The 144,179-nt window shown below is 32.6% G+C and overlaps 1 pseudogene; it reads right to left on the bottom strand.

The window, feature by feature from the left end:
* Positions 1-1,751: 1,751 nt before the first annotated feature.
* Positions 1,752-113,869, bottom strand: LOC143388923 (ephrin type-A receptor 6-like; annotated as a pseudogene).
* Between the last annotated feature and the right edge of the window lie 30,310 nt (positions 113,870-144,179).

Genomic DNA, 144,179 nt, shown 5'->3' on the forward strand with positions numbered 1-144,179 from the left:
TAAAAATAGACATGCAGAAGCACTGGACAATCTGAGTATGTTTATCATTTGTCCAAAATCACCTTTGCCAGACAATAAAGAAATATTAGGGCATATACAAAGAATAAAATTTCACACAACAAGCATGTCAAGTAAAAAGATATCTAGTCATCATGGTTGGTTACTTTAATCATGTGGTCTATGCCATAAAAATACAAATATAGTAAAAGCTAATCACATAAATCCTTGGATTATTGAACAATTTTTAAAATATTTTTAAAATTTGATTATTTTTAATCAATCAAAGCCTGTAACTTCTATGTACTTTAAAATGTGGCAAAACAGTATGGTTCCTTAGGTATATTTTATTCCAAGTTCTAATTGCCCTCCCATTCACTGAATAATTTTTCATATGTATAAAATATTTATTGTATTAAAAATATCGTAAAAAGTGTAAAGTATTTTATAAATCTATCCAGGATCATTTATGATTTATTTTTTCTCCATTATAAATCTTTGTTTTAGGTGAGTAAAAATTTTAGGTTCAATCTATATCGATAAATCTGAATGAAATATATTTGAGTGATTAAATAGTGGAAGAAGACTAGTTCATGCTTTATAAAATACACACTACTGACTTTTCATGCCAATATTAATGTTCTCCAACTATAAAACATGAGGATCACTGGAGCCTCTAGCAAACTTTTCAAGAATCAAGAACCCAAACATTTTATGAGTAGATAAATCCTTTGAAAGTTCATATATATTACCCATGACCCTTATATAAAAACAAGTATTTTTTTTCCTTATTTATTTTCTCTGAATTTTTTAATGACTGTGAATATAGCATCAACCAAGATGTCAAAAAATTTAATATGGCACTGCCGGCAAACATCTGTATATAATTTATTTCTGAGAAGGAAATAACTCTAGTATGCTACAGTTTACCAAGAAAATAACTTTTTTTCTATATATGTGTTTTGTTTTTGAGTACTAAATACAAACATAATTGAATAGATGATCTTTATCAAGGGTATATAAAATCTTTATATAGATTCATTAAATTAATAAACCCTCATAAGATATTTCATATAAAAAAGGAAAAATGTCTCTCTTTTAAAATTACAGGTCTTTCATTATCTAACCCTGTGTAATGCTATACTTAACTAGCATTATGCAGTATTAATATAACCTAATACTTGGAACTTATACAAATACTGCTATTTTAATAAATAATTAATGTGTCATGTGGCTGGAAAGTGTACTTAATAATAACAAGGGATAAATTAATTTCTGAAAAGGTCAATACTCAACCTTCAACCTTCAAACACATAACACCTGTATAAACTAGCTTATTTTTTTAAAAAAAATAAAACACATGAATTACCCGTTTAAGTACACTTAAATACTATTCTTTTATTATAATTCAACATGAAAAATGCAATCATTTTTTAATGGTGTTTCAACATGACAGTGTCTCTAAACCACCAACACCGGGACATCAGGCAAATCCTATTTTGAATCCCCATTGGTTTTTATTACTGTGGTTTATTTTAGTATTCTTTATAAAAGTAGGTGAAAACCACAATACATAGTGTTTAACTCCTTTATCAAAATAAAAATAATATATTTTCCCAGGAAGAAAAAACAGATTATACATTTTTCAAATAGATAATAGGAGTCGGTTTTTTATGTAATTAGCTATTAGGAGCAGTATCAAAATGTTTACTATTTTCAAATTATTGTAGAACATGTTTACTTTTAAAAAATAATTAAATGCAAAATAAACTATTTAAATGTTCCTTCCCATGGCAAGAACGCTTAATTTCTTCATATCCTGTACTGCAGATACACCTTCCAAGAGGAACCAGTCAATCTCCATCTGCTCCACAATATAGTTTAGGAGTATCACGCTCTTCAGCACTCTTCACACAAGAGCCCCGTACTTCGACCAAAGAGGAAGAGTCGACTCTTGGGATGGTATCAGGAAATATGGCCAAGTTTCGAACAGTGAAGGGACACTTTTTGTAGAAAACATGAACAGAGACCAGGGCAATGCATGCCCCAATGTCTTGAAATGACACATAAAATCCCTTTCTTTCTATAGGCCCCACTTCACGAATTTCGGTGTTGAGTTTGAGGATGCGATCACCTAAATCCATCTGGGTAAAACTCTCATCAGCAGCAATTGTGCCAATCTTTATATACTGGCTTGGCTTGAATTTAATTGCATGGGACTCATCTGATTCCATATAATACAGATTAAAGGTTTCTTTGCAAGTCCCCAAGACCCAAGGGATGCTGTTACAATCCCTTAGTGTGAACTTCATTTCCACATAAATTTTCTGAGCTGCATCACGTAAGATCCAGTTTGTTCGAAGCCAGTTGTTTTGGTTTGACTCCATTACATTGCATACCTGGTAAGTATGAATAGGCCTATTGTGTTCATCCATTTCAGTGATGGCATCCCACTGTGAAAAGAAAAAAAATTAAGTAATTATAAAATGATAATGGTGAAACGGAAACTTCCAAAAGTTTTAACAAAAAGTGAATTGAAAGGATACAAATGAAGCTGTTCAAAGCAATAATGCAACAGCATTTTAATCATGAGCCTCTGGTTGAAAGGATGGTTTCTGCAATTGACCATCCCTGTATGAATCTTGCCTTCTTACATATTAACTGTATGACCTACAACAACTTTATTTAATGTCTCTAATTTCCTTAAGTGTAAAATTAAACTTAATATTACCCATTTTATAGGACTGTTATAAAGTATATACTACATAAATACATAAAGAGCAGTTTAATTATTTCCTGTAACACTAAAAGAACATAAAGAAGCATTCATTATCTGATTAAAAAAAAAAAGAAAAGAAAACAATGAGACCCACGATATATGCTCTCTGTTTTCCCCATCTGTCCTCATATCCAATTTGCCCCACATCACATCATGATGTTTTTTACAGTATTCAGTAAAATATTTACATGGTTCTTTGGGGGGATGTTTACATGGAGAAAAGGGCCAGAAAAATCACACAAGAAATATGAAACTACTCAAAGACAGTATATAATGATACTTAAAGTTGTGCATTATCCTTGATGTCAAATTTGTGAAAAAAATTGTTTCTTCGATCATTGACAGAAAAAAGATGAGGAGGAAGAGGAGGAAGAAAGGAAGAAAGAGAAATAAAGAAATTAGAATTGGACTCAATACCAAAGCAATTGATAAATTTCATCTTAACCAAGAAGAGAGAAAATACTTTACATTAGATTTCTAAATTTGAATTTGATTTCCTAAAATAAGAAAATAAATTCAAGATTGGTACAACTGTAAAAGAATATGAAATTTACTAACATATCTGGAAATTGGGACCTGAGACAAGAATATAAGTTTAAGGCCTTACATACAAAGTGTATAAATATTTTTAAATAGTAAATCATACTTTAAATAAGATGAAAATTTAAATTTTTATATTCTTACTTTGTAAAGACAACTTCCTAACAACCTCAGATGCCAGGTCAATGCAAAAATACTTGTATTTTTTAGAATAGCAAGGGAAGTATGTGGTGGTCCACAGAGGGCTAGCCTCTAACTTCAGTCAGTCCTACTGCTGTTCCATTCCTTGACTCTAGCTCCATATCAATCCATGAGGGCTTCACCATGTACATATGGTGGGCTATAAGCCTTCAGGTACAAGCTGTGCCCCTTTCCTGCTACCCAAAGCTGCCAACTTTGGTCTTCCATTTAGCTTGAGATGAGCAGAACAATGCACAGTATTTCCATTGGAGGATGGACCTCAAAAGGACATGGAGTTCCTGAAGGAAACCTGAGCTTGAAAAAGAAATTATGGGGTTTTTACTATCTGTGGTCTTATGAAAGAGGATTTATGTGGCAAATCTCCTCATCCCTCAAGGTTAGAGCTTCATGAAGAGGAGTGAGGCCAGAGGAGAGAAAGGGCAAGATCAAGAAAAGCTCTAGACACAGAGCATGGCCTTCCTTTTCTGGGTCTAAAGATGACAGGAAGATAAAGAGTACCCCAATTTGGAATTTGAAAATATTATAATTATTCTTTTTTAACATGCAGAGTTAAATATAATATTTAAAGAACCCAGTAGGTTCTACCTCACTATTAGTCGGTTAATGTAAACATTTACTTCAAAACACTTTTAACTTCATAAAATATACTGTGAATCTTACAGGTCACTTGTTAATAATTAATGAATTTATTGTATGTGTCAAGTTCCATAAAAGTGTGAAAATGAGGATACAAGGCTTGTTCTCAGTGGAAATATTATTGTATCTTTAAAATAAAAAAAATAAGAAAATGTAACTGATAGCATAGGTTTGTTTATAAGTAACAATGGAATGGGATATATAATAAACATAGTATGTGCTCAAATGAGAACTTATTCATGAATTGGAGTGGTTTGGAAGGATTGGCAATGAAGAAGGCACTTGACATGCACCTTAAAGACTAAAACAATTCAGTAAGGCAGAGGGGAAGATGTTGAAGCTAATGTATAAAACTAATCTACATGCCTACACTTTGAGAAAACTTTAAGATTGTACCACAGATATCTAATGGATTAAATTTCAAAATTTCATTCAAAACAAATACATAATTCATTTTCTATGTGTATAGATAAAGGTAGAAATTAGAGAAACATACAAATCAAACCACCATTAATTCTGTCATTAATTTGACAATTTGCTTCAACTGCATTGCAGTCACTGAACCCAAAATATTCTAATTCCTTAATCTCCTGATACTAATTTTTTTTCAAATATGTTTTATGTTGGAATAAAATAGTATACTCATTGGCTATAATTTGGATCTGAAATATCTCCACCATGTTAAAGACTTGATTGCTAATCTGTAGCACTTTGGGGAGACTGGCCGAATAGAAGGAAATTAGATCACTGGGAGAGTGTTCTGAAAGGAGATATTGGTTATACACACACACACACACACACACACACACACACACACACACACACACACACACATCCTCTCTTTTCCCTTCATGACTGCCATGAGGTGAGAAGCTCCTCTGCCACATGCTCATTCCATTATGTACTGTGCTGCCACAGACCCAAGGGCAGTGATGTCAAGTGATCATGAACTGAAACCTCTGAAATAGTGAGCCAAAGTAAAACTTTCCTTCTTATAATTGGATTATCTCAGGTATTTGTCACAGTGAAAAAAAAATCTAACACACCATTATATAAAAATTTGCTAAGATACAATGTAGAAAAAAACTTAGTAAACCAAACCATACATTTGCAAATCATTTCTGTTTTTATGGCCAACATAGGTAGGACAGAGATTCTTTTGTCTTGATTTTTTAAGCCCTTTCTTTAGATCAAGTTGTGGATAGATGAATTACGAAGCGATAGAAAAGGTTAAAAACTTCAAGTTTCATGATCAGTAAGAAGTTTTGCTTAAGCAAGAATTAGGTATAGTCCAAAGGACTATTTCTTTGGGCTACATGTTCATCTTGGATGTAATGACCTCTGAGGAAACTATACACTGAGTTTATACTCATTAAAGCTTTATACTCATTAAAGTAGCATAGAAAGGGCTGGGATGTAGCTCACTGGAAAAGCATTTGTCTTGTATTCACAAAGCCCTGGGTTCCACCCCCAGTTCCAAAAAAGACAAAAAAAAGTAGTAGTAGTAGTAGCACAGATTTTCATACCTTAATGGTATTCATTTTCATGATATCAGTAAGGAATCCAAGGCTCCCAAGTTAAAGTAATTGCTCATTGCTGTACTTGTACTGACCATGAACTAGAACCAAGGCTTCTGGCTTGATTTTCCATAGTCTATGTAATGTTTTGGCATCTTATAAAGCTTGCTGGAGAGAGTTGAGCAGATGAAAAAATTTCCCTCCCAGGGCTAGATAATTCTTAGAGATTGCAAAGGACTGACCTGAAGTGAATCTTTTATATGCCAAACAACCAACCCCAAGTCTAAATCCCCAAACACCCACTTATCTAACTCTCACACAGGCAGCCAATATTCCAATATTCCTCTTGTTCTAAATCATCCTAGGCTGGGTATGAGGCATTTAGAGACCACTCTTAAAGTAAAAATCCCACAGGAATTATTTAAACTAACCATGCTGAAGTGCCTACTATGCAGTACCTTACCTTGGAAATCTCATTAAAGACTTCTGGCCTGGAGTTTTGCCATCTACCATCTCACCAAAACCTCTATTGTCTTTCATGGCATGTACAGACTCCCTCTGTGGGACTCATGAGTAAAGAAATGTACAGACTCCCTCTGTGGGACTCATGAGTATATAAATCTTCCAAAGCCATATTACTTTTTCTGCTATAGACACCACAACTATATCATAACATATCCAACCATAACTATATCATAACATATTCAACATGCACATTCTTAAAATAAATAGTCATATGACTCTTAAGACATTCTTTCCCAGAAAATCTCTGAAGGAAAACTCATTCTTGCTAAAGCAACAGTTTTCATTAAGCAAGATAGTTCACATGACAAAACTTGCACTCATCATCTATAATTCATATATCCACTCCTGTACCCAAAGAAAGCAACTCATAAAGAACTGGAAAAAAATTTCTTTGTTCTACTTACACAGGCTGTAAGAACAAACATAGTTTATAAGATACTCTACTATGAAGAAGCTTCAGTGACTTGATTTTTTTGGTTTTCTGAGCTTTTTTGTGCACTATACATTGGCTTATTGCTTTTATATTATGATACTGTTAGTCTTACATGAAAAATTTGAAAAAAATTAAGAGCAAAATGAATTCATGAAGGAGGAATCAGTATGTTTTGCTTCAGTGCCTGCTATATAAAAGCAAACAGCTGATGGAATTGACCAATACAATAGCAGAACTAATGAGATGTTTGATTATTTTCATCCTATATTTTCAACATTTAGGCGGTTCATGTATATTTAAACATTTCACAGCTGGAAAATAAGTATATTTGTTTTACTAGGGGTAACAGCATTTACCCACTGGATACATATGACAGGGCATTTATCTTAGTGCTGAGCTCTGCCATTCCCATCTCAATTGAATATTTCTTAGAACTGACAGGAGTACAGAGTTCTAAATAGTCTGTAGTGCATTTATATCTGAGCGCTCTCTTTAAAAAAACATCTCTACCCACATATGAAGTTTTTGTTTCCATAACAAGTCAAATAAACTAGGCAAAAAACTGAATTACTTTTGAGAATAGAAAGTTAGAACAAGAAAATTAATATTTAAAGCAGAAATATCATTGAAGAATCAGACTGCTTTCTTTTCTCACAGATATTAAAATAAGTCAAACACATAGCCTTTGTAGGGAAGGAATGTTCAGATAATAAATTGATTAAACTGACCATATATCCAAGTCCTCATATAAATGTCTCAAATGTATATCTTCCTCCTTTTGAAAAATATTTAGAATGCAACAGGAATATAAATTTTATTCCATAGTAAACTTTGAAATTTTAAGATAAAAGCAGATAATTTCTCAAAATGAAATGAACTACTGCAAAGCTAATTAAATTTTCAAAGAAAGTGAAAGTCCTGAAAACTCACTTAAAGAACTAGCAAAGGAAAAGATCAATCACTCTCAGACTAATAGGTTTACCTCTGTATCCCTAGAAATACATGGTAGGGAGGAAAGTCATGCCCTGACTATCTGAGGACCATACACAGCGGCAGGGTTTGCTGATTCAAGGGGAATAAAAATAAAAATCTGTAAAAAGTAATGTTATATGTACTGATAGGAAGGAATGAGACAGAAAACACTCCAAAAACATTGGAGAAAGACATTGCTGTACAGAAGTACTTTGGTCTTTACCTCTGCCTCCTAAAGAATAAGTATTCAAATGTAGATCAAAACTTTTTCCTCCCTCTCCACTCTGTGCTTTAATAAAATTATTGATTCCTGAATTTATTTCTGCTGCAAACTGTAACAGATCCCAACTCATGCCAAAATGAAAAAAAAAATTTGTGGAGAAATGTTTTTTTTCTTATCTTTTTATTCCTCAACATGTGGTTGTGATAAACATATAAAAGGGAAGCCATGCAGAGAAAAGACTACAACAAAGCACCATTTCAAAGATATGACTCCAAAAAAGTAAATGACCTTTCCAGTTGTCTAGTCTTACTGGCAGATGATTAATTAATAATGCAATAAAAGCAAATTATTCATTTTCCCCAATGAGCACTTATCTAAAGATATGTTAAAATAAAACAAAACCAAACTCCTGATGAATCCTTAATTCCTCGTCAGGTTCCCTATGTAATTTGTTCCACAGTGTTTTGAGTCTATGACTTAACTAATTAGTCCCACAGATAATCAAGTTTATTAGAAAAAGGAGCAAGAGAGAAGTAAACCATCAAATTCATCCTAAGAAAAAGAATGGTTCAGAATGAAGAGAAGCTTTTATTTGGTAAAATGACATCTATCTGATTTGTTCAGAACATTCTTCCTGCCCCTTGCATAAAAAAAATAAACTATAGTTATTGAACACACAGGCAGCTCATTATGTAACTCTGTGGTGGCTTAATTTTTTAAAGCATATACATCTAATATTTTCTATCAATGAAAAGCTTCTTAAAGGGCCTTCTTATTCTAATATGATATTTTCCTCACAACCACTTAAAAATTCACTTTGAGTCAATATACTGACATAAACTTAGAAAATTAGTGCCCTGAATACTGCTGCTAGGCATGTAGTTAATAACATAAATCTGTTTTTGCAGCAGAAAAGCGAAGGCTCTGCATTTAAATGATAACTAGTTTCAGAGAACAAAATGAGAAGCAAAATGTATCATGTGCAGATACATTTCTATTTCACTTTGGGCAAACATAAAACTTTTTTATTAGTACTACAAAGATATTTAATTTAAAAAGATATGAATTTGCTGGTATCTAGAAGACAACTGCTGAGACTGAGTAAGTTTTACAAATAAATTTATTACTTTTTGTGGATTATTCCTATTAATAAAACCAAAATATTATAGCAATGAGGATAATTTCCACTAAGAAGAAAAGATCATCCCATTAAAAACATCAAATATTCATGAAGATTAAATGTCTGATAATAGAGTCCACCTTCTATATATCCAAAGATCTTAACTGGTATTATCAGAAGTCAAGAATTTACTGAACAAATGAATAAAAATTCTGCAAATATCATCTTTGAATATTTATAGCAATACTACAGTAAAGAGATATCAAAAATTCATCTAAATTATTCTGCCTTAATATTCAACAATACCTGAGGACCATGCTAGGTTTCATGGGACTTCAGAAATATAGAAAGCACAGAATAATTATCTCACAAGCCACATTTAATTTAATTTTTGATCTTATATACATTAGCATTTGTATGAAGCGTTTAATCCTGGTTTTAGAGATGGAGGAACTGACCTGAAGAACAAATTAACTCACTTGAGATTTTAAAGAAAACACAAGACTAAACATCAAATGTATCTGAAAATGTATGCTGACCCATATGAAAGCTTTAAATTAAAATAAGTATATGTAGAATGCTAGTTCAACAAAAGTAGAGACTTTGTGTTGTTCATCAATGCATCCCCCTTACCAAGGGAATATTTACAAAGCTCACAGTAGGTTCTTAGTATTTGTTGAATATTCAGGTGAATAGCACGAGGCTTGAATTCTAAATTAATTCTCAATGCATCTACTAATGTGGAGACTTATTGTTTCTTAGGTCAAGATTCTAAATATCATACATGTAAAGAAATATGTAAGCTTTTAGCACTCTCCCAAACCAGAAATGTTATTTTAAAAATATCAGAATAATGTAGCTGATTATAGATAATTCAGATGCCATGCCTTAGCTGAAGCCTAGAAACAACAAATGGCTTTTGGGGCATTATGCTAATGCACAAGATATTTAGTAGAAGAAAATTCAAGTTTAGAACTCTCCCTCTTTATATATCATATGTGTGTGTGTGTGTGTGTGTGTGTGTGTGTGTGTGTTTTCAAAATGGAGGTAAGCAAAGAAGGAGGACAGAAAAATTATTTTAGGAACATATGTTTGCATTGGGAGAGATAGTGACCCGAGCAGGCCATATGCAATCAAGGCTGCTTGGCAAGTACCCTTTGATTGAGCAGGATTTTAATAAAAAAGGACTACTTATAGATTCTGTCAAATCATCCATCTTTGCTCTAACTTTTAATTAAGTCCATCGTCCACAGCTGTAACTGTAATTAATTTTATATTTTAAGTAAAAGGTACAGTATTTCAATACATTAATTTATGAATTGTTAATTCTTGCAAATATCAAGTATAAAATACTCAAACTGTACATATTAATGCAAATTGTGAGATACAAGTGTGATGTTCTATGCATGTTATAGAAGAAAATGATTACTAAAAGAGAACATATTTAAATATATTAAATGCTGCTGAAAGGTGTAGTAAAATAAAGAGCTCAATGTATACTGCAATTATTAACAGAGAAGTTACTGGTGGCCAAGACAAGAAAACATTTGATGAAATGTTGCTATGGCATTCATCTTCATGCAGAAATCTGGAGAAGAGCTATTTCATATTGCAGACACATAATGAGTAAAATAATTAGTAGAGAATCTTTCAGGGTAAGATCATGATTCTCTATAAACCTTATTTGGTCAAATTTTGGCTCACTAATGTTGCCTTAACACTTCACAGTTATATTTTTTCTTGTTATTTTAAATACCTTAGATCTTCACAATTATATTAAAATTAAAACTTTAAGACTTCAGTCCCACTGGAATGACTTCTCATAGGACAACCTTGTTTAACATTAGAATTCTACATATGAACTCTGTTTGTGATCACCTCAAACACAACAGAACGGTCAAATGGTAAAAGAGCAGCAATAATAAATAAAATAAAGCAAATGAGGATTTGCATAGAGCAGTGATGATAAGGAGGCACTGAACTGTCATTCAGAGGGGTATGTGATTAGGTCTCCAGACCTCAGGGGACACCTGTCTCCCAAAAGTGATAAGACTAACTAGATGTTACCTATTGGGCATGAATACATCCACTTAGATATTTGAAGATTTGAAAGCATACCACTTGAAATGACTATGCTTTTTTTATTCTCTGCAAACTGGGAAATGGGATTATGATATACTGGGATATGATGATATTGTTTTACCCAAAGCTAGAGTTGTATATATACTAATAACCAAAGATGTTACTGTTTATTTCATGGAAACACAGTAGGAAAGATCAGAGTAAATCATGTATTTTCCCACAACTTTTCATTTTGGCTTATCTGTTCACTTTTACATAATAGGTGGGAGAAAACAGAAAGAAACCCATTGTATGACATATAATTTTTCTGGAAATGAACTCAAGTTGCACTGTGTATACAGGAATACCCAAGCAGATCTGGCAAACAGCCATACCCTGGAGAATTCTTTCCAATAGATTTTGTTACAATTAATTGTAAATACTGGTAGAAAATTCCTCCAAAAAAAAAAGAAAAGAAAAAAAGAAGAGAAGAAAACCTATTCCAGGAATGGGTTCTCAACAATGGAAAAGAGTAGGTCTTTACAAGCCCCAGAATTAGGTGAAGTTGGTAAAGATTTGTAGGAAATTAAAGCTTGTGCAAGAAAGGGAGTATCTGAGTTAAACTAATTTGACATATGCCTGTTGGTGTTTTATATGAGGATGATAAATTAATACAAGTATTACTAGATAAGTGCTTAACATATGAAGTATGTTATTAGTTTTTGCTCTTCTATTTCTAAGCAGCTTTCAGATTAGTCAAAAAAATTGCTTCTTAGTACTTAATCCTTTTTCATTGTCTTTGTTCTCTGACTTATCTTTTTTTCTTTCCCTTTGTCTTGGTAAACCACTACTGGGAATGAAGTATTGCTAAATGGTGCTAAAGGTCACAAAGAGTTGGCTGGACAGTACTGTCTACCAGAAAGCACAGGCAAGGACAACCTTAACTCTCTCTGTACAAGGCTGTTTCTGTTTAGGTTAATGTGCTTTAGCTCAAACAGCATATTGAAGTCTGAATGACAGGGTGAAGATTTCCCATGAATCTTAATAAACAGAACAGAAAAAAAAAGTAATCTGGGAATGTTTGCTTCCATTCTAAGTTCTCAGCTCTTCTGAGAATGAAATCTCTTTCATCTGAAATACTATTGTTGGTGTGTGCTCAGAATGCTAGTCTTCTGGAAGCTGCTTTAGCATTAGGACTGTGAGCAGGTCCCAGTCAGAACTAGAAATAGAAATAAGATCATCATGTTACGCCCTCTCCATTATACTATCTGGTAGTCGGCTTTTCTTTGCTGTGACTAAAATAACTGACAATAAAAACTCATAGAAGTTTATTTTGACTGATGGTTTTGGAGGTTTAGTCCATGGCTGGCTGATTTTGTTGCTCTGGGATTGAGATGAGGCAGAACAATATGGTGGAAGGGCATGCCAAAAGAAAGCTGCAAAGCTCTTTGCAGCTGGAAAACAGAGAGTGTGTGTGAACAAACACAAGGAGCCAAGGACCTATTTCTTGCAGCCATGTCCTACCTGCCTGCAGTTCCCACCAGTAATGTATTATTCCACCAGAAAGATAAATCCTTTGATGAGGTTATAGTTTTCCTAATCTTACCATTTCACCTCTGACCTGTCCTCCATTGCCACATGAGTTTTTCAGGGAACTTTTTGTACACAAACCATAACACTACCCAATCCTGTTCTCCAAACAATCCTATAAACTACTTCAGTTTAATATTCCTAAGGCATAATTCTTAGCTAATCAAATTCTTTCTCTAAAGAAAATCAGGTTTACATATACTTCTTCAAATGGCATTTGATGCTGCATGAGCTGACTTCAGTTAAGTTTAATTTCACTTCTTCCATGAAGCAGATGCTGTCAGAGTTCGGCCCATTTCCTATAACTTTTCAGGATGTGTTAACATCAACTCTATGTATGAAGGCTGAACCCCTGAAAAAAAAAGAAAAAAAAACTATAGAAGTTTTCTCTGTATACGTGACAGGTCAGCAGTGCTAAGAAATTAATACCCCTAGGAAAAAAATCATCAAAACATGATTAGTAGAATTTAGTGAATGAGACATGTTTTATACCATTTTCCTGAATGTCCTGGTGGAATTAAGCACCAATTATCTATGATATCAAGCAGTTTTATAAAGTGCCCTTTAATGTTGACATCATCTTCTTTCTTCATTACTTTCCTCCCCAATCCATGCCCCTGAATTTTCCAAACAAACTACCAAATTTTTGTTTCAGCACTAGTTTATGAAGGACCTAGAACAAGACAGTGGGCATGAAAATGATTCCCAGAAGCAGGTACCCCAGTAACTGTATTACTCACTGTCCAAATGGCCAAGGACTCCACTGCTATTGAGATAATAATGAATGCTGCTATTCTGAAGCATCTCAACTGCCAACATTATTTCTGTGGTAAAGTGGGATTTCATATAGGCAGAGGCTAACATTCGAGTAAGTAATATATTTAGAATTTGAGTGAGCTACACTCCAATAGCAAAGGTAATTTATAAGGACAATGGTCATTGTTAAGTGCTATCAATGCACTGAAGAAAGAACAACAACATACTCAACTGATCCAACCTCCAACTCATGGAATATTCTGACACAGAAGGTGTTAATAATATCAGGTGGATATGCAGAACAAGATCAGGAGTTGAAATCAATAAATCAAACTGTAGAGAAAGATGACTGTTTAGCCATGATGTATCTCCTGCAGTAAAGTCAGGATGGACAGGGAATGATTTAAGTTCTAGATTGATTATAGATGGATACATTTGTATTTAAACACTGAGATTTTCCTGAAGTCTGTGTGTGTACAAATGTGACTCCCTCATTATTGCTAGACAATCAGCAGCCTTTCTTTGTCTGGGAGACATTCAAAAGCAACATCTCAGTCAGGTGTCTGGCAAAATGAAATCTGTCCCATTAGAGCTGTCCCTTCCCTCCCAACTTAAGAGTTCAAAACCAATAATGAAGATCAATTTTGGGTATAAACCAAATATAGATATACACTGCCTTCATTGAAATGGAAGGGATTATTCATCTGAAGGACCAAAGGACCAAGACAATGTATTCAGGCAAGAACTGCAAAACCATGGTTTTTAATGGATCTTGAGACTGTTGGGCAATAGAGGAAAGAAAGGCAGATCACAGTGAGTTGAATGATATGTGACTATTCACTGAGGACTCTGGGTTAATGGAAGCTGGAGCTGGAGTTGGTATAATATACTATTTTATTAGGATACTTCTTCAAAGCATGTGGGAGGAGGAATGATGACCTAGAATCAAAAGGATAATATTTGTTCAAAGTTTAGATAATGGGTTCAAAAGAGTCCAACAATGGAGTGCACAAGAGTGGGTTTATTACATAACACTAGGGAAGTGCCAGCTGACTATGTTCCTGTGCCTAACCCTTTCATAAAACAGGTAAGCCAGAGAAGGAAGAAAGGGAGGAAGGGAAGGAAGGAAAAGAAGGAAATAGGATATTGTGGGAGAAAAGTGCAAAGGAGAACACCTTCATCTTGAAAAACAGTCTTGGTTGTTCTTTACAGACCAGATTTGAAGGTTGTAGGGAGAGTTTGCTTATAAAAGTAGTTCCCCAGTGTCAATAGTAATGCTAGGATTTTGGAATATCTGAGGCCAGAAGGCAAGACTTAACCAGAAGAGAAAAGATGAGTGAAATTATTCTAAGTGCCAAAATAGGTGGCCAAGTTTCAGTGGCAAACTTAGGGATATGTGGCATTAGCTAATAGATTATTCTCAGGAATTAATCAGATGGGAAGCCAGAGAGGGTACTGCAGGACCTACAAAACCAAAGAATTTCAAGACTACATGCCATCACAGGCTGTCAGCTCCGACAATGAAAAAAATCACTATTCTAGACTACTTTCTGCAGTGCACCAGTTCTCATACCCCAAGCCCATTACCATAACACACACCTCAAAGTAGTCCTTCACCGAAGGACCCTAGGGGATTGGGTAACAATTATACCAGCTCACATGCCCTGAATGGCATAACTAAGACACCCCAAAGATATGATTGTCTTTATGCCGTTTTGTCAGTATCAGGTTCCAGGTTCTCTGCAAAGCATGTAACAGGGAAAAATGAAATCACTATAACATTTTTGTTACTTTCTCTTTTTACCTATTCCTATAATTCTCTTACCCTAATATTTCTCTCTACATGTTAAAAGTTATTCACAGTTAAGGAAACTATATATAAAATAAAAACTTCCCAATATTTCCAATCAAATATGAGTTTTGTTTGTGTGGATATTTGGTTTCTTTTTCTATTTCCTGAGCAACATATTTATTACTGAAAAACATACTACATGGGACAACTGCACATCTACATGCAAAATATGAAGTCAAGACCTCTTTCTTATGTCATACACAAAAAATAATGCAAAGTGGTTTACAGACCTATGTGTAAAAGCCAAAACTATAAATATCTGAAAACACAGAAGTGAATCTTACTTTAGATTATTCAATGGTTTCTTAGTTATAAAAAAGTGTCCTGTCAACTAAAAAACAAAAATTAAATAAATTAAAAATGGGCCAAGTATTTGAATAGACATTTCTCCAAAGAAAATAGACAAATGGCTAATAAGCATATAAAAAGCTATCAGAATCATTTTCCATTAGAGAAGCCCAAACCAAAACTAAAGTATAAAACTACTCCAAACAAACTGGGATGGCTAGAAACAAAATAACAGACAATAATATGTATTCATGAAAACATGGAGTAATGGGAACCCTCAAACATTACTATTGTGGATGTAAAGAGGCACAATCACTATAGAAAATGATCTGTCAGTTCTTTAAAAATGTTAAATATAATGTTACCATGTGACCCCTTAACTCCACTGCTAGGTATCTATACAAGAGAATTTAAAATATTTCCATATAAGAACTTATACATGAATATTTATAGCAGCATTCTTCATACTAGCCAAATGTTCAGACCCAAATATTCATCAACTGATGAATAGATAAATAAAATGTGGTATATTTACACAATTGAAGAGTATTTGTCAATTGGAAGGACTGCCAAATTATTCCTAATAAAAAGAAATATAGCAACATGGATATATCTTGAAAATCTTATGCTAATTGGAAGAAGCCAGACACAAAAGACTGCATTTATTATATGTTTCCATTTATATAAAATGTCAAGAAGAGATAAATCCATAGAAACAGAAAACAAAAACAGTTAATTTTTTGCCTGAGGGTGGAAGTGGGGGTTGAGCAGGCACTCCTCATGAGCACAGAATTTCTCTCTAGGATGCTGAAAACACTTTTAAACTCTTTGTTGATGAATGCCCAGCTCTGTGAATATACAAAAACCTATTAATTGTATACTTTATACTGTGACTCTCATATGACATTAATTTTATCTTTATTAGTTATCTTTTTGAATTCAATGTTGCATAATGTTCACTCTTTTCCCTCTTGGACCTTATGTCTGTATTATTTAAGATGGTGTAGTTGAAAGCTGAACAATCTTAGGGAGAAAAAAATAATTGTCTTATTTCTGTAATATTTCTGGAAAAGAAGGAGACTGTCTCACGGAAAAGTATATTCCAGAAGTCAACTGTTATGACACAGTCCTGGTTTCCAGTGTTTATTTCTTGACTTTTGTCTCCCTTACAGTACATGGAGTTAATACACATGGATATAAATACAGCTACGCAACTCAGAGCTTAAATCCCTATATTTTTTTTCTTAAATTTGCACTTTAGAGTCACATACGATTGTTAATTATGGACCTAGTATATGAATAAAAACTATGTGATCTGGGAGATTCATTTTGGTTCTCAACTATTAATAAAATCAAAATATATTATATATAATACTTATAATCAAGAGTTTATTCTAATAATTTAATAACATGCGACATAGCATAATAGCTAATATGCATTATATATTGAAAATATTGGTTCCTAAAATAAAGGAGATTCATCCATGTTAATGAAGGAAAGTATGCTGGTAAGGTAATAGTCAGGAACCATTAGGTTAATATATAAGCCAATCAGATATTCCCTTTTAAAATATGAATTGAGAAACAGGAGATGCCAGGTGAGATACAAATGGGATTGGTAGTAACTATTTGAAAGTAAATCTGAAAGTTTATTATATAGCATAATTATAAAGACAATGTGAATAATGTGGAAATTTAGCTGATGAAGAAACAGATGAGTGGGAATAACTAAAACTATAAATTCTTCCCACTTCTTGTTTTACTTCTACATTCTCTTGGTATATGATTTCTCACTATCTGATTTATACCTAGACACCTCACTCTTCACTTAATTCCAAATTTATGTATACAGCAGCCTTTTTGACATACTTAGATATCTGCCCAATATGTAGCATGAATAATGGGTGCAAAAGATCTCTTGATTCTATCTACTCACATCCCCCCACCCGGCCAGTCTTATCCATTTTTTTAAACACAACCACAATCTGCCATAAAGCCAAGGCCAAAGTCTAAGAAAATACTTCATTTATTGTCCCCTCTTCAAATGTGGCATTTATTCAAGAGCTAAACACAGACATCATACATTCAATTTTCTCCATCTGTTTTGCTAATAATTTAAATGAAACCATCACCATCTCTTGCTGGCACCATTGCAATCTCCATCCAATCAGTCTCCCTAAATTTCTTCTCATAATCAACTTAATAATCATAATAAAACAAGAATGACTTTCAATAATACAATTATTGGGATCTCATCAATAATGAAGACTCTAAATTTTATCAATAGAAATAACAAGCACTTCATAGTTATGGTTCACTAATACCCATACCTCTCTCCTACAAACAGTAATAATGCCATATAAATAGCCAGTACAAGACAACTGAAATCATTCAATAAATATGTCACCATCAATATTAGTAATATTATTCATCAATGTTATTAATAGTATTTATTGAATAAATACAAAGACTTTGTAAGAAATGTTACCCATAATCCTCACAAAAATCTAATAAAGAAGGTACTAGTGTTATCCACAATTTACATTTAAGAAGACTGAGTCTTAAGGACATTGAGTCTTATATTCCAAATGCTGAAAACTTGCAAATAAACTGAAAATTAAAATCTAAAAGGAACCATGACAGTAGTGCATGGAGAATCCCAAATTCTAGGAACAATTGAATCACATTATCTTGAAAGAGTGCAAACCTCCTAACTCTCACTCCCAAGACTTCAGGTTCTCTCTTGAAATAGTTGCTGTGAGGCATGACTTTACTACATTTTCTCTCTGTCTTGAGGTCCAATAGTTCAGTTTGGGTGGAAGATGTCATGTATGCGTGTCATTATTAGAAAAATTCTCTCTACTTAGGTTAAATAAAAATTCACAAAAATAAACTTTTTCCAGGTGCCTTTTTTTTTTAACTTAAAAGAACTATAATGTGACTTGGTTATTGACTCCCAGGGATTCCATTATTTTCAAGTCACCAGTCAGCATTATAATGACAGGCATTACCAGATGACTGAGATTTAATAACGCAAATTATACTGTTCACTCATAAGATTCTCCTAGTTTCTGATATATTCCAATTATAGACAATATAGTGAAACAGGAGAGTTTCCTTGATAGTAAGCACACTTCTGCATATATGAAAGTATTTCCAAATATCAAAGACTCAATTTTGTATCTTCATTTGTTTTTAATATTTAAAATTGAAAGCGTCTGTGTCCAATATGTTAATGTATTTAGCTATCTAGCATATTCAATGATATTTTTTCCTTTATTTATTACTCAAATATTCCCCAACCACTTAGATTCCCTCCCTTTTGGATCTTGTGTTCTGATCCACCATTGTCACTGCATTTCTGTTATTCAAATTCCCTTCAATGACTCCTTATTAACATTCACTTATTTTTGTTTCCAAATACTCGGCATATTATTCCTGCTCTGTTCAGCATAATTTTGCTAACTCCAAAAGTTATTTATTTCATCAAAATTATATTTTTCTTATCACTGTGGTTCAGATTTTCTGTACCTTTAATTTCCCACTCCTGTGTTGTGTTTTGTATATCTGGACAATATTTTTTCACTTTCAATTAAATTTTATTTTAATGCCTTTCTGATAAAAAGGACAATTCTTCTACCATATCAATGCATATAAAATGTGTCTTCTAATTTAATTCTAAACTCCGTAACTTGCTGTTTACATATATATTTTAGTTTCATTCAAATGTTACTATACTCAATTAGAAACAAGGAAAATTCCATGTGAGTCTATTGGTTTTCATTACAGAACCTGGAAAATCTGATGGTAGTGAGCTCTGAGGTAAGTGCATTATTTGTTTCTATTTCGAATCAATCTGTTCACCATTGTTTAGTAGATCAATGGGTCGTAGCTGTCTGGGCACAGTTACACTTTCTAATTCATTCATTAGGAGTATTTATTATCACCTGTGTGCCCTTTACTAGAACAATTTCTTAATAAGCTTCTAAAAGAGGGGAGAATGTGAAAAGGAGGATTTTCTGCTAATTACCAATCTCTTAGCTGCTTCTCTATGTACATGGATTGTTACTTAAGAAAGTTTAGAAGATACTTGTGTAGAGATTCATACTTACTGAATAATGTTTTAAATTTTCTTTTCATGTTCTTTTTACGCTGTAGAACACTTTTCAGTTTAACAACCTCTGACACTGACCTGCTGATATATTTGCTCAGGAATGAAGAGGGCATGTTTACTCCATTCCCACTGAAATATGATTTACATAACTATGAAAAAGGATATGTTTTTAACATTTTTATTCCCTAGAGCTACCAGCAAATGATTCCTCTACTGATTTCTTCAAAGCATTTTTCATATCCCACAAACCACAGTTTGTACTGCTCCTACTTGTGAGGATTGCTTTTCAACTGACTACTTTTTTAAAAAATTTTTGTAGTTGTTGATGGACTGAATGCCTTCATTTTTATTTATTATTTTTATGTAGTGATAAGGGTCAAACCCAGTGCCTCACACATGCTAGGCAAGTGCTCTGCCACTGAACTATAGCTCCAGCCCTGACAACTGTTTTTTAATTAAAATGCATTCATCTGAAAAGTAATTAGCATAATGTATAAAAAGGTGGGAAATATTGGACTTACTGACATGGATAAAACACTGAGTTTTTGTTCATTATATATTTTTAAATCATTGAATTCCATCTGTGAAGTGAAAATATTTTTTCAATAAAAATTGTACAGACCCCTACTTTCAAAGTTCTGCCTGCTTCTCTGCATGTAAAAGCACAATGATTGTTTTAAAAATCACATTTTCCTTTTCACAATTAAATTTGAAATTTTCCAAAAATGAATTAAGAAAACACTAGGAGTATTGGTACAACTGAATATAAACAAACATAACTTGCACAATTTTTGTGAAAACTCTTTATGTATCAAAAATTGTTTTCCTTCTGCTTTCTTTGAAAATACACTTTACCAAATACAATAAACATTTCCTGCATAGGCAATAAAAAACCATAAACATTATGAATAAATATCAATAATATTCATATATAATATTGATATTAAAATACATAGAATTATGAATAAATGTAAGCAATATAAAAAGCCCAAGGATATAAAAACTCTAACAGTAAAGACACACATGGTCCACTTTTTTTGGAGGGAACCCTGTCAGCACTCACCAGATTTATAATTTTGATATTCTTTGATATAGTACTTACATTATTAAAAATATATTCTATGAAATAAACCACAATAATGTACACTCAGTATTTCTTCTTGTGAAAAATTAGTACAAATGGAATATATAGAATAGGTAAATAGATAAATTACAGTTTTCCTACATTTATGACTATACTATCAATGTTAATATAGCTCACTAATCCTTCAAAACATTTAATAACACATTCAAAAAGTATTTAATAAAAACCTGCTTTTATTGATTTTTATGTTGGGTACATATCAGTTAAAATCTAAGACAAATTCTCTGCTTCCATGAAAATTTATTTGTAGATAGTTTAAATAAATATATATATATATATATATATATATATATATATATATATATATATATGCACACACACACACACAAATATATATTTGTTGATAGACCTTTTTTTTATTTATATGTGGTGCTAAGAATCAAACCCAGTGCCTCACACATGCCAGGTAAGTGCATTACCACTGAGCCACAGCCTCAGCCAGTGTAGATAGTCTGTTTAGAAAGAAATTTAAAAAAAAATACCAGTAGTAAAGTGCTAGAGAGAAAAATAAAGTGAGGTAAGATAGGGGTGAGTGAATGATGGAGGTGTTCTTTTATATGATGTAATGGGGAGCACTTCTCTGATGTGGTGATATTTGAAACCTGACTCCAGTGCAAGCTAACAAGCAATCTCAAAGAACTCAAAAGGAAGAGGAAAAGGTAAGATCAAAGGGCACAAGTGAAGAGCAAACACAGTTTATTTGAGAAACAGCAAGGGGCCAGTGCACTAGAGATCAGCTTGCAAGGCTGGGTGTGGTAAGAAATGAGTTCAGAGAGCTTTGGGGAGTAAGATCACAAAGACTCTGGCGTGCTGTCAGGAGGATTGTGGCTTTCACTTACAGTAAGATTTCAAACCACTATAGGGTTTTGTCATGAAGAATGACAAGATCTGGCTTACATTTTAAGTGGGTCACTCTGGTTGCTGTCTAGATAATTGGCTGAAGGAAGGAAGTGAGGAAGGGACACCAGTTAAGATGCTATTGAAGTGGTGCAGGTGGAGGGAGACAGAGTCTGAATTAGGAGAGCTGCAGCAAGAGTAATGATTCCAGATAGATTTTAAGGTCATCCCGACATGATTTGTTAATGGTTTGGATATGGTGTACAAGAGAAAAAGAGGAACTGTCAAGTGTGAGATAAATTAGCACATTCTGATATAGAAGGTAGTCTGTGATATATTGTCAGGTGAGATAAAAGACATCTGCAGAAAAAAATGTGTATATTGGGTACATTTTATTAAGAAAAAGAGATCTGGAAAGGTAGATATTAAGATTTAATGGCAGAAAAATATGTATAATCACTCTATTTTTTATTTCTAAAATGGCCAAGAAAAATAAATGCCAACTTTTTCCTTCAAAAAATGGAGGCAGAAGGTGGAAATCTGAACATTTGACTCCACTGATTTTGATATTATTGAGTATGCTAGCATGTATTATCCATCTCATTATTATTTGATTATGTTTTTATTTTTTGGTGGTACTGGGGGTTGAATCCAGGGTCTTGCACACCCAAGGCACTGTTCTACCAGAGTTTTATATCCCTGGCCCTCTACATAACTTTTAAAGCAATTGTAAAAGACTAACTCACTGGAAGAAAAAAGAGATTAAAACATGGATGATGAGTTTTTAAATTAGAAGTTAATGTAATTCAGATAAATGACTTGGAATTTTCAATACCATAAATACTAAATGAATCTCCAAATACAACTTTTCAATTGACAGTAATTTAATCATTGGATATATAAATCTTACCATCTTCATTTTTCTATGACATAGAAGCTAAGCTGTATTTCCAAATGTAATCTCACTTAAAATTAAAAAAGAAAAAGGACATTTGATTAGTATACATAGCAGCATGGGAAACCTATCAGCATATAGTACAGTGGAAAAACAGGCTATGGAATAAAATGTCCTGTATTCAAATATTTCCTATGACATTGGATAATAAATAAATTTAGAAAATCTACATGGTCTTTGTCAAGCACTGCACTGAGTGGTGCTTATCAGACCATTCAGAAGTATCACCCTCTTGGTTGGAGAGTGCAGTGGGATATACTTAATGATGACAGTCTCTTCCTGGTACACAATAAAACAAAAGGAAAAATTGCCAGTCTTGATGATAATAAAGGATTACATTTTCCAAGAACTCTGGCCATATAGTTTCTTTCTCTCTCTGTTCCAAGTACATTGCAGTTTTCTAGACTGCTGAAAAACCATCTCAACCCCTTTTGACTTTATCTGTCCTCTTTGTCTCCTTTCTACCTTCCTCCCTAAAGACAGTGCTACTTTCATCACCACCCCAAGTAATATTTTATCATAAACATCTTAACATCAGGGATTGTCTCTCAAATACCTAAATCCTCTTCAGCAAAAAAGTATGTGCATTTTTACCAACAGGCATTAGTAACAGAGTAGTTAATTAGAAGCATTTTGTAAATACTATACATTTACCAAAAATTCATCCTCATTAGAATAAAAGATAATAAAACTTCAAAGGTGTATTTTAATTTCTTTGTGTCCCAAATATGAGATAAGGTATGCAAGAAAAGAGAACTGAATCAAATGAGAGATTAAAAAGTAATTCTGGGTAGTCAGGCACAGTGGTGCATGTCTGTAATCCCACTGGCTCAGGAAGCTGAGCAGGAAGATCACAAGTTAAAAGCCAACCCTAGCAACTTAGCAGCTAAGAGAAACTCTGTATCAAAAAAATAAACAAACAGGACTAGGGATGGTGCTCAGCAGTTAAGTGCCTCTGTGATCAACCCCGCAGCACACCAAAAAAAAAAAAAGTGCTGGGTAGACAAATAGAAGTTACTGGACTTGTGTCATTTAGTTATAAGAGCATATAAGAGCAATATTGACCATGCTGGGGCAGGGAGAGGGGGACTAGCCTTCTGCCAGAGAATTTCTTAATTATTTATTCTGATAAAAGAGATTTGAGGGACTGGGGTTGTAGCTCAGTGTTAGAGCACTTGCCTTGGATGTGTGAGGCACTAGGTTGGATCCTCAACACCACATAAACATAATAAACAAAATAAAGGTAAAAGAATTTGATCTTTAAAAAAAGAGAGAAATTTGAAACAGTGAATTAACTAAGGAATAAGTAATGAACTTTTTTTTCCACAATCATAACAATACTGCCAACATTGAATATCAGTTCTTCATTAAGTAAAAAGAAAACCAAAACATTCTCACTAAAATAGACTTCATAAACAAGAACAGTAAAAGAATGAAAAATAAAGCTGGGCTAAATTATAAGAAAATTATATCTAGCCAGTACCACCTCTCTTAAATCACTAATTCTAACAGAAATTATTTCAGTGTTTAATAATGAAGTAGTAATTAGACATATTAGACATCAGTAGACAATTGTCAACATGGAGAATGACAGTTACAATGTCTAGGCAGCAATGCAGACTACTTGTAAAGTAATAAAAAGTAGATAAAGTTGAACTTGGACATATAAACTAAAACAGTAATAATAAAAAATGACTTTACAGATCATAAGGTTAAAGAGTTGAGAAATAATTAGTGATTAAAGAGTAAGGAAATCTTAGATTACTATTCGTGAATAATGATGATTTGTTTCTCTTCAACTTCCATTGTTCAGTTGTTTTAATTTTGAAAATCCAATTACCACAGTCATTTTTCCATGAACTAATATATCACAACTGAGAAAACGACACAGTCTTTGATTTCACAGAGCTAAAACCTCATGAAGGAGTCAGCCACAACTCAGTGCGCCTCAGAACAGCAAGGGCAACAAAGGTTACCCTAGCGTTGCACAAAGGGTACCATGGGAACATCAGTGATTATCTCTGCCTAAGCAGTCATAGGCGTTATAGATTAGGGCATAGAATCAGTATTCAAACTAAGGCAGGAATAGTTTTGAGCAAAGTAAGAACTAGAAACTAAGAGAAACAGTACTAGGTATAAATAAGCACATTAGAAATTATCACACAGGATGTAACAATAGTTGTTGTGGTTGAAACATAAAGCCAATGGGGAAAGAAGGGACATAAAAAAATAAGCAAATACCAGGTTTCCATGAACCTTTAATATCTGCTAGTCACCATAACTTGGGATACTGACTAGTCATTGAAGGTTTTAAGACTATTCCCCTAAACAGAATTTCATTATTTAGAAGACATAATGATCCAAATCCATTTAATGTAGTGAACTCTACATAAACTATGGATTGTGAGTGATAATGATATGTCAATACAGATACATTGATCATTACAAATGTGCCACACTGGTGGGAAATTTTGAAGCCCTGGGGAAAGCTATGCAAGTGTGAGGTTAAGGGTTTATGGATAATCTCTGCACCTTCTGCTCCAGACTTCTGCTCTAAAAATACAGTCTCTTCTTTTAAAAAGGGAGAAAACCTGAAGATTTTTTTTACTGAGAACATGCTAATTTAGTATAGATTTGCCACATTTTCTCTTTTCTACATACACTTTGAAGACTGATAATATTTTCTAAATACCAGAATTAAAATGATTTTATTTGTCATATATCTGTTCTCTTTCACTTTTCTGTGGTGTTTAATCTTCTAATTTTATTGACAATTGCATACATATTTCATCATTTAATGATAGCTATAAATCTAGAATGACATTTATGTGCTATGCCAAATATTTTAAATTTATCATTTCACTTAACTCCTAAAAAAACCCCATAAAGGTAAGCAATATTTTAGTTAGTTTACGGACTAGGAAAATAAGTATAAAATAAGTTGACATAGTTAAATGAACATGAGCAAAGTCAAACTCATCTATTTTTATTTTATAGAACTAGTAATATATGCTATTTATTTGAGTAAGCTTGGAACCTATTAAATCTCCAAGACATAACTTAAGAAAATCTTCATTAACCTGAGTCAAATATAAATTAGCTGATAGTAATATTTTCCTGGCTGCACAATTCAGACAGTACAAGAATGAGTGAAAAGTACTTCATTTTAGGGAACCTGTTGGCTCTGACATCCATATTGGGCAGCACTGTCATATACAGGACTACTGGATGGGAAAGTAGATATGAAATAAGAAAAAAACACTTATGAGAATAATTTCACCAACACAGGGTAAAGATGATGGTACTTTGACTATGGATTGCAATAATGGGGTTAAAGGTAATCTAATTCTGGGTTTATTTTAAAGCAATGTCACAGAAATGTGTTTTCTTGATTGATTGTACAGTCTTTGTAAAATGATCTCAATATACCTCCAATATTTTTTTATTGAGGAAGGGGATTCTAGAATTTCTCTTTTGTGAAACCATGAAGACTGAGGAAAAAGCTGTTGAGATGGGTCAGTTTTGTATATACTGGATAAAGACATTCAGTTAAGAAATTCAGAGAAGCCAAGCCTGGAAATATACATCCAGCTTTCAAGTAATATGTTTAAATCCTTGAGAATGAATAAAGTCATGTGGAGGATATATGACAATATAAGGGTTGAAGTTTTTATTCCTGGAGGAGAAACCAGTCAAGGAAATGGAAAAGGTAGAAGGAAAAACAAAATAATGTCAGGGAAGCCATGGGACAGGGCTATTTTAAAGTAAAAGTAGTCAATATGTATGAAAAAGGCTACCCATGAATCAAATAAGAGGAAGAATAAATTAGACTTTTGAATTTGACCATGTGAGTGTTATAGATGATCCTGCATAATTTTGGTGCAGGAAAAAGTCAACTAATAAGGTTTTGTGAAAGAAGATGGTAAATATAGATGGTTCACTCATGGATACAATATATAGATGATTTCTTAAGAAATTTTGTAAAGAAATGTATAGTGGTTGGAGGGGGATATGTATAGTAACATAATACATACAGGCTGGTGGTTGTAACACAATTGATGATACAGAGCACTATTGATATCAAGAATACATACCAGGAACTACATAATTCATGTCCCTTATATTTCAATAATGAGTCTGAAATCTTAAGTTTGATTTTATTGTTATCACCTTCAACTTCATTTCATTAGAAATTTTACATTTCCTTCTCCAGCAAAATGTAGGCTCCTAATCTGTCTTTCATTTATATTTTAATACCATTCTGTGTACATATACATCATGTATATATATGCATATACATCTATATGTGTATATATATATATATATATATATATATATATATATATATATATACAGACCCACATGTGTATAAACATAGAAGCACAAGATATATGTACACATACACACAAACACACACATATAAGTAGATATAGTCACTATTATAAGACCAAATGAACAGGTGAACCAAATTATCTTTTAGCCACCAAACTGTCTCTGAGACAATAAAATCTTTCTTAAAGCCTGCCTGCAGATTTGCTATATTCATTGGAAGCATGTGTTTGGGTCACTATTGCTTATTTTCAAGTCACTATCCTTGAAGCTGACCTATTTATGACCCATTATTCTTAGTTGAAAAAATATGTTTAATGTACCAATTCAAATTATTTATGGAGTAAACAGGTGAAGCTATAAACCTATTACAAAATTGTGCTCATTGTTCCATTTTCCCTCTAACAATTACTGTTTTATTTCTATTAAATTTCAGTAATCCATACCACACTTACAGAATTTAGAGTAGTTACGTTTGTTACTTTATGATGAAAAGAATTTTACATTATTATTTATTATTATTATTTATTTTATGTTTAAATACATCTGATAAATGGACAAGTCAGTCTCACTGAGTGTGTACTAAATACAAGATATTGTTATCAGAATTTTAAAATATGATTTGGATCACCATTCTAGGTCTGTCTACACCAGCAGTGCTTAAACTACTAGAGCAGCCACATTTACCAACATTGCTTTAGATTTAAGGAAGATGGACTTTCAAAAGTCCTTGAATTAATAAACACAAACAGGTTTGAACTGGTGGCCTATTTTCAAACAAGTCAATAAAGCAAGTATTTATTTTTAAGGCTTGACTTTGAATATTTAGTTCTTCAACAAACTTTATAAATTATTAACACTTAAAATCAGCTTATTAGGGCTTATGGGAGATAAAAGTATAATCGTATTTTGAGATATGATTATGACTCTCAAAGGATTTATAATTTAATGCTAGGGAGAAAAGAATAACAACATGAATCCCCTTAAAACAATATTTATAATACAATATAAATGTGATAAAGCTATTAATCAAGTATATTGATCATTGTATAATTTTCCTATTAAAAGTGTCCTAAACTTTAGAAGTACCACATTTTCATTAAGTAGATCTATAGATAATAGCATTTTAACATAGTTTTTACACACATGCAAAGATAACTCCCATTTTTTTGTGTACTTGTCATTTCAGAATAAAAATATCAGGGTATTTCCTATTGTCTTCCTTAGACCTTTATTTAAAAATTAACTGCATTCATTAGTTGTGAATTCATGTCCCTGTTGTCAAAATTTTTTGCGTTTTTCATGTTTATAAATTTATTTCTAGGCAATTACATGTTTAAAATATCCTAACTGTGCATCATAAATACATTATTTATACTTGTAATTATTGTATGCAACCACTATTCATAGAATGGCTATCATTCCTTTTTATTTAACAGACTTCAATGTTTTGGTGATTCACTCTATTTTCAAAAGTATAAAAAAATCTGAATTCAGGTCTTGAGATTAGTCTTAAGAGAAAATAAAATACTTTCAAACTCATTTTGCTAAATCCCTGACTTTATCTCCAGAGTCTATCCAAGCTTATCAAATGATCAACATGTGAATATTTATTACTTCTAAAATTTCACTTAAAAATCAAAAACATTACTATAAATTTCCTTGAACCTGAAGTATACAAAAAAGAGAACTATGGAAATTACCTACTGTCGTTTAAATAATATACAAGAACTTGAAATTTTTGAGAAAGATTTTATAATTTATAATTGAACATCATGCTCTCATAATGTATTCTTAACAGCTTAACAATTTTTTTCTAAAAGTTTGCATAAAACAAACACCTTATGTTTTTGATTAGCTAATTTTGCATGCTTTAAAATCATTACATTTAATACATATTTTTGAGAAGCCAAAAGTTTTCACTGATATTTAAAAAAAAACCAAAAACCTTAAAGGTTAAGTTCAAGTTAAAATGTGGACTTTTTAATGTACTCAAATCTGGGGCCTAAAAATGACAAACTGCCATAGAAATTGAATATTTCTACTTAAAAATATATGCTATACATGTATATTCTGTTTTCCTTGAAACTTTTCCAACCTGGCTCCTATGGAGCTGCAGCATGTACATCCAGAGGAGAAGTAACATCGGGGTCTGGTGAGGTGGTCTTTTCAGTGCCTTCTTGAATTTCCCCCCCTTTTAGCAGTGTTGAAAATAGGTCTGGAAAAACATAGGAAAGCTATATCAAATTTTCCTTAGGAGGTTTTTTCCATACTGTTTTATCAATTTTGCATGGTGAAGGTGCTATATGGTATGACATTAAATATTCATTTTCACTAATGAGTCCTCCCATGTCAAATTAACAATATCCTCAAAATAAAGAAAATTACATTATATTAATTCAAATTAGGATATATTTGAAAATATGTATGTGTGAATTAAATAAAGGCTTCCTTGTAACTACACATACATATATACAGTTTCTAGGGAAAGCTTAACTATTTAGGATGGTATTTTAATACAAAATGAAATATGATGATTAAGGACAATCTGGGAGTTTTTTAGGCTCTCTTTATAATCTGGACTTATTAAATATTATATGCTCTTAAACAAAAATATGAGATGAATTGTCTAATAAGAAGCATTCCCATGTGTACTACATAGAATATTTTAATATATATACACATATAAAGCTCATATATGTGTGTGTGTGTGTGCTAATCCCAAATTAAAATATATCTAATTATATTTTGACCTTCATTAATAAAAGGTATCATAGAATCATACATGATCAATAATTTCTTCAAGTAAATATTAAAATTATTTATAACATAAAAATGTTTTTATTTTTCTCCAATATTGATGTGACAAGTAGGTAAACAATTGATGATTCAATATATTCACAATATTTTTACTAAAATAAACAAAAATGCTATTCATATGAGTACCATCTTTAGCTTTATTTAAAAATAACATGATAATACATATTTAAGGAAGAGAGTTTGCCAAAATAGTAACCATTAATCTAAATGCTCTCAGTGTTGTTGGATCATTACTACTTGCACAAGGCTTGAGTAAACATTGAAGAAATAACACTATTTAAATCCTTATATTATGAATGCAGTGCACAGAAATTGTAAATGATATCACTCCCTCATTTCTTTGGGGGGCTAGAATAATAAAAACAAGTAATAACAATTTAAATTTTACAAAGCTACAAAGAAAGATAATAATTTAAAGCTATCATAGTTGAAGGACTTTTTACCGACCTATATTTTTATATTTAAGATTTACAGTCCTTTACAAAAGGGACATCTGAAGTATGTGATTATTTTGTGTTACTGTTAAAAATCACATGAAGAACATGAATTTTTACAAATATTTCTAAATCTACTTACACATGACTGACTACAGCATAGTCATATATAGAAAAAAAATATAGCCACTCAATGTCTTTTATTTAATAAAATACAAATCTGTCAGAGCTTATTATTTTTCCTGATACATTTTTTCTGATTATTCTAAAGTCTGTATTTGACTATTTCAAAGTCATGGTTAATAAAATAATAAGGTATGTTAAAAATTAGTTTTTAAAAACAAATTATCACTTGTATAAGTGGTAATTTACAACTAAAATTAGGAATTACAAATGTGTTAATATAATTTCTTTAATAGTTTGTCAGAATAAAATTAAATCAAGATAGTCATTACAAATGAAATCTAAAAGCAGAAATGAGAATTATAATTGCAACCAAGGAAAATCTGACAGAAATTCATACTATCCTTCTGACTAATGAAGTTAAAAACTAAACAAAGTGAAGTTTCTACTTACAAACAGCTTTCTTTCTTGCTGAAATATGTGCAAATTTATTTCTCCTTGTAAATAAAACCCACTGAAACAGGAAAATGTATTGCACATTTTGAAAGAGAAACATTATCGATGGCGTATTTTAGCATGAATAATACAATATTATTGAGAATAACGGTGATTTAATAACAGAAAAATTCTACTGTTGAACTGGACAACCTACCAGGCAGGGTCCTTAAGCCACATTACTTGTTGTTTAATTAATCAGAAGGGGGGAGATGCTGGGAGCCATCAGCCAAGTAGGTATGACAATCTCCTTGCCAGCTTACTCCCATGCTGTCTAGTGGAAGGACTTCTGAAAGGTGACCTTGCTCAAGGACCAGGGCGGTTTAGCATAATAGGAGATTAGGGTGTTCCCCCTTTAGAATAGGGCAGTTTAGCATAATAGGAGATTAGGGTGTTCCCCCTTTAGAATAGGGCGTATCCTGCTGCTGAGTTCCTCTTGAGTTTCTTAGGGTCAGACAGTATATTTTGGAGACAGAAGCCCATGTGGAGTGGATTTGGGCAGAGAACGTGGATTCCCCCAGAATGTGTTTGTAGATGGCCGGTGTGAGTTCAGGAATAAAGAATTGCTGTTTGAATCTACAAGCTGTGTGGAGGCTCGTGATTTGTGCCCAGCCAGAGACTGCGGCATTCTACAGTGAGGATGTCCACAAAGATGATACTGCAGATATTTAGAAAAAATAATTTAACACTAAACAATCAGAAAAAAACCTGCTGAACTGAAAATGTGGTCAAAGATAGGCAGCTGTGACAAAAACCCTTCAAACTAAGGTCAGATGTCATAGAGAGTAGTTGTAACATAAGCAAATGAAAGCTTTCCAATTCGTTTATTAAATGAATTCTCTGTTAAAGACATCTTTTAAATCTGAAGCAGTCACAGTTCAAACAAAGAAAAACAGAAAGATTAGTTTGATTTGAAAAAGGGCTCTCATCAATTTCTGCCAATCATGTTGTCATTTTTCTTCAGGAAAGCAAAATTCAAAAGATTAAAAGGAGCATGCTATGAAAGAAAACCAACAGAAAGAACCAGGGAAAATTTTGTCACTGAAAAAAGAATAGTCCCTGAGAAAACTTTTCAGTTATAAGATATATAAACTAAGCACATTTTAGAGCTGATACTAATGATCACTTCATTTTACTTGACTTAAATACTGAATATATGTTCAACAAACATCAGGTACTTCAGTCCCCCAAAATAATATGTTGAAATGCAATGACCAATGTGGTGATTTTTGGAGATGGAACCTTTAGGAGGTAATTAGGTCATAAGGATTGACTCCCCCACCCCTCTGCCACCATACACACCACCATGAATGGAATCAGTCCCCTTAAAAAAACACTCCTCAAACACTCTTGGCCTTTCCACAATGTGAGGGCACAGTAAAATAAAGAGCAATCTATGCATGAGGAACACACCCTCTCCAGTCACCGAATCTTCCTCTGCCTTAAATTTGAAGTTTCCAGGTCTTTAGAATAATTAAAAATAAACTTCTGTTTTTATGAGCCACCCAACCTATGATAATTTGCTATAGCAGTCTGTACAGACTAAGTAAGGTGCTATAACAGGAGGAAAATGACATATTAGCACATACATGGTTTTAGTATAATTATCTCAAATTAATAGACAGAACACATGCGTACTGATATCAGCAAATATTTAAAGACTATACATAAAATTGTTGCAGGCAATTTAAAGCAGCATTTTTTAAAAGAGTAGAAACTGCAGTTCAAAGGAAGGTGGAGTTTTCTAATCATACTGTTTCTTCAAATACAAAGATGAATAGACAAATGAAGCAAGAGAATGACAGCAAGCTCTTGAACATTATTAAGTGTTCCTATGGTATAAAACAAAGACTAACACAATTATCTGGCATTAAAGTATTTTAAATTTACCAATGATGCTGGAAGGCAATGTGTCTCTTCTACTACTATCCAAGCTCATATCTGAAATTCTAACCACATATATGGTGTTATTAGGAAGTAAAGCCCTTTTCTGGTAAATTAGATCATGAGGGTAGAGCCTTCACAAATGGGATTGGTGCCCTTATTATTGGACCTCAGAAAACTCTGTTAGAAAACTCAGAAGACGGCCCTCACCAAAACAGACCAAGCTCACCAGAATCTGATAATTCACCCTGATATCAGGTTTCAGCCTTCAAAAATATAAATAACCATCATTTAACAGCCATCAGGACTGTGTGCTTTTTATTAGAATCTAAGACTGGGGTGATGTGCTACAATGCCCTAATGCCCACATTTTTGGCAAAATACATCATGAAACATCTCTCTACAGTGAATATTTTGGATAATATTGATCTGGAGCTAAAAATAGTATATGTGACAATGGACAATGCTTGTGGTAGAAAAATAGCAAAATTTTCTGTCAAGTAGCTTATTTTCTTAGTTGGTTTGGTCTGCAATACAAAGTACCATAAACAGGTAGTTTAAGTACAAAATGTTTTTATTTCAATGTTATGAAAGATGAGAATTCCAAGAACAAGCTACTGGTAAACCCAGTCTCTGGTGAGGGCACTCTTGTTTGCTTACAGATGACCGTTTTCTCATAACAACCAAGAACAGAGTGATAAAGTAAACTCTCTTCTTATAGTTATAAAACCCAGTCATGGGGACCCCATCCTGATGACTTAATTACCCCCCAAGGCCTCATCTTCTGATACCATCACACTGAAGATTAGGCTTCAGCACATGAATTGGGGGGAATAACATTCCACCCATGGGTCCTGAAAATTGATGTCCTTTTTGCATGTGAAGTACATTTGTTCCATTCTAATAGCCCTCCAAATTTTATCTTGTTCCAGTATCAACTCTAAAGTCCAGCATCTCATCTAGATATTATCTAAATCAGATGCAGATAAAATTGGGTATTTTTCCTGAGGCAAATTCCTAGCTGTCAACTTGTGAAACAAAAGTTATATGTCTCCAAAATATATAATAGACGTTCCCATTCACAAAGGGAGAAATAGGAAGGGAGCAGGAGGTTACATCCCAATCAAGTAAAAAACCTAGTAAGCTCTGTGAGGTCCAAAGTCTTGAGAATAATCCTCTTTGGCTTCATGTTAAAACTTCTGGGGACTCAATAGGATGGCCATGCCACCATTATGGCTCAGAAAATTCTGCCTACGTGGCAGCTCTCTGTAATAGCCCTATCCATGTCTTAGGTCTCTGCTGGGCAAGGGTCATGCCCTCATATCTCCACGTAGCTTCTTTTAAGGCCATTTGTCCTACTGTGACCTAAATTATGGCCCTGATGATCTCTGAATTGCCTTTTGGGTTTTTCCTTTCCTTTTTCTTGAACAACAGAACATATTCTCAGCCTTCCTCTATTCTATCCCACATTAGGCCCTAATGACAATCTTTCCACTGGTACAATTCCATCTCTATTCCTGGCTTCTGGTGAGAAGCTGATTAAATCTGTTGTTCATACCCATACCAATTTCCTTACCCAATGGTCTCTCTGCCACATCTTTGGCATCCTCTTCCGATCATGCTGTCTTATTGTTTACATTATGGGCAGGCTGATAATTTTCCAAATCTTTTAAGTTCCAGTTGCATTTGCCTAACAATTCCAACTTCAATTCGTTTCTTTCTATTCACATGTTCCTGTAAACAGTCAGAAGGAACCTTCAATAATTTACTTTGAAATCCACTCAGGAAAAGAAATAATAATAACTTGCACAATCTACCTTCCGCAATTAAATAAAATAGAAACAATTCATGTAAGTTACTTGCCACTTAATAATAAGGATTTTCTTTTTGCCACTGACCAATAACATAGTTCTCATTTGTCTGAGACCTCAGCAGAATAGCTTTATAGTCTATATTTCTACCAGCATTCTGTACATGATTATTTATGTATGCAACAAGGAAATAGGAGCTTTCTCTGTAGCAATTTTTTTTTCTTTTTGAAACTTCACCAAAATCAGTTTTAAAAATCCTTTTGTACAAATATTGGATTTTTCTAGTATGTTGTCATAAAACTTTTCTAGCCTCCACCCCATTACCTAGTTTCAAAGTCGTTTCCAAATTCTTAGGTATTTGTCACAGGATCATCCCATTTCTCAGTACCAATTTGTCTTCTTTCATGCAGTTATAATGGAATATTGGAGACCAGGTGGCTTAAAAAACAAACATATTTCTCATAATTCTGAAGGCTTAATGTCCAGGATCAAGGAAGATATACTGTCAAGTGAAGGTATTCTTCTTGTTTTTAGATGGCCAGCTTCTCCTTGTATTCTCACATGGCAAACAGGAAAAACGGGGGAAGGACATTCTCTCATGTGTCTTCATATAAGAACACTAGACTCATTCATGACAACTCAGGACCCCAAAAAGGCCCTACTTCCAAATATCGTCTTATTGTGAATTAGGCCTCAATCTGTGAATTTGGGGGGAGGGGCACAATCCTTCAGTCTATAGCAGTTGGCACTACAAATTACCTGTATCTCTCAGGTAACCTAGAAATCCAAATCAGTGTACCTATTTTTGGCTTAATAGGCACAGCTAAAGCCAACTGGTATTGAGATGCTTTCAGAAGATATAAACAAAGCTCAGTTCTTGAACCTGGGAAGGAAAGGACACTAATCCACCCAACAACTACTCTACTGACCACTGGGAGTCATCTGATGAGACTGCAGGATTCCCCTGAACCATGGGAATTTCCCACTCTAGGTACTATATCCTAGAGTCACAACCAAAAAAAAAAAAAAAAAACCAAAAAAATAATAATAATAATAATAAAATTAAAGTTCTTTTGACAGTGTGGAATGATAGTAAAGATATTTGGAACTAGGTAGGAAGGACAAAGTTAGAATAATGCAACAATAAAAATATCTCCATTTAATATTGGCAGAAGGTGAATGTAATGTAAAACCACAATAAGATGGCAGATGCTCTGGTGGGCAGAGCATCTCAAATACAGACTCAAGAGTAAATTTTAAAGAATACATAAATTTTGTGGCTCTGTAGTTTTAAATGCTATTATTAGATACTAGGTTTTCTTAAAGGATTGCTTAAAAATGAACTATACAGATGTTTTCAGCTTCTGATTATGGTAGATTCACTTATATTAGGCTAATGGTGAAAATTAACTCTGGGGCTGGGGTAGAATGAGAGTATTTGAGAGAGACTTTAAGGAAGCAGAAATTAAAGGAGGTAATACCCTTGATGGATGAGATTTATGAATATTTGATAGTTTGAATTTCCTACTCTGCCCAATAAACAATGAGGGTAAGCAGGTCTACAATGAAACATAGACTCAAGCTGAAAGGTGCAGCTTCAATAATCGCATATTGAGGAATCAGAGGTTGAATATTCTGGCTGTTAGAGCACTTGGAAAATAGGTTGGAGGGTAGGACTGTGAAATAGATGAATCCAAAAGCTGCATATCAGATCCACAATCCTCACCTGACTCAAGCTGTTGTGCTGAAGAGACTGAAAGCAGCACAGGGAAAGCAGCTGACAGCCTGAAAGAGCTCAACAGATTTCAGCACCTCACTCTAAGGGAAATAAGAATTTGTAGTTTAAGCCCAAAGAATTCACAAGGCTTTGTAAACTCTCCATCTTTCCACTGAAATGGCAGAAGAGCCATATTTTAGGAATAAAAACTTTCTCTTTAGATTAAAGGATTGTCTCTACAACCAAGAACAAACCAAAATAGAATGAAAATGCCCTAACACAGTCTAAAGCCAAGCCTTCAAAGTACTATGTGAGCAAATTAATGCCCAGCTGAAAGAAAACACAAAAGATTTTGGAGGAAAGTAACATTCAGTCTGTCTAAAATATTCCTATTTCCAGTATGAAATAAAGAGTAACAAACAGGAAAATGTGACTCAGACTAAATAAAAAAAATCTGTCAACTAAAACAAAGAGACAAACTAAATGTTGAAGTTAGTGAAAAGGACTTAAAGTAATCAGGATAAATCTGTTAAGGAATCCATTAGAAAAGATGGCCACAATGAATGAAGATAAGGAGAATTCAGTAAAAATATGAAAAGAGCAAAATAAAGCAAAACCAAGAACTAAAAATAAATTCTGGAACAGAATAATGCATTAACTGAAAAATAAAATCTATTAGTTGAGATGAAAAATATACTGGCAAAAAGAATTAATTAACCTCAAATACAGGCTAACAGAAACCATCCATATAGAAGTAGGAAAAGAAAAAAGAAAAAATTGGAAAAAATAAAAAGAACCTCAGTGACCTGAGGCCAGAATGAAGATGACTTGCATACAGATATATGAAATTTCAGTAAGAGAGGAAAGAGAAATTATGATGTATATATTATTTAAAAAAATAATTACCAAAGTTTTTCTAAGTTTCATCAGAGAGAAATCCACAGATTTAGGAAGCTCAGCAAATTTAAAGCAGGATTTAAAAAAATACCATTGCTTCTATTTAAAAGTACAGATTGGAGATTTTAATTACAGACATCACTTGCTTGTTCTAAAACCAAATTGAAAACTAGTATTAGTCATTTTTGAATGGTTAAAAAATGTATTAAAGTTTTTGGAAGAGAAAATAGTTGCTAAATAATTAAGAGAATTGAACACTGGAAAATATTTCAGAATTGAAATCGAGTCTAAAGAACTAAAATCATCATCATCATCATCTTAGACTACTTCAGGAAGTATTGATATTATAATGGGCCAAATGAATTTCACGACATGTCTTCATTTCTCTTTTTTTCCCTGTAAACTTATAAATACAATTTTGAAACATCATTGTTTGCATATGACATTCCTCTTTCAGGACTGCTGGTAGATACTACTCTGTTTTTGCTTTTGTTTTTTTCTTTCTGTGGAAAAGTGAAATGAAGATACAGAACCTGTCTCACAGGATGAAATGTTTCGCTAATGATGATTAAAATTATACTGTAGCACAGAAGTTCAGAGACAAACACGAGAAATAACTAAAAAGAAAGTGTCATTCAGAAATTCTTAGAACTACTAAAAGGTATGATCAATTTATCAAAAGGAAATATCAATGATCAATTATCAAGCAAAGTATTAGACAAAGTAGATCAATCCACATTTTGTTTCTTAAATTCAATGATAAAAAAATATAAATCTTATATGATTGGTTGCAAAGAACTAAGTATTTTAATTACGTGGGTACATCATCAGCAAATTTATTAACTGACCAAGGACAGTTCATTGCATAAAATGAAAATCATTCTCTAAAAGTCTAATACACATATTCTTACAATTTAAAACAATTTTACTGTCAAATTTTACATTATTAAAGAAAAAATACTAGTGAAAATTCTTACATGGAAGTATAGTTATTAATCTCTCAGAAAAACTAAGACTTGTGAGTTTTTTTAGCATTTACTTTGAGCAATGATATTAATCAAAAGTATTACAATTTGAAGATTATTTGGATTTAAATACAATACACTTGTAGGGCTTATTGAGGAAATTATTTTAAATTATTATTGGTGTTTATAGAGTTCTTGTGGATTGCTGCATATATTTTGCAAAAGTTCTTTCTTTTAAAGTTATGTGCATGAATTCAGCTGTTTCCAGAAAACCAAACTGTCAAGAAAAGATTGTGTATGCATGTATGCACGTGTGTGTGTGTATGTGTGTGTGTGTGTGTGTGTGTGTGTGTGTGTGTGTGTGTTTCAAAGCTGGATGCATGGGAAAGGAGAATGCCATAGTTTTGTTGATATTTGCCAAAATGTCAGTAAATAATACAATTTTTGATGGAATAAATCTTCAATTTATGTTTTTTTGTACATTAAATTACTATACCACCTAAATTACTGCAATCTTTTCACCAATTGTAATAAAATTTTGTCACTGATACACTATAGTAACAAAGGAATTTCTAATAAATGAAAACTGTTGTCTGGTCATTTCATGTTATTTAAAATATGATCACACTGTCATTTATTATATGCCAAACATATTAAATACTCACATGTTTTGTCTGACTCCTGAATCTAAAAGTAGTTATGTTTCACATATTTAGCTTTCCTCCAATTTCAATTTAAAATTCACAGTCACAAAATTACTCTGAATCAATGTAATTTCATAATTGATAGTTTCTGTTTCAAGAAACTTTTATATGTCCTAAACTACCTCATGCTTTAATGATGATTCACAACTTGGTTCTGAATCTTTCCTACTTTTCCACTTCTGGGAGAAGATGTTAATGAAATAGTACAAGAGTTTTATCATAACATAACTCATTTCATTTGTAAAACTTAGGAAATCAGAGGTGATTTATAAAAATTTTAAAAGCTAAACTATTTGCTATCTAGATATTTTTCCATGGCAAAATATTATAAAAATAAAATGTTTAAATTTTAATAAACATATTTAGCCTAAATATTTAATAGATATCGAATAATTAAGGTCTATAACTTTTGAAACTTAGAAATAAAATAATTAAATATATTATTAGTATAAAGATGTATTAAGGCAATTTAATTCCTTTTAAAATCTGCAGATTATTTTTATTGAATATTAATTTTTTTCATTATCTCCATTTTGTGTATTTAAGCAATGTAAACACAGTAAATACTAAGAAGATGTTCTCTCTTACTTGGCTTTTGTTAAATTAATAAAATGCAAATAGTAGGCTGAATAATTGAGGGGAACTCTATGATATAATGATTTTTTAACATTTTATTTTGAAAATTTTTCACCAAAATAGTATATAGAAAGATATAAAGTTAAAGAAATTTAATTGCTTAGATTCAGTAATTACAAATGCCATATTTTTTTACCATTTGAAGCATTTCAAAGTAAATTTTAGATATCTTAACATTTAATTGTAAATATTGTAGTCAGATTTTTTGAAAAGAACCCTCCTACATAACCACATAACTATGTAACCACAATACTGTTTTCATAAGTAATAAAACTGACACTGATTCTTTAATTTTATCTAAATATACACTCTATTTTCAAATTCACTTGCATATCTATTCAAGGTGGACATTTTACATTTAATTGTCTCTACCAAATTTAAATCATTCCTTTCTGTGGATATTTCGCCTAGTGATTTTACCAATCTTTGTAAATTAATTATTTCACTAGGTATTGAAAAATGGCAACATCTAATTTTATCATTCCCTCTGTTTTTAATTAGAAGTTTGTTTGTTTTTCTCTATGATGAAAATCTGTTCATCATGAACTAGAACAATCTGGCTCCTCAGAAATAAGAGTTCCTACAGAAAAATGAGGATAAATTATTCTTATCTTTAACTGCAAATTTTCAGAGTAAAGATTTATACAATAGACAACTTCAAAACTTAGGCCTTCTCCTGCCTCTCCACCCTACATCCCACCCCACCCCATGTGTAACATCAAACCAGATTCATGCATTTTAAAACACTTAACAAGTTACAATCAACTTTAGTCAATATTCTTTATGATGTTTAAATCTATAAATCTTGGCCAATAGAAGCCCCATCAAGCTACTTCTGCCTTATTACAAATACAAATTCAGTGCAGTAAAACTTTGACACTTAGTTGATTTCAAGATCATCAATTAAAATTAACTTATCATTTTTCAATTATTCTAGTTGAAGGGCTTCATGAAGGTGCTGAGAAATTAGTCTTTGCCAATTCATAACAATCAAATATCTTAACATATGCAGAAGAAAAGTAATGATTATTACAATGTACTACCTATAATTTTCTGAAAATTTTAGAATTTGAAAAATATTTAATCAAACATATGTATTTAAAATGTCATAATAAATACAAACAAAAACATGTTTTGTAGTTAACTATTCTGCTCCTCAGTAATTATTTTTTTACAATCTGAAAAAGAATAATATTGCCGATTTTCAATTATCATGTTTTTATTCACATTTAGAAACTAATGTTGTACTGATCAGGAAGGCAAAAAATAAAAAGAAATAACAAGGGTTGGGGTTTTTGCTCAGTAGTAAAGCACTTGCCTAGCAGTTCTGAGGCCCTGGGCTCTATTCTAAGACCACGTACAAATAAAATAAAGGTATTATATAAGAAAAATAAAAATTAATAAAAAGATATAACCACAACTGAGTTTTTGTTATATATATTCTCCTATATATTTATCTTTATAAAGTTATATGCAACATCCTTAGTCCTAAAGTATAACATAACAGGCCTAACAAAACAAAAGGCACTATTATGGGATGAATCCATTAGAGATTGTAATTGACTTCCTTTACTTATTTCTTATAATTAATTGCCTTAAAGAGTAATGGACCAGATCCACCCACAGAAGCCTGCACAGGACCCAGGTTCACAGTAGGCTAGTTTCCAACCCTCCACCAGCAGACACCACCAGACCCAGCCTCCAGCACAGGACCACCCCTTCCAACCAGTAGACTACCAAGAGTGGTCAGGCCTGGCCCAGATCCACCCACACTGGCCTGTGTGGAACACAGGCTAACAGTAGGCCGAAGTCTTTTCCTTGATCAGTAGGGGCCCAACTTCCTGCACAGGACCATATCTTGGGACCAGCAGACTACCAAGGGAGCCCAGGCCCAGCCTAGATCTTCCCACTACAACTGGCGCAGAACCCAGGCCCAGGGAAGGTCTGAGTTCACCTCCCTCCCCCCATCTGGGAACCTAAGCCTAACCCACTTTCATCTTGGGACACTGCAGTTACCACCATAGCCTTCCCCATGCAGTAGCTCCTTTTTGATATCAGACAGGGCCTAGAAGCAGCTGCATCTCAGAGCAGGCATCCCAAAGAGAGTGTTAGGCCCACCCTTCCGGCCCCATCTCTGTAAGACATTGCTTCCATCTTGGGGCACCTCAACAGTTATCTCCAGTTATCTCAGCTATTGCCGCCATCACGTTTAGTTGAAGTAGTATACCTTGAGGGACACCAGCAGGATCTGGCAGCCCAACATCAAGGTGAGGAACAGACAAACTGCATGGGTACTACAAGAATATAGGGTAGAAACTGTAATATCTCATATCCATACTGCAAGAAAGGAAGACACAGACAACATGAAAATACAAGAGAGGAAAGTTCCCCAACCAAATCAGGATACTATAATAACAGAACCCATGGAAAGTGAAGTTGAAGAAATGTCAGAGAAGGAGTTCAGAAGGTTCATAATTAAAATGATCTGTGAATTAAAGAATGACCTAAATGAGCAAATACAGGCAAAAATAGATCCCCCAACAAAGCAATAAGAGAGCAAACACAGGTAGCAAAAGATTACTTCGAGAGAGATAGAGACTCTGAAAACAAACCAAAAAAAAAAAAATAGAAACCAAACAAAAATCTCAACAGAAAGCATAACCAAATGACTAGATCACTTGGAAGAAAGACGGTCACATAATGAAGACAAAGTATACAATCTGGAAAATAAAATTGATCACATAATGAAGAGAGTAAGAAACCATGAACAGAATATCCAGGAATTATCGGACAGCATCAAGAGACCAAATCTAAGAGTTATTGGAGTAGAGGAAGGCACAGAGTTTCAAACCAAAAGAACGCACAATCTCTTCAATGAGATAATATTAGAAAACTTCCCAAGCATGAAGAATGAATTGAAAAACCAAATACAAGAGGCTTACAGGAACCAAATGTACAAAATTACAACTGATCTACACCAAGGCACATTATAATGAAAATGCGTAGCATACAGAAGAAGGATAGACTCTTAAAGGCTGCAAGAGAGAAGAATCAGATCACATGTAGGGGATGAACAATTCGTATCTCAGCAGATTTTTCAATCCAGACACTCAAAGCCAGGATATCATGGAACAACATATGCTAAGCTCTGAAAGAAAATAGATGCCAACCAAGAATCTTATATCCTGTAAAACTTAGCTTTAGATTTGGTGATGAAATAAATACCTTCCACAATAAGCAAAAGTCAAAAGAATTTACAACTGGAAAGCCTGCAATATAGAAAATCCTCAGCAAATATTCCAAGAAGAGAAAATGAAAAACAATGATCAAAATCAGCAGAGGGAGAGATTAAACTAAAGGAAAATCTAATCAGAGTAAAAACCAACTCACGTTAAATACTAAAAATAAACAAAAAGGGCTGGGAATACAAAGCATGTCTCAATAATAATGCTGAATGTTAATGGCCTAAACTTACCAATCAAAAGATGTAGACTAGCAGATTGGACCCCCCAAAAAAAAAGAAGAACCCAACAATATGCTGTCTCCAAGAGATTCATCTCATAGGAAAAGACATCCACAGACTGAAGGTGAAGGGATGAAGGGTTGGGAAAAATCATACCACTCGCATGGGCTGTGGAAGTAAGCAAGGGTTTCCATCCTCATATCAAATAAAGTAGAGTTTGAGCTAAAGTCAATCAAAAGGGTTAAAGAAGGACACTAATACTGCTTAAGTGAACCATATACCAACAAGACTTAACAATTATAAAATATATATGCCCCAAACAATTGTTCATCAAACTTTTCAAGTTCAAGAGTCAAATAGATCAGAACACAATAATTTTGGGTGACTTTAACACACCTCTTTCATCACTAGATAGACCTTCCAAACAAAAAAGAAATTATAGAATTCAATAATACAATCAATAACTTAGACTTAATTGATAGATGTAGAATATTTTATCCTTCAATGAGAAAATACACTTTCTTCTCAGCAGCACATGGATCCTTCTCTAAGAGAGCATATACTATGCCAAAGCAATTCTTAGCAAATAAAAAAAGTAGAGATACTATCGTGTATTCTATCAGATCATAATGAAATGAAATTAAAAATCAATGATAAAATAAGAAAAGCTACTCCAACACTGGGAGACTAAATAATATGTTACTGAATGAACACTGGCTTGCAGAAGATATCAAGGAGGAGATTTTTTTTAAAGGTTAATGAGAACACAGATAAAACATCAAAATCTCTGGGACACTATGAGGGCAGTTCTAAGAGGAAAGTTCAATTAATGGAGTTCATTTCTTAAAAGAAGAAAAAGTCAACAAATAAATGACTATAAACATTACATCTCAAAGCCCTAGAGAAAAAGAAGAACAAATCAACACCAAAAGCAGAAGACAGAAAATAATTAAAATCAGAGCTGAAATCAATGAAATTGAAACAAAAGAAACAATTAAAAAATTGTGGTTCTTTGAAAAAATAAAATTTACGGACCCTTAGCCATGCTAACAAAGAGAAGGAGAGAGAAAACTCAAACTACAAACATACATGATGAAAAAGAAAATATCACAACAGCAACTACAGAAATACATAAGATAATTATAAATTATTTTGGAAACTTGTACTCTAATAAGATAGAAAATATCAAAGGCATCGACAAATTTCTAGTCATATAATTTTTCCAAATTGAACCAAGATGATATACACAATTTAAAGAGATCAATTTCATGTGATGAAATAAAAGATGCCATCAGAAGCCCTACCAACCAAGAAAAGCCCAGGACCAAATGGAAACACAGCCGAGTTCTACAAGACCTTGCAAGAAGAACTAATACCAATATTCTTCAATTTATTTCAGGAAATAGAAAAAGAGGCAGCACTTCCAAACTCATTCTATGAGGCCAATATCACCCTGATCCCCAAACCAGGCAAAGACACATCAAAGAAAGTAAACTTCAGACCAACGTCTCTAATGAACATGGATGCAAAAATTCTCAGTGAAATTCTGGCAAATTGAATACAAAACATATCAAAAATATTATGCACCATGATCAAGTGTGATTCATCCCAGGGATGCAAGGTTGGTTAACATAAGAAAATCAATAAATGTAATTCATCACATCAATAGACTTAAAGATAAGAATCATATGATCATCTTAATAGATGCAGAAAGAGCATTTGACAAAATACAGCACCACTTTATGTTCAAAACACTAGAAAAACTAGGGAAAACAGGAACATATCTCAACATCGTAAAGGCTATCTATGATAAGCCCCAGGCCAAAATCATTCTAAATGAAGAAAATTTTAAGGCATCCCCTCTAAAAACTGGAACAAGATGAGCATGCCCTCTTTCACCACTTTTATTTAACATAGTTCTTGAAACACTGGTCAAAGCAATTAGACAAAAGAAATTAAAGGAATACACACAGGAAAAAACTCAAATTGACATTATTTGCTGCTGATATAATTCTATATCGAGAAGACTCTAAAAGTTCCACCAGAAAACTTCCAGAAATAGTAAATGAATTTATCAAAGTAGCAGGATACAAAATTAACATCCATAAATCAAAGGCATTTCTGTATATCAGTGACAAATCCTCAGAAAGGGAAACGAGGAAAACTACCCCATTTACAATAACCTCAAAAATAAATAAATAAATAAAATACTTGGGAATCAACTTAACAAAAGAGGTGAAAGATCTATATAATGAAAATTACAGAATCCTAAAGAAAGAAATCAAAGAAGACCTTATAAGAAAGATTTACCTTCCTCTTAGATAGGTAGAATTAATATTATCAAAATGACCAGACCACCGAAAGAACTGTACCTATTTAATGCAATCCCAATCAAAATCCCAATGACATTCCTCATAGAGATAAAAAAAAAAACAGTCATGAAATTTATCTGGAACAATAAGAAACCCAGAATAGCTAAAGCAATCCTTAGCAGGAAGAGTGAAGCAGGTGGCATCACTATACCAGACTTTAAACTATACTACAGAGCCACTGTAACAAAAACAGCATAGTTTTGGCACCAAAAAAGACTGATATACCAATGGTACAGAACAGAGGACACAGAGACTAACCCACCAAATTAAAATTATCTTATATTAGACAAAGGTACCTAAAACATGCATTGAAGAAAAGATAGCCTCTTCAACAAATGGTGCTGGGAAAACTGGAAATCCATATGCAACAAAATGAAATTAAGCCCCTATCTCTCACCATGCACAAAACTTAACTCAAATTGGATCAAGGACCTAGGAATTAAACCAGAGATCCTGTGCCTAATAGGAGAAAAAGTAAGCCCAACACTTCATCATGTTGGATTAGGCCATCACTTCCTTAACAAGACTCCTAAAGCCCAAGAAATTAAATCAATAATCAATAAATAGGATGAATTCAAACTGAAAAGTTTCTTCTTGGGAAAAAAAAACAGTGAGATAAGGAGAGAGCCTACATCTTTGGAGCAAATCTCTACCCTTCACATATCATACAGAGCACTAATCTCCAGGATGTATAACTTAAGAAGCTAAGCACCAAAAAAATAAATAAATAACCCAATCAATAAATGGGCCAAGGACCTGAACAGACACTTCTCAGATGAGGATATGCAATCAATCAACAAATACATGAAAAAATTGCTCATCATCACTAGCAATTAGAGAAATTCAAATCAAAACTATTCTAAGATTTCATCTCAATCCAGTCAGAATGGCAGCTGTTAAGAACACAAACAACAATAAGTGTTGGCGAGGATGTGGGGGAAAAGGTACAATCATACACTGCTGGTGGGCTACAAATTGGTGTAGTCAATATGGAAAGCAGTATGGAGATTTCTTGGAAAATTGGGAATGGAACCACAATTTGACCCAGCTATCTCTCTCCTAGGTCTATATGTAAAGTACTTAAATACAGCATACTACTGGGACACAGCCACATCAATGTTTATAGAGGCACAATTCACAATAGTTAAAGTGTGGAACCAAACTAGATGCCCTTTCATAGAAAAATGAATTTTAAAAATGTGGCATATATACACAATGGAATATTACTCGGCAATAAAAGAGAATAAAATCATGGCATTTGCAGGTAAATGAATGGAGTTAGAGAAGATAATGCTAAGTGAAGTTTGCCAATGCCAAAACACCAAATGCCAAATGTTTTCTCTGATAAAAGGAGGCTGATTCATTGTGTGGTAGGGAGGGGGAGCATGGGAGGATTAGAAAAACTCTAAGATAGGGCAAAGTGTTGGGAGGGAAACAGAGGGGGCATGGGGTTAGAAATAATGGTGGAATATGATGGACATTATTATCCAGAGTACATGTATGAAGACATGAATTGGTATGAATATACTTTGTATACAGCCAGAGATATGAAAAATTATGCTCTGTATGTGTAGTAAGAATTGTAATGCATTTCGCTGTCATGTATAGATAAAAGAAAAAGATTTATGGGTTGTAGTCAGGCACAGTGGTGCATGCCTGTAATCCCAGCAGCTCGGGGGGCTGAGGTAGGAGGATCTCGAGTTCAAAGCCAGTCTCAGCAATTTAGGGAGGCGTTAAGCAAGTCAGTGAGACTCCATCTCTAATAAAATATAAAGTAGGTATAGGAATGTGGCTCATTGGTCAAATGCCCCTGAGTTCAATCCCCCGTACTCCCACCCATTGAAAATAAAAACAAAAAAAGAATTATGGGTTGAGCTAGATATGTGGCTTAGTGATACAGCAGTTGCTTAACCTGCATGAGATCTTTCGATGAATTCTATCCAGCACCCTTCCACCACCAAAAAAAAAAAAAAAAAAAAAAAAAGAGCTGAATTTAGTATCCTTTGGTAATCCATCAAATTCTGAAATAAATATAATTTTGTTCTTCTTAAAGTATACATAGAACAAATTATTTCTTTCCTCGCATGTCTGTAAATTATAATTATTTAAATATTTATTAGAGAAATAAAACAAATTTACTTAAGTTCCAGCTATTTTATAGAGGCATTTATTTAAATCAATGGAGTAGTTCCTTCCCTCTCAAAACACAAACACACACACATGCATATATACACTTCCTAAAACTTGCAAACATACTAAAATATTGTGTGTTATAGACATACACATGCAATTAAGATAAATTTTCCTTAAAATTATAATAACTAAAATAATAACTAAAATACTAAGGAAATATTTATATATCAAAGATGATAATTATTTTATATGCAAATAAATTTGCTGGTTTGTTTGTTTTTGTATACAGAACTTAACTGGCCATAAGACGATCAACAACAATTTTAAAGAATCTTATGAAGAGCAGATTTTTGGCTCTAAGTGGGCAATCAATAAATCTATTGTGAATGCAGTCAATAAATACATGAAGGTATGTTTTCCTTTTGTTCAATATTTTTGGTACTTCTCTTCACTACTTTAAAGAGAATTTTATATATTCTGTTCTGAATCACATTTTTTCTATGGGGGTGGTGGTGCTGGGGATTGAACCCAGGGCCTGGAGCATGCTAATCAAGCACTCTACCACTGGGCTTCACTTCCATCCCCTGTTAATCACTTTTTGATGTATTTATTAAAATTTATTTTGAAATTTAAAACTGAACATCTTTTGTTGCAGAATGAGATGTCACTGACAGAACATTCACATAAATACAAAACAGTCTTACTAAATGTTTTTAAAATTTTTCCCTCCACCCACCATTTATGATGACCAGAAATGAAAAAACAAAAATAACTTCACTTGCCTTTTTTCTTCACTGGATTTATAACAAGTATTATGAGCAAACTTTAAGAAATCTTTGCCAACCTCAAAGTCATATCTTTTGTGTGTGTGTCTTAGTAGAATAAAACCTGAAACTATATATACTTCTGTCTAAAACTTAATTTTAATGATTATTTTATTAAAATACTAGGGTAACCAACAGGTAAATGTTACAAATTCCAGGTGTACCCTCAGAAATATACATGTTTTGACACACTCCTTTTTTTCTTCTATAAATTAAAATAATACTTTTGAACCAAACTGAAGAGAAGATCAAGTAAAATAATCCAAACTGTATTTATGAGCACACAAAGCTTGAAGCAAAGTGATTTGTCAAGTGAAGAAATAGTAAGAAAAGTATTATTAGAGATGGACATACATTTCTTATCTGGCCAAAGGCATAGCTTTTTTTAATATCTATGAAACTTTAAATAGTATTCAAAACCAAGAAATTAGTATAGTCAATTATAATCCCTGCCTCAATTGACTGAAAAACGATGGTTTCACTTATTGAAATAGACATAAATATATTTTTAAAATTCCCTAAAGCTAAATTAATTGAAGAAACTAAAAGAGTCATTTTTAAGCAGGAGACAACATTCCTTTATAGACAATATTAATGTGCTTTTATGAATTTATGGAATTTATTATCCTATCACAAACTTTTATTGAATTCTTAAAGCTTCTTTTATTATATACTTCATGTACAGACATGTAAATTCAATCCTTGCTCTCATACCTCAATCTATGAGCATATATTGTTCCCCAAAAGGTTTTCAAATTGAGAAGTTCATAACAACTCATATTTTCCCTCATTTGTAGAATGGTATTCTAATATGGGATATTATTTATTGTTGATATTAGTGTAAAATTACAAGATATTATAATCTAGCCATGAGTAGGACTTTTTCAATTACAAACTTATTAAACAATGACTATGTTCTATAATTGCCCATATTTTCTATAAATAACATAGCAAAGTAAATGAGAGGTATCTTAGATTTCACTCTATGTTAACTATGAAATTTGCCTTCTGGTAAGAAACTGTGACATGAATATACTATCAAAGAAATACTTCATTTATGTATTTGGGTTCACTTTAAAAAATTTATTCTGGAACACATTAAATTCATAATGTGTTTTAACATAATCCCTCAAAAAACCATTGTGTCTATTTCAGATACCTCAGCATCTAAGAATGTGAAATAAAATACTAAATCAAATGTAATATATTATGCTTTCACATCACTACAGTTGTTTTTGGTAGTCCTTAACATACAAGTTGAAATGCATGCATATTAATGAATAATATTTCTAAGTAACTTAGTATATAATTAAATGTTAATAAAAATAGATTAAGGTAAAATATGATGAAAAATGGTAAGTAATTCTTAAGGCACAATTTGTTAAAAATAAGACAACTGTGTTTAACTTTAAACTACTAAATGATGTTTAAGATTTAAGAATGATAAACTTTATGCTTTCTTTACTATCAACTACACAAAATATTGTAGTCCCATTGTTGCAATAAAAAATGATTAAATATCACATAGCTACAGCATTTTTTTTTCCATTAGGGTAGAAGTGAAAGTGCCTGACAGGAGTTTCTTCTGGTCATTTGCTTTATCAAATTCAAACATTAACCTTCATGAAGAGAATCTACACAAATGCTTTGTTTCAAAGTCCCTTTGAAAAGGGTTTCTAGGACATATTTTGTCTAATTTGTCCACAGATATATCTGGAACATCTGATATTTCTCTGTGTTTTATGCACATTGCAAGTCCATGTTCAAAGTGTGAAATGCATATTTATTTTCACTAAAACATCATTAAAGCCAACTACAAATTACCTTAAGTAAAATATGATTCAAACACAATTTCAAAAAGCTTTGTAAAGAAACCAAATTATAAAATTGATTGTACATGATTTTTAATGTGCTTCCTATTTTTATCTCTTTGCTGCCTTAAACAATGCCTTCCATCACTGAAAGTTCAGAGAATTCCACTATTTGAAAAAAGTGGTTGCCGTCATATATTATACAGTAATGCCTTCATATACTAGCTATAACTGATAGTACAAATTCTCCTAATTAATTACACCCCAGCTCTTAAGTCTTAAAGCTAAGAATTTAAATAATACCTTTTCATGTTTTAATAATATTAAACTACAAATATTTCACATTTGAATTTTTATTCAGTTGAAAAGGTAGGTCACTAGTAGATTTTTCTTCAAGAACTATTTTAACCTCTAGCATATATGTAAATTTACTAATAATTTTTTATAAATTATAAACTTGTGTGCTCCAACATCTATATACCACAAATTTCAACAATGATTGGGTCATTAAAACAATTTGGTGGGTCATGAGTGCCAAGGTGAGAGGAAAAGAAGTAAAATAACTAGAAAAAGCAAGCTATGATAGAACAAGGATAAGTATTATTTTTTTTATTTCAAAATAATAGGTCTGTGTGTGTGTGCACATATGCATGTGCACTGGTTTACAAAGGAAATAATATCTGCCTATGGAAAAAATAAAATTTTAAGGATACTTTGAGGAAGAATAAAAGAGTTCTGTAGGAAAAAGAAGTTCTTTAGCTGTGATTATAGAATTAGAGCCTCTGAAGGCAACTATCATGATTCAAACACATCAGATCTCTCACTGTTCAGGAAATTACTTGGTACTAGACTACATGGATCAATTAATAAAACAGACTGATTTCTAATTTTGCAAATTTCATTTGTCATTGATGGCGTGAGGTCTCTGGTACATCTTGATTGCCAGGTATCTTGAACCTGCTGGCCTTCTCTTTTGAAGGTTATCATATGTTCTTCTCAGGCAATAACAAGTCCTTTCATCAGATGGTCTTCTGTGTGATCTGCCGTATTAGATGTCATTTCCTACCTTTTGAGGATAGTTCCTTCAAACTCCTCTTACTCCACCCAGGAACCCCCATCCCTTCTGTCACTGCCTTTTCTATGGGTCGCTTCAAAACTTCTATATGTAACTTTTTTTTCTTCAGTTTGTTCAGCAAGACCTTTATAAACCAACAACTAAGACAACAATACCATTCTGTTAATATTAACAAAAGTAGTAAAGATAATTTTAATTGTGAAGTCTAAAAGAGCACTTCACAACTCCCCGAATTTATAATTATAAAGATTACCAATGATGCCATCACTCACTCTTTCCATCCACAGATGAAATCTAGATTATCATTTCCCTCTATCTCCAGTTGGATACTGTTCACAATGCTGATCACCTTCAAAAGTTTGTCTCAAGATTCTAAATCATCAGATAAATCAATTACTCCTTTTAGGTGCCCCTAGACCCAAGAAGCTCAAATATGTCCATACCTTTCTTCACCCATTCAGGAATATAAAGATGTTTACTCTCCATTTTTTTAAAGAATTGACTATTTTGTAAGCATTTTAGTGACTTGATTTGTAGCATTTTAAATAGCAAATTATTAAAAGATGGACATATTTTAACGTAGAAATAGAAAGCACATGTAAATTTTTAATTAAAGGCCAGCATTTCACCACTTTTCATCTCTAAAACCCTACAAACTACACACAAACACATAGTAATGGTGCCTACTATTCTTTCCCAGATTTTTTCCCCTCATCTGTTAAAAAACTGGGACAAAACAGTAGATATTTCATAGAGTTCTTTTTCAAATTAAATATAGAAAATGCATAGGAACCGTATCTGGAACATAGTAAGTACCACAAGTATATACGTATCTATAATACATACTGCGACTTCTGCAAATGATACTGTTACCAACCTCATGTAAGAGCTAAGGCAGCATAAAGAAAATATGTATTAGAATAAGACATATTTCTATTTAAATCCTGACTTCCTAAAAGAGATGCTGGTATTATAGAATTTTTTAATACTTCATTAAGCTGGTTTCCTTATTTAAAAAATGAGACTAAGAATAAAAAATTGATCATTTTGGTAAGAATTAAATTTGAATATATAGTTAGAATAGCAGATACATAATAAGTGTTCCTTACATTTATTCTGCACATTGCCTTCCATTCAAGCAACATGTTATTCTCCCCGATTCTGCCAATAATTTCACAGCTTTCATTGGAGAACTGTGGTTTTCTTCTGGGATAGATGAATAACCTACAGTATTTCATGCATCACTAACATAAAATGTAAGCCTGTAACATGCAGCCTGTTACTAACCCTCAGATATAAATAATTAATATACATCAATAAAGTAATTCAAAACCTAAAACAAAATTAAACAAGTATTTGAATAATGTGACATTCCCTTTACTTTAAATATTATTGTTAGTTGCCATTGTTTAATTACTTTTTTCATTTTCCTTTAAAGGTGACACCTTATTTCTTCAGTGATCTGCACTTTTCTTATTCTTTTTAAATTTAATTTAGTTATACATGAGAGTAGAATTCATTTTGTTATAATTATACAAGCATGAAATATATCTTATTCTAATTAGTACCCCATTCTTATAGATGTACATTTTAAAAGCCTATGCCTTGATGTCTATGATTAATGAGCACTTACATATAATCATGGTGCACATATTTAAGTACTATTGACCAAAATGTTTTAAATCATCTGTCTAAATTTTGTTTTTTTCTAAACAATGACATCATTTTCCTTTTTATTTATTTATTATTTATTTACTTTGTGTGGTACTAGGGGTTGAACCCAGGGCCTGGCAAACACAAGGCTAGTGCTCTACCACTCAACTTCATGTGCCCAGATCTTATAATTATATGTAGATATATAATTATTCTTTGAGACAGGGTCTCCCTAAAGTAGCCCAGGTTGTCTTTGATCTGGTGTTCCTCCTACCTCAACTTTCCAAGTAGTTGGGATTACCGAAGTGAACTACCATGATGCCTCGCTTATTTTCCCCCTAATTTAAATAAAAAATATGGATGTGTAATTTTGCTAAAGTAAAACTTTATTTTCTTATTTTACCTTACTTCTTCCTCCTCATCTCACAGAAGAATTTAGATGATTTTCAAACAAGTTTAATTTGTTTCAGTAAAAAAGTATGGAGGGAACAAAAATCACAGTAGATAAATGGAGTAGGGTCTTCAGTCACCAAAATACTTTTTAAATGTGAATTGGATGTTACTTCCATGGAATAAAATCCACATTCCTTTTGTGGCATACACAAAGTCTTTCAAAACTCAAGACTTTCAGTTCTAACCTTTCACTCTTTCTCCCTTCCTAAACTAACATGCACAGTAAACACTATGATGCTTCTTTCAGTCACTGGGCTTTCTCTTGCTTAAGTACTTGCCAAGATGTCTATTAAAACTCTGTATTTCCACTTTTTTTTTTTTGCCTAGCTAAATCCTACTCACCCATTATGGCCTTCCATTGTGTGCTACATCTCATAAGATTTTCTTAACTTCTGTGGCTAGGACACACACCACTTCTATCTTTTTTTAGAGTATCTACTATTTTTTACATTAATACACTTAGGAATAATAATATTTAAATTTCCTGAAATATTGAAATTTCACTTTTCAGTAATCCCTTCAAGATGATAAATTTCATGATGGCAAGTCTACTGTTTTCACTGCTGAAAGGGAATTAGACCCTGATTTATTCAAAGTGTTTACTTTAGTAATTTCATTCATTTCAACATGACAGGACTCTTCTGGGGCAAACAAATATTATACCATAATTATAGCATGATAATAAAGTTAAATGTATCCATATATTTAAATACATATAGATATATATGTAAAATATATAAAATATCTATCTATATCTATCTATATCTATATATATCTATATCTATATATATATATATATATATATATATATATATATATATATATATATATATATATATACACACACACACATATATTTATGAGAAACTAAATGAAATCAGAAATAAAGACCTGGAAAAAGATTATCACAGTGATGATAAAGTTAAAGAGAAATAAAACTTATGAAAAGTGAATCTTAATATTTTAAGTGTATTTCATTTACTTATATTCTATTCCTAAATAATCTAAATTTATTTAAGATGGGTACAGTCTGGTTCATACTTCTTGAATTCTCCATTTATAAGGCACCAAATTGAGACATCCTATACATAAAGTAATATATCCTATAATAAAAGTAATATAAGGTAGAAAATGAATAATTTTAAGAAAATAATGTCAAAATATGAAAAAGCATTAAATATATGTTGAAACAGGTATATTAACTTTTTAAAAATAGTTTAAATGCTTTTATTTTACTTTTTATTTGTTCTTAATTATATTTCAAACTACATTCTTCTTTCAAGTATATGAAGAATAGCATCTCATTCTTCTGGTTGTATATGATGTAGGATTACAATGGTCATGTAATCATAGATGCACAAGGGAAAGTAATGTCCGATGCACTCTATTATCTTTCCTATTCCCATTGCCCCTCCCTTCCATTCATTCCCCTTTGTCTAATTCCAGGTATTTCTGTTCTTGCTGTTCCCCTTCCAATTTTGTGTTAGCATCCACTTATCAGAGAGAACATTTGGCCCTTGTTTTGGGGGGATTAGCTTATTTCACATAGCATGATATTCTCCAACTCCACCCATTTACCTAAATGCTATAATTTCACTTCTCTTTGTGGATGAATAATGCTCCATTGTGTATACATACCATGTTTTCTTTATCCTTTCATCTGTTGAAGGGCACCTAGGCTGGTTCCATATTTTAGCTACTGTGAATTGAGCTACTACAAACACTGATGTGTCTGCATCCCACTAGCCACCCAAGCAGATGATATGAACTGGGTTCAAAAAGAGATGGCTGCAACATTAAGCTTAAGAAAATGGGTAAAAAGCACAGGACACAGAGTAATTTTCATATTAAGGGTACGATAGCACTTTGACCTTAAGGGCCAGCTTCTGTGCTTAAAAAGGAGCACTGGAAAAGAGCTGCACCTGGTGGTCTACTTTTATAGGGAACTAACAAAGGAGTTTGGTAGGATGTTCTTTACCAAAAAAGGCAGGGGACAAGGTTTCAAGAGTGGAGTCTTGCTTCCTGATGTCAATCAATCTGTTGACCACAAGACATCTTGGTAAATCACACCATCTTGGGTGCTGTGTGGGGTCTTACGCAGAGCTTCAGAGGGAGGTGCACCTGCACCATGCGATAATGCCAGGCCTATTCCCTCATATGCACAATAGCTCACACACACAGCCTATTCCCTCATATGCACAATAGCTCATACACACAGCCCATGGATGGCTCCTAACAACTGCATCAGTGCAGCATGCTAATTTAAAGTCCTTTGGTTATAAACCAAGGAGTGGGATAACTTCATAAAATGGTGGTTTTATTCCAAGTTTTCTAAGGAATCTCCATACTTCAAAAGTGGTTGCATCAATTTGAAGTCCCACCAACAGTGTATGAGAGTCCTTTTTTCCCCACATCCTCACCAACATTTATTGTTGCTTATGTTCTTGATAATTGCCATTCTGACTAGAATGAGATGAAATCTCAGCATAGTTTTAATTTGCATTTCTCTGTTAGAGATGTTGAACATTTTTCATATATTTGTTAACCACTCATATTTCTTCTTCTGTGAAGCCTGTTCAGTTCCTTTGCCCATTTGTTGACTGGGTTATTTATTTATCTATTTATTTGGTGTTAGGTTTTTTGAGTTCTTTATATATCCTGGATATTAATGCTGTATCTGAGGTGCTGGTGGGCAAAGATTTTCTCCCATTCTGTACACTCCCTTTTCACATTCTTCATTGTTCCCTTTGCTGTGAAGAAGCATTTTAGTTTGATTCCATCCCATCTTCTGATTAATTTTACTTCTTACACTTTAGGTGTCTTGTTAAGGAAGTCCATTCCTAAGCTGACATGATGTAGATTTGGGTCTACTTTTTCTTTTATTAAGCACAGGATCTCTGATCTAATGCCTAAATCTTTAACCCACTTTGAGTTGAGGGCAAAGATAGGGGTTTAATTTTATTTACTGCACATGAATTTCCAGTTTTTCTAGCACCATTTGTTGAAGAAGCTATCTTTTCTCCAATGTATGTTTTTTGCACCTTTGTCTAGTGTGACATAATTGTATTTATATGGGTTTGTCTCTGTGTCTTCTATTCTGTACCACTTGTCTAAATGTCTGTTTTGGTGCCATGAAAAATTAGAAATAGCTCACAAGCTCATAATAGCTTAAAAATGGAGAATCATTCTAACAAAAGAGGTAAAAGACCTCTACAATGAAAACTAGAGAACATTAAATAAAGAAATTGAAGAAGACCTTAGAAGACGGAAAAATCTCCCATGTTCTTGGATAAGGCAGAATTAACCTCATTAAAATGGCTGCATTATCAAAGGTGCTATACAGATTTAATGCAATTCCTATTAACATCCCAATGACATTCTTCATAGAACTCGAAAAAGGAATCATGAAATTCATTTGGAAAAAAAAGACCCAGAATCACCAAAATGATCCTTAGCAAGAAAAATGAAGCAGAAGGCATCACAATACCAGACCTTAAATTATACTACAGTAATACATGTTCTAATTTTAACAGCAAAATTCTAGCTAAACACAGAGCCAATCATTACTAGGCCATAGACTGACAACTCATTTTGTTTCATTGTTCCAGATGTGGGACACACATAAAAATTTAAGCATTTTATTGCTCATGATATACAATATAATTATATACTAAGAACAGAATTATAATATTAATATAATAATATACATTAGCTCATTTTCAAACTATTTTAATACAACTACATCGATTTTGTATAAATATTCACAGAAGGGGCTCAGCCGTAGAGCGCTCGCCTCGCATGTGAGAGGCCCTGGGTTCAATCCTCAGCACCACATTAATAAATAAAATAGAGATAACTATGTTAAAATACAACTAAAAAATAAATATTTAAAAAAATATTCACAGAACTGTAAACTTGGGACTTAATGGATTAAATGGCATTGTATTAATTTTATTTTTAAATGTTCACTTTTTATTAAAGCATATTAAACATATCAAAAGTTGTAAGTAATATAAAACAGGAAAGAATTTTCCTAGTACCATGTTTGAACAAATGTTAAACTTTGATTTTATTAATTCTATATTTTTGCTTTAAAAAATAAACTTTTACAAATACCACTAAAGGTCACATTTCCTGCTTTATTCCATGGGCATATGCAAAAGTAACTGCTATCTTAAACTCAGTGTTCATTTTTCATATTTTATTACATATATTTATAATTTTTCTCTTAAAATATATTCTTGAAACTTAAAGCCTTCCATATTAAAAAAAATACCATATTCTTACATTAAAGTGAGATATCCTGAGAGTGATTAGTTGGGACATTTTAGTGTCTCTGAATTAAAGAATTTTTGAACAAACACAAAAAAGCATTAATTTTCTGACCTTATAGGTAAGAAAGGTTTGAGTTTAATAATATATTCAACTTATTCCTGATTTTAATTTTTATGAATACCAATATGTACTCATTTGATTTAATGGAAAATTTATAAAATGGTAGCTAAATAATACAGCCAACCATATGTGTTGAATATTTATAAAGCTAACATTTTAATATAACAGCTACCAGTGTTTTCCCCCAAAATACAGCTTGATCTTTCAGATAAAAGTCGAAATGTTACTATTATATTTTAAGAAAATATTTCAAAATAGAACAGTTCATAAAGCATTTGAAAGCACATGGTATTATGTAAAAATGTGGATGTGTAACCAATGTGATTCTGTAACTTGTAATTGGGGTAAAAATGGGAGTTCATAACCCACTTGAATCAAATGTATGAAAGATGATATGTCATGAGCTTTGTAATGTTTTGAACAACCAATAAAAAAAGAAAGAAAGCACAAAATATAAATGCAAGGAAAATAAAATATTATTTTAGAGAAAAATAATGTTCTTTCAGTTACCAATAATTATTGTGCTACTAACTGTGGCCAGAATTCTGCATACATTGGTAAACAGGATAAACCTCATGGAGCTTACATTACTATGGAGACATATACAATTATGTAGTGTCAGCAAGAAAAGCATAAGGATAGGGGTTAGAGAAGAATAAATTGGGAAGGTTATTGTAGACAGATTGTGTATAGCCTTTTCCAAGGAGATGACAAAGGTTTGAGCAAACAAACTATTGAATGAAGTGGGAAAACTTTGGCAAGGGGCATCCAAACAGAAGAATAAGTTTAAAGTCAAGTTCAAAGAAAGAAAAAGGCAATGTGGTTTGTGCAGAGTGAAGAATGGAGGGAGTCACAAATGAGGGGTTGGAGAGTTAGGCAGGGCACAGTCATTTAGAACCTTGAATGAAAGAGTAAGTCCTTTGAATTCTGTCCCAAGGGTCAAAAGAAGCTATTGGAGGTGTTATGTCAAATAGCCATATGATCAACATATAAAGGAATATTGTGCCTACTGGGGGCTGGGGCGAGGAGGTCAAGAAACAGGAGAGTGATCAATTATTAGACTAGTGCTACACAAGGATGAAGATGATAGTCTTAAGATGTGAGATTGAAGCTGTATTTTGATCGTATAAAGGAACCAAGGCTGAATCACAGATTCTCTGACAGAGCCATTAGGTAGATTATTTTTGTTGTTATTCTTGTTATATATATATATATATATATATATATATATATATATATATATATATATATATATAGATATAGATAGATATAGATAGATATATAGATAGATATATATAACCAGAACAGAGTGCCCTCTCTAGCCCTATATAAGATATCTATCAACAATTTCTACTAATATACCAAGGACACACCCACTATATTTTTGAACAATGTGAAACATAAGAAGATAGTTCTTTAGATCAATATAAGATGGACTGGCTAGGGGGCTATGCAAACACAAACTACTAACACTACCAAATGAAAGGCAGAGGCTTATATTATATCTAGGCCAATGATCACACTGTGTGACTGAGGAAATATGTGCCCTTGATACACACAAGACTTGTTCAAGGTCAGGCACAAATTCAGTAGCAGAGACAACAGCAACTCCCATCTACAGTTGTGTGTTAAGAAAGTTGTTGCTTTAGGTCAAAATGCTGCAGTTGCTCACATAATGTAACTGTAAAGTTATTCAGTTCTTGAGATTCATTATGTCTTCTGGTTTCATTCACTCATTTATACAGCATATATATTCAGTACCTTCAACATAAAATGAACGCCTAAGATGAAATACTTATGGTATTTTCAAATTATTTCATCTTTAATTTCATAATGTATGAAGTAATTTATAGAGAAATCACAGTATTATGATCAGTTGCCACATATTCTTTTCGAAAAGAGACAACATATTAAAAAATTCAGTAGGTAAAATCACAGATTTACACTCCTTTATCACCAACACTTATGCATTTTACAGTTACTTTAACATCTTACATATGGATATTGGCATTCCCAAAAGGAAATGAGAAGGAGATAGTAACAATAAAAATAAACCAGATTTGAAAGATGCTTGAGAAATAAAACTCGTGTGTATTTTTCTTTACTTTTTCCAGAATTTTTTTTACTGGTTATCTTTACTTTAAAAACTATTTCAAAGATTAAGATTCTACTAGACTAGATTATAAAATGAAATATTATTGCAGTTTTCTTAATTATATGGGACATGGACCCAAATAACTGTCATCTATACTAATAATAATGGTTTAAAAATGAATTCCAAGTTTATATGAAATTTAGCTGTCTTGAAAAATCTCTTTGAACTACTTTTTAAGAGAAGAGTTGAGCAAAAATAGCCAGTTAAATTACATGAAAAACACTGTATCTGCCATCAAAGATCTAAGTGTCTCCATCTCTGTATTTACTGCTGAAGCCACAAAGACTGTTTCTCACTAATCAAATCAATATAAGGAAAAGAAAAATTTAGCTCCTATTCTCCACTTTTCCCAACTGCTTCAATTACATTATGAAGCTCTGAAAACTATTTCTGGGCTCAGAGATTAATCCCAACAAAGTCATTCCCTTAAAATCAGATTAAGACAATCTTTTCATGTCAAAGAGCCTCCTAATCAACCCAAATTGCTTTTCCTTTCAAAGCCATCTACAGTTTACAATAACAAGAACACACAGAAAATGGTTTTCTTTGTTCAAAAAATTTCAAAAGGAACTCAAATACTTAGGTCCTTCTATGTACAACAATAATTTTACCCAACCAACTCCTGTGCTGTGCTACCCCTAGATTCCACTGCACTTCGCTCACTCAGTTAGCCACAGCTAGACACAATTCAGCACAAGAAATACAATATGAAATATGAAATGAAAACTGATAAGTGTATTTTTTCATTTGTTTTCTATTTGCAATCTTACCCTTCTAATCTCAGATACAACTAATATAATCTATCCAAGTACATAAAATGTAAGAAGTAGACAATATAAAATCCAAGCTTATGGAAAAGCTGTACAAGTTTTGTTTGTTATTCTCTATCACTGGTGAAACAGTATGACAAATATTTCAAGAAGTGTCTGAAAAACTTTGCAAAACTTTGACCGTTGAGTTTTATTTCTATAATATAGATAGAAAAGTGGGAACTAATTAAATAAATGAAGCTAAAGTGATCGTTGGGAAGGAACTATATTTTTAAAAAGTATTATGGACTCTTGGAAGACAAGTACAGGAAAGCTGACCTCACCCTATTCATTTGAATGGTACTATGAACTATGATAATTTTTCAAAGTTGTGTATTTTCAGACACACTGTGAGCCATTTTGCTCCATTCACACAAAATACATAAGTTTGGGGAGAACTACTGGATAGCTTAAAAATAACAAAATAACCATTAGTTACCGGAAGTCAAGTTAAAATACGAACTATCTCCAAATCTTTTCTAAAACTTAATATCTTTCACAAAGTATGAAAGATAAAGACATTAAAATTATCACTGCCAACGTAAGATTCATGAAAAAGATGCAATGTCAATGCAAACAAAAAATAAAAACATGCAGCAATTATAAAACAACAGAAGACAAATATCAAATCAGGCTTTCTCCCTGGTTATCAGCAACAGGTAAAGGTATAGAAATAGCAGCTAGTCACCAGAAGTGAATAAATCCTCGTTTATAAGTTTTCCACAATTATGATGAACCAGAAAAAATTATGATGAATCAGAAAAATCCAAAGAAATAAAAGTAAATTTTTAACACTTTTAATAATAATCAATGCATTGTAATAAAATATAAGATACTTAATTGACAACCTTAAAAAACTTACAAAGAAATTATTGACCTGCATGTAAATAAAATTTTCAAGATAGTGCTAAACACATCTTAATGTATAAAAAATGAAAATCAAAGACATGCCCATTATTTATAATTCTCCATTCATTTGATTTCTGCAGATTCTTTCAAGATGAACTTCCATAATATTTCACCAGGAATGTGAGACAAGTGATAGGAAATCATCATTTATAAATGCTAATGTTGAGGCCTACTTTTGATTATAAATGTTTCCTTAATACCAAATTACTTCTCCCAGATTCCAGAGATCATTTATTAATTGCAAAACTATTTCCAATAATCTTATCCTTAGAGATTCTTGTGTCCTTTCTCATATCAAACTTTCCAATGTTCTGGTTACACCTATTTACTTCCAGTGAGTCATATTCTGTACTAGTCATAAATTTTCAGAGAAAAATCTGATCTTAAAATTCTTTACCTTTTAACTCAACAGTTACCCTAAGACACCTACTGTGAAACTCCACTGCTACTATGTAGTCTCATAAATCCCAGAAGGCAACATAAAATGTAAAGACGAAGAAGAAATTTTATGGTTGGAAACTTTGGACAGAGGTACAAAGACACAGACATATTTTAAACAAGATCTGATAAGGCACCAAATACGTGGCACACAGGGTGCCTGAACCTTAAAATATGAAGAGAGAGAGGCGGGGGCAGGGGGAGAAGAAAGCAGGGTATATAGAATTTACCTCTCACTTCTCTCTTAAAAAGTATGCTGAGCAATTTTTAAATTTTGATAATTAAATCTGGATAATTAGATTTTTAAATAAAAGAATAAAACATCTTTTGAATAATTAATTGGTCTTCACACTGATTTATCAATATGATCTGTACTCAGTAGACCTATTAATTAAAATTTAATACAATGTAGCAAGACAATTTCTGGAGAAATTGTTGTCTTTATGATTTTGAGTTTAAATTATATGAAAGAGTTTATTTTAAACACTTGTAGCTAAATTTAGAATTTATTTCATTTGCAGTAAGACATAATATTTCATATGATTTTTAAATATGTATTTTTTCATTTAATTAAAAGAATTCAGGATGCTGTATACACAAGCACACACACACATATATACCCACACATATATATGGATCCATATATATCCATATAAAACATATATATATATATTTTATATAATATATACACACATATATGATGAATACATGTGTGCATACACACAAACATTTCTACATTGGTAACATACTTTATATACTTACAAAGTTAATAAACATAAATTATGAGATTTTGCAATGTACAGGTAAACTATGATAAAATATTTTGTTCTGATAGCCAATAAGTTAACTGTTTCAAAGAACCAAATAGTTCATTATACCACTATTTCTAAGATTGATTGTAAGGTGATTAACAGTGACTTGAGAATTCTTAAAAATCATTACTATAACTTGCAAAATTTTATGCAATAAATGAAGCCAAGATCTTCTCTTTTCCATTCAATAGGACATTTGTTAACACCATCTCTCTTTTATACATAAGAACCAAAACACTACTATCCAGTTGGCAACACGGGAGGGATACTATCCCTTCATTGGGAGTTTAAGTTATAAATCATACTATGGTTTTGTTTTTAGTATCTGCTATAATTCTAATAAATTTGCAGGTCCAAACATTTTACTTATTATAAAAGTATATAAATGTATGTACTATCATCTGTAATGTTATTTACATTAAGAAATAACAAAAACATAAAAGCCATCTTCTCCCAGAGTGCTTTAAATCCAACCCTGAATCGAGGATATAATTGGCTTCTCATAATAAAACAATTTAGAGGACACCAAATAATTTGTTTATGTTTGTGTGCATATTTTGCAAACATAATAATTCCAAAATTTTTATAGGCATTGTTTTTACAAAGGTTATGAGATACACATATATACATTTTGAAATAACTTTTTATTTAGCCAAACGTATATCATGACTATCCCTCACAAATCTGTACATATAAATCTATCAATCTCCCCTTTTTATGACAGTGAGCATCCTTAAATGCTTGGACCTACTGCTGGTCACATTATTATACTAGGATTAACTTAGGGCCCAGGGCAGAGATTTTCAGAATCTTCTGGATGATGAATCTCATCAAATTGGCCCAAACTGACACTTACAGAAGGATTCAATCTCTTTGAGCATTAGCCTCTCTATGCAGGCTGCCTCCAATCACGCAATGTCACTACTTATGCACAGAAGTGATACAAGCTCTCTTCCACTCTGAACCAAATGTGGAGCCACAGCCAACATGTGAGTTGCCTTTAGAATAAAAGAGATAGGACCAACTTCTTATCACGTCATGAAACCAAATTTATATTCAAACTATGTCCTGTTATGTTCATATATGATTCAGAAAGAGGGAATTCATGGATATTCTAGTTATTTCCATTCTTTTCCTCACACTGTAAAAATAGCTACAGGACTGACTGATGATGTCACTAAACCTTTGTGTTTTCAAATGTTTCCTCATGTCCTCCTCCTCATAACAAGTTATTATTGTAAATCAGTCTTTGAGCAGATGCGATTGACAGAGATGAATTGGATGCTTAATCTCACTGGCACATGTCACAGCTTGTTCCTGTGACCAGGACATTCCATGTAAAGCTTCTTATTCAGTAACATTCTTAAGATAATGAGGAATTTCCAAAAGCAAACATATTTTTCCATGCCTGCCAGTACCATCAAATTCTCCGTTCCTCATAACCCCTATTTCTTTCCCATTTCCTATACTTTCGCATTCATTGTATTCACTAACTTCTTCCTTTTCCCTCTATTAACTATCTTACCTTATACTTGAGGACTCAAAAATATATTAATGAAATATTTATCTCTTAAAATACCCTTTATTTTAAAGGAGACTCATATTCAATAAGATAACCTCATATAACTGAACTTAAAGTCATGTGAAACAGAGAATTTAAAAAATAATTTTCCTTTCTCCCCGAAAGAGTTGTTACCTTGGCTAAAGGGGGGAAATTTTTCTTTATTTTTTTAAAAAATTAAGTTATCCTTCAAAGTACTTTCAGTGATATTAATGATTTTCAGTACCAGTTAATTTTATCTGCAGTAATATAACTGAGATCAAAAAGACTTGCATGTAAGAAAAATATTTAATTCATTATATGTAGAATTTAATTAAGCACACAGGAACTTTTACATTTTCCTCCAAGTAACATAGGCAATTTCTACCTTCTGTGGGATTTTACAAACAGATAACATCAATTTACACAATCATACCACTGATTAGAACCTTTTTTTCTTGTTCGTTCACAAACTATGATTCATTGACCATGATTTAAAAAAGTTTATCTAGTCATTACTTTTCTCTGTTAAAGCATGTAACAGAAAAATATTATTCCAATAAAAGTTAGTAGATAATAAATAGATAGCAGAACTGAACATTCTGTTTACATGAATTGTCCCAGAGTAATTAATAACAGTGCCCACTTCATTCTCAAAAGAAACAAGTTGGATAATAATTTAATTTCTCATGATTTGTAGTAGAGAATACACCAAAGCCTCATAGTGGGAATTGTGTAAGACCACTAGTAATGACTGAGAAATTATTATGTATTTCCATATTTCAGAAACTTTTCAAATTTCATGCAAGGGCTATTGGAGGCCATATCTAAGTTGTGAGTTAAGATTATTTCATCAACGTAGAGAAAAATTTGCAACATTTCTTTGTTTCCATTCTTCTGTGTCTTGTATTTAATAGCATTTCTTCAGACTTCACTAAAGGTGGCATCTACCATGACAATAGGACTACTGCTAATAATAAAATGCAGGACAGAAGACACAGAACAATTAATTACTTCACTAGCAGATAAATAACTACTACTACTACTATTATTATTATTGTTTTTATTAATGCTTATGTGTTTAATTCTCCTTAGCTTTCCTTAATGAGTAAATCAGAGTATTAGGTGTTAACCTTGAAGAGACAGTGAATGAAAGTATTAACCTTATATTGAATCTGCTGATGTATTTGATTGTTACACTGCTATACTTTAAATCATAAATTTAAATTTTATATCACAATGAAAATTAATAATCTGACATATAGTGGTTGAAGAGTGTCACAGGAAACTTCACATCGGCCTAGAACCTGTAAATGTGACCTTATTTTTAAATAAGAGTTTTTGCATATATAATCAAGTTAAGATTATAATAAACTAGAACAGATCCTAACTTTTATGACTACAGTTCTTTCAAGGCCACCTGAAAACTCCTACACACAGAGAGGGAATATTGCCATGAGAAGATAGAGACAGAAGGTAGGATGATGATGTAGCTAAGTTAGGCAAAAGAAGCTAATTATTGCTGAAAACACCAAAAATTTGGAAGGAAGAAAAAGGATGGTCTCCTGGAGCCTTGAGACTAGCTTGGCCTTACCAATAACTTAATTTCATAGTTAGATGAAATTAACTATGATATAAATTTCTGTTATATTAAAACAACCAGTTTCTGATACTTTGTCAAGGTAGCCACAGGAAATTAAGATATAGCATTATAAAATAATTCCTGATTACTCACAATGTGTTATTAGAATTATCTACAAATTACACTTCTTACATGCGTACACAAAGATTCATTGGTCATATACATTATTTAAATAATTTATGAATGTAAAACAGTGGAAACCTAAGAATCCTTGGAAATTTTGAGAAAACCGACTCCTCAAATGAGAAATACGGTAGCTGGAATTAGTGGATAATGATGCTAAAGTTAAGAGCTTGAATGACCCCCCCAAAGACTCATGTATTGAGGGCCAGATCCCCAGCCTGTGGCAGTACTAGAAGTTAGTGAAACCTTTAGGAGGTAGGACCTAGAAGAAGCAAGTTAGGTCCCTGTGGAAATGTCCTTGAGGGGGATATTAGAACACTACTAGCCCCCTTCTCTTTCTGTGCTTTCTGGTTGCCATGAGGTGAGCAGTTTCTTCTACCATGCTTTCACCATGTGTACTGCTAACAGCCCACCAAAAGCAAAAGGTCCTTTGATCATGGACTGAAATCTCTGACACCATGACCCAAGATAAATTTTTTATCCATGTATGTTGATTATCTCAGGCATTTTGTTAGAGTTACAGAAACCTCATTGATGCAGGAGGAAAGATTTCCAAAGCTGCAAAATTACCTCCTATTGTGTATGTTAAAACAGAGTTCTTCTATCAGTATTTTTTTTATTTCAACATAAATTAATTTCTTACAGTTAGCATGGCTCCCTTTAACAATATTTAAATCACAATATAAATATTCAAAAGTAATTATGCAGGTAGAGTTCATTACTTTAATATTTTAAGTATATTTGGAATAATAAATATTAAAATGTAAATTTATTATATGTGTCATGGCTTGGTGAGTGTCCACCATCCCAAAGGACCATTTGCTAAAGGCTTGGTCCCCAGGGTAGTACTATGGGTAGGTTCTGTGGAACTTTAGGAGGTGGGAGGTCACTAGGTCACTGCATGGGGGGCATGCTTTTAAGGAGGATTAAGGTCCTTCTTTTGCTGTCTCCTGGCCCATGACAAATGGCTTATCCAACCATACATTCTCTACCATTGCCATCTGGTGTCTTCACAAGATGCACAGCAGAATAGAGCCACCCAATTTTAGACTAACACTTCTAGAACTATGAGCCAAATTGCTAATAAGTTAATTGCCTCAGGTTATTTCATTACAGTAATGCACAGCTAAAAAATACAATATGTAAGAACTAAACTTCATTTCCAGTAGTGTCCCATTTAAGGGTTAAATTTCAACTATGCATCATTGTTTTTCACAGATCTTTCCTTTTTTAGCAATATTTACTTCAAAATAAAAAACAATGTGATTTCTTAAAATCCAAATAATGTAAAACATGATAAAAATCAATATTTTCCTTTTTATTCATTTACAGGTCGAAAATCTTAAGATTTTAGGATTTAACAATTAGGTTTTGAGAAATGCCTGGCACTAAGTAACAGTAGTAACTACTTCACTAATGAGATCTCATCATTCCATCATGCCCACTATACTTTCTGTGGTCAAAGAGAGAAATTATCAAATTAACATATCCTTAGATGCTAAGATATTCTGTGAAGATTTCTGTAATAGATTGATAATATTGATCAAAAAACTAAAAAATACGTATACATTTTGCAACCCATTTGGAAAAAAATTTAAATAAAGGAAGTCATGAACTGAATTTTTATATTAGCACATCTCCCCATTTATTTTGCTATTATCTCTATATGTGCAGCTGTATTAGAGTTTCTGTTATCTTTGTTAACATCTACTCAGTGACAAATGACATATTTAGTTTCATACAGAATAACAGGCTGCAGGAAAGTATATTTTCAGGAGACTCAACCTGGACAGACTGCCTTTTCAAACAGAGAGTGAGTCTCAGGGCTGAGTATACATAAAGATATATTTAAAAGTGAATACCATTCTTTCTGTTTCCAAACTGAAAAATGAAAAGAAAGAAACAAAGGGTAAGCATGTTAAGTAAGTATGGTAAGGTTTTAGTACCTACCTAGGTCTGCTTGAAAACAAATAAGATAGTCCTCAAAGAGGTACTATAAGAAGAAATTTGGTCTTCTAATACACATAGCAAGATCACTATTTTGTATCAACAATCTTGTTAAATGGCATGTGTGCTGAACTGAAGCTTCATATGACACATCAAATAGGTTACTGGCATTGAATGCCAAATGATGTTTTAATAAAAATTTCATCAACAATGTGTTGGCAAGTATGGATATCTTTGAAGGAATAGCAATAGTATATATTTCTAAACAACTTTCTTTTTTAATATTTCTTGATTACAAAAAAATTAAAATATTTTCATAATGATGTTTTCCCTGAAAAGCTATAATGATATTTGGGGAAAGATATTTCAAGCTTGTGGTAGTTATTTAATGATAAAGCAGAAATGTTCACATTCTTTGCTTTTAAATATAATCTTGAGTGCTGTTTTGCAAAAGGGCTAGTTCTAAAATTTTAAACAAATGGGTTACACTATTCAATTCTAATGAATTAAAACTTTGCATAAACTAGATAGACAATAGGCCCTCATATCCAAAAATTTCCCATCAAAGTGATACCATAATCCCCTGTTCCTATGCCCATTGCCCTTTCCAACAAATAATAAAATGCAAAACTTGAAAGTCATACAGACAGGATAAAAACAAAATAAGAAATCATAGAAGAAAAACTACACGAATGCAAAGCACTAAGAACACTAGATGCCACAGGCCTGCAGAGACTCTGGTATGAAAGCAAGACCAAGATTGGTAGCAGGGACTTTTAATTTTTCTGTCAGGCCAAAAACCACAAAAGTCAATCATGTGATACTGCAGATAGGGGCCAAGCTTACTGCTGGACATCTGACTTTATATGCCATTTCATTACTCACTTCAACACATTAAAAGAAGTTAAAAACAAATATTGTGTGCTTAGCAATCTGCAGACTTAATTTGGCAGCAAGGAACTGAACCAACCTGAAGAAAGGAAGTAAAAGGCCAAAGAAGTGAATCAAATGAGTTAATAACCAAAACATAAAGTAAACATGGATGAAAATAATTTCATAATAAATATGAAAAGATTAATAAGCACATGTAAGATGCAAATAGTGACAATGACAGAAAAACCTCCTTAATGAAAATATAAAGGGGGGTACAGAATGATTTGAAGCAAAAAAAAGAGATGACAGCAAAAAGAATCAGAGACATTAGAATACAATACTAATTATTTATCCTGATTTACCTGAGAGAGATAAGGAATTTAAAATCATGAAAGGGCACTTAAGAAATATAGGGACTAGACTAAAAAGTTCAAACATTTATCTCATGGCACTCATGAGGGAATGATACTTGAGAGTTTTCTATATGAGAAGAAACAAGAAAACCCCTTGAGTCGTAAAATTAAAAGTGGATTCTGAGATTTGAGCTGACATTGCACTGACAAAAATGCCCACCAATTATTCATTGAATTTCCTCCAAATCTTACTCCCCTTGATGTGAACTGACATACAGCTAGTTCTGGTCAATGCACTGTAAGAAATGATGTGTCAGGTTTGGGCCTTAGCATGGAGTACATTGTGTGCATTCTCCTCCTCCTGTGATTTATCTTACACTTTAAAAAATGATCTGTGGCACAATTCATTATTTTTCTAGGACAACTGAAATATACCAGAACTCTGTCAGGCAAGCCAGACCTTATGGCTATCCAAACAATTAGTAAAGTGTTTACCAATAGCAGGAATAAAAAAATAAATATAATCTTTTGGCTGTGCAGCTTTCTTTACTAGAGATTTATAATGTGGAAATTTCATAGTGCAATTTCTCACTGGTAAACATAAGGAAATTCCTTCTAATGTGCAATGGAAAGTACTGAATTTAAGGCAAGCATATAATTGAATTATATTAATAACACTACTAAGTGAGCTAATTCAATGATGGATTTAATTCTTGCTCCCCAAAACACTGTCTTTAAGAATGTATATTCAAAGCAACACACACACACACACACACACACACACACACACACACACACACACTCCTAGTTTTATGTTTTTACTTGAAAGACTTAAATTTCATTGAAATATTTTTATATACATTGCTTCTTAATTACGGGGGAGATGAAGACTATGTTAAGCATTACATTTATAAGCCAATAGGTTTTGCTTTGCTGAAATAAAACAAAGTCAAACCCTTTTAAGAACCTATTTTGCTTACTATGGTACATTACTTCAAAATACTAATTGCATGAAAAACAGATTATAAAAACCCATTTAACATTTAACGCTGACCTGGGCTTTTTGAAAGCTTGACTGGCTAGTATAAATTCTCTAAAATTTGCAGTCCATCTATCAACCATTAAAGATCCATATGTTCTTCTTTTTATTCTCATCTTAATAACAAGGTGCAGGATTAATAACCTTCTGGGGTTAATATCTCCCACATGTGATTCAAATCATCAACTGCTCTAAACCAGTCATTAATTCTTTGAAAGTGTATTATGCCTTGATTGGTGTTGCTTAAATAGCTTATAAGCTTTTTTATAGTCTTTTTTATTTCATAGGTAAATATCTTTTTCTTCCACCTTTAAACTCCCATTCTGGTGAGAAATTTGATAATGAGGCGATGAATTGGATTGTCTAGAATACAAATATAAAAGTTTATACATTAACTTTTCTACTTGTACTCAAAACAAATGAAAAGAACTCAGTTCAATTTTCACCTTTTTAAACAGCTGATTCTGTAGAAAGCAGTATATTATAATACCTCCAAAACTATCTCCATTCCAGAGATAACTGCAAAATACAACCTTTAAGCAATGTCCTATCTAAAATGGTGCCTCTGGTGAATCCACTTAGCTATTCAGCCAATTTTTAGGGAGCTTCCGCTATATGGTGGTTATTCTGCCTCCTAACTCACAGAAATCAAACAAAGTATCATTCTAAGGTCTCAGAATCCAGTAAGAGACAGACATTAGAACAGTGTGAGATAAATGCAATGACAGGTATGAATTTCAGGTGTTCCAAAAAAAAAGTTGTTTCCTAATTCCATCTTCAACAATGTAAAGATTTCCAGAAAAGGGGAAGAATCATTTGTGCCTTTAAAGACCAATAGGAGAAAGGGAGATCCAGAAGGTAGAGACTGAAAAAGGGAGAGATAAAAGAGTTTTTTCCAGACAGACTCAATAACATGATCCTTCATCCAGAAACAAGAAACAAATCTCAGGGAAGAAACCCTCAGCTTCTGAATAGCTGGCAACAAGATGGTTCAAGATCAGAGGATGTTAGAAGATGAAGACAGAAAGGCATCTACAGGTTAAATGGTAGGTAGGAGGAGGTAGGACAGAGATATGGGTATAAAGCATTCAATTTAGAAGATGAGTTCTACAAACAGGTTGAGGTATGTATTGAAAAGCCTGGAGAAAGGGCTGGAGAAAGACAGCAAGTGATCAATTTAGGACACATCATGGCAATATGTAGAAGAAATAATTAAGAGTCAAACTATTAACAGAGTAATAGATGAAACTGATGATACTTGAAGGAGTTTTAAGAGAATAAACAAGATATGGTAGCTAGATATGGGGGTCTAAGAAGAAACTGGTCACTTAAAATAGTAAATGATTATAAATCATCTAGTCTAACATGTTTTATCTGGTCTTTCACTAATGGTCTCCTAGAGTTTTGAATGTCTTTTTTTTTTTTTTGATTAAGATGTAGACTCATTTAAAAATGAAATATATTATATTTTATTCTACTTAAAACACTTATAAAACAATCTTAGATTTTATATTATAGAAACCCATATTTTAAAAATGAAAACTTCAGGGACTAGGGTATTGGCTCGGGGGTAGAGTGCCCGCCTATTGCTTGTGAGGCACTGGGTTCAATCCTCATCTCCACATATGATTAAATAAAAAATAAATATATTAAAAAATGAGAACTTCTCTTAGAAGTAGGAGACTTGAAGTGAAACTACTGAAGTAGTAATGCAAAAATAAAAAGAATTAAAAAACTACTATATGATGTAAGTTAAGGATATGTGGCTTAAAGCAGTTCATACCTTTTTAACAATGTATGTTTACAGGAAGAAATTTTCAGGACCATACATAAAATAATAGCAGAGATACCAGAGAAATGAAGTTTATAGATTTATACTTTCAGCTGACCAAAAAATGAGGCTAATGACATGTTCACAGAGTCAGTGAACACTTCACATCTGATTTCCTAAATCACTATAAGCTGCTTTTCCATCACTTCTCTTCCTTATCATAGAATTAAGCCCATCATTATCTAATACATGCTCTTTCAGCTAATGAAAATTAAGGCAGCAATTCATTTTCTTTGCAGATGATGCTTCACAGAAAGGAATACTCTTAGGAGAGAGAGAAGTGACATGAATCATGTAGTTGCTTAGATATTAAATATTTTAAAGTTCATCCACTCTAATAAACTATGCACATTCAATCACCTGTTTCCCACATTGCCTGTACACAGGAAAGGTTATTTACTCATGCATGAGTTGACAGCATAAGCCAGGGGCTCTCCCCTGTTCTCCTTGAGGAAATTCTACCTTCCATGGCTTTTCTTGTTTATTGGTCTGCCTCAAAATAGTGCCAGTAGCTCATTCCTGGTAATTATTATTTATTACTACTACCACTGGAAGTATTACAATCTGCATTTACAATCTGGCCTTCTAAATTAAGGGAATTCACTTTTTTAAAAACAATTGTCGTTGTAGATGGACAGAACACCTTTATTTATTTTTATGAGGTGCTGCTGATGGAACCCAGTGCCTCACACAACCTAGGCAAGCCCTCTGCCACTGAGCTAAAGCCTCAGCCCAAGAACTCACTTTTTAAAAAAACTGACATGTAATGCTTGTATTGTACATACTTACACATTATAAAGTGATGATTCAATGCAAGTATACATTTTGTAAGGAGCAAATCAGAGAAAGAACTGGATTTGGAGATTCAGCAGCAACATAATTAGCTCAAGAGTTACTGACTACCCCAGTGTTTCTTTTTCTCATGGCTTTTCTTCTACCTTTACTTTGGTCTTACTACTGATGGCTGCCCTTCACTGTTGCTCTTTTCTGTTCCAGAACTGTCATTTGCATGACTAGTTTATCAAAGTCCCTCTACTCTAACCCTTCCACATGTATCTTTCTGTACATCTTTACAGCAGAAGACTCTGTTTTCGATTTTCCTTGGGTGCTTAACATAGGAATCTTGAATTGCTAACAAAATGAATCTAATTAGGTTAGCCATTTATGAAAATCCACATGTGAGAGGTGACAGGCAGCTCAGTGGTTGAGATGCCTTTATATGAGGTATCCATCTTTGTTCAAATAAGATGTGATTGATGCACTAGGGCATTATAGCACCAACTGGTACTGATATTCCTTAGCAAGTATTTTGATTAGATAACTTACTTAGAAGATGGTTTGAGAGTGACAGACACTTTTATATCTCTAATGTACTTATTACTGGATGGTATGTTTTTTACTATATTTGTCTATATTTTATACTAAATTATAAATTATAGCAATAATAGGTGTGTAATAAAGTCATAGTTGCAATATATAAACACAAAGAGATAAAACTAAAAATGACACACCTATGAAATTTTTTTTTAGTTTTTCAATGCAAACATGCAACAAATATCCTTATTCAACTCACTAAACAAATATGTATAGTAATTAACCATCCTTAGCTTTAAGATGCTTTCAAAGATGAATTAACCTTTCAGTACTTTTCTATAACCGTGCATCATCAAACAAAATCTGTTTCAAACAACACTGAAACTATTTTCAGTCTTTGCTAGATCAGTTTTACAGGTTTTTTTATACCCTGCACAGCATCAATGTCAATTATCAACCCATAGTTATAGGTATCTTATAATAGATAAGAGTTCTAGATTTGGGATTGAGGTAACCCTGGTTTTAATTACTATTATTACAAACTTGGGCAGGTTTTGAAAATTGTCTCAGGGTCAGTTTTTTTCATCTATAACATAGTGCTAAAAATATTTACACTACATAAATTTACAAAGATTAAACAAAAAATACTAAATATGAAAAAATACCTCAGTGCAGTTCTTATTTTTGACTAACACCACATTAATAACTTAAATATTCTAGGGCAGAAATTTACATGGTTCTTCCTGTAAAGTCAGGAACTAAATTTCTAAGAGCTCCTGAGTGTGTCATGTTCTACTGCTTAGATTGTGCGCCACAGAAAAACTCCAAAGCCTTTCTGTATTTTTTTTAATTAGGAATAATGACAATAATTCCTGCATACAAACTTCTAACAGTGATTTATTTTTTAAATTCAACAAACTTGAAAATCAAGTTTACCACTACCAATAGAGATTGAAGTGCAGAGAAAGTGAAAAGAATTAGTGCGTTGAAATAAAAAAGGTCAGCAAAAATTAAGTGAAGTTACAATTCATGAAACTTTTAAGCAAATATTTTAGCCAATACATAATGATTTTGAGTCTCAAAAATACAATATTTTTTTCTCAATTCAGCTTGTAAGCAGTTTAGAAGTTACTAAAGAATAAGTAAAAATGTCCAACATTTTCATGAAAATGTTCAACATCTTTAGCCATCAGGGAAATGCAAATCAAAACTACACTGAGATTCCACCTCACTCCCATAAGAATGGCAATCATCAAGAATACAAATAATAATCAATGCTGACAAGGAGGCAGGGGAATAGGAACTTTTACATACCCTTGGTGAAAATGTAAATTAGTACAACTACATGGAAATCAGTATGAAGGTTTTTCAAAATACTAAAAATAATTCTACTCTATGATGCAATTATGCCAAATCCTTGGTAAATACCAAAATAATTAAAGTTGGCATACTAAAGACTAATGTTAAGATACATGCATACCCATATTCATCACAGCACAACAAATAGCCAAGTTATAGGATCAGCCTAGGTGTCTATCATCAGATGAATGGACAAATAAAATATGATTTTGTACACACACACATGGGAGTTAGATTCATCTGTAAAGAATGAGATTTAGGCTGGGGATGTGGCTCAAGCAGTAATGCACTCACCTGGTATGCGCGGATGCTGGGTTCGATCCTCAGCACCACTTAAAATAAAAATAAAGATGTTGTGCCCACCAAAAACTGACAAATATTTTAAAATTCTCTCTGCTCTCTCTCTCTCTCTCTCTCTCTCTCTCTCTCTCTCTCTCAAAATAAATAAATAAATAAGAATGAAATTTGGGCTGAGGATGTGGCTCAAGCGGTAATGTGCTTGCCTGGCATGCGTGGGGTGCTGGGTTAGATCCTCAGCACCACATAAAAATAAAATAAAGATGTTGTGTCCACTGAAAAATAAATATCAAAAAATTCTCTCTCTCTTCTACCTTTTTTTTTCAAAAAAAGAATAAGATTATGCCATTTGCAGAAAAATGGATGGAACTGGAGACCATCATGTAAATCAAAGTGAGCCAGACTCAGAAAGACAAGTGTCTTATGTTTCCTCTCATATACCTAAGCTAGTGGTGTGGGGTATGGAGGACATCATTAAAGTAGAAGGGAAACCAATGGGTAGATGAAAGGAAGCAGTGGGAAGGAGGGGAGAGCAAAGGAGAGGTACTGGGAAGCAAAGTTCATCAAATTATATTATACACATATATCAGTGTGCCTTAATGACCCCTCTATTCTATGTAATAAATATGAATAAATACAAAAAAATAGAAGTTACTTTTCCATTTTAATAGGAAAAAATCTGAATGAACTGAAAATTCAACTCTTCTTAAAACAGAGAAGTACAATCACAAGGCAATCCACTCCTCCCCAAATTGGAGAGACAATGGGTACAGAGAATCACAACCCAGAGAAGCAGAAACCTACCTATAGAAACTCTGTAGGAACCATTCTAGTTAAACCTAATCTTAATTGACAAATTTCTTGGAGTGTAGCATAAACAATTCTGATAGTTAAAACTCCAGAAGGATGTCCTTGCATATAGTGGGTAATATCAGGAAATCCAGAAAGCTCAGAAAACACTGAGAAGGACAGATGTCAGAAAACAAAACAAAACCCCTTACACCTAGGCACATAATAATGAAACTTCAAAAAAACCAAAGATAAAAAAAAATCTTGGAAAAAGCCAGTGAAACTGAACACCTTACTTATAGAGCAGCAAAGATAAAATTACATCTGACTGTCCAGAAATCATGCAAGAATAGTATAGAGTAAAATATGTAATGTTCAGCAATAAAACAAAGATTTGAAAACTAATAAATCTGAAAATATGTACACTACAAAATGTCCGTCAAAAATAAAAAAGAAAAAGATTTTCTGACAAAAAAATTGAAAGGATTTTTTACTAGACACACTTTACAAAAAATGTTGACCAAGTTCTTCAGAAAGAAGGAAAACAAAGACACTCAGAAATCTGGAGCTACTTAAAGGAAGAGCAGAGGAAAATGTAACCTCAAAAACTTCCCTATCTTTCATAGCCCAATTTCCCTTTTCTCTTGCCCACAGGTGCCACAGGAGGTCTCCAGGCAATTCTGAGCTCACCAATGCTGGTATGTGTCTCAAATAGGGACAAGCCCTCGAAAGGAGCAATCCCAAGAAGCAAAGGTGGCTTTCAGATCATGTTCCTTCAATCAGAATAAATAGAAGAGAATGCTTGGATACTCCACTTGACCCTCATCAAAAGGCTCAGCAGTCATCCAGCACAGATTGTTTATTTACAGGTTGCTCTTTCAAAATATATGAAAGTCATCAAACAAAAACAACAACAACAAAATGTGAGAATTGCATGTAGTTCCTTAGTCCCTTCCCAGTGGGAATCCCAGGTTTATTCTTTTCCTATTGAGTTGCTTTCAAGTAATACTTTAAACTGAATAAACTGTCCTCCAGACTTATCTCTTGGGTAATTCCAATTCAACAACTTTTATGGGGCTTTTATCATACTAGCATCTCATAACTAAAGTTAGTGAGTCTGTATTTATACTCAGTATTTTCTTTGGCAATCCTTGGGTGTGAGGTTAAATTCGCCATATATCATCAAAATATGTTATACATAATGAGCTGAATGCACTTCTCAGATAAAGACCATGACTACCGTTAAGGCAGTAACTTTATAATGATCACAACCCCACCCAACCACCACCTCTACTACTCAGCACAATGGTTTTCCTATGATCTGGGTGCCATGAGTGACTATATTAATGAGCTAATATTTATATTTTATATATGTTTAGATAAAATGAAAATATAAAAGTACTTATTTAATAAAAAGCTGCAAAAAGTAATATTTTGTGGCTCTAGAAGAAAAAAATATGCAATACATTATGAAATTGTGATTCAGTATAAAGTAAGAAAGTAAAAAAGTCTATACAGAAATCTTCATTTCAAAATATTTAGGGTTCTTGCAATAACAATAGTAGTAGTAATAGTAGTAGTAATAATGTTAATGTTGATTATGAACAATATACTGTTAAAGTTCTTTACATATATTAAATTAGCTGATCATCACAATAATCTAACAAAATGAATACTATTATCATACCTTGCCCTTTGTATGGATGGAGATTAGAAATTATATAGCTTTGAGATGCTAACACTGAAATTTATTCATGAAACCTAATGCATTTTTTTCAAATATGAAACAACATAATTAAAATCAACATGATGAACATTTAGAACATTACCACATAAGCTGTGAAGTTTCTTGGTGGAAAACCATTTAGATATATCAGTTTTGAAAATAGTAACAGTTCACTTTGACAATATAAATTATCACTAAAGTTCATATTTTCAGAATTCAAACATATGGTAGTTTGAAAACATTTCAATGAATTATCAATGAATCAAGATGCAATACTGAAGTCTAATACCATGATAAATTCATTCTTATATGAAATGTAGAAACTATAATATCAAATTAAAATTATTACTAGATACTACATTCTCTAATATATTCAGTGTTTGAAATTTCATAAACAATGATATTAGGAAATGATGCTCTTATTCGTGAAAAAAAAGTATGCTTTTACACAGGTTAATGATAATGTATGCTTTTTAATCATAGAATTCCTTAGTTACTAGGTTCACTTGTAGCAAATATGTAGACATAAATACCATGTGTTCCTATTTTCCTGAGATGATTAATTTTATGTCAGCTTGAGTAGAGTCAGAGATACCTATACAGCTGGTAAAACATTTCTGGGTGTGTCCCTGATGATTTTTCTTGAAGAGGTTAGCATTTGAATCAACAGAACAAGCAAAGCAGGTACTTCCTCACAAATATGGAACCCACTGAACAAAAAAGGCAGAGGAAATTATAATTTCTTCTTATATCTTGAGCTAGGACATCCATCTTCTCTGCCCTCACACACAGGAACTTATGGTTCTTGGGCCTTTGGACTTGATTTCATCAGTATACCTTTTTTCGTAAGCTTTATACCCAGTCCTTGAACTTGGAGAGAAACCCTTGTCGTCTCTGGTTCTTGAGCCTTTGGACTAAGACTGAGTTACATGACTGGCTTTGTTGTTTTCCAACTTGCAGACAACACATTTGGGGATATAGCCATCATAATCACATAAACCAGGTCCTATAGCAAGCCTCAATCCTGCTTGGGTCAGTGAAGTCTCTCCACATCCTCTACCCCCAAAACATCTCCTTTTTTTATGTTCCTCTAGAGGACTCTAATACACTAAGAATTTCAGGATAAATCCTCTAATATCAACTGACTATGTCTAACAGATAAGATCATATAATTTGCATGATGCTTCATTATCCAAGCCCTAAATATTATCAAAGACACAAACACAAAAAATACATATAATGAATTTAAAACCAACATTTGACATATGAAAAAACAGATTTTTATCAATCTCTAATTTTCATCATTAAAATAAAATGCAAACTAACATCCAAAATACTTTTTTATCTTAACATTAAATTTTTCTTAAGTTTTTGTTAAAGTTGAAATCATCTAATATTGAAATGCAAATTTGATTTTTAATGTTGGACAATTATATCTAATACCAGGACAACTACATAACAAAGATATGATCCACCACCAAACATTGAACATTAAAGACTAACTTTTAAAAGATAACTACCTCTTAGTAATCAAAAGAGTGAAAATAAATCAGAGACAAGAAAATATTTATTTTCTTGCTTAAAATATTACTATAAACATAAAAACAAATTACTATTTCAGATGAATTCATGGAGTATTTAAAAATAAAATTATTTCTATCAAGAACAGTAATTTGTAATTACAGATTAAATAAATATCTTAGGGAAATCTTCTTAAGAAATTTCTATATATTATAATTATCAAGCTTTATTTAGGTATAATTACTCTTACTAAACAGTATGTATTAAAGAGCCAGCTGTCTTTTGAATTATAGAACCAAACTAAAAATATATAACTATTAAGTTTCAAGTAATGTAAATTTAATTATCAAAGCTCAAAGGAAACAAGATTGGATTTTTAAATCATGAAATTCCTTTTTGTATTGTGAGAAGACTTCTAATCTTCTGGTTCATAGCAGTTACTTCTCATTAGTTAGAATTAATATTAGGCCATGATGCTCCAATATGACAGACTCACAGCTGTGTGATAATAAATGGGGTCTAAGCTGTAATGGATAGTAGGGGGTTTCAGTTACGACATTTAACTATGGGTCCTATTATAATAATTGTATTTTCCCTTTGTTTATAAAATTATTTAGTGGCTAAAAGTAAACTGAGAAAGTAAAAACTTAAAAAGGAAAGAAGTCCATATGAGATGAGAGTTAACATTTCAATCAGAGTTTGGGAATCGATGGTCATTAAGCCTTAACACAGTGTTCTGTCCAATGTTTACAATAATTCAAAATTTTTAAGAACTTTATTCTAGGAATTTATTCCATTCCTTATCTGTCAGTGTAATACAATAAGATGATAAGATTAAGGTCTTGCAAAGTAGCTAACAGAATACTAGGGAAATCAATGGAAAAATGTGCACAAATTTAAATTTTTGAGCAGCATTAAAAAAGTATTTTCACCCACATAAAATACAGGCATATATTTTGACTTTTATATTTTATTATGTTAAAATCAAGCTTCAAATATCATAATTTGAGGAAGGTCATGTCATTTATATTTAAAGCATCTTTCCAATTTTCCTAAGCCTATTTCATTTCCAAGGGCCTGCATTATTCTGTTAAGCAAAAGAAAACTTCAGTAATTTTTAAGTAAATTGAGAAAGGTTTTATTTTCACATTTACTTATTAGAATTGAAATACACACTATTAGATCAACTAAGACACTTAAATTCTGTCTTTTGCACTGTGGCTTAGCCTGTGATGACAGCTGTATTTCTCAATGCAACCCCCTACTACAAGGAGACAAATGAGTCTCAACAGTCCTGAAGCTTAACACACATTAAGAATTGTATGAGAACTAATATATAAGAATTGATAATAATACACATTAAGAACGTACGTTTAACAATCCCATGTTTTTTCTGGAGCCATTCCTTTGCCTAGACAGTGCCTTCTATTTTCTCTTCCAGACCATATGTGATTCCTTCACATTTTATTAAAAAAAAAAAAAAAAGCTGATAGAACACTTCTCATACCCAATTTTCTCTCACCAGAATTACTCCTTCCCTTAATATTCTTTCACAAAACATTACACAAAACTATGTGAAGACACTTTCTTTGGCCTTCTGATTGTGCAGTATAATTTCTATAATGTAAGACTGCCTGAGGCTAGAAAAATCTGTTATTTAAGCACATTTAACAGGATGCATGGCACATAGAGCATAAAAAAGAAGTTTGTTAAATTGAATTCTGAAAATGGTTAAAAGAAAATAAACTATAAATTATATGTTGATACAAGCAAATGTTTCAGAAAACTAACATATTCTGTTTCCACTTTTGTAAGATATGAAGTCATTCACTCAAGACTATTCATCCCTTTTCCATGTTCACAAAATAGGGAAGCTCACCCCCTACTCCAATGATCATAGCAATTCTATTCACAGGCATACTGTGAATGCCTACTCCTATAACTATCAGCATAGCACTCCTGGTCATCTGGCTTCTTTAACTTAAAAATGGAGGAAAAAAATAAAGACTTATGGAATTACTGATTAAATTTATTTTATTTTATATAGTACATTTTAGTATTTCATCTCAGTTCTGTTTCTTATATAGAAAGAAAGCTTTCAATTTAAAAAAGTTATTACAAAGAAACACATAATTCACAGGAATAGTAGAATATGTTAGATAGAAATAATAGAAATACAAGATTTACTATCTACTAATAGAAATATTAGATATACTTTTTTATATTATCTAATCATCTTTTCCACACATGACATATTCATTAAACTACCTAAATTAGTGCCTGAAAAAGATAATAGTTAAAATTGTTCATTCAAATTAGGCTGACTCAGTAAAACTAAGAACTCAAGAGTCTTATAAATCCAAATAAATATAATTTCAATTTTAATAAGTGACTAGAAATTATTGTTTAAATGTTTTATAGTAATAAATGGTTCCCACAGATCTTATAAGTCATTTAAGCTACAATTATGTCTAGATTATTTTCATTCTTGGAATTTTTAATAGTCTTTTTTCAAAGTTCTTCCTTCTTACTTATTAGTTCTTTTTTTTTTTAGTTATCTGTGCCTGGGTCCATCTTTTTGGACCAGCAGTTTTATTTTTTTTATTTATTATTAGTTGTTCAAAACATTACATAGCTCTTGACATATCATATTTCATATATTTGATTCATTTAGCCTATAAATAGCATTAAGTTTGATACTTACCAGTAATCTATCCTCCTTATTAGAAGATAATTTAAATTGTACATTTTCTTTAACACTGTTTTATATCCATTTTACTTTTTCCCTTGAATTCCCTTGATCTTACCTTAAAATTTATATAGTTTCATCCACATATATTGTGAAATATATCCAGGAGCTTTTATATTCAAATAGTCCTACTGCTCTCAATTAGTAAATATAGGTTATTATTTGGGAGATAACCTAAAAGTATTATAGCCCATACTAATGATAACATTTTAACGTGGTTTAGTTATTTACTTTTTAAAGTTTGAATCCACATGTTACTTTTCCCTCCACAGTCTAAATATGTTGGTCATGGACCTTTATCTTTACCTGTTAGAATCTTAGAAGAAATAAAAAGTAACTAGCTTTGAAATGACCATCCATAAGTGTCAATATTAGGATATATTTGGCTTAGGACTTTTGCTGAACTACCTCCTAGCTTTGTGACCTTGTGAATGTTATTTAATGCACCTGAGTCCTCAATTTCCACATGTACCAATGAGGATGAATTATATTTGATGTACAGGACTGATCTGAGTAAAGTGTTTTGAGGTGAAGTCTAGCATGTGGCAAATGTCCAATAAAACATAACCATCAAATACTTTCCTACTTCATTCTATTTATCTTTTCTATCTATTCATTTTCTATTTTACTCTTCTCATCCCCCTATTCTTTCTCTCTTTCCTCTTGGTAATAGTTAAGTAGTGTCCCAACTGTAAATATTGTGTGTGTGTGTGTGTGTGTGTGTGTGTGTGTGTGTGTGTGTGTTTGTTTGTGTCTGTGTAAGTGTATCAAAGAAAAGAAATATGAATCAATTAGGTAAAAGCTGCACATTTGTAAAAGGTCTTTCATGAAGATTTCATGCCTCTCTCTTAGCAGAGTCACCAGAAAGACACAAGTTTAGAGTCAGAAATATCTTAGTTTTATATTCCACCATTCACCATTTGGCTGTTAGTATTACAAAATTTGTTACTTTTTCTATTCCTCACTCTTTTTTAGGACTAGGATTCTCTGACAAGAAAATAAATATAGGACACACTTCAAAAGGCCATTGTGAAAACAAAATACGCTGAGGGCAGTGTCTGGAAAATAGAAAACCATGAGCTAAGTGGCTCCTTTCCTGACAATCCTGCCCTCTCTCTTCCATAACTGCCAAATCTACTTCATAATATCCAGAGAAAATTCATCACAAGACTGACAGCAGCAACTTCATTTATGATTCTCCAAGTCTCTGCATTAGCAGTTTCCTCAAAAATGAAACCTGATCAAGCCATACATAGATTAACTAGAACAAATTCATATCTTCTGTTCCTCATGTGATACCTGGCTTTGACTACATGAGGCCAAGAATAAAGTCTCTAATTGCTTTTTCTCATTTGTTTCAGAAAATGGAAAAAAGAGCTTTACACTACTTAATGTTTGGAAGTGTTTATAAGTCATTTTGTATACTGTAGAAATTACATCTATGTATATATTTATACATTGTGAATATCTATATGATAGATAGATGTATATCTCTTATGATTATATGTATATAAGCATACACACACCTTGGAATGATATTCTAAAAGAAATGTTCATTCATTTTTTTTATTACTTAATGATAAACATGGTCCATTTAATACTTAATTAACTGATGTTATTAACTCAAAGTTTATTTAACCCAAAACTGAAGCTTATTAATTTTCATGGAAGAGTATGATGACAAAAGCATAATTTTACTTTTACAGATATAGTTCTCAGAAATGGACTGATGAGCATTTTATTGAAATAAAATGAAAATTGAAAAAATACAGAACATAAATCTGTAAGAAATAGGATGATAAAGTGTTAATGCTAAGCTTTATGAGTTGAAAATATATATTTTAATGAAATAAAATGTCAAATTTCAACAGCAATATGTAAACATCCCCCCAAAAATATCAACTTTTCCTTTCAAATTTAAATTTCAGATTTAGTGGTAGAAGCAATGAAAAACTTATGAACAAAGAATATCATGAATGTGGAAATACAGTTTCTATGAAAAAAGATTAACTCAAGCATAGCTGAAACATTTGTTTCTATTATTGAATAGTTTAATTAAATAGAAAAATATCAAGTAAAAACTTCACAAACCACTTTTTTATATTAGCCTAATATCAACAAAAGATGTAGAAATTCACTGCAATTTGAAAATGCAAAACAGGCCAAAACGAAAAGTCAACTACAACCATAGCTAAAATGTCAGTACATGAAAAACTGTATTTTGTAAATCAAACATCCCAATAAACCTTCAAAATCAACTATTTCCAGCTAAGAACACAGTACATCATCTTGTCAAGTTTAAACATATACTGCATTAGTAGACATATTTTCTATTCAAAACCAAATTTGTGATACTCTGGAGCTTGTTTATGCACAAACACAAGATTAACAAATGTAACATACAGAAAAGTGTCTAAAACTACACATGAAAATTTATTTCTGAAGAAAACATGGGGGAATTCTAGTGTTACAATGTATAAAACACAGCACTAAAGGATAAGATGTAATTTAGGAGCAAGACTTCTAAATCATTAATTTAGAATCACCCCCTTCAATCACCAGTTTAATGATATTTTAATCTTTTCTATAGGATTTAAGTTATAAGCCAAAATTCATATTAAATAGAACCAAAAGTCTACTGTTCCTTCAACTCTTACAAGAGACCTTAACAAGGATGATAATTTTTAAAAGACATTTAAACTTACCCCATTTAATGGATATGTCTTCCATCCTAGTTCTCCCAGCACAGTTGTCATATCTAGCAACACAACTGGAATTAAATAAATAAGACTTGGATGAATTTCTCAACTTCTGTAAAAATGTTAAATTATTTAAATCAATATCACCTACCCTTATTATTTATCACATTAGCCCAAATAATTTTATTACTTGTTTTTACATATTAAATATTAGCATATAATAATATCAATGATTTGATAAATGAAATAGTGATAATTTTAAAATAATATACATACTTATTTCAGCATTGTTAAACCTAAATGTAATTAAAAACTATTTAAAAGCCTTTTATAGCAGATATTGAATGATAAAACCACTTCTGTGTATCTCCACTTTATTGTCTTTTTTACTTAAAAAAAATTATCTTAATGGCAACAAACTTCTGTTTTTATGTTATTAAATATCCTTAAGTGTTATCAGCAAAGTATGAATTGCTATCTTTAAAGTAGACTATATTATTATAACTAGATATATAATAATTAATAAAGGATGCAAAAACAAAAATTATGTGCCTTTTTTGTAACAAAAAGTAACTCCATCTGGTTTAAAACAAGGCAGACATGTAAACAAATAGTAAGCACATATTCTGTTAAAATTCTAAAATAGCACTCTTGCAATTAAGTTGAACTAAGGTTGAGAAAGCAGCTCAGGAAGGCTTCACAAAGGACATAAAGCTTGAGCTAGGCCAGACAAAGGTCTTCAATCACATGTAGTGAAAATGTTTTTTTTATTTTAGAAAACCATCTATAAAGTAACTGAGACATGACTAAAAAGAGTTGTTCAATTTCTGGAGACTAAGAATGGAAATTATTTTGAAGTAGGAGATTGGAAACAATGCTGGAAGGGGCTGGAGACTGCCTGATTAGAGATTTTGTGATGTTTCCAGTATTTCCAGAAAGAAAGAATATATATACAGAGAGAAATATAGATATAATCAGACCTATATTTTCATCTATTAATTCCCAGGCCCCACAGAAGTATGTAGGCAATGGATTATACTGAGAAACAATGCTTTCATATCTCATCATTAATTTCAGTTAATCTTGCAAAGAAGGTGGGTTTTATTGAGCTCAAAAAAAAATTACAATGCCAATGTGATTATGACGTTTGGCATCTACTCTTTAGTGTCTTTGCAAGGATTCCATAGCTTCACTTGAGTAGCATTATATGGTACATTTTACTAATAAACTTTAGAATATGAAACTATCATTAAGTTTCTGTGATAACATTTACTCATTGCAGAATACCAGTACTAAACATTTTCTTTTGTAAAACTAAGTTATAATTTTTTAATTTTTATAGTAGAATTTTCCAAACATATTTCAAAAGAGATAATAGCTTAATGATCTCTCATATAATATTCACGTGACTTTATTAATTACCAACTGTATGGTCAATCTTGTTTTATCTCTCTGTGTTTACCTTCTCTTCCACTGAAAGATTTCTCTGAAACAAATTCTAGTAATTATATCATTGCATCTGTAAAAATTTCAGATTTATTTTCTAAAATATTTTTATATTAACTATATCTTAATTAATAGACAATAATTCGTTAATGTCAAATATCAAGTCAATGTTTAATACGCTTTGCTGTCTCAAATCAACAGGAAATCAAACTCCAAATAAATACTATATATTACAATGAGCTGGCATTCCTCTATTAAATCTCCCATTATATTTTCCAGTTACTTATTGGTTTTACTTGCTATAAAATTCACCCTTTCTAAAATGCACATTTCTATGAATTGTGCAAACCCCCACATTCATTTAACCATGGCTACAATCAGGCTATAAAATATTTCAATTATTATATATATTATAAAATATTTCCGAAACTTCTTGTGACCCTTTCTTTATAGTGAATCTCTTTCCCATACTATCCTCTGGAAATTACTAGTCTGATTGCTGTCCCTATAATTTTTTTCCAGAATTTCAAATCATATAGCATGTTGCCTTTTGAGCCTGTTTCTTGCACTCTGCTTTTGAGATCCATATATGTGGCTTCATGTATTAATTCCTTTTTACTCTGACAATGATTCCAGTGTATGTAATTCCCTTTTGATGAACATATGGACTGTTTCTAATTGGGAAAATTGTATATGAAGCCACTATGAATTTCCATGTATAAAGTTTTAAAATACCTATTTCATTATTACAAGGCAAGTAACTAGGAGATATATTACTGAGTTATACAGAGAATTCTTATCAAAAAAAAAAAACTGTCAAATTGGATCCAAAATGGCCACAAAATTTTACATACCCCATAGCAGAATGTATGGTTTTACATTTTCTTCACCTATCAGGCCCTGGTATTAGCCAGTTCCTTTTAAAGATGTTCTGACAGAGGTGCTATAAAGTATCTTTGTTGTTTTATTATGTATGTCCCTTAATGACTAAATAATTATTTTTTTCACTACTTTAAATCAAATTCCTAGGGGAAAAAAGATTGTTTTGTCCCACATTCCAGGTTTTCTTAATTGATCATGAAATACCAGTGAACAACTCCCTCATTTCCTCCATTTTCTTTAGATGGTAGATATATCTATATCTAGTGACTTGATCAGATTCACTTATTTTTTTCTTTTTTGGTCTGCCAACTTCACTGGTGGTATTTCAGAGCCCACATCCCAGAAAATAGGGAAAATATCAACATGAAAATAAAACAAAACGATTTAGCAATCAACTTTCATATGCTTCCACTGATGAAAAATAAATAATTTGAGCATATACAAGGTTAATGACCATAAGAGACTGAAACACTTCACATATGCTTAAATCCATGCATTCAAATTGACTATATACCTAGTGTTAACTTTTGCTGGATGTTAGAAAAACATTTTTAAAACTGGTTAAGTAAACTGAAAAGAGTAAAATATGTTATTATCCTTTTCTCCATGAACTACTTCTACACAACAAAACAGTTAATGAAGGACATTTCTCTTATTGAAATATTCCAGTTAATAAATTAAGAAGGAATGACTGAATTAGGCTACACCATTTGCTAGTAATAATTAATAAATATATTTAGGTAATGGTTTTCCATGGCTGCTAACATCACAGAAAAAAATAAAAGGAGACATAAAGAGGTAGAGCTTTGAAAAAGTCTTTTTTTTGTAGTTTAATTTACTCCATATTACCACACAATTCTAATAAACCTGGAAGTAACAGAATGAAAAGCACAGTAAGGATGAAACACACACACATGCACACACACACACACACACACACATATACACACAACACAATGACAAATCTGTGAACGAATATGGATTCATTCAATGCAAGAAAAATAATCTCACATATTAGACAAAAAGATAAACACAGCACTATAATAAACAGTAATAGCAATGCAATTATCTTGTTACTGAATGAACGTTCTTTTTGTTTTTGCTATGTACTCTGGTGGATAATCCAGATTGTCATCTTGATAGGAATAAGAGATGCCTAAAATTAAGAAGTTTCTTGGCATGTCCATGAGTTTGTTTCCGGGAATTATGGGCATGACAGAGTCAAGCTGAAGGGGAGACTCAGCCTAAGGTGGACAGCAACTTCTAATAGGTTGGGGACTGGATGGAACAAAAAAGAGGAGGAGGAAGCCAAACAGATGCAAAGGCTATTATTCTTGAGCAGATGTTCCAATTGCTAGTGTGATTCCCAGAGAAACTCAGACTCCTGCTCCTTCACTTTCCCAAGCAGACTCTGACCAAAGACTCCCTAGGAAGTTTCAGTCCTTTGGTACTGAACTGGAGCTGCATCTTTGATGCCTCTTCTGAAGCTCCAGCTGCCTGGACTGAGGAGCTACAGGTTTCTCTGGGTCTCCAGCCTGCAGAAGGCCATCGTGGGACTATTAAGCTTCTGATCCTGTAAGCCAGTGAAATACATCCCATTTTTGTAATCACACACATATATATTCTGTTGGTTCTGTTTCTCTAAAGAATCCTAAATAATCCACTATTCAAAAGAATAGAGATGTAATATCCATGTTTACTTCAAAGTACTGAGAAGTTTCATGTTATTTCATACTTTTGAAATAGCTCATTATTTCCCTAACAGGTGGGAAAAATGACAATACACAGTCACCAAATAAGGACATAGCATATCCTTCAAGTAATCTCCAAAGTGTTCTAAAAGTTTTTTTTATATTCCCATTTAAACAGATCTTTATGAAATCAGTACACTAAGAAACAGCTGGGGCTGGGGTTGTGGCTCAGAGGTAGAGCACTTGCCTAGCATGCCTGAGGCACTTGGTTCGATCCAAAGAACTACATTAAAAAATATATAAATAAATAAACAAAATAAAGGTATTGTGCCCATCTACAACTAAAAATAGTTTGGAAAAAAAGACAGCTGCATTCCTATGTACATTGCAGCAGTATTCACAATAGTCAAGATACGAAAACAACTGATCAACTGTGAATACATAAATAAAATGTGGAACAGACACAGTGGAGTACTATTTAGCTGTAAAAAATGAAGTCCTGTCATTTTCAACAACATGGATAGAACTGGAAATTATTGTGTAAAGTAAATTAAGCTGGGAACAGAAACAAATACCACATTTTCTCACCCGTGTGTGGAATCTAAAAGTTGACCTTACAGAAGTTAAGCATGAATTGGTAGTTACCACAGGCCAGAGACAGTGTTTGGGGGCAGGGGAAGGAGAACAAGAAAAGGCTGGTCAAGAAAACAGGTACTTAGGTTACACTTTGAAGCAAGAGGTTCTGGTATGCTATTCCACAGGACAGAAACTGCAGATGATTTAATAACTTACTATGCATTTAAAAAGCTAGAAGACAGGATTTTGAAAGTTTTCAGAATAAATATATATGTTTAAGGGGACTGATGGGTTTAACCTGATTTAAACATTACATAATATATACATGCATTAAAACATTTTGATACCAGTCTTGTAGATCAGGATCGGTCCTTGTCCCACTGGTGTTGAAGATTAAATACCCGAGAAACACCAAGGCAAGTGTAGAAAGCATGTTTACTTTAAAAGACACAGAGGCAGGATTCTTCTCTGAAGAGAAGGGGACCCAGAGCTGGAGTGGGTACATCTTGCTCTTTTATAGACCCCAGAACGAACTACTTTCTCATTCTTCTCCATATATGTGCCTAAGGGTAGGAAGGAGCAGCAACTCCTTATGCTGTAAAGTGCCATCCCAGTGGTGTTAGCTGTTAGCAACCCATTGTCTTTGCTTTGATAACCAACCCTCATCTTCTCAACCTCCTTATTCATTACCTACACTGACTGCCAGACCCTCGCTCCCTGCCTCAGTTTGTTGAAAGTTGCGACATATCCTGTCCACTCAGGCCAGGCAGGGCTGCAGGCAGATGGCTTTTTGGAAAAGCAAACATGTGGGGAGTCAGCACAGTGTGCTCATTTCATATAACTAATCTCTTAACCTCATGTCTCCACGATCCTCATTCATCTATCCTCTAATAATTTCATAGTAGTCCCTTAATAAGAATATTTTGGGGTGTTATTATGTTTAGCTAAAAATTTTATAAACATTTTTACAAAAGTTTAATAATCATTGATGATGTAAATTATCCTTGATGATGTAAATTATCTTTGATAATGTAAAGTATATAAAGAATAATAATTTTCCCTATTTTGACAAAGATCTAAATTTCTATTTAAATGATTGCTGTCTATAGAGTACTTCCAATATTTTTAGTTTATGATCCTTATTCTTTGTTTTGAAATAGCTTCATTGAGGTATAGGACAAACATTCACCACCTCACCACTTCCAAATATTTTCTCTGGTCAATTTGTGTTTATTTCTCTGGTTTCATTTTGGGTTGTTTGGTGTTTGGGGTTTGTTGTTGTTGTTATTGTTGTTGTTGTTGTTTGCGTGCGTGTGTGTGTGTGTGTGTGTGTGTGTGTGAGAGAGAGAGAGATTGTTTAAAAAATACTTAAAAAATTTAATAGGGGAGATCTCATGTTAAGTATACAGACAGCATTATAGGTACTATGCTAGACGAGATACCTAGAGTTCATTTGCATAACACACTTTATAGTCATTGGACAGCATCTTTCCATTTCCTCCTCCTCTCGGGCCTTGCCAACCTTCTATTGTTTCAATGAATCTATTCAAGATATTCATCTAAATGAACTCATATAGTATTTGTCCTTTGATGAATGGCTTATTTCATTTAACATAATGTCCTCCATGCCCATCCATGTTGTCCAATGTAGCACAACTGCCTTCTTTTCTACAATATTATTCTATTTATTGTATGCATACACCATTTTTTATTTTACCCATTATCCACAGGTAAGAGACTAAAGTTGTTTTCAGGTCTTACTATGGTGGCTGTTAATCCTCAAACATACCTTGCCTTCTCACGTTCCAGTTCCACCATTCCATTCATTCTATTCCTTTATGTTTGGAATACTCTTGCTTTACTGATTCCACAAATAGAATCCTAGTCACTATTTATGGCTTAGCTTAAATGTGACTTCATATAAAACCTTCCCTAATTTACCCCCAAAAGATGGAGATGTCCTCCTTTCTATGATCCACTGAAAGCTGTATATAGTGCTTGAATAAGAGTAATGTTCTTACTTTGCCATGATATATGCATTTCTTAGTGTAAATATCCTCCTATAGACTGAATTCCTTGAAGGCCAGAACTCAATTTTCACTTCTATATATTTCCCCATTGTTGAGGGTTTAAAAATGAAATAACAGCCTCTCAATTTTCTGTGAACCTAAAACTGCTCTTAAAAATGAAAGGCTTTGTAAAAAATTGTGCTGTGAATGGAAAATTATGATCGTAATGCATTCCACTATTGTCATGTAAGAAATAAAAAAAAATCTTAAAAATAAATACATACATACATACATAAATATAAGGGAAAAATGATACAAATTACTTCTGATTTCTCATCAGAAACAATGAAGGGGAGGAAATAATGGAATACCTTTGAAGTGCTAGGGAAAACAGAAAGTTGAAATTCAAGTCAAACTTGGATTCCGTATGTAGGAAAAAATTATCTTAAAAGTAAAATAAACACTTTCAGAAAAAAAAATGAAAGGCTTTTTTAAAAAATACCAATATTTGAATGAAATTATAAAAGGAAAATAAATGTTTGATGAATTATAAATAACTACATATAAAAAATCTGCAGTTAATAAATAGCTCAAATGTGATTAAAAATGGCTAACTTGGAGTAAGTGAAAAAATGGTATACTTTCAGTAGCTGAAAAAGAGTATTGAAAAGAGTACATTGGAGAAGGAGTAGCTAAGACTATAATTATAAATTTATTGGTTCACAAGCAATAAATAATAAAAATACTTTGTACTTTTATGTCAGATTGTGCCAAAAAAAATTTAGAGCACTGACAAAGTCACAATAGTAATCTTGAAGTCCTGATCATATGGGAAAGGAAAAAAAAAACTATCGAAAAGAAAACATGATCCAGGCATGTAAATAATTTGATCAAAATAAATCAGTGGGAACACAGGAATATTTATCTATATTAGTTTATATGTAAATGCAAACATAAAAGTATACACTCAAGAGTACTTCAGGAAAAAAAAAAAGCTAAGAACAGTGGGAACCATCTATCCATAATAAACTAAGTCTTGTGATGCACCCGACATAAAAAAATCGCTTTTTTCCAACTTCAGTGGCCATAACACACTGTCTAAGAAAAGAAACATGAAATGACATCTAAAGTCATTTAAAAAGAGCTATAGAAGTGGCTACAACTTCTTTGAAGTTAAATATAGGGATCCTACCGAATTGACACTTTCATCTGGAAGTGGGCAGAATGATATCTTTAACAGAGCTCCAATATAGTTTTCATATAAATTCAAACTTTTGGTAAAGGTAATTTATTAGACACTAGGTATACTGAAACATCAGAAAATAAATTTTAATAAATCTCCACACTTTTTATTGCTGTAAGATACAGTTACCAACTTTGATGACATAACCTCTGTTGCCTGGAAGAAGCTGAGAACATGGAGAAGCACAGGAGGCTCTAGGGAGCCAAGATTTTACATTATTTCTTGGGAATCCTTTCTGAGAAAGGGAGTACAAATCACAATAATCAGCAAGATGTAGCATATTCTGACTGTAGGGTTATCAGCTATTATCCACTATATTCTCTATCCAGTCAACTTATTTACAAAGAACTGGGTACTATTACCTTTAAAAAGTTTATGCTAACTTGAAGGAACTCATAAAATAACTAAGAAAACCCAAATACTAAATAATTTTAATTCCCCAACCCTAGGCAAGAAGCTCCAATGTGAGAAACAACAACAATGATATCTGCCTTATCATTAACACCATGGTCAATATCTGTTCAGCAAATACTCTGTAAACCCAAGATTTAATGCCCAGGGAACTCAAATAAATTTTGAATAAAGGCAACAAATTGATAGAAAGCAAAACACTTTGCATTAGCAAGTTATTTGGGGGGAGTGAGCAAGATATTCCAAAAATTAAGTAATCAAGGGAGCTATCAAAATCATGGAAATGCAACTGAGAGCATTTAGTAAACTGACTTAAACTTGTGAAACAGTAATTTAAGGAGACAATTTCAAATTCATCTTGTCCAGAAAATTAAACTTCAATGTATACCCTCCTTATATAGTACTGAACTCATGTTAAACCAAAATTTTTTCTTAACAGTTTTTCTTATCTAGAAATTTAATAGATCAGGTGCTCCAGACCAATTCCAAAATATCATACACTATATGCAGGGTCGACCATTAATTAAAACATCTGATCAATTAAAGATACAGCTTACAAATACACATTTATTCTTTGAGGCTTTCTTATAACATTCTTGAATATAGTATTTTTCTTCAGTATTGCTTAAATTTCAACATATATTAGGAGCAAGTCTCAAGTGACCAATATTATGCTTTGTTCCTACAATATTTTGACATTCAACTCCCAAGTCTTTTATTTTCCCTTACCATTAATAAATTCCTTGAAGCACTCCAGAACTTATTGAACATATTTTTCAAAACTTCTATTTCTCAAAAATATTAAACTCTTTGGGCCTTCCTTCAAGCCAACATGCTCTTCTCTTTATGACTAACTTACTCATCCTCAGTCTCAGTTTACATGATTCTCCTGATATCCTATGTCTAATGGTGCAGAAGTAGCACATTTAAAGGGTCTCCTTAGGCCAAGACACATTTCCTGACAAAAATGTGTGAACAAGGTTAACTACTTGATCATTTACCTCCATGGTGAGACTAAAAATTTTAGAAACTTTAATCATCTTGCTCATCAACATTTTTTCTAGATTCTTGTGCAAAGCTCTATGAAAAGGCTATTATAAAAATCCAAATAAGAAATGACGATAACCTTGGCATAAAAATTCCCCCAACTGATGAAAGGTCACAGTAAACTCTCCTTCCTATCAACATTTAACATATCTGTCAATTTCTGTTTCTTGTTCACCATGAGAATTCACATGCTATGTTTATTCATCATTATATACCAATTCTGATTCATACTATCACTTTTTGAAAAAAAGGAAGATAACATCATACTAATAAGGAATAAGAAACCCTGATATATCAAGAGTCTTACTATAGATCACTCAGGTAATTTTAGTAGCAGATTAAAATTCCTAGGTATAGTGCTTTTACCACTGTGCTGTAAAAATTCTATATTCCTAGCTTCCAGAACATTCCATGTTTTTCAACATATTTGGGCTTATACAGGGCAGGACAGCAAGACATTTATCTCCTACAACTGTGTCATATAGTTTTCAAAGAATATTTGATTATATTAAGTGGTGATTCTTTTTATTGGAAGAGCTATACTTCAATATTATTTTACTTATATTTCGTATGTTCATCTTTTTAGGTATATTTTATTTGATTTTATTTATCTGCTACTATTTCTTCAAGAAATATCTGTAAGTCAGTTTTACCCTGCAACCCAATGTAATCTTAAGGCAGTAGCATTAATTTGCCATGCCTTTTTGCTCATAATATTATAAATTTTAGAAATAGGACATTTTCAGTTCAAGAAAATGACTAAAATTCAAAACTCATACAATTCTGCTATTAGTTTTCTCCTCAATCAATCTGATTTTTGCCAAAGGTATGGAAACCTACAGTGTTGAAGGAGTATGTGTTTAGATTCTCCTCATAATCTCTCACTAGCTGGCTATGATTTTCAACTCACCAAAATTAAGCCAATGGAATAAGTAGTCAAGGGGTGTGGTTTTGTAAGACTGGTTGGGTCTTGATCTGGGTTTTCTGCTAAGACTGGAAGATAGTCAAAGGGGAGTCTCTCCTCGATGACCATTTTAAGGAAATTTTCCTGCTGTAAAAAATTTGATCCTGAAAGAAATACTGCTTCTTCCAGTTCAAGTTCCTCCTCAGCTCCTAGATCACATCATAAGACTAGGAAGCCAAATGAGATTTTAAGGCAGTGTTCCTTCTAAAGAGATCCAGGACAGTTCCATTCTTACTGTTCCATATCTATGGCATGCAATGTGTATCTGACTCCCAGGCACAACAAGCCTGCTTCCGCCTCTGCTGTTCCATCCCATGATACTTATATCATAGACTCCATCATAATCCTTATGCTACCGAAAATGCAGTGAACTATGATTACCCTTTATGTCTCCTCCTTTGTGTTCCCTAATCTAAAACAACACCCCACCCCAACAAAACTGAAATTCTGACACTGGACATCTCTAATGGTGGACAAATAGGTTTTTAAGAAAACTTTAACTACAAGCCACACAGGAAACAGTCTAGTAAGTACCACTAGTATGTTGAGATTTGCAGGTATCATCATCTCTACATTCCTGGCCTAGGAATTTTAGCTAAACTCAAGTCTCATTTTTAAAACTAGTAATAAAACAATTTTAGCTGACAATTTGAATGATCTCCGCATGTCAATCACATTGCTAAACATATTTTGTGCATATTAACTCATTTGGTATTTATTTCAACCTTATTAAAACTAAGAAGTCCTATTACTACCTTCATTTTACTAGTTAAGAAAACAAAATCTTGCCAGACTTGGCGGCAGACTCCTGTAAAGCTGCCCAGATAGATGTGGCAAGAGAATCACAAATTCCAGGCTAGCCTGATCCACTTAGCAAGACCCTGTCTCAAAATTGCTCAAGGACCAGGGCGGATCTGGGTTTAGGGTGGATCAGGGTTTAGGGCTGATCCAGGTTTAAGGTGTACCCTGCTGGGAATAGGGCATATCCTGCTGCCTCAGGCCTGCCTGATCCTGTAGTTCCCATTGAGTTCTCCCGGGATTCAGAGAGAACGTGGATTTGGCCCAGACCGTGGATTTCCCCTGAACGTGTTTGTAGAGTGCCGGTGTGAGTTCAGGAATAAAAAATTGCTGTTTGAGTCTACAAAGTTGTGAGTGGCTCATGATTTTGTGCCCAGCCAGACTGCGTCAAAGGACCAACACAACGATTTGCCCAGAAAATAGAAGAGACTCTAAAAAGGTCAGTGTGGTGGGATAAACAGAGAATTTAGGAAGAGGCAAGATGAGAGAGTATGGGGTTGGGGCTGTAGATGTAGACTTGGTTACTTAAAAATCAAGATGGAGACAACTGAAAGATACTGAGCAGAGTGACACAGTCTGATTTACTGCTTGAAATGATCGCTTTGGCTACTGTTTTGAGAGCAGATTGTATTGAAGTAAAGGTGGAGGTAGGGAAATCAAATAGGGTGTTACTGGAATAATCTAGGTGAGTAGAGATGTTGAGTGTATAAATATGTTGGTGGAGTGGAAAGTTAATATTGTATTTTATGAGTAAACTGAAGTCAAATATCATGTACCCTATCTCATTAAAGTCAGAATCCCGAATTTGGTGTTCTGAACCCAAATGTTAGAATTTTGATCTCTTTTTAAATGTACCAAATTGGGGATGCTTTGAAGATATCTATAAGGAATTATGCAGTGAAGTATTTAAGTTTAAAATTCAGGAAAATGATCAAAATTGGAAATAGAACTGGGGGCTGAAAAAAATGTAAGCTATAGGAATTAAAGTTAGGTGAAGTTAAAGTGAGGACAGAGACATGTGAGGAGGATGACTAGACTTTCAAGAGAAAAAATCGAAAAGTAATAGTAGGTGAGACAAAGTTCATGCATAATTAAAGAATGAAGAGCAAGGGGAAAGGACATTTACTAATGCCCCATGCAATTTCAAGAACTGAATCAGGGAAGGTACCACTAATAGCAAAGTTCAAGTGTAGTGAATTCTTTCAGACAGAGTAGATGTGCCTGCTGAAAGAAAGGTGCATCTGGAGAGAGTCAAGAGGCCTGAGAAGGAGATGGGAATGGAAGGGTTTGTCCGAATACTCTTGTTGATGCAATACAAACCTAAACAAGAACATAAGAGCATTTGTTCCAAGGATGAAAGAATAGAAAAATGAAATGGTGGATAAATCATTAAGAAAAATTTAAGACATTTTCTCTGATTATATTTTCTAAAGAAACCAAGATGCAGAATTAATTTCTGACATAAGGACCAAAGAACTGGAAACGGTGGTAAAATTTCAAACACTTGTTATAGAAGTGGTATTAGGAATCCACTAGGAACTGTGAGAGGATTGATTTCTTTTTAATTTTTTTTAAATTTTATTTAGTTATCAATGGACCTTCATTTTATTTATTTATACACAGTGCTGAGAATTGAATCCAGTGCCTCACACTTGCTAGACAAGCACTCCACCCCTCAGCCACAACCCCAGCACCAAGGATTACCTTCTAATAGCAATGAATATACAGCTATCATTGACAATTTGACAATTAAGTGCTCATCTTATTTTGATTGAATATCTATATGTTAACCTAAGTTGAGCCATAGATACAAAACAATCCTCAGTAAAAATCCTTTGAGAAAATTTGCAAGCCATCATTCTCAATATGTACTCCCCATACATAGAAACATAAATAAAGTCATTGTAATCTAAAATTAACTTTGTTTTTGTTATAGAAGTAAGGTACACTTAAGGCAATTTACCTAGGGAGCCTGTATTATCAGCTTGCTAAGCAAGCTTTAATCTTTAAAAACAATTTGCATTGTTGCAGTTTGGGCGACAGTTTTATTTATCCCTTTAGGAAATAACGGTTGAGAAGAGCTTACTATAACACATCTGTTTACTTTTCAAACAGATATTCCATTTCAAGGTCAGCTTAAAAAAGCATTGCTTATAGTTTGAAATGAGCAAATTTTTTGCTACTGTGAGATGCTTATTTAAAAATATATTCACTGGATTGAGTTCTTTGAGTCAAAAGCAAAACATGTAGAATGTATGTGTGTTTTCCATTTATTCTATTTAATGCTTCAACCCACATTTTTGAGATAGCAAAACTAATCTCATTTTAAATGTCTTCCTATTATATGAAACACAGTGCTCTTACACTGTAATTAAAACAAGAAGCTTATGAGAATGTGAAGTTTTACTTACATCCCTAAGGAAGAAAATCAAAGCTAGTACCATGTTTATCTCTTATAATAGGCTCTTGCAATCAAAAACATGAAAAGATTGGGACAACCATAGCCTATGGAGTTTACTGAGTTTGGATTCATTCTGGACAAGGAAAAGCTTAGTATTGCTAATCTTTCTATACTTTTATTAAAACATCGAATTATTTTTTAATCATAATTTACAATGAATATTTTGTAAGTTTAACAAACATGGTCGTAACTAAAAGATTTTGTGTATATAAATTGCCACCGAGTAGCTAATTCATATTTTCTCTTTTTAATATAAGAATGAACTATTCATTTTGCTATTTTTGAAAAAAGTAACTATCAAACTTTGAAGCATCTTTCAATAGGCATGCATTAAATAACTATGTCTTCCGTATCCTTGAATATTTCACCATAATTAATTCAAATAATTTTATATCAATTCTTTCAAAAGTTGACTTTTTGTTATTTCTACTGGGAATGATAGTTTACCAATAAATTAATTATAAGTCTATTGAATCATAATAGGACACTTTAAGCAAATTTAAAGGAAATAAAAGTGATGCATCCTGCTAACTATTTACAAATTAAACATAAAGGAGGGATTCATATGCATTCAACAAATAAATTCCTAGGGACTCAGATTAATGATGTTAAAAATATGTTATAAATAAGAAGTTAAATAATTGGTACAGCATTAAGAACAAGTGAACTATTAAGGATGTGATTTGACTTATGCTTTCAGCATTTAGTTAACATTGACAATATTTATTATCTTTATATCTTGTTACTAAAATATTAAAGAGTTAACAATAATGTGAGTAATATGTTATTCATCATTGCTAAGAGAAATATGGTTATTCTTCTTTTTGTCTAATATAACAGGCAATTAACTCATTTGCCAAGATAATAAAATTTTTGTAAAGTGTTAAAGAAAGTATTAAGCTTCCGATTTTGATAAAGCTCATGTAAAGTTAAAGGCATATTTCCAGTTATCAAGTTTCATAAGCTACCTTAATTACTTTCCTTTATACTTTCCTATTCCAGAAAAAAAAAAAAAAAACATGTGCACATGTTGTTGAAGAAAAAATTCCAAGAAATCCATTTATTTTGTCTTAACAATATTGTTATAATTTTTAAATAAGTTATTAACATTTATATTCTTGTCAATTTATCATTCAGTAGACATGTTTAACTCTCCTTGTTGCTTTACTCACTTTTTTTTCTTTATTGCTTATATGTCCTTATTCTCCCATTCCTTAGCTCGGAATGTCCTTTCTCATATATAAAAATTCTAGCTATTCACTAATGTCTGGTGACACTTTACCTCCATTAATAGAAAATTCCTCATTTTTTGTGTGTCTATCTTAATTTTGTGTAACTCTTCTCAGTACACCATACAGCTTCAATTTTTCATTGCTGTATGTATTGTACTTCTGGAGTGGTGAGCTCCTACAGGGCAGGGAACATTTTCTTCAATTTTATATTTGTGCTAAATAGGTCATGGCCACATCTGCACTTCAGTGTTTACTGCAGTACTATTTATGATAGCCAAGATATATAACCAATCTAAATATCTTTCGCTAGAAGAATGGAAAAAGACACACTAATATATATATACATACACACACACACACACACAATGGAATGCTATTCAACCCTGGAAAAGATTTAGTATTTTCACTTTTAATAAAATAAGTGGACCTGGAGGACATTTATGTTAACTGAAATAAACCAGGCACAGAAAAACAATGCATGATATTACTTACATATATAATCTAGAAAATCTGATCTAATGGAAGTTGAGTATGGAATGGTGGTTCCCAGAGGTTAATTAAGTGGGAGTCGGGTGGGAGAGGGAAAATTTGATCAACAGATATAATGTTACAGTCAGAAAAAAAAAGTTCTGGTATCCTATTGCACAGTAGGACGAATATAGTTAATAATAATGCATTTAAAAATGCTAGAAGTGAGGATTACAAATGCTCTTCCTATATAGAAATGATAAAAGTTTAAGGTGATCAATATGCTAATTACCTTGATTGGCTCATTATACATTGTATATAAGAATTAAAACATCACACTCCACCTTGAAAATATGCATAATTATATATCAACCAAAAGTATATTAAAGGGAAATTCTCAGTAGAAAAAAACTTAAGTTTTCTATGTATAATTCTATACCATTTTTACAAATATGGCAAAAAAGAATAACCAAATAATTCTATATTCTCTATTTTATTTTCATAATGATGCATAGCTTTTTTTTGCTGATCATTAAAATAAAACTAAGTTCTCCCATGGTGCAAATAAAATACACTGAATAGTAAAAATTATACCATATAAAATTAAAGCATTCATGAAAACTAAAAATCAAACATGAGAGAGGTTCAATGTTATCCTCTTGGGGCTCTTAAATACTATACTGAAAATTAGATTGTACAATAGCTAGTATGCAATGGTAACTTAGCTGAATATGTTAATGGTAGTTTTTTAAAAAATAATTCCTTTAGGAATAATATAATTTTAAGAGTAAGATAAAATATAACTCACCATTTATGTTAGATTTGGATTCTGCATATTTGTGGTAGTTGAGGTGGGGGAAGGTAAATTAAAAATGGTTGAATTTTGACCTTTTTCCCCTCCCCAAGGACATGCATTACCTTCTAAAATGAGTGGTTGATTAAAAAAATAAACCTTCTTATGAAGATTATAATGTTTGCTATTGTTTATCTTTGCTAACTCCATCCGGAAAAACATGTGCACTTGTAAATTACAAGGGCATTACATAATGAAGACTATCCATATTTTGATACTATACCATGATATTTCATCAGTAATTCTTATTGTCATGTTGGGACATTATTGATAATTTAGAAACTTAATTACTGTTTAGACATTTTTGTATACATACTCACACAATATGTACACATGTTCTTATATTTTTAAATTGGCATGCATTTTCACCTAAAGCTTGGTCATACTCAAAACTAAAATGGATAGAGATAAAATTATATAAGATTTGAAATTGAATAGAACTGAGTAATAGTCACACGGTGGGCTGAGTTATGGCATTCCCCAAAAGTCCACTTCCTCATTCTCATTTCCAGGAACACTGCAGATGAGATAAAGAGCAGATTTTGAGGTGCTGTATCCAAAAGTTTCTTCTAAAAGGGAGGTCAGAGAGGATTATACTTGGACATGCCCTGGAAACAAAGGTTGTAGCAACTGAAGAGAGGACATAGAGGCAAGGGATGCAGGCAGATCCAATAAACTTGGAAAGAAAAGGAAAAGAATGCTCACCCAGAGCCACCAAAAGAGCTCATCCATGAGGACACTCTTTAGGCTACTGACCTCCAGAATTTAAAAATATTGTAAACTTGTATTGCTCTGAGCCACTTGATCTGTGGTGTTTTGTTACACCACCAACAAAATGAAATCAAAAAATTAGGTCCACAGGTTCAAGTCCAAGCCAAGATATAACACATGTAAATCTCATCAAATGAGTCAGAAGTAAGCAAATTGTCAGCTAATACTCCAAGAATTTAAAGGCCTTTTTTCTCTTAAGTCACTCTTCCTTAGCATCAACACTAAAGTAAAAGACCTTCTCTTCTTCTTGATGTCAAGAGTCAGCAAAAATATATTGACATAGGACTAAAGTCAACAATAATAACTAGAAAGTCATTGTAGAATTTTATAAAAAATGATAAGTGTTCAAATAACTTACCTATTTGAGTAATAAATGAGTTGTAAAGTTTGTGTGTGTGTGTATGTGTGTGCATTGTGAATGTATTTTTATACCTGGAAGATGAGGAAAAATTGACAATATTCATGCCAAAAATGTAATTATATATATATATATATATATATATATATATATATATATATATATATATATATATATATATATATATAAATTTATACTTTATATTGGCTATTACCAAATTACTCATTCTAAGCCTTATTAAGCACAAAATGTTTTTGGAGCTACTAATGGTAATTCACACTTACAAAACCATCTTCCATAAAACTAAGACTAAATTGAAAATTTGAAGAAATTCTTTATTCCCTGAAAGAGCTTTTCTCATTTATCATTACTATCATAATGGACAAATGAAAAGTACCTCTGTAAGCATTTCAAATCCAATTTGACATTTAATTTTCAAGGAGAAAGTCAGGTTTTTTCTTTGATTATTTAAACACTTGTGTATTTCTTTTGTTTTTTTCTAGGCAGAGATATGGAAAATCATAAAACATACAGCATGGAACTATTTAGAACTGTTTGTTTACCAAGACAGACAGACAGACACACACACACACACACAGACACAAACCCCTGAGTAAAAAGTCCATTTCTTTTTTAGCAAGAGACAAATATATATATTTGGTAAAATAAGGTTAATACATTCAACATGATTAACTATAGTTTTTATCATTGAACACTTTGTAGTGTTCTTTTCTGAAATTCCTGTAAAAATATTCTATTTTTTTACCTGCCCTTTCTCAAAAGTCCATTTAAAAGATTCATCATTATTTCATCTACACTACATTGTTAAGGAAGGGTAAAATTTTGATGTGTCTTCTTTGCAAAAGGAAAACCTAAATTATTGACATTTCCCTGCAAGTTCTATTCTCTAAATCCTATATGATCCTCATCCAATCTCCCAGGGGGTAGCAAATTCACAGCTTTTTTTCTCATCTCTAGACTTAGAGAGATGTGAAGCAGATGGTTAGGTTTTGGCTCCTTCAGGGATGATGCAATATCTCTTATCCATTATGCTGTTTTATAACCATTACAATTTTACTTATCTCAAGTTCTTATTTTGACTTTAAAATATTTAATTCAATAAATTTCTTTTTATCTATTTTAAAAGTTTTTAAACTTATTTAAAGGGTTTTAAACACTTATTAGATATAAAGCAATAAGAATATAATGATGAAAACAATAGGTTCTCTTCCCACAAGTTGCTGATGTTTTAATAGAGAAGTCTACAAAATTCTAAACATTTACATTAATGTTGCCGCAGTCTCTGGCTGGGCACAAATCACGAGCCACCACACAGCTTGTAGATTCAAACAGCAATTCTTTATTCCCGAACTCACACTGGCCGTCTACAAACACGTTCTGGGGGAATCCATGTTCTCTGCCCAAATCCACCACTCCACTGGGCTTCTGTCTCCCAAAATATATTGTCTGACCCTAAGAACTCAAGAGGAACTCAGGCAGCAGGATACGCCCTATTCTAAAGGGGGAACACCCTAATCTCCTATTATGCTAAACCGGGGACACCCTAAACACGGATCCGCCCTGGTTCTTGAACAAGGTCACCTTTCAGGAGTCCTTCCACTAGACAGCATGGGAGTACGCTGGCAAGGAAATTGTCATACCTACTTGGCTGATGGCTCCCAGCAAATGTGATGTAGTTAGTAATGCAGTTGTGCTCATGTGTTTTTTGGAAGAGGATCAAAATAGAGGAAATATACTTTGACAGACCTGGAATTAGGAGTTAAGATGTGTCAAAGGTATTATTGCATAATAACAACATTTAACAGTATTGAAAACCCCACTTCTTGTTATGGAGGCAGGGAAGGTGGCATGCTTGCTTTCCCAATCTCTTGCAACTAAATCATGGACATGTGGTTCAGTATAGATTAGTGACAGTAGAGGCAAGGCATCTGTTAGGACTCTCCCAGGGAAAGTTTTCCTTTCTACTCTGAGCAAACTTATGAAGGGAAAACTCTCCTGCAGGGCTCTTGATTGTGAGCAGTTCAAGTCTGGGGTAGACATACCATCTCGAGAATACTGAAATTAAGCCAGAAAATGATGACCAAAAAAGGAATGGTCGAATGGAAAGATGTTCTGCATGTGGGTCTTGGAAAATATTCTTGGACTTCCCTGAAGTCAACCCCACTCTTCTATACCATTCTGAAGACATTTTATTAGATTATATGATAAACAGCCCTATTGTTCCTTAGCCAAGGTGAGTTGGCAAATTGTACTACCAACTATAAGTAATGGATGCATGCATCAGGGAAGCATCAGAAAAGGTCTTTTTAAAGCAATATAATAAAATAATATGAGTTTACCACACTGGCTAGGTGGAAAATAACAAGCTAAACAAAACAGGAAGATCACAAATGGGCAGCATGATGCATCAGAGGAACATCAAGTAACTCATATAGCTTAGTTTTAGTCAGATAGAAATTAGGTTGAATATTCAGTTTATTTTGCTTGATTACAGAGTTTGAATGCAGTTTTTGTTTTTGTTATTGACATTTTGAGAATGCGAGTGCTCTACCACTAAGCAATAAACCCAATCTCTAGTCAATATTTCAATATGCTTTTCATAACTAGTCAAACCTCTTACTCTTCATTGTTTTAATTTGGCAGATTTTGAAAATAATTTTTGGTGTGGGAGATAAAAATAAATACCATAAATAGTATTAATGTTCATTATGCGTCACATACTAAATTAAACAATGTGTGCATTTTACTTAATATTCACTGAAATATATATTTGCATCTACATTAGTTAAGACAATTCAGAAAGTTAAATGGTTTTTAAAATACCACTTAACTGCAAGATCAATATACAAATAAACATATCACTAACAAAAAACTTGCTCTCATAATCTTTGAAGGAATTTTTGTCAGGCTGGCATTTACCTGCATTTTTTGAGCAATGACTTGTACATTTGGAGTGTGTCTAGCAGCACTACCTCAAGGCACTAAATGGAAATGGTTCATCCCCACACACTTGCACATGCACTACAGATGCTACTTGCAAATCATATACACACTGCTAGTACCTACCCCACATAAAACTATTAGCATGCGACATCAAATTTATAGTTTCAAAATAGGCCTCAATATTTCCTTCCAAAAATTTTTCTTTCTAATAATAGCCACACTCCCATGTGATTGAGTCTCAGCTCTATACAGGTAACAACTATTCTCAGAGAAGTAAACATGGTCAATCATTTATCTATAATTTTGTAAATAAAGATAAATAGAGGCATTTATGGTGATGGGAACAATCATGTACAAATATCACAGATGAAGACATTGACTATGAAGACCTAAAATGTGGCAGAGGTCCACCTTTTTATTGTTTTATCAAGAATCTCTTTTCTTAGCATGGTCCAAAATTAAATGTGGAGTAATTAACTTTTCACTTTTGCAATACTGGTTATTGAAACAAGGGGTACCCTACCACTGAGCTACATCTCCAACCCTTCTAATCTTTATTTTGTATTTTGAGACAGGGGTCTTGCTAAATTGCCCAGACTGGGCATTTGCAATCCTCCTGCCTAAGCTACCTGAGTCGCTGGGATTACAGGTATGTAGCACCATGACCAGCTCCATCTCTTTTAATTTCATCTCCTTCATCAAACAAATACTATTTGGGGAAATATAAAAAAGACATTGGTGTTCACAGAGTGGTTGCCCTTTTGTAGATACATAATCAAACCCCAAATGATAAAGTGAGAAACGTATCTTTTTTATGTTGATGTGACAGGACAGAGAGGTCTTAGGTAGGCGGGCTTGTGTTATTTGGGTAATTGTGAAATATGAAGAAAAGGTCAATGGGTTTCCTAAACATAACTCTAAGTAACACAGATAATTAAGTACTTTTCTACAGAAGACACATGTCATGGGAATTTAAATGAGTTTTAATGAAAGTAATTATTACTTTATCAGAAGAAAAGGTTTAATGTAAAATTCTAATGTTAATAGGAAATTAGGAAAGTCAGTCATGAGGGACTAAAAGAATATAAATTAAGCTTCATAATGTTATAAGGAAGAGATATAAGTGTACATATTTTCTCTCATGAAATGTTTTTTCATTTTTCTATAATTAAGAAATTTCTGAATAACAGTATATTTTAATATAACAAAACACATACTAATTGTATGATACCATAATATGAAAATTGAAATGTTATTATATTCAGTAGGGAATATTTTAATTGCATACAATATATTTAATTAAAATAAAAATAAAGAATACACAAAATAGAAAATTATCAAGTCTAATATATACCACCTCTAGTACATAAGTGATTGCTATTTTATTTTTCCATATTCCTGCACTTTTCTATACAAAAAATGAATAACATTATGAAGATTTTTTCCAAGAGAATGATAAATATATTACTCAGTGTATTATCATTTATACTCAAAAATTAGTGATACACCTTCATATTGATAATTATAGTTCTGTGTAATAAATTTAAGAAGGACATAATAACCATTATGTGAATTTTTTATATTCTTGAAAAGTTTTTTTTAAAAAAATGGAAACTAAATGTTCAAAAATTAAAAGATATAAAAGCTCTGTAGTAAATTTTGGCCACTTGTCTGATTTCTAAAATGAATTACTATTTGAGTAAAATTGATATTTCTCAAAAGAAGTATTTGTAGAATTTTTTGTAATGATACTAATTTCCATTCAAATATATTATCAAAATTCATCTTACAAATATGCTTTTCTCTCACATCCTAAACTTACTATGTTTCATCTTTGACAGTCCATAGATATTCACATTTTAAATATTTGAACCCAAATATTTTCTTCACATTTTTAACCATTTTCAATAATATTTAAATTTAAGGAATGGAAATGATGAGAGATGATTGAAGAAATTCCATGCAGTAATATCTTCATGTCTATGACAACAATGATTTTGTTTGTTTGTTTGTTTTGAGGAACATTAAGTTTTAAATAAGATGTTACTTCACTCTTAGTTTAGATTCTTAAAATGCCGAATCCTTACCAGGAAGATAATTTCAGAGCTCCTTTGAGGTAGCTTTCAGTGCCAATGCATAGTTTTAAGTTCTTTTGTTGAATAATCTTCCAAGATGATCTTGCAGTATATATATAGCTGTCCAATATATGGGAATAACCTTGTCCATTACTTCCCAAAGAAATCTTCAGTAGGATTTCCCAAAAATGTTGAAAATGTATTTCTCTATGAGCTGGGCCCAGTGGCACAGGCCTGTAATCTCAGTGGTTCAGGAGGCTGAGGCAGAAGGATCAAAAGTTCAAAGCCAGCCTCAGAAACTTAAAGAGGCCCTTAGCAACTCAATGAGATCATGTCACGAAATAAAATATAAAAGGGCTGGGAATATGACCCAGTGGCTAAGCACCCCTGGTTTTAATATCTGTATCAAAAAACTAACAAAAAACACCTTTTAATGTTTTTGTTTTGTTTTGTTTTGTTTTGTTAAGGGAGGAGCACTCAAAATACTTCCCCTGTTTGGGAAAAGCTAGGCCCCTAGCTCTGCCACCCAGCCTCCAGTATAAGGCCATTGTAAAACGCTAGGTAATATCTGTAGCATCAGGTGCCTAATGTAACAAAGGAGAAGTGCTATTCAGGGAACACAAGAGAGTTGACAATGAAAGACCCTTTCAACAGAGGGTGGACTGAAATACAGACAATATTCAGATCTTGTTTGAGCATCAACTCTGATAGAAGACTAAAGAATTAAAGAAGTGGTGTTTTTTTTTTCATTTGATATTGTGAAACTTCTATTACATTACAATTAACATACTTAAAGTGAAATCTCATTCAGAGTAATGAGTTATAGCAACTTTTGGCATATCTTAAAGCTAAATTTCTTTGTAATATTGATCATACTTTCCTTAAAATCATGCATGTATACACAGAGGCACAAAGTACTGATTAAAAAGTACACGTGTACATATGCTGTTTATCTTTATGAATTATAAATCATACAATTATAAATAATTCATACATCTACATTTTTAAGTGATAAATATATTTATGAATCCTTAAAGATATGTAAAAATATATATTATATATGTATACATGCAAATGTAACATCAAAGTTCTCTTCATTCTGAGAAATGAAGACTTTCTTTTTTTCAGTTATATATAACACTATGTGCCAAAAACTTCTAGTCAGTTCAATCTTTTAAAGTGAAGGATTTGGATCCTCTTTTGATTTCAACATTTATGTTTTATTTTTTTTTCCCATTCAGAGTCCAGCAAGTTGTTAAAAAAAAAAAAGAAATCATTCCTAAAATCATCTGAATACCATAAAAAATTGGGCTTTTTTATTAAAATAAGCCAAATTTGGAAGTGACTTGTGAATTACATGTTCTTCTCAGTGATTGAGGAATAAATGGGTATAGTTTAGAAATCCATTGGCTTGTTGTCAAGTACCAATCAGCAAATGACAAAATCTGTGCTCAGCAGAACAAAGTATAGCAAGCACTATGGATGTGATTATAAAACAAAATGGAAATTGGATACCACAATAGTTATCTTTTGAGGGATTATTAGCAGATGACTAGGAAGATAATAATGTATGAGAGCAAATATGAGAGCAAAAGCAAATTTTTGAAGATTCTATGCTTTGATTTATATTACCTATTAATAATGCCTAACTTCTATATGATAAAAGTGAGTATCTTCCACTATAATTAAGTATAATTTCTGAAGTACTTTAAATGTTTAACTATTTTAAAATATATTTAAAAAGTACTTAATGAGAGATAAGGAAAGTTAACATTTAAATAATAAAAATTAAATAAAAAATTTATAAGTGTTCGGGGCTGGGGCTGGGGCTGGGGCTCAAGCTGTAGCACGCTTGCCTGGCATCATGTGGCCTGAGTTCAATCCTCAGGACCACATACAAAGATGTTGTGTCCGCTGAAAACTAAAAAGTAAATATTAAAATTCTCTCTCTCTCTCTCTTTAAAAAAAATTTATAAGTGCCATGTTATATATATTTGTTAAATTTATGAACTCCCCAAACCATAATCTATATTTAAAAAGACTAAATTAATTTTAATTCTTGCAAATTAAAAATCAGTAAGTTAACAAAATATCTTATTATGTCTTTAATTATCTAACTTATTAATTATTATTCATTATATATGTTTATATTCTCTTTTCCCAAGGACATTTATCACTTCTTTGATGTGGAACTATAAACACAATTATGTAAATATTATCTATTTTAGACATTCTTCAACAAACATTTTAATTAATCATGATAAAAATGATTAAAAACTACTAAGGAAACACATTTCTGTCTCATTTAAATGATAGCAATGTGGTAATTCACTTTAGAAATTCAAATATTTTTAGACAAAATACATTTCAATTTCTTGATGTGCAATGAGAATGCACTAAATATCACTATATACAATCTAACTAAAATTTTACTCAATAAAATATTACATAAGAAACTGAAGAGGTGTGGAACAGATGTTATGGAAATTGGTGTTTCTATAAATATTGGGAAAAAAATATTGAATATCTAATATTTCCAAGAGCTCAGACACAAGATATCTGTTAAAATCATGGCCTACTTTAAAGAACTCCCACCTTCTCTTGATTTCTACCTGGGTCCCAATAAGGTGTTGTCACAGTTTTCACATGATGCCTCATTGTAGTTAAAGGTGAGTGGAACAGAGAGGCATATGACCTAAGATAGAGATGTAGTCTAATTCAAAATCTACCTAATAAGGATGACAGAAAGTAATTCCCACTGTCTAGTATACTCCCTGTTGTAGGAACATTAGGAGTTAACCAGAATACTAAAGAGAGATTTTAAAAGTTGTAAACTAGAACAGAAGCTATGAGATTGAAACAAAACCAACAAAACAATAAATATAGAGTTGGGATCAAATGAGCATGAGTCAGTTATTTACTAGCTATATCATTTTGGTTCAGCTATGTCAGGGGAAATTTTAGTTGGAAACCTATAAAAATTTTTCAAACTGATGAAAAAATGTATATAAAGTATAAAATATTACTACCTGGCAAATCAAATAGGCAATATATGTTAGCTAGTATTATTATTACTCCTATTAGATATTTAATGACATTTTTGTCACCCAACTGCTTTCTATTACCTGAGTTAACAGGGTGTTTAGACATTCCTGTGTTTCTATCAAATCTGACTTTCTAATTGTTCCTCAGTATCTGTAAGTTCTAGCTGCAAATACAAGATTTTGATTTCTCTTTTCCCACATGTACTTGAATTAACTCAAGTAAGAAATACACTTTATTGTTGTTGCTGTTCTTAAGAGTGTGTAACATAAATAAAAATTACAAGGAAAATAATTGAAAAAGTGATTTATCAGAAGCTGCATTCCACTGCTCTGTTTCTCTGACAAGGTACACACTTGAGTATAGCAGTCTTTTTTGTCATTCTGCTACTGATATAAAGAAGGAACTGGATTGAGATATATTTAGATCTTACTTTTTGACTTAGTTCATACTATTTAAAAGATAGTTTTCAATAAAATTATTTTCAATGTATATGTGAGACCTTGCTTATGCCCAAACTAATTATTAAAAATTTTCATCAATTTGATTTTAAATATTCTCTATAGTTCCAAAGATATAAAGAAAATTATTTTATTTTGAGAGATTTTTGGGTTGGGCCAAATGTTTGCAAATTTATGCAAATGCCCTATAATAAACAGAATGAAAATGACACTACTGTCAATGGCAGAAAAATATTGGGTAGTTATGTAAAGGTGTGAAGGGAAGAATAAAAGTCCACGTTTTAAACTAAAATTCACATTTCACTTGGCTTATGTAATGTTTATTTACATTCAAATTATATACTTAATTGATATGATAAACTGTAAGTATTCCTTCTCTGATGAAAATTTTAACCTTGGAAATTTCTACAAACCTAAGTTGGCTACTCAAGAAATATATATAACTGAAACTCTAATTCAAGAAAAAGCACCAGTTCCAGGGACATCCAGAGTTCTAATAACCTGTGGTCTTTTCCTTGCCTCATTTTCACAATAACCCAACCAGTCACCCAGTTCAGAATACATGCTATGTGTTGTAAGCACATAATTACAGAAAGAGTTTTAACATCTCCTTAATATTTGTCTATTTCAGTGATTTACAGTGGGAAATAAAGCTAAAAACCTTTCTCTCATCCTAATGTCTCAAAAAGCTCCTTCGGTGGGACTATAATTTAAGTGTATAAAACACCTGCACTAGTATTCATTAGTTTATGTAAGTATGAAAAGCTTGAACTCAGTGGATTTTCACATTGATACAAATGTGAAAATCAACAGATTAATACAACCCATGTCACAAAAGTTTCATGTAACTTAAAAAAAAAGTTTTATAAATGAGAGGGTGGGACACTAGGTTCCAAACTGATCTCCCAGGTTTTCTTCTGGGCAAGTGGCTCAGGGCTCTGTCCTCATTTTCCTCATCTACAAAAGTGAACATCAGAGGCTGGGACTGTAGCTAAGTGGTAGAGCACTTGCCTGGTACATACGAGGCTCTAGGTTCAATCCTCAGCACCATGTTAAAGAAATAAAATAAAGTTATTAAAAAAACATGAACATAAGCCAAGGGCATCTCTAAAATCTTCCCAGTGCTAATATATTTTAAATACAGTTCTGTATATACATATACACTGAATAATTATGAAAGGTTTGACTTTTTCTTTCAAAATTTTCTGTAGAGAATTTTAGTTTTTTAAGATACATTAAATTCATACTTAATGCTCTTATCTTGTGTTTGAACAAATTACTTCTAGTTTATTTATGTATTTTCTAATTTGTTTACTTTTTTAATTTCAAAAAACTAATTTGCAAATTCAAGGATTAAAACACATCTACTGCTTTATATATTCAAGTATTCTGGCAATATAAATCATACCTTAGTAAAGTTGACTTTAAAAAATATGACAAAATTTCTTAATTCAATTTTTATATATTCATTGTAACATGCTTTTAAAAATTTGGGATAAAGAGATTTATTTGGGATTAAGAGATGAAGCCTGGCTGAAATGATTATTCAAACCTACAATACATCTATTTTATATATATATAATTTAAATCAGGCAGTGATTTTTTTTCTCTTTTTTTTTAGTACCACTACTAATTCCAGAGATTTTTAAGCAAAAACCATTTATGTTGGCATGTTACAAATTTATATACTTATGTATAACAACCTTGTTATTGTTTCTGGTGTTAAATAATATATTATTCTATTATTTTGACTTTAAATACATTTACTTATTAACAATATGATGAAGATGTTTTACTTGGCATCTTTCTTCAGTTCCTCAAATCAGAGGAAAAAAATTTTGAAGAGAGATATGGCAAGCAGGATATAAGTACTTCCTCACTTATTTGATTTTCAGATCCTCTGCATCAAAATCACTGGAATGTGGATTAAGTAAGCAATTTTTGGTTGTTGGTTAGCATCTCTTGCTGTTAAGATACAGAAACCAAAATTTGATATAGGTCTTCATGCAATCTTTAGGCACATTAAAATTTGGGGATCTCTAATGCACAGTGTCTATGTTCCTCTGTTAATATTAAATCATGTGTTTATATAATTCAGACATTATTCTAAAAAAATTTATATTTATTACATTTAAGGCAATTCAATACATGACTCAGAGTATCCTTGAACTAAAACAACTAGATCTCTTTTGTTAATAAAAAACCCCAATTATTGGCACTAAAGCCCAATTGTGCTATTGAGGAAAATGTCTAGTATCTTGCCATTGACTCTTCTTCCATGTTTTCCTTTACAGATTGCATCAGTTTCTACAGAAACAGACCCAAGTGTAGTGGGCTCTGATTTATTACTGTTACTTGGGCATTCTTTAAGGGAAAGGATATAAGACCTCAAATGAAAAATTAAGTATAAAAACAGTTATTTAAATGTGAAAAAATTACAATACATTAGAAAATTTAAATCCTATTACATAAAAAAACAATTAATTAAAAAATGAACACAGGGCTGGGGTTGTGGCTCAGTGGTAGAGCGCTCACCTAGCATGCACGAGGCACTGGGTTCGATCCTCAGGACCACATAAATGTAAAATAAAGACATTGTGTCCACCTAAAACTTAAAAATAAATAAATATTTAAAAAATGAACATAATGTTTTTATGAATTAACTCACGGATATAGCGCTATAAAATATTTTCCACATATTTATTTTACCTAAAGTGACTTTAATTGTCTATTAATCATGTTTGCTGCAAAGTGATTAGAAAATTAATCTAGTCTTTTCTCTTGAATATTTGATCAAGTTTTTATTATCATCTTTGACTTAGAAAAGTTTCCTTAAATCTCATCACATGTTATTGAAAAACCATGGAAAGTACACGATTATCAAATTTTTGGAAACCTCTCTTATAGCTGCAAGATTTGAAAGAATTTTTCACAAATTAACTTCTAACTCTACTTTTCAAATATTGTTCCTTTTTCACTACCTCCATAAAGTGCCACTAAGATAATTCATATTGTGACCTGCCCTCTGGCTCTTTACCTGCATGCTGAAATATTAGGAGAATCCACCCAGTGAGTAGAAGCTAACCATCTGCTTGCTACATGCATATTACATAGTAGTGGTGAAAAACTGAAGTATACACAGGGTCACATAATTATTTTACTAAACACAATTTAAACATGTTATGTCCTTATTTCCCTCAAATAAGACTCCCAAAATGTCCATAGTAATTCTCATCTCTGACTCATTCTCATTTGTATTCTCACCTTTCTAAGTAATAGGCAATATAGTTCAGTCTTGATTCTATTTCTTTCTCTTAATATTCTTCTGCAGAATGTAATTCACCACTGGCCATTTCACTTCTCTACTTAAATTCTTCATAAACTCAGAATTTTAAAATGTCCAATATGTGTAAACAAAGAGCAAGGACCTCTAATCTGAGACCTTGCATACTATCTCCCTTTTCCTTTTGCAAACTCAGCAGTCTAGTCCAACCTGTCTTATTTGTGGTCTTTCATTATTTCAAGCATTTCTTCACCTCAGTGTTTTGGATTTTATATGTTTTGCTTAGACCACCCTCCTTTCCACTTTCATACCAGATCTACCTTGTAGCTCGATTAAAAGTCGGTTTTTCTGCGGAACGTGACTCATAAGCCCCATCACAGCTCACTCTTGCACACTTGATCAATTGTCTTAATTACCTACTTTGCTTCCTAGAACATAAGCCTAAACGAAAGCAGGAATTATGTTTTGTTAATCATGCTGCATTACATATATAAATGCACAAGTACATACAGGAATAAGAAAACTGAAATGAAAAAAAAAATCTAATGGAATCAATATGTTGGGGCATTTTTCTGAATTCAGTAAATTCTTTAAATTATCTATAATTTGGTTTTCTTATGCATGAAACAGGAATAATAATATGTACTTTCTGGTTGTATTTTGAAAATTATAAAACATTACATATGAATCATCATAGTCTGTGGCATTCAAATTGTGAGGTTGCAAAACGAAAGGATATTATTAATACTTATTACAAGATAAAAAATTAGCTTTATCTCCTCAGTTCTTGAAAGTACATTAACTTTGGCTAGCTGAGAATACATTCATAATTTCAATTTCCAACCACTGCTTAAGAAATCCTAATACTTTTCCTGCTCCCCCCTTGGTACCTCACTTCAGTTCCTTGTCTTTCTACCCTGGAAATCCTGGCCAATGGTCACTTTGATGGTATGGGTAGCTTGACAAGCACTGAAGTCCCATCCTTACACTAATACAGTGATGGTCTTTTCTACTCCTATATGCTATTCTATTCTAATCAGCTTTCTTCTTCACATTATTTTTATAAGAAATAGTAGCTTTTGGTGATAGGGTAATTAGAAAGATTACTATACATTTCTTAAACATCCCCTATCCCCAGCTTATTTATCATTTCCTTAAGAACTAATCCCTTTGCAAAATTCTAGTTTATAATCAAAATCTGACTTTGAAATTGACTTATAATAATGGTGCAATTTTATTCTCACATACATGCACATTTGTTAAATAAACAGAACAAATAATGAATAACTGGCAAACAAAAACAATACTATTTAAATCAAGGCAAGTGGATGGCAATATAGTCTTTCACAAAAATACCCTTTTCCTCTCTTCCAAACTGTCTTTTTGTGAGTTTCAAAAGATTGTACTGTTTTGTTAAGTTTAAATAATTTTGATGACTATTTTGACAATGCATTCAGTTGAATCACTCTGTGATCACAAGATTCTTGAGCAGAATCAAAATCACAGAAAGAGTCTAATGCCATGAAAATTAAAGCGCGTCTGAAATACAGTCCATTAGTTGTGAGCCTACTTTTTCTCACAGAACTCTCATCAACAATACAGAAAATGGACTGAATATGTATTTTCAGGCATGATGAGAAAGTAATTCCAAATGTATTACGAATATTAGAGGGAAAGACTCATCAAACATATTGTAAAGTAAAACAGTGACAGAGAAATTCTATATTACCATTTAAATAACATTTGTATAGCTTCTTAGAGTCAAATCCTTCCCTAAGTTCACACTAACCCTAATAACCCTTAGACAAGAACAATTTAGCAATGAGAATGAACATCAAATAAAAGTAGCAATATGAGATTCCAGAAGCAAGCCAATAGAGTAGAAGTATCACTATTACATTTCCATCACCTAGGACATAAAAAGGATTCAATAAATAGTTGTAGAAAAAGATACATAAATGGCCATTTTAATAGAAGTATTTATAAAAGGTTAGGGTGTCGAGAGGAGGGTACACATTGTTTCTTTCAAGGGTAAAGAAAGGCAGAATGAAATACAAATGGCCTGGACAGGAAGGATGAAGCTGGATTTTTCATGCCTAGACGGGAATGGCACAAGAGGTAAAATCTACCCCTGGGAAAAGACTAGGAAAAATCAGAGATATTTCATGAAGAAGAAATAGTTGAAACAAAGTTACAGAAATACAGACTACACACTCTCTCCAGGTAGGGGTCCAGACTTATGTGTGTAGTGAGCTTGACAAAGCTCTGAGATGTGGCAAGACAATGGTGTCCTAGTTATAAAGTACAGTGCTTGGTATGCTTAACTAGATTGGATTTTATTTCATCAATAGAAAAGAAAGACTGAGTATTTAAAAACAGTGCTTTAAAGAAGCATCTGGCTATGTTACAAAATAACTTGGTGAGCAGTTTGGAAAGTAAATCTAAAAGAAACTCTTCATGACAATAACCTCCTTAAGAAGGTATTTCAATACCTCCCCAGGGAAGGGTCTAAACCAAGGTAGTTAAAATAGGAGAGGAGAAAACAAAGTGGTCATTTCAGAAGTAAAACTGGTGGCACAATATGGACCTGTAGGAAAACATAACAGAAAAGCAAGTTTTTGTGGTGTCAGTGTTTTTCTGAGTGGATGAACCATTAAATGAGCCAGGAAGTGAAAGGAACAAACAAGTAGGAAAGATCATGAGTTCTGTTTGCGTGGTTCAGTCTGCAATTTCACAGATGGAGCAAGGAGGATTGGAACCAACTGATGATGCACGTTTGGAAAGGAGAAAACTAGGAAACCTTCAAATAACTACGGTGAAGCAAAAGAAAAACCCTATTTATAGTAGCCTGAGGAGGTGCAGATGAGAGAGGAACTGTAGAATGATATTTCCAAAATAAAAAAGAACATACAGGTGAATAAGATTGACTTGAGGCTGGAGGGAATATTCTGGCTTACTTATTATATTTCTTTGTTTCTTTCCTTTTTTCTAGAAAATAAACATGGAAATAGATCTTACACTTAGGATATAAAACCAAGGATATATAATAGATGTTTTACAGAGAAATCTCATAATGGAGTTAATAGATATAAGATTAGAGTAAAATGTTAAAAAGGTAATCTATAAAAATGGTTTTTGAAAAACAGAAGAACATTTTAATAAGAAGTTAAAGTATGTTTTAAAAAGGGTGGTAGAGTGGAAGAGAATTGAAGGATTTATTTGATTATTTTGACTGTAGGGTAAGTGGAATTGGGGTAGAAGCATATCAGGGTAAAACTTTGTAACAGCTCTTGTTTAAAATATCTTTGAAACTGAGAATTATGCAATGTTCTTAAATAACTCAATTCTGGTTCAGTAATAACATTTGTTTTGTGGTTAAATTAATATTTCAAAGGTAGCATTCAGTAAACTCTAACAATTCTCTCCCAAGATTTGAACAACATCATTACCCTTGTCTTCAGACTCCTATCAAAGTATTTATTTCTTCTTCTAACTTTTTCTACTTTTATAGGGTTTTGGGTGTCACTAACTATTGTCTATCCTAGAGGAAATTATTCTAACACCAAATGTATTATCATTGATATCATTGCTTGAAGAAGGTCAGTATCATTGATTCATGTAGCTTGGCATGGATCTTAAGAAGTCAGTAGGATCCATGTTTAGATGCTTGTTCCTCTATGTACATGTTCTATGCCTTTAAATTCCCTTGTTTTCTCTTCATTAGGCATGCTAAGAATATATATATATATATATATATATATATATATTGTATCAACTGAATAAAAAAGTATATGTAAAATATAGAGGATTTTACAACTATAAACTCTTGGCCAATATTTTTTGGGGGAGGGGGGCAGGTATACCAGGGATTAAACTCAGAGGCACTCAAACTCTGAGCCACATCCCCAGGACCTATTGTGTGTGTGTGTATGTGTGTGTGTTTTATTTAGAGACAGGGACTCACTGAGTTGCTTAGTGCCCCTCCATTGCTGATGCTGACTTTGAACGCTAGATACTCCTGCCTCAGCCTCTTGAGAAATTAGGATGGCCAATATTTTTATAAGGTAATATTTCCTACAGACAAAATATCATCATTTCACTATTCAGTGTTTGCTGATGCCTCATCCTCTCCCGGCCTACTTGTCTAAGAGCTAGCTGTTTGTCTATCTTGCTTTGTTTTTGCTAGTAATGAGAATGATAGGATATGCAGAATTGGAAGAAGAATAGTGAAATTGATTTACTTTGGAAAACAATCAGATTAAACACAGAACAGACTCAGCAGATGAGTGAAGGAGGCAAAAGTAAAATTCAAGAATTAGTAGAATAAAGAGGAAAGAACGAAAGTTTTGTGAAAATCATGGGGGAAAGAATGGGATGTTAGTATGACTTGTTCTGTTTTATGCAATGAATTTTTTGGACTAATTATCAAAGGTTTCTAGTACAAAGATTCTGGCTATTTCTTTACATGAGACAACACAGGGCTGTGATATCTATTATTTTAAGAGTTTATAAAAAATGAGAGACCATATCTCAGTTGATAAATTATTATCCAAATTATTTTATCAGAGTGAAAAATTTTTATGAACATGTTTTAATACTAGATATGTGTTGAATATCTGATAAAAAATCAAAAGAATGAATAATTTGTTTTTTTTCTTCCAGAGACATAATACAATGGAACAACTCCTATACATACACTATGAAATACCTGCCTAAAAAGTGTTTGTAGTTGGGAAAAGAATCCTGTATATAAATTTACCTTTTGAGAAACTAGAATGACTTAAATCCAAAGGCAAATTGAATTGAAATGTTTGTAACAGGAAAAGTAAAAATATTACAACTATTTATATGCACTGATTTAATTTACACTGCTTTAATTTGGTATTTATTAGAATGATTATATGTGGCATTAAATTCAAGTTTAAAACTACTTGGAAACACTTGTATAGGTTCATTGTTAATTGTAATTGAAAGCATTTAACTTTTCAGGCATATAAACAGGGAGAAAATGTGAGATGGATATATCCGTTAAATAAACTCATGCAATAAAATTTATATACTCTTGTTATATTTTTTCTGAATTCTTTGTAGGGGTTCATGTTTTCTTATATTTTTTTAAATCCTTCTTCTAAACAGGAAGGATCCCGCAGCTGCTACAGATAAAATTAGCATAACTGGCAAATATTAAAACTGTCACCTAATGGAAGCTGGGGATCACCATTTAGGCCTTCAAGCAATAACCTGCAGTATAATTGTGTAACTCATATATCAATTAATTTTATATTAGTGTCACACATGACACTAATAGTTAACACTATTTCTCCATACTACTATCTTAATTAGTATGTATTTGTGCTGAACATGGATATCTCAAGATCAAGTATATTCTATAAGAAAAATAACTAAGCTATTTTGGTGAAATTTGTTAGAAATGTATATATTTAAGAATAGAAAGTTTGGGTCTTATTTTTAAATCTTTGTAATTAATGGTGCATTTGGGCCAATTACTTAAGTGACATATCAAAATTAGCTTATTCTAATTTGAACACATGAACATATATTTGTTCTCAGTGATTTACCATAAAATAAATAATTTTATGTAAGTAAATTGAACTTGAAAGGGAGAAAGATGCTCTTGCATTTTCAACAACTCATTATTTTGGGGTGGTGGGAGTGTTGGAGGATTCAGAGAAATGAAGTTGATGTTGACATTATTCAGCATTTGTGAAGGACTGGAAAAGACAAACACATTTAGATGATCAGAATATCTGGAGAATAACCCAGGAAATGGACTGGCAGGGAAAAGTAGCAAGTGCTATTCAAGAAACAGTAAGGTACAGCAAGAAGAGATATATCAAGGTGAATTTATAAATTTCATCAAAAAAACCCCAAAAAATTAGTAGTGATGGGCAGACACCTTACTTTTCAATTGTCCTTTTTCAATCTTTATACTATCTGTTTGTTAGACCAATATTAGAGGATCTTCCTTATCCTTCCACCATTGTGTTTTTCTATAAACCTTGTGGAAAAAATGCAAAAATGTACATATGCAAAATATATCATTGTGAGAAAAATTTTAACTGTCATAATCATATTAAAGTGTTCTTGACCTTAAAAAAAGAGTGGAAACACTGATTGATTGTCTTAACATTTCTATAATAATGTTGCCTTTGTGAACACAGATCAGTTGAGGCCACAAAACAAAGTTCTTTGCAGAAACAGAATTTTTTTTCTTTCATCTTTGCATCTTCTGGAGTACTTTCTACCATGCTCTGTACATAGTAATGGAAGCCAAGTACTGCTGTCTGCATGAGTATAGAATGGATAGATCGATGTGTAGATGAAGGGATGGAGGGTGGATGGATAGCAGGGTGAATGAAGAGACTAGATGGATGAGCTGAGAATTAATTTTTGTAGTACTGGACTATTAAATCCCACAAACATATTAACCTGAATGATCTTTGATTAAAACGCAGCTAAGAAATCAATTATTTTACATCAAACTCAGAATATGCAGTTTTAAATACTGTCAAGAAGAACTGAAACACAGAGGACAAAGTAGGGAATAGGAACAAAAGCTGACTCAAGAAGATTCTCATGAGTTTAGGAAAACAAAGGGGGTGACTTGTCCCCCAGAGTTTCACATCTCATATTTACTTACTAAATGCATTCCTTTGGTACCTACCAACTCTCAGATCTTGTATTAGGAGTGGAAGATAGAGAAATTCAAAGCTATTCTAACTACAGTCTAAGCTACATCACTGCCTAGTGAAAACATAGATATATTGAATAAAATATTATCAGTGGAGTTTTCAACAAAATGCAGTGTTAAGGAAGTAGCACCAACATGACCCAGCTGACTTATGACTATGAGAGCACTGCATTCAACCTGGGTACCTGATAGAAGTTGTGATTATTCTCATTGATTTATTTCCCAAGGTCTCACCCTCATGTCTTCCATCTCAGCATGAGGTTACTTCCAGCCTGGTTCCTCCCACATCACTCTATTGAATAATGATAAGTCTGCTTTACTTTTGACATTTGGGAGGAAAAAATTAGGGAATCAGTGATAAGCACAAACTTAAATACATCTCCCTTCATAGTCATTATATTTGGACATTTGATTTCTCACATACATTCTCAGTGATGCTTGTGTGGAGGACTTTCCTCAGCATTTTGGTTGAATGATTCAGCATGCCTGAATGACTTGATAATTGAGCATTGATATACAAATTGTAACCTTTCAGGATGAATTTCACTTATTTTCTCTCTCAGTGGAGAAATATGTTTTAAGGAAGGCTAGATTCATTTAGGCCAGAAAACCATTCACTTTCTAGGATAGTAAAAGTTTTACATTTGAGCTGAATTGGACTCTTCTAAAGCAAATAGAAAGGAAATTTTAATTGGAGTGGGTGAGAAAATTGATGGAAAAATTTGTATTAGCATTCAGTCTTTCCTTTTTCAGCTAGGAATATTTTGTTAGGTGAACACTCTACCACTGAGCCACAACCCCAGCCCTCTGAAATATTTTGTTACAACTTCAAAAATGTATGAAATTGAGTAATTTGGCCCATTGAGTGCTAGCTTTGGTTTAGATATGAAGTGTTCCCCCAAAGCTTGGGAGACAATGCAAGAAGTTCAGAGGAGAGATTATGAGGTTATGAGAGTCTTAACCTAATCAGTACACAAATCCACTGATAGGGATTAACTGGGTGGTAACTGTAGGCAGGTAGTGTGTGGCTGGAGAAGGCAAGTCAATAGAGTGTGCCTTAGGTTTATATTTTGTCCTTGGTGAGGGGATCTCTCTTTCTCTTCCTCTTGGTGTCCATGTCCTGACCTGGTTTCCTCCAAAACACTCTTCTATCATGACATTCTGCCACATATTGAGCCTGGGCAATGAAGCTGGCAGTCTAAGGACCGAGAACTCTTAAACCCGGTACACCCAAATAAATTTTTCCTCCTCTAATTGTTCTTATCACATCTTTTGGTCACAGTTTCAAGAAAGCTGACTAAAATAGTGCTTAAGGAGAACTACTGAAATGTAAGGGTTGCAATTTTTGTTTGGACAAAAAAAAATATTGATTGCTTTTGGGTTTTTTCTTTATATATTTAAGTTGCTAGACAAAATGTATTATATTTTTGCAAAGATGTTTTAAGTGCTGAATAGATATTTATGTTATTTTTACTAGATTTAAAAGAGGTCTGAGTTACATTTACTCAATGCCTGAATCCATTCGATTTTGTTGAAAAAGAGACTGTAGATAAACGGAAAGGATGATTGCTAACATGTAACTTTTTATAATGGGAATGCCAGTCAAACAAGGAAAATTGATTAATGCTTATATCAATTGTAAATTAATGTTCCCCAACATCTGTGACTTACTTTTCATATATAAACGCACAAACATTGATCACTGATTGTACACACATATTGTAAATGCAGCCCAAACACTGAGAGGAATCATATCTTAGGTTATTTAAAACTACATTTGAGATGTTTAAAAACTTTACATTTTATTAGGAGTCTAATGTTGAAGCCAGTCACCATAAATTAACCTGAATAATTCCCTATAGATACTAAGTAGTAAAAAGTAATTCCATTGCTCAATCCTACTCAGCAAATAGCCAAATTAACTGAACACAGAGTCACAACAGTTGCACCCTGACTTAGCAGATCAATTGTTTACTACAATTAATTAATGAAATATATCTAAATGAAAGACTTTAATAATTTAATATTACAATAATCTACAAGTATGTGCCTTCCCATCATTTGTTAAAAAAATAAATTATTGACTCTGGAATGAGTTTTTATGTCTTCTAACAAGAGCTGCTGATGCTTAGAATGTACCATTCACTTATCAACTCAGGTACAATCAAACAAATATGTTATTCAATGAATGAATACATTTTATACTAAATAATTAAGTAAAGATAAATATGATTTACTAATTAATGATTAAAAATTGAATTAGCTATGTGTGTACACATTTCATTCATTGCAGTTATATTTGGGAAAAACATAAAAATCCTCTTTATAAAAATAATTTTATTCTCTAAGTATTTATTGAGTAACTACTTCAAACCCAGCACTGTCTTAGGTAATAGATAAGTAATGAAAAAAGTCAGAGATCCTTGTTCTCACTGAAGATAAAAAATTAAAAATAACCACAATAAGTTAATTCTATCCTATTTAAGGAGGTGGTAAGTTATCGCTGCCAGTTAAAATATAAAACTACCAAATTTATTTAAAAATTAAATTTCAGATAGGCAAATAGAATAATTTTTTACTATAAAGTTGTCCTAATATTGCATATATGTGTAAATTAATATATTAAAATATATCAAATTTATAAGTATATGTATATAATATGTATTTTATCTATTATTTATCTGACACTCAAATTTAAGTGGATATACTCTACTTTTATTTGCTTAATCTAGCAACATCTTGACATATACTATAGAAAAACAGTTAAGTAAAAAATAAAACAGGATTCCAGAAATGGGGTGGGTTATGGTAGGTGGGCAGACAAAGTGAAAATTTATAAAGATTTGAAGAATAAGATTTTCTTAGCCAAAAGGTTATCTAAGAACAAAATTTTCTAGGCACAGGGAGAACTAATACACAGTATTGTGTCTGGTTTCATTGTGAATGTTTAATCTATGACTTCAAATGCAATGGCTGAGATTTAATATATACCCTGCAGCAGAGGTCAGGAAATTTCTTAGGAAGATTGCTTTATCTGGTCAGTGCTGCAATCACATATGTGTGTCCCTATAGAATCATATTTCCCAATGACAAGTACCTGTAATTCCTTATTTTTAAAGAAATACTGATCCCAATGCATCTGAAGGAGAATGTTGGTGAATTATTTTTTCTCTCTTCCAGAGATTAAACTGGATTCTAACCATAGGTAAAATATTTCTTCCAGTTATGAGGTACATATATGGCTTAGCTTTAATACTTCTCTGAACAAAGTAGCTTAGTTGTCTTACAGTAGTTTATCCAGGCTAATGTAGTTTTGTTTAAAATTAGTGGGTTTTTTTTTTCAAAGAAATTTTACAAATAGTTCTAGTTGGACTAAGGGTTTGTCATAATTGTGTAATTACATGCCTTAATCAAAATTGGAAAGGCTTAGTGAGTGATAACTCTTATGACCATATACAAATTTAACTAAATTTTAAAATAGGTAGAATTTTATTTAATCCTTGAATTTAGAAAAAAATGACTTTCTTATTTAATAAACGTAAGTTTCTAAAAGACATGTAATTCAAGTTTCATCAGCTTCTCATTTGTTACATCATAGAAGTGCGTATCTATATTTGCAAAATTGAGTATTAAATTTGAAAAAAAATATACAAAATTATAGTTCCCCTTTTGAATGTGAGGATATTAGAATAACTAGTTGCCTAAATTTACTAGATAAATGGATCCCCATTCCCATCTTTTATTTCTGTGTGTAATCACTGTTTTCTGCCTTTTTAGACAATACTTTTTAAGTTTTCTTTATTTTCCTTGAAAGAAGAATTAATGAACATTTTACATAGCACAGTGTACTGTAGCATTAAACAACAACCAAAACTTCATTCAGCCTTAAGTGGAATTCAATGAGTAATTACCAAACCAATTCAACTCATGGGTGATCTCTACAAGTAATGATGCTCTTGAAAAACAAGATAGATTGGTAACATATTCAATTTCCTCACATAGTTGTAGCAAGAGTTTTATCTGTTAAAAATATTATATAATATCATAACTAAAATATACTAAATTATGAAGCCACAGTGACAAATATATGAGTATGTGAAATAGCCAATCTCAAAGGATTAATAATTCAAATTTGAATATTAGTATATATTCATTTTTTACTGATCCAGCATCAAAGAGTAAGAAAAATCCTGGCAGAATATCTAAAACTAAGATATGTATCCCTGTAATAAGATATCTGTAAAATGATTTAGGTTTCCATTACTTTATTTTTAGTGTTTTAGGATTTGGTTGGTAATTGGATGACTGTCATTTTTGGCAGAGAGAATCTCTGTTGTATGAGATCATATTCTCTGAAGGATACCCAGTTTCTCTTTTGCACCCTGCTATACTTCTAGAATTTAATTATAATAGATGTTATTATGGTGAATTCTAATCATCTACTTATGTGTTCATATTTACTACCAGATTAATTTAAAAGCTTATGTTATACTTCAGATTTAAAAAAATGGAGATTTGTTCATCTTAGAGAAACAAGAACTTAATGAATTAAGAGCATTCTTACTCAGAATTTTTCAATATATTAATTGTATAATTTTTCAACTAGTTGATCTGAATCTTACTCACTTTAATTAATATTGGTATGGAAAAGTTCTTTCATGTGTCTTTCCTTGAGTTTTCTCAGCACAAATGGGGTTAATTATGATACCCGTCTTATACAGTTTTTGTTTGTTTGTTTGTTTGTTTAGTACTAGGGATTGAAATCAGGAGTACTTAACCACTGAGCCACATCCCCAGTCCTTTTTTGTATTTTATTTAGAGGCAGGGCCTCACTGAGTTGCTCAGGTCCTCACTAAGTTTCCGAGGCTGGCTTTGAACTCATGATCCTCTTGCCTCAGCCTCCCAAGCTGCTGAGATTATAGGTATGCCCCACCATGCCCAGCCCTTTTACAGGTATTGATGGATCATATGTATTATTATACATAAAATAGTTAAAGAAGATCATGATACAAGATGTATATTATTAAGCATTAATGCTTATCATTACCTATTTTATTTATCCTCACAACTTATCACCCAATAAGCAGTTAATAAATATTTTGTCACACAGTAGTGGTTAATAAATACATGAGTAGATGCATAAATGGGTGGATAATGAAAAAAATCTGTCGGAGAAGCATGTGTTATTAAAGTTCAAATATTTTACAAATAAATGTTTTCTGTTTGTTATATGTATCTTAGTTTAAAAATCTACCTAACATACTTAGAATTGAAAGTCCTAGTAAACAATTAATTCTGATCAATGATATTGATCACATTTTGCTAAATGTTACAATATCTTAAATGCTTAAAGTAAATGCTTCAGTAGATATTTCAGGTAAAATCTCAGAAATATCAAATGCAAATTATTGAGCAAATAACATGACAGTTTAAGAGTAATAATTAAAATATGTATTCAGTTTTAAATTGAGAGGGATAATGACATCCATAGCTTCTTTAACGTTCTTGTACTATTTGAACTTGTAGATAGAAATATCATCACAGTGAATTCTACTGTCATTAGAACAACATTAGAACAACAACAACAAAATACTTAGCTCCTTAATAATTGTTTTCTTCTTCTGTTCAATGAATATTTTGTACATGATATCTTGGCTATATTTATTAATGTGCTTGAAATATCATTATTAATAACACCTATGGTAAAGATAGTACAGTAACTTTTAGAAATCAATCCTCTGAAATGAAGCAAGCATTTAACACATTGATATCAAGGACTTGGATATATATAATCCATCAGTATTATAGAATGTTGCTGTCCTGCATTTCATTAATTTAAAGGGGTCACTCTCTTTTTCCAATGAAGCTTTTAGAAATAGTTTAACCAGATTGTACACAAGATAATGCCAAGGCTATTGTCTACATTTTATTTAAATGCATGATCACAAACTCAGTTGTACCCTGAGTAAGAATATAATACAACACGAGGGTACAGCTTATTTATGCTATACTTGATTGCAAAGTGTTTGCTTGAATGACTAAAAATAACCTATGCAAATCATAATAATAAAACTTGCAAATGTTTTCTTCTCTATATTACTTTTGTTTTATAATTATTAAATTAATTTACCCTTCAGAAGTAATAGACTGGAGAAGGTATTATTTCTAAATATAAGGGTTTAACAAGAAGGCAAAGCATATTCCATGGTGCTGTAAATTATTGCAAGGGGCCTTCTCTTGCTTGGAAGCTGTAAATTTCCATATCCTTTTAATCATTGGCCTCTATGCTGAGACAGTCAGTCAGTATGATTGGGAAGGCTACAGATTATGAATATATGTTCTTAACCTCATTTACTCAGCAAATGCTTTACCCAGAAAACAGTAACATCTCCTGGCAGGATGATAATTGACATCCACCAATACAAAAGAGATCCTAGGGCTTTCATTCATTAATTATTTGTAGACTACATTAAATGCCATTTGGTCACATCTTCCCATTTTACTTGGACTCATGATTGGCAAGGAAAACCTGAAGCCAGGAAGAAAAGCTAAGAGCCTCCCTTAGATCTGACTCTTACTGAGAATCAGTTAGGGGTGTAGTTAGGGGTATAGACAAGGAGAGTGGGAGAATTAAAAACTTCTTCTTCTGTTTGCTTTCCCCCTAACTCTGGCTACCCTCCCTCATCCTTCAGACACAGGTTTAATGTGTACTTTTTTGAAGAGGACGTCTCCTGCCTGAGTACAGCTAGTAAATTTCTCCCACACTCCATTCATATGTTTTTATAGTGCTCTCTGCTTTATCATTTTTACTAGTATCAATATTCAAATTAAATAATTCAGGGTATAATTTTTGAGTGGCTATCTTCTTTTTCTAATACTCTGATGCTTATAATAGCCAGACATTTTCTGTTATTTCACTGAAAATAAGTCAGCACTCAAAACATTATCTGGTATATGGCAGGGGTGGAATAAATATTTTTCAGATAAATACATTTATGAGCAAACTTGTTTATTTCTAACCTTAAAATACTCCCAGTTTTCTATACCAAGTTTCAGTGATTACAATAAAAAGAAAATTTATACTGAGAGTTCTTTGTTTTGGAACACGTTGTAGGAAAAATACTCATCGTATCAAACTGCTATAAAGTTATATAATAAAGAAAGATCATCATAAATTGGAAAATCTATTATTTAATAAAGTGCTAAATGTTGATAGAAGTTAATGCTTTTCTTATTAGGAATCTTTAATCAAAGATTAATACCCAAGAGACAACATTCTAAAGCACCGAGATTCTATGTTGATATAGATACGGATTCTTATTCCAGTGTGGTTGGGATTTCAAGAATTTCTTCATGTATGACTCACACCTATTGGGTACTTTGTCAACTTCTTGAATTGATTTTTTTGTCAATTAAGTGCAACTTAATTCCTCTTACTCCATTTAAATATTGTCTTTCAATATCTTCAAAATTAGGTAAACTTCATTAATCTATGACAAAAAAAAAATGCCCTAGAAACAAGTCAGCATTGTTATAATCAACAATTGCAGGACAAGTGAAAAAATCACTAATGGGTATTTTAATTATCTTTTATCTTCATGGTTCTCTTTTAGATATAAAGAAGTATTGAAGTCATCAATATAATATCATAATCTCTTTTCCCTATAAGGAAAAGAATCTCTTTTCCTGTAGTAGTTTATAATAAGCCAAATGCATTATTTGAAAATAACACATATGAGATTAGGGTTGAATAAGAACACAAAACTCTAATAAGGAGGGAACATATGGAATAAAGAATATTTTTTCTCACCACGTGTTAATTATTTCTTTATTTTAATGGAATCTGGAACTGGGAATGGGTAAATTTTTTAAGAGCGATAAGTTAATTCAATTCATGATTCTTCAATAAATGTTCGAGGGTCATCTATATTTGGTAGGAATCAACAAGTTAGAGTTTTTGCTCATCTTTATTAGTCTATTTCATAGGTAGGACACACAGGACTTTGGAATTGAAATGCAATGGCGATGCTTACCTAAGCCTAATAAAATGATATGGAAGTAATATTATTTTAAAAGTGGAAAGAAAATATTCAAAAAAAGAACATGTTATGTTCTTTGGACATATCAATGAAGCTTCTAGTTGATTTTGACAATTGTACTATATTATTTATCTTCCTATGATAGTTATTTATCTTTCCAAGAAGGTTAATATTTATGAAAATATTAATGTATATTATAAAGTATATAAGGGAGCATGTGCAGAGAGTGGTTGAGGCAGGTTTGCAGTCCTTGAGGCTTTCCTTCCATAGGATACCCACTCCATTTGAAGTTCTGAGTAAGAAATAAAATTAGCCCCAGGATTCTGGACCTCCAGAAAGCAGGCATTTCTAGTCAAGGGTGAATCTTCATGAACAAAATGTAGGAAGAAAGGCAAACATTTTAAAAATGAAAGGCATTGAATATAAAATCATATGACAGAAGAAGCAACATTAATGCAGTAAAAGGAAAATGAATATAAAGCAAATATTATAAATATACTAAAAAGTATAGAGGTGGAAAATATTACAAAAGCAAACAGATTTTTTAAAGCAAGAAGGAGGTGGACATGAAGTTAATAAACAGAAAAAAATTAATAACAAACCCATAAGCTTTGAGAAGACACATTCCTGTCATAAATTCGAAGACAAAGAGATGAGGAGATGAAAAAATATAGAAAGGAAAACAAAAAATATCTGTAGATGTTGCAAAAAGTATATTTTGTTAAAGAATAAAACTAGCAACAATGCATTATTATGTTTAAAATTCTAGCTAAAACTTTAAAAAATAATATATAAGTAGATTACAAGAAATAGAGTATGAAAATAAAATTTTAATCATATAAGAATTTGAAATGGTAATCAGAACTCCATCCACCCCAAATTTTTAAAAAAATTCTCAAGAACTTTTAGATGTGTTTTACTAACATTTTTGGAATAGGTTATGCCTACATTTAAGTAAACTGTGTATTAGAAGTTTTTTTCTTTTTTAAAAGATGGGGGATTTTCTACCTTTTAATCTACACCATGTACAGAACTAAATCATTGTAGGCAATAGCAGAAAGAAAAATTATATTTCTATTTGGTTTATGAATATAATTATAAAATCCTAAATTTTTATTAACTAAACTAAACCAACAGTGTATTAAAATATGATATATTTAAGTAGAATTTACTTCACAATTATTTAATGTCAGAAAAATCCACCAATGCAGTTATTTATACTAATGATTTTCAATATTAAAATCATATTATCACTTGGAATAATCTAAAATATTTCATAATATGCAATATATTTTAATAATAAAACAGTTTATAGATATGTGGTCCTGGGTTCAAGCTCTAGCCCAAACATAATTTGGAAGTTTTAGTTTACTGATCTGGCCATTTTTTTTTGTATTAAAACTGCTGTTTTAATCATTCCATCTTACGATATTTTGTATATACCTCCCAACTAAATTTTCTCATTAATTTAAATTTTTTTTCAGCTGATCATTTCAAGTTTTATTTAGTGTATAACTTAAATGTCCATGAATATGAAGATGGCCCTTCTTAATCATGTCATGTCTATTTACTTTGTCAGAATGTTAAATGTGGAAGTAAAGTTTTGGGTTTTTTTTTTACAATGTCTTTGACTTTTCATAACCAAGTTATAATTCATTTTCTAAAATCTTAATTATGGTGTTGACTTTGGCTTAGGACAGTTGTTAAATTCATCAAAGAAGCAGACTATTCCCAGATATCTGAAATAACTACTTTAAAATTTTATCTTTTTTTTTCAACTTTATCTTCATGGCCTGTAATGCCTTTCTAAGGAAATAGATAATTTGTTTCAAAAGAATCAATATAGAACATGCTATCCTATGATGTAAAGTATCAAGAATTTTTACATAGAAAAATAGAAAAATAAAGTTGCTCTGCCAAACATTTATCTTATAATGAATAAGGCCTTTATTGTGCAAGAAATAAAAGATTCTCTGCATAAATAGAGATAATGGCTACTGCAAAGTTCCTACATTAGAAAGTCAAATTTAATAACCCCCCCGACCATATCTCAACTTCATAGTGAGATCTTAAATTTTCAATATTCTATCTGCGAAACAAATACCAATTACAGAACTTCTTTTAAACCCGATTCTAATAAAACATAGACAAGTGATTGACACAAAAACACCTGATGATGGAGGAAGTTTCGGATAAGTGAAGAGTTCATATGCTTTTTAGAAGAAAACATTTGTTAAGATCTTCAAAGCTGAATAGGGTCCAGCATACATTTCTCATAGCAAAATCAACAATAGATCAAACATTTGATATATGCTTAGTGCTTGAGTTTGTTTGAAGCCAAAACTGGATGATTCATTCAATTTTGCTAAAAGGTCAGTCATATTAGTTAACTGAATAATTTTTCACTATTAAATCAGTTGCTTGTCATTTGTAAAGATTAATTATCAACCCAAATGCCCCTTTGCCTTTACAGGTCATTTTCATGCTTCTTTTCACAGTTCTCAGCAAAAAGAATAAAAAAGAAGTGGTACTTAGCAAAACAAACTGATGAGATTCCAGTTGATGTAAAGCCTGTAACAAAGAACATATTCCAAGACTCTTTTGTGGTCTTGTATTTTGAGACATGTATAGTATTTTGCAGAGATATTATAATTAGTGGGATAATTTTCTGAACACCATTATCCACAATAATTGTGCATGTGTGTGTGTGTCATTCTGCCTTAGTTTAAATTACTTGTGTTTATGTGCAAAGCTATCACATGAAATTCTCTTTCCTGGCACAGTTCAACAGGCAAAGAAAAAAACAGGTTAACCTGTAAACCACTGAGAGGCATCCATTGCATATCTGTCCCTCTGGTCCCCAAGCATTCACCCAGAGAAATAGGAATTTCCTGAAGCATTCACAGTTATTCTTATTTGATGAGTCTGGAATTCTTTATGTTTTTTTCTCCTTAAAAATCAAAGGAATCCTACAGGTGCTGACATTAAACATACTGATGGGAATTATGATTATTTCAGAAAAAATATACAACTCCTTTGGGCTCTGTAAGAAGCTGACAGCATTCCCATAAAATATTAACTACTGACAATAAAATCCCTTCACAAGGAGTGAGAGGTTAGTAGAAAGAATCTGGAAGCCCTCAACAATCAATTTTGATTAACTGGGTGAGTTCAATTCCCTTGTTCTAGATGTTTTCAGGCTTCACATAGATGAATTAAAATGCATAGAAATCACTAGAATATTCTCATTTGGCAAATGTTTGGAAGGTATAAAAGATGTGAACGGTCTCTTCCCAAAAGAATATATGAATAATAAATTGGCAATATTATATTTGACATAAAGAAAGAAGGTGAAGCAGTATCTGTTTCACTAACTTTCAGCAAAGCCAAGAGGTTTTTTACCGGCTGACCTGCCCCAAGGTGTGCACAGCACAATCTTTCCTTTCCTAAAACACAGCAGTTAAATCTTTCAGGAATACTGCTTCCTATTTTGATGCATTCTAAAATAAGATTTGCTCAGGAATATTCGAATTAGGATTTATTTTATAGTTATTCATCTAAATGAGAAATTTAGATAGCTATGTGAAAGTTTGCTGGTTTGAAAAATCAAAACACAGCTTGAAATGAAATGGATTAGCAATGCAAAAATAAAATTTGATTTCCCAGGAAATATGCATACCAAATAAAGCAGTCAAAACATCAGATGAGGATTAGAGTCCCTTACTTTGATATTTTGAAAGGCATTAAATTAATTTCAATTGGACAGTAGTTTATTATTGCTTTAGTTTTACAATTGAATTCCAAGACGTAACAGTAATAAATTTGTATTAATATGGTACTATTTGCTAAATGGTCAGGGTTAGTCCTGATATGCCCAGGCAGACCTGCCTGTCAGGAAAGACACTTATTTCTGGAATAGAACTCAAAAATATGCTAGATTTTAATAACTATTTCCCCCCTAACAGAGTGGGAATGGACATCTTGGATAAATGTTTCTGAATTTGATGTAAAGTTTACCATTAAACCTAGCCCTAAAACTCATGGTCTCCAATCCCACTGTCTTTGAGGAATTAACTATAGCCCTATTAAATGAACTTAAGATGCCCTGAAAATGCTGATTTTCACATTCTACCATAAAACTCAATAAATTTAATCTTTTAATTTTTAATATATAGATTATTATATTATCATAGTTAAGCATTTTGTTAACTATAAAATGTTTGTCCTTATATACTGAGGCCTAGGAAATTATTTTCTTGACATTTCTTCAAAATTATTATTTGTCATATGTATATTCAATATTTATTAATTTAATGGTTAGTGTGATAAATTTATTTTTCTAATATATATATATATATATATATACACATATATACATGTACATATGTATGTATAGTGACTTTTTAAAAATTTGTGTTCATATGAATAAGGTAGGTAAAGAGGTCAGTATATTATGATAATTGTGCAATAAAAACTGTTATTTGGTGTGTGCGTTCATGTAAGAGTTATTAGAATATAATATAAAACAAAATTGTCTTAAAATACTTCCCATGAAAGAAAATCATTATAGTAATGAAGAAAGAGACAAATAGGTCATGGAGCAGAGTAGAATATTATAGAGGCTCAAATATTTAGATTATATAAAAGGGTATCTCTAATCATTTGGAAAAACACCAGTATTATTTTATGTTGCAGCCTCAGTTAGCTAGTTAGTCATTAAGTAAAAACAAAAAGGACCATGCTTTACTTCAAAAAAAAAGAAAAACAACAAATGATTCAAAAAATTCATAACAATATGAAAAACTTGAAGTTTTAGGAAAAAATCAGCATGCTAGGTTTTCAAAATTTATCAGAAAGAAGGGGACATTCTAAGTCTAATTTTAAAAATGGAAAAAGTAAATTAAAGGACAGACTAAATTGCCTACAGTGAACCTCAATATATATTTACTTAATATATAAGGAATGGATTTATTATTTTAATTTCAATTTTATTACTATAGAGATATTTTATTATTACATGTATAAATAAAATAATTGAAATTTAAAAACTAAAACAATAATCATAGGGTGTTTCCCATGGCAACAACAAGTAGCAAGAATATATGCTTCTATTTATTATATCAATACTAACATCCTTGGTGATTATTAGTTACCCATCCAAATAATGTATGACATAAAAAGAAAAATCTCCTTGACTTAAAATCTGTCAGTTTTACCAAGTGGTTTCATTTCTTTGGACTGATAGGAACATTATATTCTGGAAAGTCTGAGCTCCGGTTACCACATAACAAGTTAAATGATTATGAAGGGTCATAAGGTCATGATGTAATATAAAAAAAATATATGTACTTTAATTGCCAAATACTCAATTTCAATTGTGCCTGCTTGATTTAGGTTAATGTTTTGTCAAGTTTTGCAGGTGAGTGTTTTGTATATTCTCAGGTAATCTTCAAAAAAAATTTTTAAGTGTATGTGCATGTTTCAAAGTTTCAGTATATTTACCAAGGCCAATAAAGAAAATAAAAACCAAAAAAACTTCTCAAACATAACTATCAGTGAAAACTGTATACATCTCTAGAGCAACTGTCAATGAATGTCATATATAAGCTCAAGTTTTTGCTTTATTTAAAAAATCATTGTTAAGTATATCCATTTAAATGAATTGATAAAAATTCATGGAGCTATAAAAAGGCATCTCTAGCAATATGGAGACAAAAGGTTAATAGTGAACACAAGTAGAAGACACCATTATCTAAGAGGTATGAAGTATGTCTTTCTGAGTAAACAGTTTGAATGCATACATATGGATATGTCATATTTGATGTAGTTCGAGTTAGATATATATTCCAATTCTTAAATTCATGGAGCAGTACATGTTTGCAAGGTTAAGAAAGCAACTATGATTATCCTAATTTAAAAGTTTAAGGTTATTTATAGGATAATGCAAGGAAATGAAATTCATTATCCTGCAAAGTATGCAACAAACCATTAAATATAGTGATAAAATCCATTGACACAAAGAAATGCAATTATGTTACATTCATGTAAAGCCTTCCTTGAACTAATTTCCAAATATCAATCATGAGCGATATTCATAATATAAACATCAAAGAAGCACTTATGCTTTTAAAAAGCATCAACAAGTTCATACTATCTCACAAAGAGGGCAATGTTAAAACAGAACATCATAATTGTGGCTGGTAATCTCTAATCATCCAAATCTCGGAGCTCAATTTTGTACAACAAAAGCAAAGAAAAAGAGCAATTGCCATTTCATCAGAAAAGGGTATTTTACCATCTCTCTAAAATGTGATGATTTATTCTTAATTAACAACTGATTAAGCAGTATTTCAAAAATTTCTAACACCACACATGACTAACTCGTAAGCAATCAGGCATTAGAAGAAAACTAAAAGCAGGCATATCATAAAGTGTTGATGATCTACACCTGCATTTCACATCTGTTCAAGTTTAATTTGTAGGAAAAATAAACTAATAATTCATCCATCATTTTGTAATGTTACCTAAAATATTTCTTAATCCTTGTTTTCTTTTTTAAAAGCCAGTTCATAAGTAGAAAAATTTAAAAAGAAAAATCTAAAATTGGAAAAATATTGAAAAATTCCTTTGAAATAGATTGCATATAAATAAATAGATTGCATATAATAAGCAATGTTAATAATGTGGTCCTATTTTTCACTACATAACATTTTTAGGAGTTAATATTTAAAAAGTATTATCTATAACAGATTTCTTATTTTAATAAGTCTCAGATAAATTTAATTGACAGAGATAATAAGAGCTCAAAACATCATTTGTAATTCTCAGGGAAGATATGCCTTCTTAAGAGAGACATTCATACATTTATATAAACATAAAATAATTTAGAAAGTAACATATAGCTTCCAATTCTATAGAGGAAGAAACAAAACAACAGCAACAACAACAACAACACAAGTGTTTTGTTTGTTTGTTTGTTTTCCTTCTTGCAAAGACATGAGTGGGAAAGGTGCCAGTTAGAAAGTGGGGGTTGAACAAATCTCTCCCACCAACAAGTTTGTGTGAATGAACATAGAAATGGCTCCTTAAAATAAAACAACCACATAAAGCTTCCAAAGATGTCTCCTTAAGTATTTGAATTTTGGTAGGAACAAATATAACAGGTTTTCTTTCATTTCTGTTATTTATAATCAAAACTGCTTTCAAAGAAGGGTGAATCTCCCATCAATCATATTAATAAGATATGATGTTCAGATTTGGAAAATCGAGTTGAGAAGTGGTAATCTGTTGGCATGCCAGAAGGGAGAAATTTGGACTGAATACAATCTTGGATTGAGATTCTAGCAGAGGCTATTTGTAAAGAAAAGCAAAGGTCAATGACACTGTGATCTCAAAAGTTCCAAAAGACATTTACTATTTACCAAGCTCATGAACATTTGTGTGAATTTTAGTATTTAATATTTTAAAAGGAGACTTCCTTCATATCAGACATTTTGTGATGTGAATGAAGCACTATTCCAAGAATAAACCTATGCCACTTCTATCCTTCACCTGGGACTGGTGAAATTGGTAAGAGTTGGTGGTCTATATAGCCATATCTTGAAAGGTTCAAAGTAGAATTATATAGATAACAACAAGAAAACAACTTCCCTCCTACTCCCATAACCCCAACAAATTTGCCGCAGTCCGGCTGCAGCAAAATAACTGAGGGGTGACGAACAGGGACGAGCAGATTTGCTCCCATCCTATAACAAAAAGTATTCAGTAATAGCCTTTTGCTGCAACTTTTTTCCTGATAATCCTTCTTCTTCTGAACTTTCTTTTTTCTGACTAGAGTTTCTGGGCTTTTATCAACACATGCCCTAACTATTCTTGGTTCCATTGGGGTGCCTCCTTTTTTCAACAATTTACTTAACACCTCTTCCATATTTTTGTCACAAAGACAATACAACATTTCAAGACAAAACAACACACAAACATACTGTATCAGGAGTGGGAGCCTTTTCCAGCTGGATATTTCCTATTTCTTCTTTTAGAGTCTCTATTTCCTGTTTCAAATCCTGAACAGTTTTCTCCTTATTAGCAACTTTGAGAACTTCAGCTTCCAGAAGCTCTTCCACAGACTTGATCTTTCCATCGATTATTTTACAGAATATTTCAATATTCCTTATGATTGGGAAAGAATGCCAAGATGGTTTATGCTTTTGGCAAGATGCTTTGGCTGTGCAGTCATTGAGGATACCTGGCACCAAGGATTTGGGGGCCAACAGAGGTGAGGCAAAGAATCTCACCCCCCACACACTGGTGCATAGGCCTATCCACAAGTATGGCTATAAGCTGGACCGGTAGTCAGTGATGGGTATGATCCAATTGCAGTGGTACCAACCTAAGACAGGAGGCTGATGCCTAGAGGTCAGCTCATCCGATGACGGGTAAGTACCGTATGTTGAATTGGACAACCTAACAGACACAGACACGGTCCCTAAGCCACATTGCTTGTTGCTTAATTAAACAGAAGGGGGGTGATGCTAAGAGCCATAGCCAAGTAGTAATGATGCATGGCATTTTTGGTTGAAAGGTGATGCCAGGAAGCCATTGAGATGATATGATTATGTTAAGATGTGCATTCAAATGGATATTAGACCCCTGCTGTCCACCTTAGCCTGCTTTGGGACTCCTGGAGAGTTCCCATTGGTTGGGGAAGTGCGGTAGGAGGAAATTCCAGAGAAGGGATTTGCTGTTGGTGTGGGCCCAGGAGAACGCTGCGTGTGGGGGTCGGCATATTTCCAGGGGAGCATACAGGGCATTGGCAGGAGTTTCAAAATAAAGTTTGTTCCTGTTTGAGTGGCTCGTGATTTTGTGCCCAGCCAGACTGCGGCACAAATTAAGCCTGGATTTAAAACACACATTAATTTGAAAAAATAAGACATGCTTTTTGAATTAATAATTGAATAAAATATGAAGAAAAATTGCCTTAACAGAAATTGGCAAAATTAAAGATCATCCTGTATTAATCAATCCTGAAATTCAAAGCTACTAAAGATAACCATAGATTATAATATATACTAAGATCAGATAAAGTAAAACAAGACATTGATATCAGTAGTAGGACACACCCAGGTGTCTTAAGTGAAGGTGCTACGTAAATGCAAAGACAATTACCTAAAGTGCTTTATTTTTTCATCCACAAGAGAATATGTTTAAACCATGTAGAAACAGATACCGCATATGAAGAATGTCTTCTAGTGATAAATGGTTTTCATTTTATGCAAACTTCTTGAATTACATTTGGTGTGTTTACAAATATATAGCAAGCTTCTTAGATACTGGCAAAAGAAAAGTACAACCTATTCAAAATTTTTCCATTTATATAAAATGTACAAATGACTGCTCAGAAATGCAATAACGTTATTTTAGTAATTCCATAGTCTCCAAGTTTCAAAGTACAGCTAGAAGAGATCTCAAAGGAATAATTTGATCCAGTATTAAAGAAAAAAAATTGTTTAAACTATTCCAACAGTAGGATGCCTATTTCTTCTAGTGTATTTGTGCTTATTCAGAACTACAGATCCACCACTAACCATATTTCACCTGCTAACCATCAAAGTGTCTGTATGTAATACATAGATTATTCCCAGATGCTATTTCTCAAAGTTAAATATATATTCTTTGGCTCTTTTTTCATAGAATCAAGTTATGGAGACCTGGATTAGTTTTGCTACTTTTCTTCAGAGGCATGAGATTTCTTCTATGAATTTTTATATGAAAACCCAGAGTATCCCAAACTGATAGATAGTAACCCAAGTTGCATGATCAGGAGCTGTCAATGCCACAGTGTTCAATTAAAGAAAAGTTTTTCTCCAGGCTTCTTTCTTCCTTATTGTTCTGTTCTCCTGAATGTCAGAGAGGTGTTTGCCTTAGGGCACTCCTTTGGGACTCCTCAAGAAAACAGTTTCAAATGGAAATGAAGAGGCTTAATCTGTGCCTTTGAAGTAAAGTGCTTTGTAAAAGCTGTGTCTGATTCAGACTCTTGGCCCTGTGTGTGGCTGTGAATTACATTCTCAGCACCCCAGGAAACTCAAGAAAAATCCCATGTGTCCATCCCAATCTAAAAGGACGAAAAAGAAGTGTACTATTGGATGAAGTCTCTTGCCTTCCTCTGGTCAGGATCCTGACCACTATGAAGTCAGAACAGGGATCCTCTGGGTCAAATGAGTTGTTGCAAGCCCTCCAGTAACTAGCACACAGGTGTTTGGGTTTTTTCATGAGTCCAGTACACATAAAGAATCTACCCCTGGCAGGCAGGAGGCCTCTAATTTGACAAGCAGAGCAGTATTAACTACAGGCCCATTTTATCTATCCTGTTTCTCAGGAAGGGTGTCCAGGCCACCAGGACATTTGGCATATGATGGGCATGAGAGCTTTCTTTGCACACCATCTAAGACTGCTCACCCTATAGAAACCCCCAGCCAGAATGTTATGATGAATGTCTGTATGGAAGAAGATGAGGGCCATGTGGGAGTGTTTTTGTTAGAATAGTGGTCTTTTGTGCGGTGGTTGGAAAAGATGACTGGGTCCACCTCAGCTTGAACTCTGGTGTGATGCCATTAGAGACTGAGTACTGGAACTGATCTCAGAGAACTATTGCCATGAATTGTGTTGGGGTTTTAGAAGGCCAGGCATTAGAGGAGCATTTGGAAACTGAGATCTAGGCCGAGGGTGGCTTTCTCCACAGCACTGGGAATCTCAGCCAGGATTTCACATGATTTTGCTGTGAAAGCCTTCTCAGCTACAGTTGAGAGCCAAAACTCACAGGAACCTCATATTTTAGACCCCAATGGGCCTGGATTCCTGTGACCTTTTGTCACTCCTTGGGAACCTTGCCTGCATGCGATCTCCAGAGCTTTTACTGAAAGGAGATTCCTCAACACTCAATGGCTCCTGAATGAAGTAAAACCCACAGTGTCAACTTCTTCATTCTTGAAATATTGCTAGGCCAATACCATGAAGTTTTTGAGAATCCCAAGACCAGAAATTCCTGGAGAACCTTTAGATCTCCTGTTGCTCATCATGACTGAACCAGTGAGTGCCATTTTTAACTGAGTGGAATTCATGACCGTGGTGAAGAACAGAGAGGCCAGTGAGTAGGAGCCAGCAGGGAACTGGACCTGGAGCAATGGAGTGCAGGTGTGTGGTCCAAAATCTGTGGTGGGCCTCTGGGCTTCTGTCATTGGCTTCCAAATGACATGTGATTGACAAAGTGTAGCCAGGAGACCCGAAAATATAAAGGCATGTTGTTGTGGGGAGAGGATTTGGTGCGATGCTCAGAAACAAGTTGCTATGCTCAAGTGGGAAAGATATATGGGGTAGCAGCCCAGTTTGTGTTTTTGCCTTCAGACCCTGACTCACACCATGTGGCAGATCTCCCTCCAGCACTGTGTCCTGGTTGACCTTTTTGTATTTCAAAAACAAACATCAATTTTCCAGGGAAGCTGTAAGATATGCCATTAAAACTGGGCAGTGAGCCAACGGCTTCACAATGCACCCAGGGAGACATTCATACCACAATGGCCACAGTAACCTGCAGAGAGAGGATTCAGCTCTGCTGCCTCCTGTTCCTATTGGAAAATATGAACCCATCTCCTCCTCTTCACATCGATTCAGACCAAGCTTTCATAATCTCACTACAAAGGAATCTAAAATACAAAGCTGTATTTCTAGTGGACGAATGTCAGAGGCAGATAGTCAAGAAGTCATTAGGCCAGCAGGGTTCCATGTTTGTGGAATGTTTACCCTGTCCTCAACTTTTGAGATCTCTTCTGCCACACCCAGGTTTGTGAGCTCCTCAGAATTTCCAATTCCAGATATGTATTCACAGATTTTTTTCCTCTTCTCCTCTCATTGTGTCTTCTTTAGGGTGATAGTAATGTCCAGGCATTGTGGTGGATGACAGAGGAAGATTTTTATGTGCCATATGTTCCCATATGTATTAGACTCATTTTCCATTTTGCCATTTGAAATATTGAATCTCTGACACTAACCCATCACTTTCTAGGCTCTGATTACTTACCCTAACATCAATAAAAATAATCCTAAATGAATAGAAGTAGAGGCATTTGATAGGAGGCATGGTGTATACTTGGCCTTGCCTTTTGCTTCATCAGAGATACATATTATAAAACCTGTGACACATTTTTCTCATTTTACTTCTCCAAGAATTTTCAAAATCAACAAATATGTAACTTCCTGACTTCCTGTCTCTGTCGCCTGGGTCACAATGTATATTTTTATATGCCTATATATAATCCTACTGCCATCACAGTTATATTTTTGAGAGTTCTCTCACTTTGGTAAATACGAATTTCATGAAGAGATCACTGCCCCCCAATACACTGAGGTAACTGAAATTTCAAGCTGTGGTGAGCTTTATACTTCAACAAGTTAGGCATGAAACAATGTAGAGGAAAGTGAATATTTTGGGTACATATGTGAAGGATATGTATCCCCTTATGAATTTTGATTGGCATACATACTATTACATATTAATGTATTAAATATATATATATATATATATATATAGTATGAATTTGCAAACATGAACTATGTGTGTCATATACTTATACTACCTTGATTCTTTCATGTCCATCTGTGTGGATTTATAATCAACTTTTCAGGAGATTTTTTCAGAATTATTCATTTTTTGACATACATATTCATTTCGGAATACTCAAAATGAACTTCAGTGAATATTGAGTAACTACCCTAATATTTCTACAGTAAGAGACCCAGTTTAACATCAATGAAAGTATATTCATATGGGACATGATGTGTATTTTTAATTAAATTTTTATTCAAAATTGTTATATTCCTTTTTCTTCAGTATATATCCATCATAGGATGTATCATTTCATCCACAATTCACAAATTGATATGCATATGATTCACTTTCATTCACTCCCTGAATCAGATCCCATGCATTTCTCCATGTTGCTTTACTTGTTTTTTCATGAGATTTCTTTTATATCACATAACTTTTGAATTCCATCATCATTTTCAAAGCAAAACTCAAACACAGTTTGTTATAACTAGTAACCCTAATATTACCACTACATGTATAACTACTTGGATTGAATGTTTGTATGTGAATACCAGATTTCATGTATTTTTTAAAATATCAATTAAATCCATTATTTAAATAGTAACCTGTTATATGTTTTCATTCACCATATGGTCTATTCATGCATCATCTCTATATACATAAACCCAGGGAACACCTATTTTTATCCCCAAACTCTAAATGATAGGGTTTCAAAACATGCTCCCAGAAATGGTGGAAGAAATACTCATGTCACCTGCTCCATGTATTCCTTTCATCACATTATGTTCTGGACACAAAATGCAAAACTCACACTTATCTTATTCTTCTCCCATAGCCTCATTATAAAAAGAGCATGGATTACTAAAATCACCTACGTCTGCATTGCCTATTGTTGTCAAATTTCAATCTTATTGTGAGTATACACTTGATTCTTTCAAAAATAGTGTGTTCAACTACCCCCTGTTGAAATTATCCCTGATCTTATCCTCATTTTGTACTTTGCCTGATCTCCTAACATCCTTATTGATATCTATTTCCCCAAGTGACTTGTTATGACTGACTCTTCATGTGTGCTGACATTCCGATTTACACTTTAATATAAATTCATTGGATTGCAAAAAGGGCCTTTGGTCCAAATCCTAAACTCACTCTTCTTCCTTCCCCTACCCTGGAATCCTGCCTACTCTCTCTATTTCACTGCAAGTTCTCTTTTACATTCAGTAATCCCAGGTACAAGATCTTAGGCCATTGTCTATGGGTTTAGAGGATTCATGTCTGCAGAACATAATTCAAAACTATGTATCCAAATCAAGGGCCCAACAAACTTGTGTGCTTCAGATCTTACCTAGTTTTCTATTTTCATACTTACATTTCACCTTACATTTTTATAAATCTCCCAGTTGCCCAAAACCCGTAACATCCAGCAGAATGACTTTTAACCTGAATCGAACATGATATGACCCTTAACCATACTCTGTTCCCTCAATCTATTTTCACATAATAGCAGGTCCTGAGTTAATCTTGCCATCCAGGTATGTAGGGAATCCTACAGCTGCTGAGAATCTCAAAGGTAGATGCAGAAATGATCCCTGGAGCAAATGTAGGCAGCTAGGTAGGACCTGTGAGGTCTAAAGTCATCTTCCATGGCCAACAACCCAGTCAGGATGAAGGGATGAGGCTGAGTCAGCCTCTCTCTTCTCAATGCATGGAAGATGGACACAATTAGGCCTGTGTGGATTACTGCTCCCGGGCTCCTAGGTATATAGACCTTTATGTCTTGTGAAAATGTCACAGAAAGGTGGGGCAGCCTCCATCTCATGGGACCCTTGGAAACAACTGTTGGGACAAAGTGATTGCCAAGGCAGTGACCTCATTCACTTCCCTGAAGGAAGTGACCTCACCTCACTTCCTTGGTGATGGAACTCTCTGAACTTGGGATCCAGGAGGTAAGGCATCCAGAGGCAGTTCCACTCCCATTGGGCTCACTTGATTGTCTGTACCAAAGCCAGAGTCATTCTTTGTTGGTACCTAGTGATGTGTGCATAGCTAAATGCCTTGAATGGTCTCAACAGGGGCCTTTCTTGAGAAAGAAGTGTTGGCTCATTGCTCGCTTCTGACAACTACACAGAGATGGCCAAGGAGACCAGAGCTGAGACAGGACAGGCCACTGCTGAGCAATGTATTTTCACCCACCAGGCAGAGGACAAAGTGGTTAGATGCAGACCAAATACAGAGGTGGTTTGTGTTTCAATTTGTCGTTTTGTCTTGTGTTCTGAGAACATGAAAGAAAAAGGTGTTTTTTGTTGTTGTTGTTGGTTTGAAATGTAATGTTAACTAGTGAGCCTTTTTATGTCAGTGGATCCCACTGGGTTTGTGGTTAAAGAGATAAACAGAAGAATGCAGCCGTGAATATGTCCTGTCTAGTGGAAATCTTTGTAGGACTCTTCATGGCCCATTTATGAATGGACTGCTGCTTGCCTTGCAGATGGGCAACACCTACCAAGATCCTAAGTTCCTGTATTCTTCCTGAATTTTGGCCACTCTCTGAAGGGGTTCATGGTTTTGTGTCCAAGATGTGTACCACATTCAAGCTCTGTGACATGGCCATGGACTGGATTGCTGAAGGGCATGCCCAGCTTCTGAGAAAACTCAAAAATTAGCATGACTGGTAAGGATCTCTCTGGAGAATCACTGCTTGGTTAAATAGTAACCCAAGTGCATGATTAGGAGCTGTCAGCTCCACAGTGTTCAATTAAAGAAAAGTTTTTCTCCAGGCTTCTTTCTTCCCCATTGTTCTGTTCCCCTGAATGTAAGGGAGGTGTTTGCCTTAGGGCACTCCTTTGGGACTCCTCAAGAAAACAGTTTCAAATGGAAATGAAGAGGCTTAATCTGTGCCTTTGAAGTAAAGTGCTTTGTAAAAGCTGTGTCTGAATCAGACTCTTGGCCCTGTGTGTGGCTGTGAATTACATTCTCAGCACCCCAGGAAACTCAAGAAAAATCCCATGTGTCCATCCCAATCTAAAAGGATGAAAAAGATGTGTACTATTGGATGAAGTCTCTTGCCTTCCTCTGGTCAGGCTCCTGACCCCTATGAAGTCAGAACAGGGATCCTCTGGGTCAAATGAGTTGTTGCAAGGCCTCCAGTAACTAGCACACAGTGTTTGGGTTTTTTCATGAGTCCAGTACACATAAAGAATCTACCCCTGGCAGGCAGGAGGCCTCTAATTTGAGAAGCAGAGCAGTATGAGCTACAGGCCCATTTTATCTATCCTGTTTCTCAGGAAGGGTGTCCAGGCCACCATGACATTTGGCATATGGTGGGCATGAGAGCTTTCT

The sequence above is a fragment of the Callospermophilus lateralis genome, unplaced genomic scaffold, assembly GCF_048772815.1.
Source record: "Callospermophilus lateralis isolate mCalLat2 unplaced genomic scaffold, mCalLat2.hap1 Scaffold_45, whole genome shotgun sequence".
NCBI lineage: Eukaryota > Metazoa > Chordata > Mammalia > Rodentia > Sciuridae > Callospermophilus > Callospermophilus lateralis.